This window comes from Rhinichthys klamathensis, unplaced genomic scaffold, assembly GCF_029890125.1.
Source record: "Rhinichthys klamathensis goyatoka isolate OS25496 unplaced genomic scaffold, OSU_Roscu_1.1 h1tg000407l_1, whole genome shotgun sequence".
Taxonomy (NCBI): domain Eukaryota; kingdom Metazoa; phylum Chordata; class Actinopteri; order Cypriniformes; family Leuciscidae; genus Rhinichthys; species Rhinichthys klamathensis.
The window spans coordinates 177906-322084 of NW_026606908.1; the positions used below are offsets into that span (position 1 = coordinate 177906).

At 39.0% G+C, this 144179-nt stretch overlaps 6 protein-coding genes and 1 long non-coding RNA gene across 8 annotated transcripts in view; 3 read left to right on the plus strand and 4 right to left on the minus strand.

The window, feature by feature from the left end:
- Positions 1-1911: 1911 nt before the first annotated feature.
- Positions 1912-32076, minus strand: pals2a (protein associated with LIN7 2, MAGUK p55 family member a). 2 transcript variants are annotated; one of them, XM_056234898.1, is made up of 13 exons: positions 31932-32070; positions 24027-24104; positions 16076-16194; positions 14554-14706; positions 14206-14355; positions 12919-13146; positions 9606-9737; positions 9395-9491; positions 8458-8529; positions 6524-6685; positions 6219-6421; positions 3860-3988; positions 1912-2457 (listed from the first exon to the last, which is right to left on the minus strand). In XM_056234898.1, the coding sequence occupies exons 2-13, from the start codon at positions 24031-24033 to the stop codon at positions 2281-2283; spliced, it is 1629 nt and encodes a 542-aa protein (XP_056090873.1). In that variant the 5' UTR covers positions 24034-24104; positions 31932-32070; the 3' UTR covers positions 1912-2280. The 2 variants fall into 2 exon arrangements, with proteins under 2 accessions (XP_056090873.1, XP_056090874.1); XM_056234899.1 differs by lacking the exon at positions 24027-24104 and having other exon boundaries at positions 31932-32076.
- Positions 32077-35604: 3528 nt separating this feature from the next.
- On the minus strand, positions 35605-37011 carry LOC130070489 (pro-neuropeptide Y-like). Its single transcript, XM_056234902.1, has 3 exons — positions 36848-37011; positions 35810-35926; positions 35605-35626 (listed from the first exon to the last, which is right to left on the minus strand). The coding sequence occupies exons 1-3, from the start codon at positions 37009-37011 to the stop codon at positions 35605-35607; spliced, it is 303 nt and encodes a 100-aa protein (XP_056090877.1).
- A 2372-nt stretch (positions 37012-39383) lies between these two features.
- LOC130070490 (serine/threonine-protein kinase 31-like) lies at positions 39384-86362 on the minus strand. Its single transcript, XM_056234903.1, has 24 exons — positions 86277-86362; positions 86133-86185; positions 85902-85997; positions 85757-85828; positions 84932-85090; positions 84472-84791; positions 84049-84208; positions 82005-82130; positions 81777-81889; positions 80994-81150; positions 80667-80792; positions 79323-79505; positions 78821-78937; positions 78501-78620; positions 77912-78043; positions 77626-77727; positions 77229-77309; positions 72454-72579; positions 69147-69266; positions 68962-69048; positions 68502-68651; positions 68230-68355; positions 39758-39829; positions 39384-39657 (listed from the first exon to the last, which is right to left on the minus strand). The coding sequence occupies exons 1-24, from the start codon at positions 86305-86307 to the stop codon at positions 39553-39555; spliced, it is 2934 nt and encodes a 977-aa protein (XP_056090878.1). The 5' UTR covers positions 86308-86362; the 3' UTR covers positions 39384-39552.
- Positions 86363-100318: 13956 nt separating this feature from the next.
- LOC130070504 (uncharacterized) lies at positions 100319-103121 on the plus strand. The gene is made up of 4 exons (XM_056234920.1): positions 100319-100706; positions 101720-102079; positions 102335-102509; positions 102809-103121. Exons 1-4 carry the CDS (start codon positions 100319-100321, stop codon positions 103065-103067), a joined length of 1182 nt encoding a protein of 393 aa, XP_056090895.1. The 3' UTR covers positions 103068-103121.
- Positions 103122-111422: 8301 nt separating this feature from the next.
- uts2r3 (urotensin-2 receptor 3) lies at positions 111423-113557 on the minus strand. The gene has a single exon (XM_056234878.1). It carries the CDS (start codon positions 113435-113437, stop codon positions 112277-112279), a length of 1161 nt encoding a protein of 386 aa, XP_056090853.1. The 5' UTR covers positions 113438-113557; the 3' UTR covers positions 111423-112276.
- Positions 113558-128290: 14733 nt separating this feature from the next.
- Positions 128291-142234, plus strand: LOC130070491 (uncharacterized). The gene is made up of 5 exons (XR_008803887.1): positions 128291-128554; positions 140946-141020; positions 141227-141319; positions 141523-141561; positions 141678-142234. It is a non-coding gene; the product is annotated as an uncharacterized LOC130070491 (long non-coding RNA).
- A 634-nt stretch (positions 142235-142868) lies between these two features.
- Positions 142869-144179, plus strand: part of kcnj14 (potassium inwardly rectifying channel subfamily J member 14) — a 9695-nt gene continuing 8384 nt past the window's right edge. The window contains exon 1 of the mRNA XM_056234917.1: positions 142869-143996. Within this exon, the coding sequence (XP_056090892.1) occupies positions 142953-143996 (1044 nt within the window). The 5' untranslated portion in view covers positions 142869-142952. The remainder of the gene's footprint in view (positions 143997-144179) is intronic.

Below are 144179 nucleotides of genomic sequence, written 5' to 3' on the forward strand. Positions count from 1 at the left end.
AAAAAAAAGTTTAAGTACAATGATCCAAAATTAAGATTAATTTATTAGACAGCCGTTTCATTTCAGAAAATACAACTCTCTGTATTGCAAAATATAGAATTTTCAAATGAATTACGCAAGCTGGATAAAAATGAGTTATACAGCCTTGAAAAAGACACTGGAGCAAGTCGCCAGAGACAGAGATACATCACTACAGGCAAGAGACAACCGAGACTGTTATGAATCTGGGAGGCCAGGTAGCTTGTGATCAGGACACAATTGGTCATTTTGTGCCCGTGTAAAAAGGCATTTAGCTAAATACAGCGCTGATTCTGTATATGACTGAGCTCATAATTCTGCAACAATTTAATTGAAACTGTGATATTGGTGGCACTTTATTTTATAGTACATTCACTTACAGTATACATGGTACTCAGTACTCTCATGTGTGAGTAATACAAGATAAGTTGGGTTTAGGTTTATGGCAGGGATGGGCAACTCTGTCCCTCGAGATCCACTATCCTGCAGATTTTTGATCCAAACCTAATCAAACAGACCTAAACAAGCTACAATCAAGGTCTTCAGGATTACTAGAAAGCCACAGACATGCGAGTTTGATCAGGGTTGGAGTTAAACGCTGCAGGATGGTGGACCTCGAGGGCCAGAGTTGCCCAGAGTTTATGGGCAGTTCACACAGAACACATTTTTACACATTAAACACGAGATGCACACAATGGTATCCTCCAAATGCAGAGGTGCGGCGCTGGTGAATGGAAAAGCAGCCAAGGTTTTGAGCCGTATTTTCAATTTGAAATGCAGTGCTCGTGGTAAAAGTGCAAGACAAGTTGTCATGTGCGAGATGCTGAAAAATCAGCAAGATGAATGTTCACATAGAAAAACTATTCAAAAGCAGCGCAGTGTAGCAAAAACATTCTGTGACCTGTCCCTTAAGCTCAAAGTACACTTTGGTTTTCACACATACACTAGGGTAAATTAAGTCATTAGTATGGTACGCGGACTACGCGCCCAGCAATATTTTTAATATTCTCTATGCTCAGTTTGTGCATATGCCTCTGCACTAATTAGTTTGTCTACAAGGTGGCAATGCTGTTGCTCACAGTTAAAAAAGAAACAACTACTGGAGACTGCAACAAAAATAAACGCACACGTCGACAAAGGGCGATTAAGAGATACACGCAACTGTAGTTTAAACGACAATGATGACAAAATACATACAATCTCTGCGGTCTCTGTACTAATAAAATGTTCAACAACGTTTTACAACCAAATTATATGCAACATCTAATTTAACTTCCACTGGAAAGGTTTTCTAGACATTCCACGAAATCAGGGCACGCAATTTCCTGAACATGATGAACGATGGTATATTCTTAGCCTCAAAGACAGCTCCAAAGCTAATTTAGTGCGCGCTTAGTTCCTGTTGCATGCATGCACTCTCAAGTGGCCAAAACCGCAAGTGTGAAACAATAACAAACTACTGGCGATGGCAGCAACAATACATGCTACTCTAGTTTAAAGAGTACAAAGAATTTGAATCGGTCATAACTTCGGAAGAGAAGTAGCGCAGGCACTAGATGTATTCGGCTGTAGACACACACCAAGCTTTCGCGTCAAAGCGAAAGGTACTTTGCGCTTTAGGGATAGGTTCAGGATTAGTACCTAGCAATTATAGTAAGTACATGTTGAACTGGACTGTAAAATAAAGTGCACCCATGATATTTATAAAAGTTAAAACTGCCTTACTCCTAGCGTTTCTTGAATTTAACTAAAATAAAATCAAGGCTAACAGGATGACGCTAATAAAGATCTTACCAAGTCAGAAGCTGGGTAAACTATAAAGTTGCTCAAATTATTTGACATACTGTAGTGACTTCATCTTTCTGAAACGTGATGTCATATAGTTCAGAGATGAATACTGCACTGTAAACCAATGTTAGTAACACTAAAATTACAGCAAGAAAACAGACCTCCTGCTTTCAATACTGTAATGCACCTTATACTAGAATGAAAAATGAATTACCATTTCAATGACAAGTCATTCCAAAACAATCCTATTTGTTTCTGTCCCTCCAAGTAACATTCTTTAAAATATGTTTAGTCAGTAGAACATAAAAAAACGTTAATAAATAAGTACACTTCCCTTCTGTCTGTTGTGACTGGATAGCTAGTGTACATTTGCATAGTGACTGGTGGGTCCGTTCAGTGTGAACTTGTGTTCTGTGCCGCTGACCTATCAGTGGTGCCGCCGCCGATGATGATGATGATGATGGTCTGTATGTCTCAGTAAACCCAGTTCAAAGGGACCCATTGCGGTTGTGTGGTTAGCTGCTCCACAGCTGCCTGCAGTTTCTCAAAGGCCTTGTCCAGATTGTCATTAACTATAGTCAGATCAAAGTAGTGATTGTACGCCCGCTTGATCCTGCCGCTTTCGTCCACCGTTTTCTTTAGGTCCGTTTCCTAAGAGACAGGAAGAGATGAGCTGACTGTTCAACAGCTTTGCTTCCTAAAGTACTTTCCTCCATTCATTGGCTCTTAACGATTGAATAAGTTCAACAGCTTTGCTTCCTAAAGTACTTTCCTCCATTCATTGGCTCTTAACGATTGAATAAAATCAGCAATGTAAATCATGAACCAAACCTGCCAAATCAAAACTAAGTTTTACATGTGCCATATATAGGGGTGGGAATCTTTGGTCACCTCACGATCCGATCCGATTCCGATTCTGGGAGTCACGATCCGATTCCAGAACGATTCTTTATCTACCTTCCCCCCCCCTTATTAATTCATTAGTTTATATAAGTAATTAAGTACTTTTTAAAAAATAATTACAAATTAATTTGTTTTAATTAAAACAGTTGTATGTTAAGAATTTTAAACTAATATAACAAATAATAAAGAGGAGCATAGAAAAATATAACAAACAACAAACAAAAAGTGCTTTCAGTAGCCTATAGATTATCTGAACGTTTTCCATTCAAGAACTGTGAGTGATTTTTCTTCATCTTTACTGTAGTTTTTTACTATGACATCATAGACTGCGGGAGATCTATTAAGCTGCATTCACGCACGCATCTCTTTTGAAATAAAATAAGTAATACGGTGTGTCCTGTCCGTTTAATCCCTTAAGACATAACTGGCTGTGTTTACGTTAACTTTGCACAAGTACATTAAACCACTACACGGAGTCGCACAGCCGCATGCGCGAGCAGTCTCACAAACAAAGCGCGCGTCAGCATTTTAATTTGAAAGCAGCCTTCTGTTAGTGAGGTTCATATTTTAAATATATAAGTCCACTGCATTCCAAACCACATAAATTATGACTTCGTAGAGCATTTGTAAGGAAAATACCGACGGGCGAGACAGCACACTTCAAGTGTAACATCAAAGAAAGCGCGCGTCTCTCACAGCGTATCCTGTGCAATGAAGCCTGTGAATGTCCTTGTAATTCGCTTCAACCTTTCCGAACTTTATGAAAGATTATTTTACGGAAGGTTCGAGTGGTGTATGTGTGTGAGGAATTGGAAGCAAGCAGAATACGGGTGTTTCTAAAGCAAACTCAACGTCATCGCACATCTGGTTAAAAACTAAGCTCAGAATCGATTCTGGAATTCTCAGAATCGATCCAGAATCGTTGGAGAGAGAATCGCGATGCATCGATGGATCGATTTTTTCTCCCACCCCTAGGCATATATCAAACAATCTCAGAGATCTAGGTAGCTCTGTAATATTTCTACATTATTGTAAAAAAAAAAAAAAAAAAAAAATCTCTATAGAGAAAATAATTTTGATAGTTTATTTCCAGAACTGACTGTTGCGCTCTGTAGAGTGCATGAACTGTTGAGACAGATGTGAGGCTAACCGTCAGTAGCTTGGTTGTGATCCCAGCATCCACCACAGCTTTGTGCATGGCCCGTAGTGTATCGAGCTCCGGGGCCGCGATGAAAACCACAAATGGCATAAACTCTGATGTCTTCAGTACCTTTAGAGCCTGTAGAGCACATTTATTAAATAAATATATTTTTTAAATTATTTTACTAGTGATGAGACGAGCAAAGCTTTGTAAAATGAGACTTAAAACTTAGTCTTATACACTAACCGCACGGATTTGTGTGTGAAATCTCTTTTCACAAAGAAATTATGATATAAAAGTGAAATAAATTTAGTTCAAAACTTTATTGTAAATTCACAAAAACAACAACAAAAAAACTGTATGGCTTGGTGAGTTTAATAAAAGCTCTGAACCACTGATTTGAAATGAAAGATTGTAAAGGTTTTAAAGCTTTACAAAGCAAGCTCATCACTACTTGCATCATCACCACTGTACATCATTTATACATCAACTGAACTGATGACTGCAGATTCACAAAGACTATCATCTTCCCACATACTTTCACATTTACAACATTATAATTTTAGTATTACGTAATTACAAAGTAAATTAGTGAGGTTGACCAGTTTATCCTGATTTTTTATTTTTTTTATTTTGTTATCTGTAATGTTTTCAGTGTCCTGAGAGGAAGTTGACACCTTCCTGTGCTATTAGACCATCAGCACTCAGAAAAGTTGCATCTCTAAATGAATCCACTTTTAAGCACCACTTATCTAAAACGCAAGGCCTACAGAAGAACAGATATGTCACTACTTCCATGTCATTGCTACTTTAAAATCTCAGAGGGTACTTTAAGTAAATATTTTAGGTCAAATGATTCAAAGTTTATGAATCCATGTGAAAATATGTAGTTCATCACATCCCCACCAACTATTAATTAGGGGTGTGACGAGACGCTTATCTCACGAGACGAGACTAGACACGAGATTGGGTTCACGAGAACGAGACGAGACGAGATTTTTGCACAATTTTTCAGAAATCCTCAATGACAAAATTCATGGCTGGAAAAATAGTATGCAGGTGCATTTTTCAATGTTTTAACTAATAATCTTCTAATGCATGTCATTTCAGGTCTACTTTATGAGTATGAATTATCAAATGCATTGAAAGAAAACAATATTCAAGCACTGTAAAAGGTTTTTATTGACTGGCTTTTCTCCTGTATAATTTCACATTAGTCTCTTCAGACCTTACTGTACATTTAAGAGCTTTCAGAACTTCTGATTGAGGCTGTGTGTGACCTCCTAACTGAACTCCTTTTAACACACATTTAACAGAGAAATAAAAACCGTATAAATAACAAAAATAAATAACTGTTTTCTCTTAGTCTTATTAAGTGCAAACAATAAGTGCGAGTGCAACCATAATCAAAGTTAGCACACAGACTCTTTATAATTGTTGTGAAATTGCGGTTTTATTTTGCACCGGCAGTTATAGGGTTAATGCGGTGAGTTCGGAAAAGGCCGAGAGAAACGAGGCTGTTTGTCTCTACAGTTGTTCTTGCGTTCCGATTATAAGTTCAGAAACGGAGCCTCCCTTGTCTCTTGTCCTTTGTACGTTACAGTGCTCTCTCAATATTCGCAGTGCCAACAGAGACCAGAGCCGCAAATAAACAGTCCAGAGATGGGTATTGGGAGACGGATTATTTTATGTATGCAGCCTAATTTGTGCGCAATGCACATCAGGGAGCTTGTGTTTTACTTTCACTTACAAATTCGTGACCGCGCGTATAGGGAGCAGCGGTGCTGAGCGCGCATTCTAAATGATAAGACATTTACCAGACGTTTAGTCTGTTGCGCAACGAATCCTCCGCCATCGTCACGCGATCAGTGAACTGTGATTCGTGCTGCACTGATTGCAACGGCAACTCGTGCTGGATGAGCAGAGCAGACTTTTGCATTAGTTTATAATGGTTTTTATTTTTTTATAAAAACAACAAAACGATAGTTTAGGCGAATGTGAGTGTAGCGGTGGAATATTAATGGGGATATCGCGAGACAGCTTTTTCACTCGACGAGAAATCTCGTCATATTTAGTCTCGCGAGATCTCGTGGCACGAGATCTCGTCACACCCCTACTATTAATATATAAAGACTATGTTCTAGAAAAAGACGATTACAATATTATGCAAGCTTGTTTCTGCCACTGATTATTGTTTCCCATTGCAATTTCAAGTTTGTATCTCACAATTCTGATAGTATACCTAAACATTTGTGAGGAAAAAACTCACAATTACCTCTTTTTTTTAATTCCGTGGTGGAAACAAGCTTCCATTGAACATATAACACTTAGCCTTCCTATCCTTTGTTATTTTCACAAAACCACTGACCTGTGGGTTGACGTCCAGTATGCAAGTACGCCCTGTGCGCACGACTTCATGGATGGAGTCGATTTTAGTTCCGTACAGATTGCCGTCATACTCTCCGTGCTCCAGGTATCGACTAGCCTTGATGTCCATATCCATCTCCTCTCTGGAAACAAAGCAGTACGACTGGACATCCTTTTCATCGTCACGTGGATGCCGAGAAGTGACTGAGAAACGGATGAAATTCTCAATGAGTGACTTATTTTTGTTGGTAAAATAACATGACCGCTAAGTATTAATGTTCATAGTATTAATATTTATAGACTCACAAGGTACAGTAGTTCCATATTTCAGTGGGTTTACCACAATCAGACGGTTCTTGAGGCTTCGGCGGCCCACACCTTGTGCACCAATCAGCACAAGAGTTTTTCTCTGGAATGGAGGCATCTTTGCTACCTCCTCATAGATCTGTAATTCATGCCGATCAAATTCTATTAGAAAGAGAGGAGTTTTGAAAGTTATTTTTTACGTTTTAAAAGTACTTACACTGCCGTTCAAAAGTCTAGGGTCGGTGAGTTTTTTTTTTTAAATGGTAAGTTTCTTAATGTTTTTAAATAAGACTCTTACATCCACCAAAGATGCATTTATTTGATCACAACTACAGTAAAATCTGTAATATGAAATATTAAAACTTTAAATAACTGTTTTAATATATTGTAAAGTATAATTTATTCATGAGATGGCAAAGCTGAATTTTCAGCATCATTACTTCAGTGACATGATTCTTCAGAAATCATTCTAATATGCTGATTTGGTGCTTAAGAAAAAAATATCAGTGTTGAAAACAGTTGTGCTGCTTAATATTTTTATGGAAACCACAATATATTTTTTGTAGGATTTTTTGATAAACAGAAAGCTCAAAAGAAAACCATTTATTTGAATTTATTTGCAACATTTTAAATGTGTTTACTGTAAAGTTTGATACATTTATGATGTCCTTGCTTGAATAGAAGTATTAATTTCATTCAAAAAAAGACCCAAAACTTTTAAACAGTAGTATAAAAAAAGAAGTGTGTATATATATATATATATATATAGATATATATATAGATATAGATAGAGATGAGCCAAAACATTATGACCACCTGCCGACCCGCCGAGGCACGGACTCTATAAGACCCTGAAGGTTTCCTGTAGCATCTGGCTCTAAGACTTTTTAGCAGATCCTTCAAGTCCTGTAGGTTGAGAGGTGAAGTGGATTGAATTTGTTGGTCCAGCATATCCCACAGATGCTCAACTGGATTGAAATTGGGGAATTTGGAGGCCAGGGCAACACCTTGAACTCTTAATCTTGTTCCTCAAACCATTCCTCAACAATGTGTGGCAGGGTGCATTATTCTGCTGAATGAAGCCACTTGTACCAGGGATCATCATTGTCATGAAGGGGTGTACCTGGTCTGCAACAATGTTTAGGCAGGTGGTATGTACCAAATTTCAGCCCACATGAATGGGCGGACCCAGGGTTTCTCAGCAGAACATTGCCCAGAGCATCAAACTCCCTCCACCGGCTTCATCCTACAGTATATTTTGGTGTCATCACTTCCCCAGGTAAATGGCAAACATGTACATGACGGTCAACATAACGTAAAAGAAAATGGTACTCATCAGACCAGGCGACCTTCCTCCACTGCTCAATTGAAGATGCTTTCAACGGTGGACAGGGGTCATTATAGGCACTCTGATTGGTCTGAGGCTATGCAGCAGAGTGTGACACACTGTCTGTAGGGGTTAGGCTTTTGTTCCTCCCAAAGCCATCATTAAAATTGTGTGACTTGCGCCACAGTAGACCTTCTGTTGGCTCAGACCAGACGGGATAGCCTTCATTGTCCTCATGCATCGATGAAGCCTTGGGCGCCCAACACCTTGTCGTCGGTTTTGGTTTGTCCCTCCTCAGGTAGAAGTGGGCTCTTTCAGCAGGACAATGCACCCTGCCTCTGGCCTCCAAATTCCCCAGATCTCAATCCAGTTGAGCAACTGTGGGATATGCTGGACCAACAAATTCAATCCACGACGGATTCACCTCGCAACCTACAGGGCTTGAAGGATCTGCTGGTAACGTGGTGGTGCCACATACCACAGGACACTTCCAGGGTCTTATAGAGTCCATGCCTCGGCGGGTCGGCGCTGTTTTGACAGCACGTGGAGGACCAGCAGCATATTAGACAGATGGTCATATATAACAAAGAGACCCAGCAATTCTAACCTGCATTTTTTGCTGTTAAGTACATCATTTTCTTTTTCTTCTTTTTTCCAGTTAATGTCCCGCAGAGAATTCCTAAAACAAAGTTGTAAAACAGTTGTAATACGCAATAGGAAAGAACTTTACCTTAGAATTAACTGTCTAGATTTTCCAATTAAGATTATAGCAAAGTATGATTTAATCCACAACTACACCATCCAGTTTCCAAGGGTACATTAACAACAATGATGTATAAAAATCGAAATAAAAGTCTTTCCTTTGCATTTTTGGAAAGTTTCACGTACAGACAACAACATTGTCAAACTTATCCCCTTTCACTCGGATCTGAGAAAACGACAAAACGCTGTATTATGCATTCAAGGCCAGTAGTTGGCGGTCACTTTGTAAAGAAAGTACGCACCTATAGACTGAACACATAATACGCATGACGTCACTGGTTTCACAAATTCGCATTAATGTAGTTTACACAGAGACAATAACAGTATACTTTTCAATTAATTGCAATTTGTTCCCTTTTTTATCTGTTTTTCTTTTATTTTCATAGACGCCTTAATTGTATTATTTCAGTAGACACTTTCTACCTGTAAATCATCTATCTCTGACATTATGTATATAGCTCTAATTTTTTTAAATAATTTTTTTCTATTATTCTTCTTTATGTATCTGTTTCTCTTGTGTATATCTGTTTTGTATTTGTTATCAGTTATGTCCTCCACACTGAATTAATTAAGTGAAGATTTGTCAGTGCTAATGCTGGTAACCTCGTTCGTGAGAAAAACACAATAAAGTATAGGTAAAAACAAACAAAAAAAAAACAATGCACTTTGCGTTTGCCTTTTCAGGCCCCAAAACCAGTGTTGACCTGTAAATGAATGGCCGAAATGCATAAGTATACCGTTTTTAGTTCAAAAAGGATCCCAATGCCTAAAATCCACTGTACCTGATCCATCCAGGTCTCTCCTTACAAACGCCTTCCTCTTTTCCTCAAGAAACTGACTGGGGATCAGGCCAGTGCAGCCTCCATTTATGTTACATGCCTAAAAAAAGAAGAAAAAAAACACTACATAGCTTCAATATGTCAAATATTTCATCATTTAAAAGAAATCAGACCAAAAAGATCTGGAAAAAAATAAAGTGTATTTGCTTCTCACTTGCCACCAGTTGGGGTCCTCCTTGTTCACTATATGCAGAATGTCTCCTTTAGAGAAAGCCAAACCCGCCTCTTTACAAGGGATCAGGTTATCCGTGTCAGGATTGTAGTTGAAATGTGGCTTCAAATACACCTAAAGGGAAAATAATGCGTTACTCCTGCTTATTAACATAAATTAAGCTGCTAATTATAGCCTAAAAATGCAATTCATAGCTCATGTCATAGCTCACACTAGGCAAAAGGATTTCTTTATAATCATTGTTGCTTTCTGACATAATGCTGATGTTGATACAGTTGGGAAAGGAGAAGCATTTTCATAAAACTAAATAAAATAACCCCTTCGCCATTCAGACTGGCTAAAACATTTGCACGTTACATTGACTACCATCTGCTTTCAGTAATGCTAAGGGCTGATTCCTCTTTCACATTGTCAATGCTCATCTACACAATACTGCAACCAAAAAATAACTTGGGTTGCTTCTGTTACTCTTCATTTATTTTCCATGTTGGTGTGTGTTGTAAATGGACTTCTCTATGGAGGACAACAGCATGTTTTCACATTAAATATTTATGGATCGTGGTGGATCTTTATCAGCGATGAGGACCCAACAGTAAACATGCAGCGGTCGTTCCCTGCACATAACCAGGCCACTGAGTAAAGTTCAGGTCGAAAGAAGACAGAAATGGACGTTTGGCACAAGCAATGGAACCCTGTAAACCCTCGCCTCCGGTGTTTGCTCTTTGAGCAAGCTTTGTAAACATTACTTATTATTCAAGGAAAGTTGGTAAAGGACATCTTCCCGTTTAGACGCATACACTCAGGAAGTGGTTGATGTGCAGCAACAGCACTGTTCGGGGATCTAAATGTATTCAAATCAGAAGTTGAACCAGCAAAAATCACTCATCCAGAATCACATTAATAGCAAAACGTTTAAAAATAAAAAAAACAGGTTCCTTATCAATACATTCCAACCGTTTCCATGGCATATATCAGCTCTTGACTGTTATAATAATAATAATAATAATTAGTTACATTTATATAGCACTTTTAGTGGCACTCAAAGTGCTTTTACATAGAAGGGGGAATCTCCTCAACCACCACCAATGTGCAGCATCCACCTGGATGATGCGACGGCAGCCATATTGCACCAGAACTCCCACCACACACCAGCTTATTGGTGGAGAGGAGACCATACCTGTCAAGTTTTGGATTTGAAAATAAGGGAAATTTTCCGGCGCCCACCGCGAGCAGTCCCACCACCCCAACCAAGCTCCAGTAACCCTTACATTTTAAGACAGGTGTTATAGCCTAAATGAAAACACACACACACATACATATATATATATGTATGGTATATATAGGGTATATATTAAGAGCATTTATTTAAAGGCGTATTTGCATATTTTCTGTTCATTTAACATTGCTTGTCTTTACATTTACATTTTATTTTCATTCCACACATTATTTTCATTTAATATTGCTTTTCTTTTACAGTTTTTCTTTTCATTTCACATAACTTTTCTTTACTCTTTTAGTGAGTTATTGAACAAATTTGTTGCAGACTTTGTTGCAAACTGTTTTGGAAGGAGTGTATTTGTGGGCTGGGCCAGAGTGGTTAATTTTACATGAGAGTAGAGCAAACAGTTCTGTTGTCTAACGTCATCCTATTCTCTGAAACAATCTTTCGTACCATGCTAAACACCCTTTCTCGTGCTGACATACATCATTCCTTCCCCGTGTGAGATGCTAAAGTCGCAGTTACAAAACGCGTGACTGTCCCCCACCCTGCTCCTCTTCAGAAAAGTAAATTCGCTATCCCATTGATCGCAGTATTTAGTACATGAGGGTTTTGGTTTTTTGACAGGAGTGCCTTGCTCTATAGCGTCCATCATCCGTCTCTGTTTTTGTTTGTTTTTTGTTTTCCCCGCGTTGTCACTCATCATCTGACCACTAACCTCGCGACAACTGCCACCTACAGTAGGCCCTAGCTGTAGTTATCGCAAGGCTATAGTGACAGAGCTCAGATTGATTGGGAATGTTTGGTTTTTTTACTCCGCCCGGGGTATTATTATTTTTCAATAACGCAGGTTAAAATACGGGAGATTTACGGGAAAATCCTAATACGGGAGGACGGCGGGAAAGAAGGGTAAAATACGGGACTTTCCCGGCCAAAACGGGATACTTGATAGGTATGGAGGAGACAGAGTGATGAAGCCAATCAGTGTATATGAGGATGATTAGGAGGCCATTTTGTTGGATAGAGGTTAATGGGCAAAAGGGGTTAAACCCCTACTCTTTATTCGAAGGACATCATGGGATTTTTAATGACCACAGAGAGTAATTATATTACATAATCATTCTAACATGATGCAGGTTTTGCAAAACAACTTGTTAAAGAAAGACCAGTTAAAAACTACATCAGACCCGCCAGCAGACCACTAAGGCCACATACGCACTGACTGCAGTTAAATTCGGTTGTCAACTCCCAAAAAAAAAATTAAAACAACTGAAGGTCAAGATTTCTTTTCAGGATCTGTTTCTTTCCAGGCCCAGATCTCCTTAGAGTATTGAGTAAGGGTGTGTGCGCGCTTTGACTCCTCCCATCTGCCCTACTTAGCGCAGGTTGTGTTATTAATAGGAATAACCATGCTCACAATGCCACCAGGCTGAAACTGATTTTAGTGCTGAGCCCCTTATGACCTCTGACACTGCAAACAACCCCTGGCTTCCAGCTCATAAATGCACGCACACGATTAGAGACATGTGAACGGGTTTTATGTTGATTTCAGGTGGCGGATACAAGATCTCTTATTAACTACATTTAAATGACTAATTATTTGATTTTAAATGTAATGTTAAATTTAAACAATTGATGTCCCCTAATAGCTATAGAGCTAAGTGAGAGATAGAACAAGAGTTAAAAATGGAGAGTTATACCTTAGCGAGGGAACGAACTATGGGACTCTCCATAATGCTGAAACTGAGTCGCCCAGAGGCCAGGTCTCTCCTTCCTCTTTCTCAAGGACTGTACTAACCCATATCCCATCAGGAGGTTGTACAGCACTAAAATCAGGTCTATGAGAAAAGACTGCTTTGTACTCTCAGCATTTGATTATTAGGGAAAAATACTAGCAGCTCAGATGAGAATGATCTTGTACATCAATCCACATCTTGCTGCAGAAAATGGGTTCAGGTTCATTTTACATTTATTATTATGAGTTTTGCCTCAACCAGGCAACTTGTATCAAATAAAACATTCAAAAACATTTTGCCACCATTTAATTTCATTGGACTGAATCAGCGGTGTGCTGACCTGTGCGGGTGGAGGTGTGTCCCTGTAGCTGGGTAGGATCTTGAGGGTGATGCCTCCATTGCAGTCCCTCAGCATGTGCTGTAACGCCATGGGGTCTTTGCCCACCTCTCGGCCGTTCACCTCTCGGATGACATCACCAGCGTGCAGCATCCCCTGCCTGTCGATCATGCTGCCGTGCATAACACGCGCGATGACAAGGTCGCCCTCCTCCACCCGGAATGTTACACCCTAAAAGAGATGACACCATGAATCTCTGACATGCCAGCACAGAGAGTCAGTCATACGTTTTATTAAGGGATGATACTTGCACCCTGGAACTGGTTATCAGAGGGGGCATATTTTCCTATAAAATAATATATCTCATAATAAATCAATAAAATAAACAAATGTTATTTTCAGTGGCTTTTAACATTATATAATAAGATAATATAATACAATATCCTTAAATAAATAAATATTTTCAGTGTATCTTTATAATACAATATCGATAAATAAATAAATGTTATTTTCAGTGTCTTTTAACATGATACAAAATCTCTAAATAAAAAATAAAATATTTTCAGTGGATTTTTATACAATAACATATATTAAAAGCCACTAAAAATAATATTTATTTAGGGATATTGTCTTAAAATGTTATTGTATACAAATCCACTGAAAATATTCATTTTATTTTATTTATTTTAGGGACATTGTATTATTATATAAAAATGCACTGAAAATATGCATTTTATTTGTTATTTATTTATTTTAGGGATATTGTATTATATTATCCTATTATAAATTATATTAAAAGCCACTAAAAATAACATTTATTTATTTAGGGATATTGCATTATAAGATAATACAATATCCCTAAAATAAATAACAAATAAAATGCGTATTTTCAGTGCATTTTTATATAATAAAATCAATCAATCGATTTATATCATAATATATATTATAGATAGATCATTAATTTTGGTGTCTTTTTTATCAAACACCCTTGTGAATTTCTGTCCTTGGCAGAGACACAATGACTTATTACTAGGTGTTAAAAGACTGCCCACTATAGATAAGCTCAAGAGACTGGTTGGCCTTATATCTTCCTTGCATATTAAAGTCAAATTTAACAATTAAGCCTAGTTCTCGTTAATGCAAAATTTCCAAAGCAGACTGACCAAAAATGACTTTTCACGCTGCCTGAAACACAAGCTGCTAGTAGTTAGTAGAGCAACTCTGAATGAGAGGAACATCTGACTGACTATCAGATCTAATCCTGGGAAACGGAGAATGTCTGTCACTCACAAGAGGCTCTCCTGCCTTCTTCTGGATGCTGATCATGCGAACAGTGTCAGCAGGCATGAGGGATGAGCTGGTCATGCTGGTGGAATTGGTGCAGGTGGGAGGAGCTTCATATGACTTAGAAGCCACCTTGTCGTGAGCTTCTAACAGGGACTGAAATTACCAAGAGAATTAAATTCCTTAAAAAAAGTGAATGAGCAACTCAATTTGTTCATGGTCTCAAGTGCTTAAAGGTGATTTTGCTATACTACTGAGAAGGCAACAGGCTGAATAAATAGTTGTAAATAAACAAGTCAACAATGTTATGAAAATAGGCAGTCAGACACACACACACACACACAGGTCTGGTACCTGGAAATGCGGTTCCTTCAGGATCTTACTGAGTTCTGCTGCACTTTCATCACGACTGATCAGACTGTTCATATCAGACAGGATCTCGCTCACTAGCTCCACGTTATTACTTTGCACCGCCTCCAGCTTAACGTCCTCCAATCGCTCGTGTGCCTGAGAGAGAGAGTGGGTGGAGACAAAATAGCTTGAGTATCTTGCCAAGAAACAGATTAATGGATTACGTCTAGATGGACTCAGAGCATTAACAAACGCACTGCCAGGTACACTTCAGATAGAAGAGAGTATTAAACAACCGTACACAAAGTCATTAAGAGAAATAATTTAATCAAGTGTCTCAGGGGTTGATTTTTATTTATTTTTTAAAAACAGAATTATTCAAATAAAAATCTTTTCAAATTACCTATGAATAAATTATAATTAAAGATCAGACTTTCAATCTTAAATATTAAAATGCATCATAAAAATATGAATGATAACAATTAAAACTAATTAATTAACTAATTAAAATGCATCATAAAAATATGAATGATAACAATTAAAACTAATTAATTAACTAACTAAAAATAATATCTAAACAAACAGGAAATAAACAAAATTCTAGGAAGGAAACCCAAGGTCTAGCTAGGACCAAGGAGCAGAACCGGAGCACACAACGTGGAAATAAACAAAACTTCAATATTTATTAACTTTTAAAAAAAATTAAGGCTACAGTTGTCATTTCCACCACACTGACCAATTTTGCCCCACTGTTTTTCCAAATTAGTTTGTTTAGAAATGTCAATATTGCAATTAAATATAGAAATAAATATATATTTCTTGAATGTTTTGTGTATTGTTCACAAAATTGTTGTTGTTCAAACTTAGCCAAAAAAGTATTATTTAAAATGAAAAATACATTAAAAACACATATTTTGACATGGTGGAAATTACACTGTGGTGGGAATTTTTACGACTTTCACAAAATTAAATGAATGACAGAATTGAGAGATCTACTTGAATATATACACATTGTTAGACAATGTTAGTGAACAAATTAAGATACAATCCATCAAATATTTGAAAAATGTGTTTAAGAAAAATCATAAGGGTCAGTCACATGTATTGTATATGTATCTTTTGTATGTGTATGTGTATGTGTATCTAACACAAACAACATGTTTCTCACAATTAGTGCGTTCGTTCCTAATCAAACAAAGTGAAGCTCTACCATATATCACAATCCGAACAATTTCACACAGCTATATTAAGAATGAGAAGAGAGCCCCTGTACATCACGTTCTTATGACCTCTGACACTGCAAACAACTCCTGGCTTCCAGCAAATTAATGCACGGACACGATTAGAGATATATGAACAGGTTTTATGTTGATTTTAGGTGGCGGATACAAGATCTCTTATTAACTACATTAAATTTAAATGACTAATTATTTGATTTTAAATGTTAAATTTAAACCCTTGATGTCCCCTAATAGCTATAGAGCTAAGTGAGAGATAGAACAAGAGTTAAAATGGAGAATTATACCTTAGCGAGGGAACGAACTATGGGACTCTCCATAATGCCACGGAGGAAGATGAGGTCGATGTCTTTGGCTCCCGTTGAAGGCGGCAGCTCTTTGAGGTTATCCAGCACCTGCTGCATGGCTGAGGGTCACACAGAAATTACACACATCATTAAAATAAACAGCCCATAATGTAATTGGGGTTATTAAGATAAGAGAATAAGAATAAAGCACACTGGCAACAGAAGGACATATGACTTAACTGGTGTCCTATATAATGAATGTTTATTCTATACACCAAACTGCAGATACACTTTTTTTTTGGTTCCCTTACATTAGAGCTGGGCGATTTTTCCCCCTAAAAACTCGATTTACGATTCGATCGAAAAGTCACTGTGAAGTGTGCAACAAAGATTGTTAAACATCCAAATTATTTATCCTGTATTTGGATTGAGCTAATAAAACAACAAAAAATCCTGAGGTAACTCTTAGTTGAATTGAACATAAACAGTAAGGGAGCCGCAGGGAGCGTGCTACGGAAACCCTGAAGGAAGATTTGGCGAATGCAAAATGTATGTATGCTATACTGAAGAGGGGGAGAAAAAAAAAATCTAAAAAAACGATTTTTTGAAAATAAGAATCGATTTGACCTACCAACTCGATTTTTAAATCACATCGATTTTTTTCCCAGCCCTACCTTATATTAATAAATCTTTAAGCATTTTCCTTCAGGTATGCATATCATGGTAGATGGTACTTCATACGCATTTTACGGTCTGTAGATTCTATACATTTCATGCATGGTATTAAAATATATCAAATGGAATACTAGAGTTTAATAATTAAATGATGTCAACATAATACATAAAACAAAAAAGACAAAAAATTAAATGCATTTGAACAAATAAAGTAACCTAGTTAAACAAGCTAGGTGTAGCTGACATTCTTTAGCATCTCAGAAAAATTAACCTAGTAAATATGGTTCCCATTCAGTCAGTCACGTTCAACATTACGTCGGACTCACGTCATGGGGTCTCGCCTGGGAGCCCAATCATCTCCAAGTAGTAACAAAACGAGCCAATGGATATTGATTGGCCAGTGAGATTTGCAAGCCGAGTCACACCTACCAGGACATACGTGTATAAATAGGACCTGCATTACTCACTTCATTTATATTTTGCTTCGGAGCAGAGCGGTTGTGACAGCGATCGCTCGTTTTCATTCACCTTCAAGAGCAGAGTGCAAATTTCCTTAAAAGGAAAGAGCAAAAAGCAATTTTCATTGCTACTAGGAGAAAATCGCCAAAAAACCGCAATTGTAAGCTTTGCAGCTCGTCGTGGGTTCTCTCAGCCAGTGTGAAGGCGCATTCCAGTGGAGCACAGCATTCATCCCTGGGCATTTCGGCTGAAAGAGCAGTTCCCTAAAAGAGCAAGCACGGGACGAGTCTTTTTCAAGACGTCTTTTCGTCCGTGTGTTTCTAGATGCGGCCGTTTCCTGACTTCATCTGATGGCCACGATCGCTGTCTCTCATGCCCTGTATGCTGAGACTGCGTTTGTGGGTGGTTCATGTTCTCACATGGGAACATGATCACGTTGGCACGCGGGTCGTAACTCTCCTTTCTCGTAAAGGCTTGAGTCCCCTTTAGGGGTGTAACGATATTTGAACCGAACCGAAAAACCGCGATACACCACCCACGATACGTATCGCGATACTCTCATGGCGAACTGAACACGCCCCGCCCCCTGCGGCCCCGCCCAGCCCCGGCTCATTCACCTCATGTGTTATCTGTACACAACGAATACAGGGCTGTTGCCTAACCACCATTAACCACATATAATCGCAATAAGCTCAGTGTTTTGTTACTTTTGATAATAAGCAAGGTGTAATCTTTCAAATTATGTCTATTTGATCACGAAATGCAAACAATAAATGCCGTTTTGGCGCTCTTAGATGTGGCGTGACAGATATCACTGTATGCATGCGGCAGCGCGGAGCGCGATCATCTCTTCCTCAGTTACAGAATAAACATGAATGGACACCCGAAGGTATGTTGAAAGATACAGTATACTTACTGAAAGGCATCATAACTCGTGTAAACACTCAATCAGTGTTTCAACAGCGGAAATACGTCAATAAAACGCTTAGTTTTTCACATAGCTTTATATTTACCTCAGGCAAGTCATTCAGTGTCCACAGCTTGCTGGTTTGCTAACTCTTTCACTAAATAAATGCTATATATTAGCCTATATATTATATTTTACTTAACCTGTTTATGATGTCTTGATTATTTAATGTATGTTTAAAATAGTTGTCATGAAAATAACAGTAACTGTGTAAATTATTATATGACAATAACAAATTAGAGTAAAAACATGTTAATGCAAAAATTGCCTTATGTGCAGTTTACATGTTTTCATACAATTTGTTATTTGAGTGTTGATTATTATTATATAATTTAGGTTAAAAGTCTAGGCTATGTTGTTAAGCTTTAATGTTATAGTAATGTGCAAGTAAGGGCTGTAGTTTACAGCATTGGTAAGATAATTTTGTTATCCTTGAGAAACGTTTACTTGTAATTGAATTAATTTAAAGACAAGGACACAATTTGTTCATTAAAGCACTGTTTAATAAAAAATAAAAGCAATTTTAGCTTTCTAACCCCCCCACCCCACCGAAATGAACCGAACCGAACCGAGACCTCAAAACCGTGGGACGAACCGAACCGTCAGGTTTGTGTATCGTTACACCCCTAGTCCCCTTTGTTGTTGCCCAGCCGCTGGTTGTGTGTAAAATCACAGCCACGGGTCTGCTCAACACTTTGGGAGATTGAGGGTTATAGCAAGAGTTTTCCTCCAGGAAAACCCCCGCGGACCTCTCACTCCACAGCGTGTTGTGTGCCAGTGAGCTGCTGGCTGACAAAAATATCGGTATCGGCACCGGAACAAAAAAATTCATATCGGTCGATCCCTACCTCCAACCCGCCAAATGCGGGTAAAAATTAACTTTGGCGGGTAAAGCTGTCAAATCACTAGCCAATTTGGCGTGTTTCTATGTTTACTCACTTTGCTGGGAAGTTCGTGTAAGCCAAATCTGCGCAGATTTAGCGCAATACACAACTCATGAGTCCTCATGATATATTAAATACAGCGTATTGGGCAGAATCTGCGCATTTCTGGCTTACTTGAACACACACGTCACTAAGCAACAAATAACGGCGCGCTTGTACACTTGCATTGAAGTAATAGCGAATATTAAAAAGCATTTGGTTAACACAAAAGACGTTATTATCCAACATCCTACATGTTCTGTGTACTGTATTGATCTGTCCACCTAAAACACATATTTGGTAAAAAAAAAAAAAGGCCGTTAAAATCGATTCCCTATTTTAATTTTCGAAACTTGTGTTGGTTGGTTTGATCGATTGTGCAATCGATTTTCGAACGTAAATTGACAGCCCTAACAGACACTGTGCAAGGTCAGGGAGGACGAGGAGCAGGTCTTGTTAGTTGCGGAACTGATGCTCCTAGCGAAAGGCCCTCCCTGGCGTATTTCCCTGAGGAAGGACCTGCTTTCTTAGGGACGGGGCACCATATGGCACCCGCGTACAGGCCTCTGGAACCTCCACGTGTGGTCTCTGGACGGAACGCGGAGGACTTACGTGACCTACCTCTAGAGCCCCCTCTACGAGGCGCGCTTATGCTTTGAAGTGGAGTCTGTTCACTAAGTGGTGTTCTTCCCGGCGGGAAGACCCCCAGAAATGCCAGATCGGCTCTGTGCCTTCCTTACTTCAAAAGAGCTAGGAGCGGAGGCTGTCCCCCTCCACCTTGAAGGTCTATATTGCCACCATCGCAGCACATCACGATGCTGTTGATGGCAGGTCACTGGGAAAGCACGACCTGATCATCAGGTTCCTGAGAGGCGCCGGAGGTTAAATCCTCCCAGGCCACACCTCATCCCCTCCTGGAACCTTACTGTCGTCCTTTCGGGTATACAGAAAGCTTCCTTCGCACGTCTACAGTCAGTCTCTAAAGACATTGCTCCAGACCGCTTCCTTCAAGAGGGTAGGGGACCTGCAGGCATTTTCTGACAGTAAATCGTGCCTAGAATTTGGCCCGGCCTTGTCTCATGCCATCCTGAGACCCCGGCCCGGATACGTGCCCAAAGTTCCCACCACTCCCTTTCGAGACCAGGTGGTGAACTTGCAAGCGTTATGCCCGGAGGAGCTCACTCCACTCGGGGTGTTGCTCCGTCCTGGGCGTTGGCACACAGCGCCTCTCTGGCAGACATCTGCAGAGCTGCAGGCAGGGCGACACCTAATACATTCAAGAGATTCTACAATCTCTGAGTGGAGACAATCTCTTCCTGTGTATTCGGTACAAACAGATAATGTACATGAAGACTGGCTCAGTGTCTTGCTTGCGGTGCCATTCCCCTCTAACAGGGGGATATGAGCGCCTACTTGCTCTTCAGGTGAGTTCCCCACTTGGAGAACCGTGATTGGGTTCCTCCAGCCTCATTCGGCAGTCAGACGCGGCGGAGGCGCTGCTGGTCAGCCCTTGTACTGGACTAGATGCCCATATGATGCGATTCCCCCTTGGTAATCCCATATGTGTATTGTCCATGATACGGTTTCCCTGTTGGTAAACCCATGTCTTTCCCTGGGTGGTTCTGCTCCTCCCTGGTTAGGTAAGACCTACCACAGAGACCATCCATATGTAGTACTGCCCCCACGGGTCAGTCCATATGTGTACTTCCACACATTACCCTTTGGGCAGGGTGTGCAGTGTTTCCCCTACCATTGTTTTGGAGGGGTGGCCCGTCCCTCCAAAACGACCCCCCGCCCCCCCTGAAAGAATGACAAAAATATATAAACCCTGTCCCTTACATCCCGCCTGGTATGGACGATTACCCCTCGGGCTTACATGGGGCACTGGGTATTGAGCAGAGCAGTTGAGAGAGCAGTTTGCTAAAATGTCACATGGCAGCTTGCTAGCATCTGTGTCTCCAACACTCGTAACACAGTTCAGTGATTGTGACGTAACGTTGAACATGACTGACTGAATGGGAACGTCTAGGTTACTAATGTAACCCCCGTTCACTGAAGGAGGGAACGGAGACGTTATGTCCCCACTTTGTTACCACTTAGAGATGATTGGGCTCCCAGGCGAGACCCCATTATGTCAGTCCGACGTAGTAACTTAGACGTTACTTGGCCAGTTGGTCGTAACCGAAGTAAATAATCACACCGCTATAGAGACAAAATTAGGAATATTTCAAGCTCCAAATGCGACTAATTCGCTTTGGTGAGTTATAAATATGAAGGTAATTTGGAAACAAACAAAAAAAGTGTATGTTCACACACACATAATTTCCACAGCTTCCTACAGATTGGCTGCACGGTTTGGCAGAAAGCTGCTTTTGGATCCAGTTTACAGTCAATACTACGCAACCTACTGCTCTCCAGTAACAGAGAATGACAAAAACAATCCATGTGTATTACTGCATCAGAAAGCACTAGAAAAGGGCATAATCACCACAAAGTGGCATAATTTGCATAATGGAAACAGTAACCATTTACATGGTGAACAAACCCACACAGAGACCTCTCCCACTATCAGGAAACAAACTGCACAACACAGCAGAGAAAATGGTGTGTCAGTGGAAGCAACTGAAAGAAAACACTGCGCTGTGGGTCATAGATGCAGGTCATTAAGCCTCTGAGACACACCATTTTATCAGCAATTTTATCAACCTCTCTAGCTCCATCCAGAGCTGCATGGGTCGCTCTCTATAGAGGCAGGATACATTAGACATTGCTAAAGTTATGATGACATGACTGAAAGGACTGAAGAGGTCATTCTGACCCATACTCAGGAGCAACTGTTTGCAAAAGGTATGTCAACCGCAGTCATAGGGTGAACGAGGTGAAAATGTAATAAAAAATTTAAAAATCCAATTAAAATAAATCTAAAGCCACTGCAGCATGAAACTGCTGCTGATAAAGTTGGGCTTTTGAATATAGCAAAAATCCTAATCATAAATATTATAGCCAACATTGAGAACACAATTGTTTGACATCATGTACTAATTTAATGTTTACAAAGTAAACACGTTATTTCAAATATCTAGGGACGCACGATATCGGCCTCCAAATCGGAATAGGTCGACACATGTTCATTTTTAATATTATTGTTATCAGCCCAATAAGAAAATTTGGCCGATATATTAAAATTCCCTTTAGCTGAGACACTTTAGATGGGCACGGTTCACCATGATGGTTTTGAAATGCTCGAAATATGACTAGAATCACTTAAAAAAAAAAAAAAAAAACATTAAGTGCAACATGTGCAGTGCAAGTCTGTCATATAGGCTACATAAAAATATAATGAGAACATTGTAATTGTGTGCTTGGGACATGGCTGTTAATGGTGAGACTTGTTTTTGTATCAGGCTCTCAAAAATTATACAAAAAATATAGGATTTATTGGCCAATATATCGGTTATCGGATTTCAAATATAAAGAATTATCGGTAACGGACAAATTTCCCTAGATATTTCCTAAAATACTTTAAATATAATTTAGCTGATTTTTTTTTAAATGATAAAATAATATAAATTATATATATATATATATATATACACTCACCGGCCACTTTATTAGGTACCCCATGCTAGTAACGGGTTGGACCCCCTTTTGCCTTCAGAACTGCCTCAATTCTTCGTGGCATAGATTCAACAAGGTGCTGGAAGCATTCCTCAGGGAGTTTGGTCCATATTGACATGATGGCATCACACAGTTGCCGCAGATTTGTCGGCTGCACATCCATGATGCGAATCTCCCGTTCCACCACATCCCAAAGCTGCTCTATTGGGTTGAGATCTGGTGACTGTGGAGGCCATTTTAGTACAGTGAACTCATTGTCATGTTCAAGAAACCAATTTGAAATGATTAGAGCTTTGTGACATGGTGGAAGTAGCCATCAGAGGATGGGTACATGGTGGCCATAAAGGGATGGACATGGTCAGAAACAATGCTCAGGTAGGCCGTGGCATTTAAACGATGCCCAATTGGCACTAAGGGGCCTAAAGTATGCCAGGAAAACATCCCCCACACCATTACACCACCACCACCAGCCTGCACAGTGGTAACAAGGCATGATGGTTCCATGTTCTCATTCTGTTTACGCCAAATTCTGACTCTAACATCTGAATGTCTCAAAAGAAATCGAGACTCATCAGACCAGGCAACATTTTTCCAGTCTTCAACTGTTCAATTTTGGTGAGCTCTTGCAAATTGTAGCCTCTTTTTCCTATTTGTAGTAGAGATGAGTGGTACCCGGTGGAGTCTTCTGCTGTTGTAGCCCATCCGCCTCAAGGTTGTGCGTGTTGTGGCTTCACAAATGCTTTGCTGCATACCTCGGTTGTAACGAGTGGTTATTTCAGTCACTGTTGCCCTTCTATCAGCTCGAACCAGTCTGGCCATTCTCCTCTGACCTCTGGCATCAACAAGGCATTTCCGCCCACAGAACTGCCGCTCACTGGATGTTTTTTCTTTTTCGGACCATTCTCTGTAAACCCTAGAGATGGTTGTGCGTGAAAATCCCAGTAGATTAGCAGTTTCTGAAATACTCAGACCAGCCCTTCTGGCACCAACAATCATGCCACGTTCAAAGTCACTCAAATCAACTTTCTTCCCCATACTGATGCTCGGTTTGAACTGCAGGAGATTGTCTTGACCATGTCTACATGCACTGAGTTGCCGCCATGTGATTGGCTGCTTAGAAATTAAGTGTTAACGAGCAGTTGGACAGGTGTACCTAATAAAGTGGCCGGTGAGTGTATATACATACATACACGTTTAAATAAATATTATAAAAATAAATAAAATCGGTCTCAGTGGATACTATGAGTTTCATGTATCCTCTGATGTATAAAGCATCCCATAAACCTGTAAGAGGCTCAAAGGTGCTTACCTGTCATTTTTCCTATAAGGCAGGGCAAGCTCAGGGCTAAGACAAAATTTGTCTTCAATAGCAATGAGAACCATGCACCTGGTGGATGGGAAGAAGCAAGTCCACTAGGCCTGTAGCGGCGCGTCGATGACGTCGACGCTTCGACGTCAAAAATTCGTCGACGTCATTTTTTTTGTCGACGCTTCTTTATTTATTTATGTATTTATTTTGTTGCACCGTTCCCGGCGGTACAGCTCGCCACACACACGTGGGAGACCGAAACATTGCAGAATCGAGGACGAAACAGCAACCTCTTCACAGAATTCACAACAAAGCCATGCAAAAGTCCCAACAAAAGAAAAAGTCCTAAAAAAACCCAGCTCGCACTAAATCATCGAAGGTATGGGAATACTTCAAATTTAGTCCCAAACGTAAAGGTGTCGTTAATTTGCGCTCTTTGTCAAATGGAGTTGACATCCCAAGTCTCCCGCATAGTGATAGCGGCTCCCTGATGACCGCAAATTAGTTAAAATCTCCCGGAATCTAGAGCTCGCGAGCTCCAAACCGTGTAGCGCGCGCAGCGAGGGAGAGAGCGAGAGACCTTGCGCGTGTGTGTGCAAATGTGCGTGTGTGCCTTATGAAGCGCATGTAAACCCCACCCCCGTCAACAAAACCGAAAAATCAGTCCGGATGTTTTTTATGAGCACTGAAAACATTAAAATGAGCACCACATCCAAGTGTGATAGGGCTCATTTGAGTAGCCTACCAAACATTTTACAGTGTAGATACTCTGTAAGAACCAGATCAAAATTGTTGTGCATTGAATGTGCACTCCTGCAATTTCCATGTTACAAAAAAGAATCGTTCAATTAGTCGTTAGATTAGTCGACTAATCGATAAAATAATCGACAGACTAATCGTTTAATTAATAATCGTTTACCCCAGCCCTAAAGTCCACATCAGAATGTTTATTCACTCCATAATTCTGTGCAACTTTTCTCATTTTCATTTAAAACAGAATGAGAAAGTCACACGATTGCAATAAAAACACAAGCCGGAAACAAGTGCTTCAGAGTCATCCTTTTGAGATTTTCTTGGAAATCTCAGCATTATTGCTGCTCTTTTCCAGGGCCCTTGAAGTATGAATGATGTGAAACCAAGAGAAAGGAACTTTACCCACAAACAGACCATCTTTACACACAATAGGATCAGAGAATCGCATTTAAAGATATTCTACAAACAATACCTGGATCTGTTTTTGCCGATTGCTGATATTCCAGACAGCTTTGGCATAAACACCACAATCCTAAAATGTGTGTGGATACACAGTGCACTATGAAATCATCACACTGATTTCATGTAGAGACAAGCAAAACTCTCAGTTGTACTTTAGCAACATTTAAGAGAGGTCAGACATAGAGGTCAGACATTTCCAACATCAGCAAAAACTGCAAAATCTCACCAGTCTGTAGGCCTATATCAGGGATTGGCAACTTCTGTCCTGGAGGGCCACTTCTGTCTTGGAGGTCCTGAAGACATTTATTAGCTTGTTCAGGTGTTTGGTGAGGGTTGGGACTAAACTCTGCAGGACAGTGGCCCTCCAGGATCGAAGTTGCCCATCCCGATCCCTGTCCGACATCAATAACACTATACTGACTGAGATTGGCATCTGATTGAAAGAACTATTAAGCCATATCAACATTTTCACTTAATTAGCACTGCTTTATTGTGGACAAATGAGCACATAACTAAATGCAAGCAATATACAACATTACCTTCAAAACAAAATAAGCAGCTCACTTACAAATAACTCATAGTTCCTCTGAAAGTAATAAAATACACTTCCACGTGTTCACAAATTATGGTGTTAAAAACAAAAGTTGTCCAAAATGATGTACTCATGACCTACAGTGCTCACTCATGACCCGACCTACAGTGCTCATTCATGACCCGACCTACAGTGCTCACTCATGACCTGACCTACAGTTCTCACTCATGACCTACAGTACTCACTCATGACCTGACCTACAGTGCTCACTCATGACATGACCTACAGTGCTCACTCATGACATGACCTACAGTGCTCACTCATGACATGACCTACAGTACTCACTCATGACCTACAGTACTCACTCATGACCTGACCTACAGTGCTCACTCATGACATGACCTACAGTGCTCACTCATGACATGACCTACAGTACTCACTCATGACCTACAGTACTCACTCATGACCTGACCTACAGTGCTCACTCATGACATGACCTACAGTACTCACTCATGACCTGACCTACAGTACTCACTCATGACCTACAGTACTCACTCATGACCTGACCTACAGTGCTCACTCATGACATGACCTACAGTGCTCACTCATGACATGACCTACAGTACTCACTCATGACATGACCTACAGTACTCACTCATGACCTGACCTACAGTGCTCACTCATGACATGACCTACAGTGCTCACTCATGACATGACCTACAGTACTCACTCATGACATGACCTACAGTACTCACTCATGACATGACCTACAGTACTCACTCATGACATGACCTACAGTACTCACTCATGACATGACCTACAGTACTCACTCATGACATGACCTACAGTGCTCACTCATGACATGACCTACAGTACTCACTCATGACATGACCTACAGTACTCACTCATGACATGACCTACAGTGCTCACTCATGACATGACCTACAGTACTCACTCATGACATGACCTACAGTACTCACTCATGACATGACCTACAGTACTCACTCATGACATGACCTACAGTACTCACTCATGACATGACCTACAGTGCTCACTCATGACATGACCTACAGTGCTCACTCATGACATGACCTACAGTGCTCACTCATGACATGACCTACAGTACTCACGCATGACATGACCTACAGTACTCACGCATGACATGACCTACAGTACTCACTCATGACCTGACCTACAGTACTCACTCATGACCTGACCTACAGTACTCACTCATGACATGACCTACAGTACTCTCATGACATGACCTACAGTGCTCACTCATGACATGACCTACAGTGCTCACTCATGACATGACCTACAGTGCTCACTCATGACATGACCTACAGTGCTCTGCTCACTCATGACATGACCGACAGTACTCACTCATGACCCGACCTACAGTGCTCACTCATGACCCGACCTACAGTGCTCAACCATATAGTGTATGAACTTTATACGGTTATTTTGTCATTCAACATTGGAGTCTGATAGCTCCTCCCCCTCCACTACGCAATTAAAGCTGCGACCGTTAAGTGTATTCCACACTTTGTTTTTTCGGTTAAATAAGTGCATCATCTGGGTATTTAACCCTCTGGGGACCAAGAACGCGCCCGCGCGTTTTGCTGTTTTTTTTTTCACATAGCAGCAACATAGACTTAAAATACTCCGTCATTTATGGTCATATAAATAAAATCAATACATGATTATAAACTATAGAGGGTCTTCTTTTTTTGTGTACACTCACATTAACATCAAAACCTTGTGTTTTTTTTTAAATAAATAAAATAAACAGGGTGCGCTTTCAGCTCACTCTGTCTCCGCAAAAATCTTTCTGAAACATGTCTGGAAAATGAACGGAAACTCCGCTAATACTTATCACACAAACATGAAACATACGTCTAAAGAACGCTTTAAATTTCTACTTTTAAATAAAACAATTCACATTTAAAACAAATATTCTCCTGCAATGTAATCTGTCTGAAACTAAAGAGAAGTACAGTTTCTCCTGTCTCAGCTCATTATCGTTAATTTGTTCACACCCACTCGCAGAGCGCGCTATTCATAAGATAATGTGTTGAGGCCATTTGCAAAATAGATAAACGCTCCCAGGCAAATGCTGTAAACACACAATATTTTTTAGTCAGATTAAGATTCGTCTTGCACGGCTATGAGGAATAATCCTGGGACATTTACCACAGAACAAGTGCTGGTTTCACTTCGAGGAGGAGCAACAGATTCAGCTGAGAAGTGTAAGTGTTTTGTGCTTTGTTCTAATCGCGATATAGAATAACGTTAGTTTCTGTAAACGGAAAAATAGCATAGCCTACTGTTTTGTGAATCATGTTTCTGTGTGTGTGTGTGTGTGTGTGTGTGTGTGTGTGTGTGTGTGTGTGTGTGTGTGTGTGTGTGTGTGTGTGTGTGTGTGTGTGTGTGTGTGTGTGAATGAATGAACGCACAGATACGCACTTACAGACGAAATAAAATAACATTTCTTTGACTAGTTTTGGATAAAGTTTTTCAAATCAAATAAGCATCAAATAAGCTTAAAATAAGCTTCAAAATAAAGACATCAAATAAGCTTATGTTTTGTCAATAAACTAATCAACTAAGATGTTTGTTCCAATGCAAGCTATATGAAAATAATGAATCCTCAACTTTGAAATATGTATGATCAAACTAAGCCATTTATGGAAAAAGACTATTTTCTTTTCAAGATGTTTCCAACTCTAACTTTGAACTGAAATAAAACCATGTCTATATGGTGAAGGGTGTGTGATAGAAGTGTCCAGAGTATGCACCCTGTATTTTAAAGAAGAACATTTAATTATTTGCGATACATTATTCATTCACAAAGAATTCAGGGACATTATTCATTTCCCTAAAGGTTGGAGTTTTCCACATTTTTTAAATTAAGGCATTAAGATTTTTTATTCCTCTTTTTAGTCAACTTTAGCATGGGTGTTTTCACTTATTCTAAGCAGTGTGTGTGTGTATATATATATAATTAAAAAGCAATTTTAACCAGAAACCAGTCCTTTGTTGTGTATCTTTGGATTATGTTGTGTTGTAAATAAATCCAAACAATCTAAAAGCCATTCTTTTTTAAATCTCCTCATTCTTTGTGCAAGGCTCCTCCTAATGATAGGGCCTGATAGCACCTAATAGGGCCATTATGGGAGGGTCTTTGTCTTTCTCAGGTGTGAAATGCCATACATATTAATGAGAGATCACGCCTCCTGCATAAAGCTTTCTCACACTAAACACGTCATACACATTCTAAAAGACTTTATTGACTTATCTGAATGAGTAGTCAGGATGATTCTCACATAGTTTTGGAGCAAATATTCTAGGCTATGTGATACAATTTTCAAAAGTCTTGTGAAGAAATAATCAATATGTGTTTTGTGGCCTTATTTCAGAAACTTTTATTTGTAAGTTTTTCAATAACCATGCATAAATAATATTCTCTCAAAAATACAAACATGTAAATACATGTTGCTCAAAGATTATGGTAGCCCCGTTTGTGCTATATAGAGTGAATTTACACCGTTGCCATTAACATGTTTATAAATAACTGAAAAAAGCACAAATGTCAGTGCATGTCAAAACATCCCAAGGGCCTCAAAAAACCCTTGGTCCCCAGAGGGTTAAAGTGCACTTTTTCTTTTTGGAACTTTCAGTGTGAACAATACTCGCACTATTTACTACAAAACGGCATAAGTGCGTGAATTGGGACACACCCTATAATGTAAACATTAAGAAAGCAAGTTCAGATACACTATCATTCTAAAGTTAGGGATCATTGTTTTTGTTTATTAGACTTTTATTCAGCAATGATGCATTAAATTGATCAAAAGTGACAGTAAAGTCTTTTACATTGTTGAATAAGATTTTGGTCATCACTGTGTATCCACAAAAAAATTAAGCAGCACAACGGTTTTCAACAATGATAAGAAGAAATGTTTCTTGTGCACCAAATCAGCATATTAGAATGATTTCAGAAAAATCATTTGACACTGAAGACTGGCGTAATGATGCTCAAAATTCATCTTTGCCATCACAAGAATATATTACATTTTAGAATATAATTAAACAGAAGTCATTTTTAAATTAGAATTAATATTTCACAATATTACAATTTTTTATTAAAATAAAACGCAGCCTTAGTGAGCTGAGAATAAATGATTTCTTTCAAAAAAATTTTTTTACAAATCTTACCGACCCCAAACATTTGAACAGCAGTGTACACCTGCAGCACAAAGAACAAAATGAACTAAATCATGTCTTCGCAAGTCCAGGCACCTGCTATACAATGCAATGCATATACATTCCAAGACTCTGACAGGTTAAGGAAGTTGAACAACCACAACTGTGGCAGCAGGTGAATATGGAAGTTTAATCTGATTACAAGTCATTACGAGATCAAGGCTGCATCTCAAAGCTAAGACAGCGGCATTCCTGTCTCACTTCACAGGGGGCATTTTTTGTATGAAGGCCCATCCTAAAGAAATTAAAATGTCACATTAATGATTTCAATGCTCTGACACCATATTTGGACAGAGGCTACAGGTTTTAGGAGTCTCATTTTTGAAGCCAAGTAAACTGGCAATTTGAAGTTATCAGAGTGCTCACATGCTAACTTTCTGTCTTGTGTGATTTAATATGAATCATATTGTACACAATGTGCAATTGCAGTCTGGCATTTTATAGTATACACAGTAATAGCTTGAGGCCAAAAGGTTGGGAAGAATGTAACTAGGCCAAGGTGTTTCAAAGCTGAGGAGCGTGCGAGAAGCTTACATTCAGAACTAAGTCAGCACAAACTAAATCACATGAAATGTTTGCTCAACTGTTACTGCAAACACCAACATGTAACTAATGCAAGGGGTGGTGAATGACCCTTCTGACCATCTGATTGTTCAACCATCTGAAACCAAAGCTTCAATTTTTAGTATTTTTTAGATAAGAACAGGAGCCTGTCCGAGTTCATTATGAAATGTAAGACAAAAAGAATGTTTTCAGAGTTGAAAGCATATGTTATCTTTTGTTTTGGTGATAATTAACCACGTAACACTAAACAGTCAATAATGTAAGCTACTGGGAGAACACAGATGGCTGTCATTCACTGTATTGATTTAATAGAAAGCCAGTTAATATAGCCTTAAGATTTTTAATACTATGTATTTTTCCTTAAATCAAGTTAACAGTATTTTCGTATGACGAAACCATGGACTAGGAGGAACACCGCCTCACTAGGATGCAGCCTATAAGAAAGATTGATAGAATCATGATCCATTGTTCACAGGATTCTTTGTAAAGTCTTTACTGCCACTTTGATCAATTCAATACATCCTTGAGGAAAAATTAATAATGAATAAGAGTATTTATTTATTTATTTTATTTAAAAAGGCAAGCCGACGCTGCTGGTGTCTGTTTTGAGATGTACATACGTAAATTGCCCACTAATGAAGTCATAAACATATGTAAATGAAATTCAGAGAAGCACTTTATAATGTGCGTTGTAAATGAGTTATAACGCCACAACAAAGGCCAGTGACCGTCTTGAATCGAGCCGCTCTTATTGTTCCAGGCAACTCGCTCGCGCATTCTAGCTACAGTTGACTGTCCTGGCAGTGGCACGTCCTATTCAGATACTGTTCCAGTGTGCATAAGCTACCATTAGTTAACGTGTCCAGCCACTCCGGACCGTAAGAAACATTACGCAGTAGATTTTTATGATGGCAACACAAGCGCACGTGCGGCCCATTCAACTTCAAGGAAACGCGCAGCGCGTGGGACTCAATGAGCACATTGCTCGCGCTGTGCTAGTAACGTTACAGCATTTACAAACCGTCACGTTTTCCCTAAAAACATATTAAAGTTAACATTGTGAATTCGGTCGGCTCGTTTTCGCGGTTCTTTCATTCATGGTTTGAATTGGATGCAACAGCTAGCTTTAACAGTGTAGCCGCGAAGCGCTAGCAGCAATCAGCTGTTTATTATTAGACGGCTAACTGGATTTAGCTGGATAGCGCTCCAATCAAAAGTGTCCACAGGGTGAGACAGCTGTATAGACAGACAGCCACGTGTAGAGTCCTTATCACACAAAAAACACCCGCTGCCACAATCACAAGAGATCCACAGTTCCCGAGACTTACCTCACTAACCCTCACTGGGTGGATCTGTGTCCCGGTGAGAAATTTAAAGCCCCATGAACTTCCCAAGCAGACAGAACAAGACACTTATCCTCTCTAGTGCTCTATATGTCAGTCAAGGCGTTCGGACACGTCCTTTTCGTTGACGCCCGAGTGGAATGACCAATTAGAGGCATGGGATGCAAACAGAACACGCCCACTGACCATTGTTTTCGCATGTGCGACTCATTTGTGAAATATGTGAGGATTATATATTTTCTTCGCCCCATTACTTGCTCAGCTTGATAAGGGTGACCAGGCAAAATGTTGAATGTGAATGGTTTCCCTGAATTTTTAAAAAAAATTAGAATTCCCTATAACAATTTTACAAAAAATAAAACCAATAACTTGATCAAAAATGAATCTATCTGTGATATAATAATTATCAGTTTTGACAGCGGAATCAAATCAAATCTTGAATTTTCAGATACATCTTTAGTTCAGGCGGTCACCTCGATTTTAATCTTGCGTGCGTTGTCCAGTAGAGGGCAGCGTCAACACATTTAAAGCATTTCTTTGAAACAGAACTATAATTATAGATTATTTTCCCCTTTATATAGGCTTATTGGTCAAGGGTCTCAAAAATGAAAAATAGTGCAGCTGATATCCATCAGATTATCATCTGACCAAACCACACACACACGTCGAACCCCTGCGTAAGCGTACGAGTCAAATGAAGTATTTGTGTGCGTTCGACTAAAAAAAAAACAAGTATAATTTCTGCTTAATGTTAGTAGATCTTTCTATTTAAGATAAATGCCGCTCTTTCTATTCAACAAAGAGAAAAATTTACACAAAATTGTTTTCAACATTGATAATAATAATACATTTTCTTGAGCAGAAAATCAGTATATTAGAATGATTTCTGAAGGATCATGTGACACTGAAGACTGGAGTAATTATGCTCAGAAAACAGTTATTTTAAATTGTAAAAAATATTTCACAATATTACTGGTTTTGTTGTATTTTGGGTCAAATAAACAGTAGCACCTCATTGCAGTACACGAGATCCAGGGGGCGGAGTTGGATCCAGATCCAAGGGGTGGAGATGGGTAGGATTAGGGGTGGGGTTAGGGATCAGGGGGTGGAGGGTATATGTAATTTCGTGTTCTGCAGTGAGGACCATCTCCAAATAAATGCAGCCTTGGTGAGCATATAGACTTCTTTTAACATATATGTGTATTATATATACATATTGTATATGTATGTTATATGTATACCCTTTTTAACAGATACATACATTACAATTGGTATAATTTTATATGCTAAGGTATTTAAAAAATATAGTAAGGTATTATGTTCTCTGTTGATATTAAAATATATTTCAGAAACGCACATTTCTGTGTCTGGAAAAGTAAAAACGAAAGACTATATTCAATATTTTCAGTCTATTATAAGGTTAATAATGTGTCTGTGATTTAATGAAGATACAACTGTTAATATTCATTCCTGCGTGCATTTTATTCACAAACACTGTATAATGAATTGAATAGGCTTTGTGCCAAATGTCACATGAACAAACAGGAAAACAGGTCTCATTGCATCCGTTTGTCAGAGAAAGTGTTAATGACACGAACTAATGGCGAGGTCTATAGACTTGTAAGGTAATCGGCTAACCTATCTATTTCTTTTAATTATTGGTGTGGTGTTTTATTCAGTTTAAATATAAAAATGTTAGTAAAAAGAAGTTTTTTTTCGATATCAATCTGCAAATGCGATGTACAATCGGTTATGCTCATCTTTTCTCGCTCCTTTGAAGGTATCTTGAGTAAAACGACTTTATATTTAAAGCTACAATATGTAATTTTTTTTCCGCCGCTAGGGGTCGCTAACCTCTTACAATAACAAAGGCGTAGGTTGATGACGCATACGCGAAATTATGGAACTTGTCGTCATGCTGATGGATCTAATAATGTTTCTGGATGAGTGAATACAGTGATAACATGACTGTGGAATGAAGCATGGCGCGATTGCTAATGAGAGACCGATATCAGCGCCACACGCAAATCCAGCGGATAAAAAGGAATAAGGACATTTCATTCTACCGAACTACCCGCAAGTGCAGAATTAATACTCACGCAGCGCTGTTTCACTTGGTCTACACTATCACACTAAACTGCATTTGAGTGTGTTGAAAGATATGTTATTCTATGTGTTAGTTTGTCTGTATGAGACTAGCAGTAAGCTAGATCAACATAAGAATAACATACTGATCATATTCTAACATTTCATCATGTTGAGCTATATAACATTGATTAGTTTTATGTACATTTGCTCACCTGTCTAATAAAGTACATGCAAGAACAGCGTCTCTGTCAAGTCGAAGTTAGTCGCAGACGTGGAGCTCTCGGCATCTTTAAACCGCCACACTGATATTGATCCTCGTTTTAGTTCGCCTTTTGTCCCAAAGTCTGCTTCCCATGGTCCATAATGTTTGAACGAATCAACAACAGCGTGAGCGTGCCGCTAGACGTAACGCAGTTGTCCACGTCTGTCGCCATAGTTACTATGGCGGTACGAGCGGAAACCAGGGATAACGCGGATATTACGTCATTAATAGGCGACAATGACCAGGGACGAGCCATTATTTAAAATAGGAATTTCTCTGAAATTAAAAATCTTTGGGAACTTTTGGGATATTGCAAGTGCAGGAAATATATCACACTGTGCAAGTGATTTTTGGATATTTTATTACAAAAATCTTAAATATTGTACCTTTAACAGAGCATATACAAAAGACCTGAACCAGAAGCGACGCGCGACCTGTTTTACAGATTACAAAGGTTTGTCGCGCATAACCCCCATAGTACAGAACATAATGAACGCCGTTGTGGTGAGAAATCGAGTCCCCCCAGCCAGGAATTGGTCTCCTTTAGGACCCCCAGTGATCCCATTAGTTCAACTGACTTTTAATGGGTAGTTTTTTAAGCGCCTGATTACAATTCCTGCAAAATCACGTTATGATTTCTGTCATTTAATTAATGACCTTTTAAATTTCATGGTTTATAGACAAGTATAGGTTGTGAAATCAAGCATTTTTTTAGTTAGCTTACGTTCTAGAATAGCATACATCTACAAGATCAGCCTGTTAGCTTAGCTTATATTATATTAGGTATGTTTTTTGCTTCCAATATAGTTCCCAATTACATGTTCCAAATTAATGATGTTTATGTGTACTTAGCATGACAAGTAATTTATTAAAAATGTATTATAGTATTATTATAGCCTATACTGTACCACATTACTATTATTGTGTAAAATTAATATTAAATTACTTTTACAGAACATAGTATGTTGCAACAATCCTTATCCTTCTAAAAAAAGATACATTGTATGGTTGCGTTTCCAGTTTGTTTTATAATGCAATACATAGGAATTAATTTTATATTTCAAACATGTTGTTTGTGCACTTAATTTAATAAACATCATACAATAGTTAAATAAGTTATAATTAGTCGAGACATCACAATAACAACTTTTGATCAGGCATTGCCGTCTGGGTCCTAAAGGAGACCCAATTCCTGGGGGAGGACTCGATTTCTCATAACACTGTATAGGATCAATGGTTTAAAGCTGCACACTGCCACTATCTGGTCACCGCTGACATCGCTTGGTGGTTGATAAAAATCTTCCATCATCAAATTGGCATTTCCTTGAATCTGAAAAGACACGATCAAAAAGCAAAATCTTTGTAACTTTGTATAACATGAAAAAGAGAGAGAGGAAATTATACAAAACCTTTTTAAGTAGTTTTTTATAACCTTCTTTGTAATGTATGACACAACTAATAAAAAAGATCATATCTAGTCTCCAGCTAAATGAAGAATGTGCGGTGTTCTAACCTGATGCTGTCATGTTCAGTGCCTGCTTCCTCATATGTGGACTCAGGAATGCTTCCTGGTGTCTCTCTCAACAGCAGACTCAGGAACATGGGTTCAGGACTGTTTCTTTTCCCATACCTGAGAGAGGTTAGGAAAACAAGTATGGAAGCTGGTTTCTGCCACAGAATAAAAAGGTAATTGTGACTTTTTATCTCCCAATTCGGACTTTATAATGCACAATTGCATGTTAATATCTCACAATTCTGAAAAAAAAAAAGTCAGAATTGTGAGTTATAAAGTCCGAATTGTGTGACATAAACTTATAAAAGTTATAAAGCCTGGTTGTCATCTCGTCATTACAGTATTTATGACATGGCGTGAACGCGGCATAAATCTCACAATTCTTACTTTTTTTCTCAGAATTGTGATTTTTATGCTGTGTTCAGACGATGTCATAATTACCGTAATTTCGAGATGATGACCCGTGACGATCTACTCAGAGCTGTTCACTTCCTTGAATTTGGAATTATGTGTTTCTATGACAACACCAAAATGAATCTGCAGCGGTCAGGTGGTACAAGTCAGAGCGCCCAGAAAATTCTCATAATTACAGTAATTCTATGGCCTGGACACACACCTATAAACTTGTAAGGTCAAGAATTGTCAGAAAAGTCAGAATTGTAAGATTAAAAACTCTCAATTACCTCTTTTAATTGTGTTTGTATCTCACAATTCTGACTTTTTTTCTTGCAATTCTGAGTTTACAATTCTCTTAATTGAGATATAAACTCATCAGAATCGTGAGATGACAAGTTGCAACTACCTTTTTATTCGGTGGCAGAAACCATAAATTATAGCTACAAAAGCATCAGAGGAAATTAAAAGGCTGTAAAATTCTCCAAAATAAGAGAAATTGTAACTTGTATTATTATTTAAATTATGGAAATATGAATACTGTAACAATTAAAGGCCTATTTCTTTGTAAACTCAATTTGCTAAATACTTTGCTATTGTCCTGCTTTCTGTATTTTACTGATTAATTCACTTTTTTTATCTTACCTTTGTCGTGTGATGAGCTTGATATAGCGCCGCAGGGCAGTGTAGTATTTGGTCAGGTCCTCTGCAGGGATGACGGTGTCTCGTGGTGTGTATGAAAATGCTTCTGTGACTCTCACTATCCACATTACAGCAATGATCATGAAGATGAACTGATGAGAGTGCATCTAGAAAACAGCGAAGAAGAAGATGAAGCTGACTCTGTAATACATATGGGATCACATGATTCATTCATGCAGCTAAAATGTAAATTTAGCCTAGTTTTGAACAACGGAACTTGATTTTTTATTATAAAATAAAATGCATTTCTATCATGGCAACTCTCTGAATAATTTTAACATGGTAATTGATATGACAATGCTAATGTATTTGGGACTGGCGGAATAGATCTGCTAAGCTGCTGCTATTGATTATTGCTGTTGTAGTCGATTATTGTTGCTGCTGCTGCTGATCTATACAGGTGGAGCTGGGGAAGGTGGAGGGTTTTAGACGGAAGTCTGAAAGCGCGCTGCAACTGCTATAGTGAATGGTAACCAGCCATTTAAATGTTGAGCAGCAAGCTCATTGGCTGCAGATACAACATGAACCAATCAGCTTGTGCCAAGTGTAACGCTGTGAATATCATCAGTTTGAGTTAAGGACCCATCAGCCTGCGCCATCTAGAGTTTCATGACAGAACTAAGCATTTATACAAACTATTACATTTTTATGTAAAGATATAAAACAAAATTGTAAATAATGAAATAATTTTTATATTATTAATTATAATATTTGTCACTTTTCCCTTTTTGCTCCTTCATGGATTGTAAAAAAAAGAATTGTATAATGTAAAACAAGTCAACAGGCTTGATCTTCTTCTTCTTGATCTTCACCTTTCATAAAACCGTGTGTGTAATAGGCTTAGTTTCCCCCTTGTGTTTAATTGTTCACTCGTTTACCTACAACAACTGCAAAATATGATGATGATAATGAAATTGACATTTTTAATTGTAGAATAAAATTTTATATTAGAAATACTGTAATTATTTAAGAGGGGTTTGAGCTAATAGCTCTTGTAACAGCCCGGATTATCGTAGGCTACTTTTCTTTTGTAAATTTCGAAATTTAACTTGCACATTAACAATGATGGCTTATATAAGATAAAAACAAAAACAAAAATGTTATTTTACTTACCTTCCTCTGGCAGACTGTATTTCTTGTGAGGGTTTGACTGACAACGCAGCTCCCCGTGATCTCTGTGGTGTCTGTCTGAGGGCGCTAGCTTGCTCGTGTTTTATATAAGCATGCCTCTCTTTTGATACAGCGCTTAACAATACAAGAAGGCGTGTCGATGTATAAAGTGCATTATACGACAACTTTGACAGAAAGAAAGAAATTCTTAAAGGTCCTGAATGCAACAAACAAGCATTCTGGCTTGTCGCATCTAAACCTCAAAAAGAATTGAGGCTGTAATTGCTGTCAAGGTGCTTCAACAGTTACTCACCTCACGTCGTTCCAAACTCGTTGACTTCCTTCTCCTGAACACAAAATATATTTGGAAGAATGTTTATAAATAGTTTTGGTTACCATTGACTTTCGAAAAATATTTTTCAAATTAAGCTTGACAAAATAGATAGTCAGTGTGTGGAACCGAGAGTAAATGACGTCAAATTTCATGTGTCTGTAAATTGTTATTTCATTTTTTTCTTTAAAATAAACTTATCAGAAATCTTTTTTTATTTTTTTTTTGTCGTTATGGGGTAGAGTGTAAATTGATATGGATTTTTTAAAAAGTATTTTTAAAAATTAAACAAAATTAAGGGGTCTAAATACTTCCTTAATGCACTGTGTCCTTATTTTCTCTTTAAAACAGTTGAAGCCCTATATAATATATAGTGCTATGTTCTATTAAATTACCTTGGTTCATTATTCAGCATCTTAACCGGCCAGTTGAGAGCACTGTATGGCTCTGTGGTCTGATTTCCAATAATTGAACATCATTGTGTTACGTAACTTGTAACATCTCACCCTGATGAGCTTCTTCCTAAGTGGCGTAAATTGTACCTTTCATCAATATTTGGACTGATGCATAAAAAAAAAAAAAAAAAAAAACTAGGAGTACCAACTTGAAATACCAGGTGACCTATCCAAGGTCAACAACCACATAGAGACTCAATGTAAAGGGTGATTGTGCTGTGCTCAAAATACTAATAAAAATGCAATTTTACTTTCTCACAAATTTGCTGATGAAACTAGAAAGTTATTATAGACTCATATGATTCCTGTGAAAATTCAGTAGCAAGCCAAATTGCTCTCCTTTTCAGAATTTATGGGTCACTTTTTGATGATCCTGGAGAAAAAACGAGGACAGAAAGATAAAAGATATTAAGGAGACAATTTTCGAACTGGGCAATTTCAAAGTAAGGTCTTGTCAGTGACTATGATTAAAGGATGACAGCCTTTTATGTTACACTGATCGGATCTGGAACAGGATAAAACATCACAAAATGGAAAAACCAAGCATATTCTTCCTCTTCTCTGATGCACATAATGAACTGTATTGACAAAGATTCCCACTTTATTCTGCCTTTATATATTTACTTTTATTTATTTCAGGAACACGAAACATTAGTGTGAGGAACAAACAAACACCTCTGTGGGGGTTTTTTTCTTATGAGAAAATTATAAAGAAAAAGGGCAAAGAACGCAAACATGAACACATTTGACTTTTACACATCAACTGAGATGAAGTAGTCATCTTTTAGGGCTTCGGAAGCAGACAGTCTTGTAGAGGAAATCAGCAGCTTTGAGAGGAGCTTCAGCAATTCAGCATCCTGTCAGAGATACATTAGATGATTAAATCATTTTGGAGTAATAATTTTAAACTTATACTAATATTATACAAATATTTATCAGCTCTTATATTCTACATACCAGATCCAAACCAGTGAACTCTACATTTTGATGCTCATTCTCTAGAGTTCCGCTGAAGTCTGGAACATGCAGCTGTGAACAGAAAAGTCGACTTTATTGACAGAAAAAGACTTAGATGCACACAAATAGTTATTTTCAAAGTGCCCAAATTATGTTATTTTAAAGGCTTCTTGTTTTGGAGGTCTCCCATAATAGGTTTACATCCATTCAATAATATACATTACAGCATCACCTCTTTTCTCAGTGTCTGAAACGGTTCGATGAATGATTCGGACTCTCTGTGATTGGTCTACTCCGTACAGCACATGTCAAACTAAATTTCCATTACCGTATCTGAATTTCAGCTCAGGATGCTTTTTGGCACTTGTATAAAGTGCAACAGTGCCCACCCACTTTTTCAGCGGCATTGGTTCCAGAAGCATTTTTTCCATTCATTTCTCCCATGGAGATTAATAAAACGCGTTATAAGCAATGAACCAAACCAACCAGCAATGGGATTAATCATAACATTGCAAACTTTGATTGGAAGCAACAAAAAAAAAAAGCATTTGAAAATCTAACAAAAAGAAAAAGGTACAAGTGTATTTAAAGTCCCTGTAAAGTCAAAATTAAGTATGTGTTCTGAGTTTGTCACACCACAGAAAAATGTGTTATTAGCCACCCAGCCAAATTTGAATGATAAAAAAAGCTGGCAAGTACATCAAATAAGCTATCAAAATCTTGAAATAGTGAGCATTATTCTCTGCTCTCAAACGCTGGGGGCGTGTCCGCTGGCTGCGCTGAAACCACGCCCACTCGCGGGTGATACTGCTTTCGGGACGGGGAGATGAAGGCCGAGGCAGGAGATAGTCGGTTCGGCCCCATTCACCAGTAACAGCGGATTATCAGTGAATCCCAGTTGTCTCCGACGACAGTTTATAAAACTATCCCGTGTAAAATGATCGCTACAGAGGCGGGTGTTGGCGGTGATCCTCAGCTCTCCATCAAGGTTGGCTCTTCACAAATTAATCCACCTCTTCTTGATGTGATCGTTTTTCGGGAAAATGAAATAAGGACACCGATCTGTTTTGTACATGATCGCATCCAGGTAGTAGCCTACGCATTTCCGTGTCGAAGGCATAGCTAGCTAGCAAACTATAGGCTGTAGTACTAATAGTACTGACAGTAACTCGCTATTGAGCGGCAAACTGATGCGAATGTGCTCTATTGTTAGGGGAGGAGCCAGCCTCAATGGCCTCAGTGCGTCATCAAGTAGGGGCGAGTCCATGAGCTCAGGGGCTCCAGTGCGTCATCGAGCCCCGTTTTAGCCCCGCCCAAAAAACCCGCAAAATAGCAATGGTGAAAAACTGTTTAACGGTCTAACTCCACAATTCAGTAATTCACAGTTCACAGTCTTTGTAATATGTTTTAGCAATACATTTCTAACATTTATAATGGGTTTAGATTTTTTTTTTTTGAATTGCCTTTACAGGGACTTTAACAGTTTTAATAAGGGAAAGAACTACAATCCCATGAAGCATTGCAAAAAGACTAATCAAATTAAAAACTATGGAGAAATATAAAACTACTCATTTAAAAAAATGTTGATTATAAATAAAAACAATATATTTTAACTAAGTTTTTTTTTGCAAAACATGTTATATACAAATAAGTATTTTGAGAACGTAGTAACATCAATAAAAAAATACAGGGGAAAAGCTTAAGAGCTAGAGCTCTAATGGTGCATTTTGATTGTCATGACTCCTTGATTGGTGGAATTCTCTGTACAGCATCATGGGTAATGTAGTTTTTCATCATGAATTACATTGTTAAAGAGTATTTAAAAAAATAAGTTGCAATAATACAGGTTGATGGCTTCAACAGAATTAACAACCATCGATTAACAACCTCGTAGCAAACAGTAGGACTGTCTCTAAAGGTTTACTCGTTATCTTTAAAAATCTAATTCCCGATGGAGGAAATGAACGGGGTTTACTTCCGGGACTTTACTGTTGCACTCTGATGGCGTTGGTTTTACCGTATCAATTTGAGTCCTCATCCTTTAAAAGTGCATGATAAGTGTATTTTTATGGAGCCCCTAAAGGAACATGGTGATGGAAAAAAAAACATAAGATGAGGGAAAAAATTATGCATCAATATACATACGTGTTCTCCTGCAAATGTTTTGCGTTCCTCCGAAAAAAATTTGTTCGCTCGCAAACCTGTTCTTTGCGAGCGAACGCAAAGTTTCACTAGGGAACGCAAACGTTTTTGGGAGGGAATGCAAAGGTTTCGATAGCAAACGCTAAGTAACAAATAAATGTTTTCCCCCTCCCATGTCATATTTTTTCCATCACCATGTCCCTTTACGGGCTCCATAGGATTCGATTTCGCTGTGCAGAAAACAGCGTCTTCTCGACATGCCGACAACACGAACCAAACTCTTCCAGGCCTCAGCTACAACTACAGTGTTTGAGGGTGGGGCACAGTAGACATTGCTAGTGGGTACCCAATGAACACCATAGGGTGGCATTATGTAAATTCGTTACAAACCTACGTAGGTTTTTCAAAAGTCTGGAACGACTCGTTTCAGGTAGTGATCTTTGAAACTTTGCAGACCTTGGTAAATGGACTGCATTTATATAGCGCTTTCACAGACCCAATGGCCACCAAAGCGCTTTACATTTTGCCTCACATTCACCCATTCATACACTCATTCATACACAGACGGCGGTGTCAGCCATACAAGGGGCCATCCAGCTCGTCGGGAGCAGCTGGGGTTAGGTGTCTTGCTCATGGACACCTCAACACTTGGTCAGGTGGAACCGGGGATTGAACCACCAACCTTCCGGTTTGTAGACAACCTACATGAACTAGGTGTGAACGTGACTACCGGTATTATGTTGTACCATGATATGGATTTTGCGATACCGAGAATACCGTTAGATATTCATAAATTCAAATTTTGCAGTTATATTGTTTTGTTCAATTTGGTACTCTACAACTTTTAACGCTACTAATGACGATACAAAATCGAGGCTGAACTGAACGTTTAACCTTTTCCTCTTGTCATCATGGCGATGCGCCACAGAATCAACACCGGCCGCCACATAATGCGTTTCGTTATTATTATTATTTTTTACGCTATTTAAAACACGCAGTGTATTCGTTCTCTGTCACTGTGACAGTGTATCACTCCGTCTTGTCACACACGCGCCTCTTGCACACGCACACACACAGCGCCTGTCTGGCGCCGGACGGGATAAAAGCGAAGCGAACTCCGCGAGCGACAGCGAGAGAGACCGCGTGTGTCCGAGCATTAGTAAATTGATACATAGTAATATATAATTACTATATAAGTAATATATAATTACTATATAAGAGGTATGGAAGTTCGATAAATGGACAACAATATAAATAAAAACAACAATAAAATTATCTCTTTTGGTCAGTATACAAAAACTTCTCGGTTAACATAATGTTGTCTTCAATTAGGCCTAAGTGTCAAACCTCACACTATTTCATATTTATTGATTATAACGTATTCAATAAACCAAACTCCAGTGTTACTCATCTTACGAATTATTAACGAAGGAATTATTTTGACCCCAGCAAAATAAAAAGTGGAAAGAGATAACTAGTGAATTCAGGCCTACCTCATGTTGCACGTTTGCACTTTTTGAGAAAAACAATGGCACAATAAAAAAAGATTTTTCAGGTCTATTTCCAATTAAATCCTTCACCTTTTTCTAGTTATTGGGTTAAAATACATATTTTGCTTGTAATTTAACTAAGGTGTACTAAAATGTGATTCCAATTTTTTTTCTCATATCGCAATATAATATCGATATCGTCCGGACAGTGAAAAAATATCGTGATATGAATTTTTGCTCATATCGCCCACCCCTAACATGAACCACTGAGCCACTGCCGCCCCACCTTTTACATTCACACACTGTAAAAAGTGATCAGTGATCAGAAAGCTCTCCGATTTCATCAAAAATATCTCCATTTGTGTTCCGAAGATGACTGAAAGGTCTTACGGGTTTGGAACGACATGAGGGTGAGTAATAAATGACAGAAATTTCATTTTTGGGTGAACTTACCTTTTAAGGTAAGTCAACTGATCACTTAGTACAGTGCAAACAGCTATATTGTAATACATGAAAGGTAAAATCTGAAAAAGCATAATAGAGGCACTTTAAAGATACCAGTTGATTTTATATTTTTATATGTTATAATTACACACTAATGTATATTTTTAATATAACTGTATATAATGGAAATGATATACTATAACTAGAATGTACATTTCCAGAAGAAAATGTGAAGTGGTGCTTGCAGTGGCAAAACTCGCCGCTCGGTTGCTAGCGTGCGGTTAGCTAGTTTTTACCAAGATGCTAGCATGATTAGCATGATTAGCATGTTGCTAGCATCATGCTAGCATGATTAGCATGTTGCTAGGATCATGCTAGCATTATAAGCATGTTACTAGCATGTTTTAGTTAGATTCTCCCATTATGCTAGCATGTTGCTAGCATGATGCTAGCAAAAATAAGAATGTTGCAAACATGTTTTAGTTAGATGCTAGCATTATTTGCATCATGCTAGCATGATTAGCATATTGCTAGCATCATGCTAGCATGATTAGCATATTGCTAGCATCATGCTAGCATGTTTAGCATATTGCTAGCATCATGCTTGCATGATTAGCATATTGCTAGCATCATGCTAGCATGTTTAGCATGTTGCTAGCATGATGCTAGCATGTTTAGCATGTTGCTAGCATCTTGCTAGCATGATGCTAGCATGTTTAGCATGTTGCTAGCATGTTGCTAGCATGATGCTAGCATGATTAGCATGTTGCTAGCATGATTAGCATGTTGCTAGCATATTGCTAGCATGTTGCTAGCATGATTAGCATGTTGCTAGCATGATGCTAGCATGATGCTAGCATGATTAGCATGTTGCTAGCATGATGCTAGCATGATTAGCATGTTGCTAGCATGATGCTAGCATGATTAGCATGTTTCTAGCATATTTGTAGCATGATTAGCATGTTGCTACCATGTTACTAGCATGATTAGCATGTTGCTAGCATGATGCTAGCATGATTAGCCTGTTGCTAGCATGTTTGTAGCTAGTTGCTAGCATGATTAGCATGTTTCTAGCATCATGCTAGCATGATTAGCATGTTCCTAGCATTATGCTAGCATGATTAGCATGTTGCTAGCATGATGCTAGCATGTTTAGCATGTTGCTAGCATGGTTGCTAAGGTATTACTAGGTGGTTGCTAGGGTGTTGCTAGGCGGTTGCTAGGGTGTTCTGGGTGGTTGCTAGGGCGTTGCTAGGCAGTTGCTAGGGTATCCTGGGTGGTTGCTAAGCGGTTGCTAGGGTAATTTGTGTGGTTGCTAGGGCATTCCTAGGGTGTTCAGGGTGGTTGCTAGGGTGTTGCTAGGTTGTTGCTAAGGTATTCTGGATGGTTGCTAGGGTGTTCTGGGTGGTTGCTAGGCGGTTGCTAGGGTGTTCTGGGTGGTTGCTAGGCAGTTGCTAGGGTATCCTGGGTGGTTGCTAGGCGGTTGCTAGGGTAATTTGGGTGGTTGCTAGGGCGTTGCTAGGCAGTTGCTAGGGTGTTCTGGGTGGTTGCTAGGGTGTTGCTAGGCAGTTGCTAGGGTATCCTGGGTGGTTGCTAGGCGGTTGCTAGGGTGTTCTGGGTGGTTGCTAGGGCGTTGCTAGGCAGTTGCTAGGGTGTTCTGGGTGGTTGCTAGGGTAATCTGTGTGGTTGCTATGGTGTTACTAGGTGGTTGGTAGTTGTCAAAGATGGTTACTGTTGAGTTTGTAGCATTTTATTGGCATGATTTAGCACTTAGCTAATCAATATTAGCATGTAGCTATTCACTGCTAGCATGTGTAGCATGTAGCAAGTCCTGTTTGCTAGCATGAGTCAAAAGACCCAACCCCCATCTCTATACGATGTTCTGATGCAGAGATATCGGTCTTGCAAAACGGTTGCTAGGGTACACTGTTTGGTTGCTAGGGAGTGGCTTGGCAGCTGCCAATCATGAAGCTCCAAAGTCAATGTGAATGTATAAACCAACCCCCATCTCTATACGATGTTCTGATGCAGAGATGTAGGTCTTGCAAAATGGTTGCTAGGGTACTCTGTTTGGTTGCTAGGGAGTGGCTTGGCAGCTGCCAATCATGAAACTCCAAAGGCTGCTTGTCAGTATGAATGATATAAACCAACTCCCATGCCTCTGTGGCATTCAGAATGGACGATATTCCTCTTTGGATTTTGGTTGCTAAGGTGCTCGACAATGGTTGCTAGGGCGTGGCTAGGAAGTGTTGAGGTGACTCATGATTGGCTGTTTGCTGCCCCGAGTCAAACGAGACCACCCTCATGTTTCTATGACAATTGAGTCCAGAGATATCCCTTCGATCTCTTTCAATGGAAGTCTATGGGAGTTGTTGCTAAGGTGCTCTAAATGGTTGCTAGGGCGTGGCTTAATAGCTTCACAATGATCCTGAGAGACTGATTGGTTGTCTGAGTAAAATGAGCCCGCCCTCTTGTCTCTATGACACTGTGATCCAGAGTTATGTTCAATACAAAAGCGGTTTCTATGGTGTAGGACGGCCCATTTCATGGGCCGTCCTACACCATAGTAAGTCAATGGGGCAACTTTGGGCCCCTCCTGCCCCTCAGGGGTGCAACTTTTACCCCATTGTGTGGTATATTCTTACAGAGCCTGTCAGCCTCTTCAAATGTGGCAAATTTCACGTTTCTGCGACATCCTCGTTCCGAGCTACGGCTCGTCAAAGTTTTTCGCAATGTTAAGTCTATGGGATTTTTTTGGGCCGTTTTTCGCCCCTGGGGCGACCATCGTACCCCCGATCTCTTAGAAAAGTCATAGCACACCATTCCCGAACAGGCCGCACGTTTTGACACCTCATTCATGGGTCTGTGACAAAAACTGCGGGAGGAGTAGCGCGTCAAAAAGTGGCCAGAAGAATAATAAGAAGAAGAAGAAGAAGAACTAGAATGTACATTTCCAGAAGAAAATGTGAAGTGGTGCTTGCAGTGGCAAAACTCGCCGCTCGGTTGCTAAGGTGTGGTAAATGATTGCATACGAGCAAAGAACCATATCTGTACGATATTCTGGTGCTGAGATATGGCTTATTCATGTGTTGTATGGTTACTAGGGTACTCTATATGGTTGCTATGGTGTGCTTATACAGTTTATGAGATGATATTTAAAGACTAGTTGACAGTCTAAGTCAAAAAAGCTAAACTCCATGTTTCTACTATTTTCTGGAGCTGAATTATGGCTTGGAAATGTAGTTTTATGGTTGCTAGGGTGCCCTAAGTGGTTGCTAGGGCACGGCTATGAAGTTATTATGTCACTACTTATTGGCTTCTTGATAGGCCGAGTCAAAAGAGCCCAACCCCAAGTCTCTATGACCTTCTGGTCAAAAGATATGATCTCACAAATTTTGTGCCAATGTTAAGTCTATGGGACTTTTTTCGGCAAATTTTTCGCCCGCCGGACGAACATCCTACAACCGATCGCTTAGAAAAGACATAGCACACCTCTCCTCAATGAACCGGTCGATTTGACACCTCATTCATGGGTCTACGACAAAAGGTGCGGGAGGAGTAGCGTGCCGAAGTTTTGTCTAGGTGAATAGTAATCACAACACTAGAATGTACATTTCCAGAAGAAAATGTGAAGTGGTGCTTGCAGTGGCAAAACTCGCCGATCGGATGCTAGAGTGTGGTACATTATTGCATACGAGCCAACAACCATGTCTTTACGATGTTCTGGTGCTGAGATATGGCTTATTCATGTGTTCAGGTGGTTACTAGGGTACTCTATATGGTTGCTATGGTGTGCTTATACAATTTATGAGATAATATTTAAAGACTAATTGACAGTCTAAGTCAAAAAAGCTAAACTCCATGTTTCTACTATTTTCTGGAGCTGAAATATGGCTTGGAAATATAGTTTTATGGTTGCTAGGGTGCCCTAAGTGGTTGCTAGGGAAAGGCTATGAAGTTGTTATATCACTACTTATTGGCTTCTTGATAGGCCGAGTCAAAAGAGCCCAACCCCAAGTCTCTATGACCTTCTGGTCAAAAGATATGATCTCACAAATGTTGTGCCAATGTTATGTCTATGGGACTTTTTTGGGCCAATCTATCGCCCGCCGGACGATCATCGTACAACCGATCGCTTAGAAAAGACATAGCACACCTCTCCTCAATGAACCGGTCGATTTGACACCTCATTCATGGGTCTACGAGAAAACGTGCGGGAGGAGTAGCGTGCCGAAGTTTTGTCTAGGTGAATAGTAATCACAACACTAGAATGTACATTTCCAGAAGAAAATGTGAAGTGGTGCTTGCAGTGGCAAAACTCGCCGCTCGGTTGCTAGAGTGTGGTACATTATTGCATACGAGACAACAAACACGTCTGTACGATGTTCTGGTGCTGAGATATGGCTTATTTATGTGTTTGTATGGTTACTAGGGTACTCTATATGGTTGCTATGGTGTGCTTATACAGTTTATGAGATGATATTTAAAGACCAGTTGACAGTCTGAGTCAAAAAAGGCAAACTCCATGTTTCTTCTATTTTCTGGAGCTGAAATATGGCTTGGAAATGTAGTTTTATGGTTGCTAGGGTGGCATAAGTGGTTGCTAGGGCGTAGCCATGAAGTTATTATGTCAATACTTATTGGCTTCTTGAAAGGCCGAGTCAAAAGAGCCCAACCCCAAGTCTCTATGACCTTCTGGTGAAAAGATATGATCTCACAAATTTTGTGCCAATGTTAAGTCTATGGGACTTTTTTCGGCCGATTTATCGCCCGCCGGACGAACATCGTACAACCGATCGCTTAGAAAAGACATAGCACACCTCTCCTCAATGAACCGGTCGATTTGACACCTCATTCATGGGTCTACGACAAAACGTGCGGGAGGAGTAGCGTGCCGAAGTTTTGTCTAGGTGAATAGTAATCACAATACTAGAATGTACATTTCCAGAAGAAAATGTGAAGTGGTGCTTGCAGTGGCAAAACTCGCCGCTCGGTTGCTAGAGTGTTGTACATGATTGCATACAAGCCAACAACCATGTCTGTACGATTTTCTGGTGCAGAGATATGGCTTATTCATGTGTTTGTATGGTTACTAGGGTTCCCTATATGGTTGCTATGGTGTGCTTATACAGTTTATGAGATGATATTTAAAGACTAGTTGACAGTCTGAGTCAAAAAAGGCAAACTCCATGTTTCTACTATTTTCTGGAGCTGAGATAATGGCTTGAATATGTTGTTTTATGGTTGCTAGGCTGCCCTAAGTGGTTGCTAGGCATGACTATGAAGTTATTATGTCACTACTTATTGGCTGCTTGATAGGCCGAGTCAAAAGAGCCCTACCCCAAGTCTCTATGACCTTCTAGTCAAAAGATATGATATAACAAATTTTGTGCCAATGTTAAGTCTATGGGAATTTTTTCAGCCGATTTATCGCCCGCCGGACGAACATCGTACAACCGATCGCTTAGAAAAGACATAGCACACCTCTCCTCAATGAACCGGTCAATTTGACACCTCATTCATGGGTCTACGACAAAAGGTGCGGGAGGAGTAGCGTGCCAAAGTTTTATCTGGGTGAATAGTAATCACAACACTAGAATGTACATTTCCAGAAGAAAATGTGAAGTGGTGCTTGCAGTGGCAAAACTCGCCGCTCGGTTGCTAGAGTGTGGTACATTATTGCATACGAGACAACAAACACGTCTGTACGATGTTCTGGTGCTGAGATATGGCTTTTTTATGTGTTTGTATGGTTACTAGGGTACCCTATATGGTTGCTATGGTGTGCTTATACAGTTTATGAGATGATATTTAAAGACTAGTTGACAGTCTGAGTCAAAAAAGCCAAACTCCATGTTTCTACCATTTTCTGGAGCTGAAAAATGACTTAGAAATGTAGTTTTATGGTTGCTAGGGTGGCATAAGTGGTTGCTAGGGCGTGGCCATGAAGTTGTTATGTCCCTACTTATTGGCTGCTTCATAAGCCGAGTCAAAAGAGCCCAACCCCAAGTCTCTGTGACCTTCTAGTCAAAAGATATGATCTCAAAAATTTTGTGCCAATGTTAAGTCTATGGGACTTTTTTACCCAATGATTTGCCCCTGGGGCGAACACCGTACCCCTGATCGCTAAGAAAAATCATACCACACCTCTCCTCAATAATCCGCACAATTTGACGCCTCAATCAGGGGTGTGTGATGTCGGCGTGTATTTTTTAACAGATAATTACTGTGGAGTTTTTATTTGGAGTTTTTATAGAGTTTTATAGAGTTATTTAGTATGGCACGAGGCCTGCGGCCTCGTGCCTATCACCCACGGTTGCTAGGGTGCTGTAACTGGTTGCTATGGTGTGGCTTTGAAGATTTAGGGCCATTACTTATTGGCTGCTTGATAAAATAAATCCTCCTAGGGAGAGAGAGAGGTCTGCCTGACAGCAGGGCTGTCAGGCCCTTTTGTGTCTGTGTGAAAATGACAGTTGAGATTTAAATTTCTGAAAATTCCGCAATGTTAAGTCAATGGGACTTTTTTGGCCGCTTTTTCGTCCGCTGTGCGAACATCGTACACCCGATCTCTTAGAAAAGTCATAGCACACCATTCCCGAACAGGCCGCACGTTTTGACACCTCATTCATGGGTCTGTGACAAAAACTGCGGGAGGAGTAGCGCGTCAAACTTTGTCCAGAATAATAATAATAAAAATTAGAATAAGAATAATAAGTATGCACAATAACACTAGTGTTGCTTTGCCTTTGGCAAGCACCACTAACTAGAATGTACATTTCCAGAAGAAAATGTGAAGTGGTGCTTGCAGTGGCAAAACTCGCCGCTCGGTTGCTAGAGTGTGGTACATTATTGCATACGAGCCAACAACTATGTCTGTACGATGTTCTGGTGCTGAGATATGGCTTATTCATGTGTTCAGGTGGTTACTAGGGTACTCTATATGGTTGCTATGGTGTGCTTATACAGTTTATGAGATGATATTCAAAGACTAGTTGACAGTCTAAGTCAAAAAAGCCAAACTCCATGTTTCTACTATTTTCTGGGGCTGAAATATGGCTTGGAAATGTAGTTTGATGGTTGCTAGGGTGCCCTAAGTGGTTGCTAGGGCACGGCTATGAAGTTATTGTATCACTATTTATTGGCTTCTTGATAGGCCGAGTCAAAAGAGCCCAACCCCAAGTCTCTATGACCTTCTGGTCAAAAGATATGATCTCACAAATTTTGTGCCAATGTTAAGTCTATGGGACTTTATTCGGCCCATTTATCGCCCGCCGGACGAACATCGTACAACCGATCGCTTAGAAAAGACATAGCACACCTCTCCACAATGAACCGGTCGATTTGATACCTCATTCATGGGTCTACGAGAAAACGTGCGGGAGGAGTAGCGTGCCGAAGTTTTATCTGGGTGAATAGTAATCACAACACTAGAATGTACATTTCCAGAAGAAAATGTGAAGTGGTGCTTGCAGTGGCAAAACTCGCCGCTCGGTTGCTAGGGTGTGTATAGCTAGTTTTTAGTAAGATGCTAACAAAATAAGCATAATGATAGCATGATTAGCATGTTGCTAGCATCATGCTACCGTGTCTTTAGCATGATGCTAACATGATTAGCAGGTTGCTAGCATGTTTGTAGCTAGATGCTAGCATGATTAGCATGTTGCTAGCATCATGCTAGCATGATTAGCATGTTGCTAGCATTATGCTAGCATGATTAGCATGTTGCTAGCATTATGCTAGCATGATTAGCATGTTGCTAACATCATGTTAGCATGATTAGCATGTTTCTAGCATCATGCTAGCATGATTAGCATGTTGCTAGCATCATGCTAGCATGATTGGCATGTTGCTAGCATAATGCTAGCATGATTAGCATGTTTCTAGCATCATGCTAGCATGATTAGCATGTTTCTAGCATCATGCTAGCATGATTAGCATGTTGCTAGCATCATGCTAGCATGATTAGCATGTTGCTAGCATCATGCTAGCATGATTAGCATGTTTGTAGCTAGATGCTAGCATGATTAGCATGTTGCTAACATCATGCTAGCATGATTAGCATGTTTCTAGCATCATGCTAGCATGATTAGCATGTTGCTAGCATCATGCTAGCATGATTAGCATGTTGCTAGCATCATGCTAGCATGATTAGCATGTTGCTAGCATCATGCTAGCATGATTAGCATGTTGCTAGCATCATGCTAGCATGATTAGCATGTTTGTTAGCATGTTTGTAGTTAGATGTTAGCATTATTAGCATGTTGCTAGCATTATGCTAGCATGATTAGCATGTTGCTAGCATTATGCTAGCATGATTAGCATGTTGCTAACATCATGTTAGCATGATTAGCATGTTTCTAGCATCATGCTAGCATGATTAGCATGTTGCTAGCATCATGCTAGCATGATTGGCATGTTGCTAGCATAATGCTAGCATGATTAGCATGTTTCTAGCATCATGCTAGCATGATTAGCATGTTTCTAGCATCATGCTAGCATGATTAGCATGTTGCTAGCATCATGCTAGCATGATTAGCATGTTGCTAGCATCATGCTAGCATGATTAGCATGTTTGTAGCTAGATGCTAGCATGATTAGCATGTTGCTAGCATCATGCTAGCATGATTAGCATGTTTCTAGCATCATGCTAGCATGATTAGCATGTTGCTAGCATCATGCTAGCATGATTAGCATGTTGCTAGCATCATGCTAGCATGATTAGCATGTTGCTAGCATCATGCTAGCATGATTAGCATGTTGCTAGCATCATGCTAGCATGATTAGCATGTTTGTTAGCATGTTTGTAGTTAGATGTTAGCATTATTAGCATGTTGCTAGCATCATGCTAGCATGATTAGCATGTTGCTAGCATCATGCTAGCATGATTAGCATGTTGCTAGCATCATGCTAGCATGATTAGCATGTTGCTAGCATCATGCTAGCATGATTAGCATGTTGCTAGCATCATGCTAGCATGATTAGCATGTTTGCTAGCATGTTTTTAGCCAGATACTAGCAAGATTAGCATGTTGCTAGCATCATTTAGCACTTAACTAATCGATATTAGCATGTAGCTATTCACAGCTAGCATGTTTAGCATGTTGAAAGTCCTGTGTGTTAACATGAGTCAAAAGACCCAACCCCCATCGCAATACAATGTTCTGATGCTGAGATATAGCTGTTACAAAATGGTTGCTAGGGTACTCTGTTTGGTTGCTAGGGAGTGGTTTGGCAGCTGCCAATCATGAAACTCCAAAGGCTGCTTGTCAGTATGAATGATATAAACCAAACCCCATCGCGATACAATGTTCTGATGCTGAGATATAGCTGTTACAAAATGGTTGCTAGGGTACTATGTTTGGTTGCTAGGGAGTGGCTTGGCAGCTGCCAGTCATGAAACTCCAAAGGCTGCTTGTCAGTATGAATGATATAAACCAACTCCCATGCCTCTGTGACATTCAGAATGGAAGATATCCCTCTTTGGATTTTGGTTGCTAAGGTGCTCGACAATGGTTGCTAGGGCGTGGCTAGGAAGTGTTGAGGTGATTCAGGATTGGCTGTTTGCTGCCCCGAGTCAAACGAGACCACCCTCATGTTTCTATGACTCTTATATCCTGAGATATCCCTTTGATCTGTTTCAATGGAAGTCTATGGAACTTGTTGCTAAGGAGCTCTAAATGGTTGCTAGGGCGTGGCTTGATAGCTTCACAATGATCCTGAGAGACTGATTGGCCGTCTGAGTAAAATGAGCCCGCCCCTTTGTCTCTACGACACTGTGATCCAGAGTTATGTTCAATATAAAAGCGGTTTCTATGGTGTAGGACGGCCCATTTCATGGGCCGTCCTACACCATAGTAAGTCAATGGGGCAACTTTGGGCAGCTCCTGCGCCCCAGGGGTGCAACTTTTACCCCATTGTGTGGTATGTTCTTACAGAGCCTGTCAACCTCTTCAAATGTGGTAAATTACACGTTTCTGCGACATCCTCGTTCCGAGCTACGACTCGTCAAAGTTTGACGCAATGTTAAGTCTATGGGATTTTTCGGCCGGTTTTTCGCCCCTGGGGCGAACATCGTACCCCCGATCCCTTAGAAAAGTCATAGCACACCATTCCCGAACAGGCCGCACGTTTTGACACCTCATTCATGGGTCTGTGACAAAAACTGCGGGAGGAGTAGCGCGTCAAAAAGTGGCCAGAAGAATAAGAAGAAGAATAAGAAGAATAAGAAGAATAAGAATAATAAGTATGCACAATAACACTAGTGTTGCTTTGCCATAGGCAAGCACCACTAACTAGAATGTACATTTCCAGAAGAAAATGTGAAGTGGTGCTTGCAGTGGCAAAACTCGCCGCTCGGTTGCTAGCGTGTGGTTCTGTGTGGTTGCTATGGTGTTGCTATGCGGTTGCTAGGGTATTCTGGGTGGTTGCTAAGGTGTTTTGGGTGGTTGCTAGGCGGTTGCTAGGGTGTTCTGGGTGGATGCTAGGGTGTTGCTAGGGTGTTTTGGGTGGTTGCTAGGGTGTTCTGGGTGGTTCATAGGCGGTTGCTAGGGTGTTCTGAGTGGTTGCTAGGGTGTTGCTAGGCGGTTGCTAGGGTGTTCTGGGTGGTTGCTAGGGTGTTGCTAGGCGGTTGCTAGGGTGTTCTGAGTGGTTGCTAGGGTGTTGCTAAGTGGTTGCTAGGGTATTCTGGGTGGTTGCTAGGGTGTTGCTGGGTGGTTGCTAGGGTGTTCTGAGTGGTTGCTAGGGTGTTGCTAGGGTGTTCTGGGTGGTTGCTAAGATGTTTTGGGTGGTTGCTAGGCGGTTGCTAGGGTGTTCTGGGTGGTTGCTAGGGTGTTGCTAGGGGGTTGCTAGGGTGTTGCTAGGGTGTTTTGGGTGGTTGCTAGGGTGTTGCTAGGCGGTTGCTATGGTCTTCTGGATGGTTGCTAGGGTGTTGCTAGGCGGTTGCTAGGGCGTTCTGGGTGGTTGCTAGGGTGTTGCTAGGCGGTTGCTAGGGTGTTCTGGGTGGTTGCTAGGGTGTTGCTAGGTGGTTGCTAGGGTATTCTGGGTGGTTGCTAGGGTGTTGCTAGGCGGTTGCTAGGGTGTTCTTGGTGGTTGCTAGGGTGTTGCTAGGCGGTTGCTAGGGTGTTCTGAGTGGTTGCTAGGGTATTCTGGGTTGTTGCTAGGGTGTTGCTAGGCGGTTGCTAGGGTATTCTGGGTGGTTGCTATGGTGTTGCTAGGCGGTTGCTAGGGTGTTTTGGGTGGTTGCCATGGTATTCTGGATGGTTGCTATGGTGTTACTAGGTGGTTGGTAGTGTTCACATTTGGTTACTATAGAGTTTTTATAATGTTCATGGCATGATTTAGCACTTAGCTAATCAATATTAGCATGTAGCTATTCACAGCTAGCATGTTTAGCATGTAGCAAGTCCTGTTTGCTAGCATGAGTCAAAAGAGCCAACCCCCATCTCTATACGATGTTCTGATGCAGAGATATTGGTCTTGCAAAACGGTTGCTAGGGTACACTGTTTGGTTGCTAGGGAGTGGCTTGGCAGCTGCCAATCATGAAGCTCCAAAGTCAATGTGAATGTATAAACCAACCCCCATCTCTATACGATGTTCTGATGCAGAGATGTAGGTCTTGCAAAATGGTTGCTAGGGTACTCTGTTTGGTTGCTAGGGAGTGGCTTGGCAGCTGCCAATCATGAAACTCCAAAGGCTGCTTGTCAGTATGAATGATATAAACCAACTCCCATGCCTCTGTGACATTCAGAATGGACGATATTCCTCTTTGGATTTTGGTTGCTAAGGTGCTCGACAATGGTTGCTAGGGCGTGGCTAGGAAGTGTTGAGGTGACTCATGATTGGCTGTTTGCTGCCCCGAGTCAAACGAGACCACCCTCATGTTTCTATGACAATTGAGTCCAGAGATATCCCTTCGATCTCTTTCAATGGAAGTCTATGGGAGTTGTTGCTAAGGTGCTCTAAATGGTTGCTAGGGCGTGGCTTAATAGCTTCACAATGATCCTGAGAGACTGATTGGTTGTCTGAGTAAAATGAGCCCACCCTCTTGTCTCTATGACACTGTGATCCAGAGTTATGTTCAATACAAAAGCGGTTTCTATGGTGTAGGACGGCCCATTTCATGGGCCGTCCTACACCATAGTAAGTCAATGGGGCAACTTTGGGCCCCTCCTGCCCCTCAGGGGTGCAACTTTTACCCCATTGTGTGGTATGTTCTTACAGAGCCTGTCAGCCTCTTCAAATGTGGCAAATTTCACGTTTCTGCGACATCCTCGTTCCGAGCTACGGCTCGTCAAAGTTTTTCGCAATGTTAAGTCTATGGGATTTTTTTGGGCCGTTTTTCGCCCCTGGGGCGACCATCGTACCCCCGTTCTCTTAGAAAAGTCATAGCACACCATTCCCGAACAGGCCGCACGTTTTGACACCTCATTCATGGGTCTGTGACAAAAACTGCGGGAGGAGTAGCGCGTCAAAAAGTGGCCAGAAGAATAATAAGAAGAAGAAGAAGAAGAACTAGAATGTACATTTCCAGAAGAAAATGTGAAGTGGTGCTTGCAGTGGCAAAACTCGCCGCTCGGTTGCTAGCGTGCGGTTAGCTAGTTTTTACCAAGATGCTAGCATGATTAGCATGTTGCTAACATCATGCTAGCATGATTAGCATGTTGTTAGCATTATTAGCATGTTGCTAGCATGATGCTAGCATGATTAGCATGTTGCTAGCATGTTGCTAGCATGTTGCTAGCATGATTAGCATGTTGCTAGCATCATGCTAGCATGATTAGCATGTTGCTAGCATCATGCTAGCATGATTAGCATGTTGTTAGCATCATGCTAGCTATATGCTAGCATGATTAGCATATTGCTAGCATCATGCTAGCATGTTTAGCATGTTGCTAACATGATGCTAGCATGTTTAGCATGTTGCTAGCATGTTGCTAGCATGATGCTAACATGATTAGCATGTTGCTAGCATGTTGCTAGCATGATGCTAGCATGATTAGCATGATGCTAGCATGATTAGCATGTTGCTAGCATATTGCTAGCATGTTACTAGCATGATTAGCATGTTGCTAGCTTGATGCTAGCATGATTAGCCTGTTGCTAGCATGTTTGTAGCTAGTTGCTAGCATGATTAGCATGTTTCTAGCATCATGCTAGCATCATGCTAGGGCGTTGCTAGGCGGTTGCTAGGGTATTCTGGGTGGTTGTTAGGGTGTTTTGGGTGGTTGCTAGGTGGTTGCTAGGGTGTTGCTAGGCGGTTGCTAGGGTGTTCTGAGTGGTTGCTAGGGTGTTGCTAGGGTGTTCTGGGTGGTTGCTATGGTGTTGCTATGCGGTTGCTAGGGTATTCTGGGTGGTTGCTAGGCAGTTGCTAGGGTGTTCTGGGTGGTTGCTAGGGGGTTGCTAGGGTGTTCTGGTTGGTTGTTAGGGTATTGTGGGTGGTTGCTAGGTGGTTGCTAGGGTGTTGCTAGGCGGTTGCTAGGGTGTTCTGGGTGGTTGCTAGGGTGTTGCTAGGTGGTTGCTAGGGTATTCTGGGTGGTTGCTAGGGTGTTGCTAGGCGGTTGCTAGGGTGTTCTGGGTGGTTGCTAGGGTGTTGCTAGGCGGTTGCTAGGGTATTCTGGGTGGTTGCTATGGTGTTGCTAGGCGGTTGCTAGGGTATTCTGGGTGCTTGCTAGGGTGTTGCTAGGGTATTCTGGGCGGTTGCTAGGGTGTTCTGAGTGGTTGCTAGGGTGTTGCTAGGTGGTTGCTAGGGTATTCTGGGTGGTTGCTTGGGTGTTGCTAGGCGGTTGCTATGGTGTTGCTAGGTGGTTGCTAGGGTGTTCTGAGTGGTTGCTAGGGTGTTGCTAGGCCGTTGCTATGGTGTTCTGGGTGGTTGCTAGGGCGTTGCTAGGCAGTTGCTAGGGTATCCTGGGCGGTTGCTAGGCGGTTGCTAGGGTGTTCTGGGTGGTTGCTAGGCAGTTGCTAGGGTGTTCTGGGTGGTTGCTAGGCGGTTGCTAGGGCGTTGCTAGGCGGTTGCTAGGGTAATCTGGGTGGTTGCTAGGGCGTTGCTAGGTGGTTGCTAGGGTATCCTGGTTGGTTGCTAGGCAGTTGCTAGGGTGTTCTGGGTGGTTGCTAGGGCGTTGCTAGGCAGTTGCTAGGGTGTTCTGGGTGGTTGCTAGGGTAATTTGAGTGGTTGCTATGGTGTTACAAGGTGGTTGGTAGTTGTCAAAGATGGTTACTATTGAGTTTGTAGCATTTTATTGGCATGATTTAGCACTTAGCTAATCAATATTAGCATGTAGCTATTCACTGCTAGCATGTGTAGCATGTAGCAAGTCCTGTTTGCTAGCATGAGTCAAAAGAGCCAACCCCCATCTCTATACGATGTTCTGATGCAGAGATATTGGTCTTGCAAAACGGTTGCTAGGGTACTCTGTTTGGTTGCTAGGGAGTGGCTTGGCAGCTGCCAATCATGAAGCTCCAAAGTCAATGTGAATGTATAAACCAACCCCCATGTCTATACGATGTTTTGATGCAGAGATATAGGCCTTGCTAAATGGTTGCTAGGGTACTCTGTTTGGTTGCTAGGGAGTGGCTTGGCAGCTGCCAATCATGAAACTCCAAAGGCTTCTTGTCAGTATGAATGATATAAACCAACTCCCACGCCTTTGTGACATTCAGAATGGAAGATATCATTATTTGGATTTTGGTTGCTAAGGTGCTCGATAATGGTTGCTAGGGCGTGGCTAGGAAGTGTTGAGGTGATTCATGATTGGCTGTTTGCTGCCCCGAGTCAAACGAGACCACCCTCATGTTTCTATGACAATTCAGTCCAGAGATATCCCTTCGATCTCTTTCAATGGAAGTCTATGGGAGTTGTTGCTAAGGTGCTCTAAATGGTTGCTAGGGCGTGGCTTGATAGCTTCACAATGATCCTGAGAGACTGATTGGTTGTCTGAGTAAAATGAGCCCGCCCCCTTGTCTCTATGACACTGTGATCCAGAGTTATGTTCAATATAAAAGCGGTTTCTATGGTGTAGGACGGCCCATGAAATGTTTTGAGTGGTTGCTAGGCGGTTGCTAGGGTGTTCTGGGTGGTTGCTAGGGTGTTGCTAGGCGGTTGCTAGGGTGTTCTGGGTGGTTGCTAGGGCGTTGCTAGGCAGTTGCTAGGGTGTTCTGGGTGGTTGCTAGGGTGTTGCTAGGGTAATTTGGGTGGTTGCTATGGTGTTACTAGGTGGTTGGTAGTTGTCAAAGATGGTTACTGTTGAGTTTGTAGCATTTTATTGGCATGATTTAGCACTTAGCTAATCAATATTAGCATGTAGCTATTCACTGCTAGTATGTGTAGCATGTAGCAAGTCCTGTTTGCTAGCATGAGTCAAAAGACCCAACCCCCATCTCTATACGATGTTCTGATGCAGAGATATTGGTCTTGCAAAACGGTTGCTAGGGTACTCTGTTTGGTTGCTAGGGAGTGGCTTGGCAGCTGCCAATCATGAAGCTCCAAAGTCAATGTGAATGTATAAACCAACCCCCATCTCTATACGATGTTCTGATGCAGAGATATTGGTCTTGCAAAATGGTTGCTAGGGTACTCTGTTTGGTTGCTAGGGAGTGGCTTGGCAGTTGCCAATCATGAAACTCCAAAGGCTTCTTGTCACTATGAATGATATAAACCAACTCCCACGCCTTTGTGACATTCAGAATGGAAGATATCCCTCATTGGATTTTGGTTGCTAAGGTGCTCGACAATGGTTGCTAGGGCGTGGCTAGGAAGTGTTGAGGTGATTCATGATTGGCTGTTTGCTGCCCCGAGTCAAACGAGACCACCCTCATGTTTCTATGACAATTCAGTCCAGAGATATCCCTTCGATCTCTTTCAATGGAAGTCTATGGGAGTTGTTGCTAAGGTGCTCTAAATGGTTGCTAGGGCGTGGCTTGATAGCTTCACAATGATCCTGAGAGACTGATTGGTTGTCTGAGTAAAATGAGCCCGCCCCCTTGTCTCTATGACACTGTGATCCAGAGTTATGTTCAATATAAAAGCGGTTTCTATGGTGTAGGACGGCCCATTTCATGGGCCGTCCTACACCATAGTAAGTCAATGGGGAAACTTTGGGCAGCTCCTGCCCCCCAGGGGTGCAACTTTTACCCCATTGTGTGGTATGTTCTTACAGAGTCTGTCAGCCTCTTCAAATGTGGCAAATTTCACGTTTCTGCGAAATTCACACTCTGAGCTATGACTCGTCAAAGTTTTTCGCAATGTTAAGTCTATGGGATTTTTTTGGGCCGTTTTTCGCCCCTGGGGCGACCATCGTACCCCCGATCTCTTAGAAAAGTCATAGCACACCATTCCCGAACAGGCCGCACGTTTTGACACCTCATTCATGGGTCTGTGACAAAAACTGCGGGAGGAGTAGCGCGTCAAAAAGTGGCCAGAAGAATAATAATAAGAAGAACTAGAATGTACATTTCCAGAAGAAAATGTGAAGTGGTGCTTGCAGTGGCAAAACTCGCCGCTCGGTTGCTAGGGTGTGGTACATTATTGCATACGAGACAACAAACACGTCTGTACGATGTTCTGGTGCTGAGATATGGCTTATTCATGTGTTCAGGTGGTTACTAGGGTACTCTATATGGTTGCTATGGTGTGCTTATACAGTTTATGAGATGATATTTAAAGGGTTAGGTTAGGTTAGCAAACTCCATGTTTCTACTATTTTCTGGAGCTGAAATATGGCTTGGAAATGTAGTTTTATGGTTGCTAGGGTGCCCTAAGTGGTTGCCAGGGCACGGCTATGAAGTTGTTATATCACTACTTATTGGCTTCTTGATAGGCCGAGTCAAAAGAGCCCAACCCCAAGTCTCTATGACCTTCTGGTCAAAAGATATGATCTCACAAATTTTGTGCCAATGTTAAGTCTATGGGACTTTTTTGGGCCAATCTATCTCCCGCCGGACGATCATCGTACAACCGATCCCTTAGAAAAGACATAGCACACCTCTCCTCAATGAACCGGTCGATTTGACACCTCATTCATGGGTCTACGAGAAAACGTGCGGGAGGAGTAGCGTGCCGAAGTTTTGTCTAGGTGAATAGTAATCACAATACTAGAATGTACATTTCCAGAAGAAAATGTGAAGTGGTGCTTGCAGTGGCAAAACTCGCCGCTCGGTTGCTAGGTTGTTGTACATGATTGCATACGAGCCAACAACCATGTCTGTACGATATTGTGGAGCTGAGATATGGATTATTCATGTGTTCAAGTGGTTGCTAGGGTACCCTATATGGTTGCTATGGTGTGCTTATAGAGTTTATGAGATGATATTTAAAGACTAGTTGACAGTCTGAGTCAAAAAAGGCAAACTCCATGTTTCCTCTATTTTCTGGAGCTGAGATATGGCTTGAATATGTTGTTTTATGGTTGCTAGGCTGCCCTAAGTGGTTGCTAGGGCGGGATAATGAAGTTGTTATGTCACTACTTATTGGCTGCTTGATAGGCCGAGTCAAAAGAGCCCAATCCCAAGTCTCTATGACCTTCTGGTCAAAAGATATGATCTCACATATTTTGTGCCAATGTTAAGTCTATGGGACTTTTTTCGGAAATTTTTTCGCCCGCCAAACGAACATCGTACAACCGATCGCTTAGAAAAGACATAGCACACCTCTCCTCAATGAACCGGTCGATTTGACACCTCATTCATGGGTCTACGAGAAAACGTGCGGGAGGAGTAGCGTGCCGAAGTTTTGTCTAGGTGAATAGTAATCACAATACTAGAATGTACATTTCCAGAAGAAAATGTGAAGTGGTGCTTGCAGTGGCAAAACTCGCCGCTCGGTTGCTAGCGTGCGGTTAGCTAGTTTTTACCAAGATGCTAGCATGATTAGCATGATTAGCATGTTGCTAGCATCATGCTAGCATGATTAGCATGTTGCTAGCATCATGCTAGCATTATAAGCATGTTACTAGCATGTTTTAGTTAGATTCTCCCATTATGCTAGCATGTTGCTAGCATGATGCTAGCAAAAATAAGAATGTTGCAAACATGTTTTAGTTAGATGCTAGCATTATTTGCATCATGCTAGCATGATTAGCATATTGCTAGCATCATGCTAGCATGATTAGCATATTGCTAGCATCATGCTAGCATGATTAGCATATTGCTAGCATCATGCTAGCATGTTTAGCATGTTGCTAGCATGATGCTAGCATGTTTAGCATGTTGCTAGCATGTTGCTAGCATCTTGCTAGCATGATGCTAGCATGTTTAGCATGTTGCTAGCATGTTGCTAGCATGATGCTAGCATGATTAGCATGTTGCTAGCATGATGCTAGCATGTTTAGCATGTTGCTAGCATGTTGCTAGCATGATGCTAGCATGATTAGCATGTTGCTAGCATGATGCTAGCATGATTAGCATGTTGCTAGCATATTGCTAGCATGTTGCTAGCATGATTAGCATGTTGCTAGCATGATGCTAGCATGATGCTAGCATGATTAGCATGTTGCTAGCATGATGCTAGCATGATTAGCATGTTGCTAGCATGATGCTAGCATGATTAGCATGTTTCTAGCATATTTGTAGCATGATTAGCATGTTGCTACCATGTTACTAGCATGATTAGCATGTTGCTAGCATGATGCTAGCATGATTAGCCTGTTCCTAGCATGTTTGTAGCTAGTTGCTAGCATGATTAGCATGTTTCTAGCATCATGCTAGCATGAATAGCATGTTGCTAGCATTATGCTAGCATGATTAGCATGTTGCTAGCATGATGCTAGCATGTTTAGCATGTTGCTAGCATGGTTGCTAAGGTATTACTAGGTGGTTGCTAGGGTGTTGCTAGGCGGTTGCTAGGGTGTTCTAGATGGTTGCTAGGGCGTTGCTAGGCAGTTGCTAGGGTATCCTGGGTGGTTGCTAAGCGGTTGCTAGGGTAATTTGTGTGGTTGCTAGGGCATTCCTAGGGTGTTCAGGGTGGTTGCTAGGGTGTTGCTAGGTTGTTGCTAAGGTATTCTGGATGGTTGCTAGGGTGTTCTGGGTGGTTGCTAGGCAGTTGCCTAGGGTGTTCTGGGTGGTTGCTAGGCAGTTGCTAGGGTATCCTGGGTGGTTGCTAGGCGGTTGCTAGGGTAATTTGGGTGGTTGCTAGGGCGTTGCTAGGCAGTTGCTAGGGTGTTCTGGGTGGTTGCTAGGGTGTTGCTAGGCAGTTGCTAGGGTATCCTGGGTGGTTGCTAGGCGGTTGCTAGGGTGTTCTGGGTGGTTGCTAGGGCGTTGCTAGGCAGTTGCTAGGGTGTTCTGGGTGGTTGCTAGGGTAATCTGTGTGGTTGCTATGGTGTTACTAGGTGGTTGGTAGTTGTCAAAGATGGTTACTGTTGAGTTTGTAGCATTTTATTGGCATGATTTAGCACTTAGCTAATCAATATTAGCATGTAGCTATTCACTGCTAGCATGTGTAGCATGTAGCAAGTCCTGTTTGCTAGCATGAGTCAAAAGACCCAACCCCCATCTCTATACGATGTTCTGATGCAGAGATATCGGTCTTGCAAAACGGTTGCTAGGGTACACTGTTTGGTTGCTAGGGAGTGGCTTGGCAGCTGCCAATCATGAAGCTCCAAAGTCAATGTGAATGTATAAACCAACCCCCATCTCTATACGATGTTCTGATGCAGAGATGTAGGTCTTGCAAAATGGTTGCTAGGGTACTCTGTTTGGTTGCTAGGGAGTGGCTTGGCAGCTGCCAATCATGAAACTCCAAAGGCTGCTTGTCAGTATGAATGATATAAACCAACTCCCATGCCTCTGTGACATTCAGAATGGACGATATTCCTCTTTGGATTTTGGTTGCTAAGGTGCTCTACAATGGTTGCTAGGGCGTGGCTAGGAAGTGTTGAGGTGATTCATGATTGGCGGTTTGCTGCCCCGAGTCAAACGAGACCACCCTCATGTTTCTATGACAATTGAGTCCAGAGATATCCCTTCGATCTCTTTCAATGGAAGTCTATGGGAGTTGTTGCTAAGGTGCTCTAAATGGTTGCTAGGGCGTGGCTTAATAGCTTCACAATGATCCTGAGAGACTGATTGGTTGTCTGAGTAAAATGAGCCCGCCCTCTTGTCTCTATGACACTGTGATCCAGAGTTATGTTCAATACAAAAGCGGTTTCTATGGTGTAGGACGGCCCATTTCATGGGCCGTCCTACACCATAGTAAGTCAATGGGGCAACTTTGGGCCCCTCCTGCCCCACAGGGGTGCAACTTTTACCCCATTGTGTGGTATGTTCTTACAGAGCCTGTCAGCCTCTTCAAATGTGGCAAATTTCACGTTTCTGCGACATCCTCGTTCCGAGCTACGGCTCGTCAAAGTTTTTCGCAATGTTAAGTCTATGGGATTTTTTTGGGCCGTTTTTCGCCCCTGGGGCGACCATCGTACCCCCGATCTCTTATAAAAGTCATAGCACACCATTCCCGAACAGGCTGCACGTTTTGACACCTCATTCATGGGTCTGTGACAAAAACTGCGGGAGGAGTAGCGCGTCAAAAAGTGGCCAGAAGAATAATAATAAGAAGAAGAAGAAGAAGAAGAATAATAAGTATGTGAGATAACAATAGTGTTGCTTCGCCATAGGCAAGCACCACTAACTAGAATTTACATTTCCAGAAGAAAATGTGAAGTGGTGCTTGCAGTGGCAAAACTCGCCGCTCGGTTGCTAGCGTGCGGTTAGCTAGTTTTTACCAAGATGCTAGCATGATTAGCATGTTGCTATTATCATGCTAGCATGATTAGCATGTTGTTAGCATTATGCTAGCATTATTAGCATGTTGCTAGCATGATTAGCATGTTGCTAGCATGATGTTAGCATGATTAGCATTTTGCTAGCATGTTGCTAGCATGTTGCTAGCATCATGCTAGCATGATTAGCATGTTGGTAGCATCATGCTAGCATGATTAGCATGTTGGTAGCATCATGCTAGCATGATTAGCATGTTGTTAGCATCATGCTACCAACATGCTAGCATGATTAGCATGTTGTTAGCATCATGCTACCAACATGCTAGCATGATTAGCATGTTGCTAGCATGATGCTAGCATGATTAGCATGTTGCTAGCATGATGCTAGCAAAAATAAGCATGTTGCAAACATGTTTTAGCTAGATGCTAGCATGATTAGCATATTGCTAGCATCATGCTAGCATGTTTAGCATGTTGCTAGCATGTTGCTAGCATGGTTGCTAAGGTGTTACTAGGTGGTTGCTAGGGTATTATGGGTGGTTGCTAGGGCGTTGCTAGGCGGTTGCTAGGGTGTTCTGGGTGGTTGCTATGGTGTTGCTATGCGGTTGCTAGGGTATTCTGGGTGGTTGCTAGGCGGTTGCTAGGGTGTTCTGGGTGGTTGCTAGGGTGTTGCTAGGGGGTTACTAGGGTGTTCTGGTTGGTTGCTAGGGTGTTGCTAGGCGGTTGCTAGGGTGTTCTGGGTGGTTGCTAGGGTGTTGCTAGGCGGTTGCTAGGCGGTTCTGGGTGGTTGCTATGTTGTTGCTATGCGGTTGCTAGGGTATTCTGGGTGGTTGCTAAGGTGTTTTGGGTGGTTGCTAGGCGGTTGCTAGGGTGTTCTGGGTGGTTGCTAGGGTGTTCTGAGTGGTTGCTAGGGTGTTGCTAGGTGGTTGCCAGGGTAATCTGGGTGGTTGCTAGGGTGTTGCTAGGTGGTTGCTAGGGTGTTTTGGGTGGTTGGTAGGGTGTTTTAGGTGGTTGCTATGGTATTCTGGATGGTTGCTATGGTGTTACTAGGTGGTTGGTAGTGTTCACATTTGGTTACTATAGAGTTTTTATAATGTTCATGGCATGATTTAGCACTTAGCTAATCAATATTAGCATGTAGCTAATCACAGCTAGCATGTTTAGCATGTTGAAGGTCCTGTGTGCCAGCATGAGTTAAAATACCCAACCCCCATCTCTATACGATGTTCTGATGCAGAGATGTAGGTCTTGGAAAATGGTTGCTAGGGTACTCTGTTTGGTTGCTAGGGAGTGGCTTGGCAGCTGCCAATGATGAAACTCCAAAGGCTGCTTGTCAGTATGAATGATATAAATCAACCCCCATCTCTCTACGATGTTCTGATAGAGAGATGTAGGTCTTGCAAAATGGTTGCTAGGGTACTCTGTTTGGTTGCTAGGGAGTGGCTTGGCAGCTGCCAATCATGAAACTCCAAAGGCTGCTTGTCAGTATGAATGATATAAACCAACTCCCATGCCTCTGTGACATTCAGAATGGACGATATTCCTCTTTGGATTTTGGTTGCTAAGGTGCTCGACAATGGTTGCTAGGGCGTGGCTAGGAAGTGTTGAGGTGATTCATGATTGGCTGTTTGCTGCCCCGAGTCAAACGAGACCACCCTCATGTTTCTATGACAATTCAGTCCAGAGATATCCCTTCGATCTCTTTCAATGGAAGTCTATGGAACTTGTTGCTAAGGAGCTCTAAATGGTTGCTAGGGCGTGGCTAGATAGCTTCACAATGATCCTGAGAGACTGATTGGCCGTCTGAGTAAAATGAGCCCGCCCCTTTGTCTCTACGACACTGTGATCCAGAGTTATGTTCAATATAAAAGCGGTTTCTATGGTGTAGGACGGCCCATTTCATGGGCCGTCCTACACCATAGTAAGTCAATGGGGCAACTTTGGGCAGCTCCTGCCCCACAGGGGTGCAACTTTTACCCCATTGTGTGGTATATTCTTACAGAGCCTGTCAGCCTCTTCAAATGTGGTAAATTACACGTTTCTGCGACATCCTCGTTCCGAGCTACGACTCGTCAAAGTTTGACGCAATGTTAAGTCTATGGGATTTTTCGGCCGGTTTTTCGCCCCTGGGGCGAACATCGTACCCCCGATCCCTTATAAAAGTCATAGCACACCATTCCCGAACAGGCCGCACGTTTTGACACCTCATTCGTGGGTCTGTGACAAAAACTGCGGGAGGAGTAGCGCGTCAAAAAGTGGCCAGAAGAATAAGAATAAGAATAAGAACTAGAATGTACATTTCCAGAAGAAAATGTGAAGTGGTGCTTGCAGTGGCAAAATTCGCAGCTCGGTTGCTAGAGTGTGGCACACGATTGCATACGAGACAAAAAACACGTCTGTACGATGTTCTGGTGCTGAGAAATGTCATATTCATGTGTTCAGGTGGTTACTAGGGTACTCTATATGGTTGCTATGGTGTGCTTATACAGTTTATGAGATGATATTTAAAGAGTAGTTGACAGTCTAAGTCAAAAAAGCCAAACTCCATGTTTCTACTTTTTTCTGGAGCTGAAATATGGCTTGGAAATGTAGTTTTATGGTTGCTAGGGTGCCCTAAGTGGTTGCTAGGGCGTGACCATGAAGTTATTATGTCACTACTTATTGGCTTCTTGATAGGCCGAGTCAAAAGAGCCCAACCCCAAGTCTCTATGACCTTCTGTTCAAAAGATATGATCTCACAAATTTTGTGACAATGTTAAGTCTATGGGACTTTTTTACCCAATGATTTGCCCCTGGGGCGAACACCGTACCCCTGATCGCTAAGAAAAATCATACCACACCTCTCCTCAATAATCCGCACAATTTGACGCCTCAATCAGGGGTGTGTGATGTCGGCGTGTATTTTTTAACAGATAATTACTGTGGAGTTTTTATTTGGAGTTTTTATAGAGTTTTATAGAGTTTTTATAGAGTTATTTAGTATGGCACGAGGCCTGCGGCCTCGTGCCTATCACCCACGGTTGCTAGGGTGCTGTAACTGGTTGCTATGGTGTGGCTTTGAAGATTTTAGGCCATTACTTATTGGCTGCTTGATAAAATAAATCCTCTGAGGGAGAGAGAGAGGGCCTGACAGCAGGGCTGTCAGGCCCTTTTCTGTGGATGTGTGTGAAAGTGGCAGTTTGGATTTGAATTTTTGAAAATTCCGCAATGTTAAGTCAATGGGACTTTTTTGGCCGCTTTTTCGTTCGCTGTGCGAACATCGTACACCCGATCTCTTAGAAAAGTCATAGCACACCTCTCCTCAATGAGCCGGTCGATTTGACGCCTCACTCAGGTGTGTGTGACAAAAGCTGCGGGAGGAGTAGCGCGCCAAACTTTGTGTGGAATAATAAGAATAATAAGTATGCACAATAACACTAGTGTTGCTTTGCCTTTGGCAAGCACCACTAATAAGAATAAGAAGAATAAGAATAATAAGTATGTGAGATAACAATAGTGTTGCTTCGCCATAGGCAAGCACCACTAATAATAAGTATGTGAGATAACAATAGTGTTGCTTCGCCATAGGCAAGCACCACTAATAATAAGTATGTGAGATAACAATAGTGTTGCTTCGCCATAGGCAAGCACCACTAATTAACTTATAATTGTATTTCATAAATAAATAAATAAGCAAGCAAGCAATAGTTCTACCCAGAGCATGATTCCTCCAAAGGCATACATATCAGCGGCTGGGGAAGGCGGCTGACCCTGCTTCAACTCTGGAGCCACCAAACTGATGGAACCGGCCACCATCCCGCTGTCAAACACCCTCTGCTCCTAAAAAAATATATATATACATTTTCAAAACTATTGTCTGAGGTTTAATGATCAAGATCAGGTCTGTTTCCATTTAGTTTTTTTCTCCCAAAAGGTAAATTAATCCATAATGTCAATGAAGTTGCATTTTATTAAATTTCACTTACAGGTGACTTTGTGAGATCGTAATCTCCAACAATGCCTTTCTCTCGGCCGATGGCAAACACGTTGTTGGGATGCAAAGATGCATGAGTAACAGATGCTGCATGAAGACTCTGCAGTCCCAGAGCTACACCCTTCATCACCTTCCTAACCTCCTACGTCACAATACATAAATAAAAATCAGAGGACAAAAATAGATTTATGCATTTCAAATAAAATAATCACAAAATGGATGCACCAAAATGTAAATTCTAGCCAATAAATATGTTTTATGTTACAGCTGATATTAAAATTCTATACTTTTTGTCTAAATAAATAAAATTATAAAAATCAGTCATGACTCAATTCTTAATAATGAAAAGATAAAATAAGATTTGCGTGCTTTATGAGAATTTTATGTTATTCTGTTTGCATTGTAGACAAGTGGTAAAGTTTGTCAAATACATTTGGAAGTGATGCACTCACACAAGAGGACAGTGGGGAGGATTTCTGAATGGCCCTGAGACTTCCATTAGAGTAGTGTGGTACCATGATGTATGCCAGTGGATCAGACTGGATAGAACAGAAGACATTTTACGCATGAGATGGTACAGAGCAGTAACATCAGCAAAAAAGACAGAAACAAGTGTATAGTAAAATATGAGGCGAACTTTGCCGCAAAACAGCGCCAGAAGAGGAACCGCTGTGGCTGGATTCTGCTGCTGAGCTCTGTGATAGTGAGCAGCTTGTTCAAGCATCTTCACCTCTGATTCTTCATCCACAGCGTAGCACTGCAGACAACACTACATCCTTAGACACATTCAGCAATGTACAGCGACAACAAAACATCTTTGATACCATGATTGTCACTGAATTAGGTTAACAAAATATCAAACCACGTGGCATTTAAAAAAAAAAGTTTATGGTTCAATTATAAAATATATGTATTGTTCAAATCCTTAAAAGTATTTGTCTGCAGTGTTGAGCATGTTACTTAAAAAAAGTAATTAGTTATAGTTACTAGTTACTTCTCACAAATAATAACTGAGTTAGTAACTGAGTTACATCATTATAAAAGTAACTAATTACCAGAGAAAGTAACTATTGCATTACTTTAATTTTTTTTTTTAAATAGGCCTATATCAAATAATTTGGATGCCCCCAGTATTAAATATGTTAAATTAATGAAATAGACACTTAATAGTGTAGATTAGTGTTCAATGTTTTATAATAATAATTTATTCTATTTTAATGTTGCTGTGGGACAATGTGAGAGACGCCTATTCAATTCAATATATTATTCTAAATATTAGCATTAATATAGTAGAACAATAAAACATTATAGATGGTTTATACTTAATATCGCACAGAGCCACAGACCCCAACTGGCCAACAAATAAGTTTAAAAATAAATTATGCTTCTTAAGAAATGTACCAAAAAAATAAATAAAATACTCTTTGGGCATATTCAAATGATAAAACTGTTACACAACTTCACAACTATTAGACATACTGTAGCCTAAGTATTTTCTTCCTAACAAAAGTAAACAGTTTAACAAGTGCTCTCTCAATATAATACTGAACAATTTACCCCCCCAAAAAATAATAATAATACTAAAATATAATATTTTGGGGGTTTATTTTTATAACCTATAGCGAACGTCATCATCAGAGGTTATTTAAGCCAAATTCTAGACATGTTTGTCGCACGTGTTTACAACTGGTCAAACAAAGATGTTTTCTGTGAATGTTCCCTGCAGGTTATTTTCGGGTTTTATTTTATAACCTAAACAGAACGTTCCCTGTAGGTATTTTTTTAGATTTTATTTGTATAACCATGTAAATTAATTAACGTTGCAGATGATACCAATAGGCTATAGATAATGCTGTCTAATGCTGAAATACTGTATGTCATTTATTTCTAAACAAACTATATAATGCTCGGACACCCTCGGTCTCTCTTGCGCAACTGTTGAGCGCGCTCTCGGACACACTCGGTCTCTCTCGCGCATTTGAGCGCGCTTGCGGCGTTCGCTTCGCTTTTGTCCACTCCAGCGCCTCATAAACACACACATACACACACACACACCAGAGAAAAAAAACTTTGCAGGTGCTATGGCGGAGAGAGAGCCTACTCGGATGAAAACCGCTTCAGTGAGTTCAATTATGGTAACGCCACATTTTTTTGTCAGTAACGATAACTGCGTTGTAACGGGGGAAACAGTAATTCGTTTGATTACTCGTTACTGAAAAAGATGACGCCGTTAGTAACGCCGTTTATTTATAACGCCGTTATTCCCATCACTGTTTGTCTGTCACTTAAATTTTATGATATTATATGGATGGTACTAGATTGTTTTTAGTCGCGGTTGCTGGGGGGAAATGTTGATCACTAAGTGGTGCGCGCACTCACACACACACACACAAAACTGCTCAAAGGTTTAGCATAATTAAGATTTTAATGTTTTTGAAAGAAGTCTCTTATGTTCACATAGGTTGCATTTATTTGATCAAAAATGCAATAGTATTATTGTGAAATATTTTTACAACTTAAAATAACGGTTAAAGAACTGAATTGTCAGCATCAGTATTCATTGAAATCCAGAAATCATTCAAATATGCTGATTTGATGCTCAAAAAATATTTGAGAGATTTGAAAATATTTAATATTTTTGTGGAAACTAAATAAAAAAACACTTTCTATTCATCAAAGAATCCTGAATTTGTTTTATCCGTTTCCACAAAATATTAAAATATCAAACTGTTGTCAACATAAATAATAATAAGAACCATTTTAATATTGTTATTATTTATATGATCATAATTGAGCATCAATAATAATAGCTAATGATTAAGCTAGTAATTAATAAAGTACCAAATTAGCATATTATATCATATATATATATATAAAGAATAATTTCCATAGTTCCATTTATTTATTAATTATTTGATTATTTAATATTGTATTAAAATGTGGAATACAGTAATAATAAAAACGGAGTATGTAAACTAAAGCACAGCAAATGAATGTTTAAGGCTGTAACTAATGGGATTAATTTCCCGTCAAAAGTATTGTGGTCACAGATAAAAAAAATTAAGCATGAATCAAAAATGTACACACACAAGTAAAAATATATTGCACAAAACTGTAAAAACTAATGCAAAATGATCAGAATAGCAAACAACGTGGTCACGGATAGAAAAGTAATAAGCATGAGTCAAAACTTTAAACACATTTAAACATATTGCTCAAAGCTAAAATATGAATGAAAAATGATCTGAATCACACACAGAATCATGTTTTCCTTAGTTATATTCCTGTTTTTTGTGCTCATACATTAATTTTTTGTACGCTTATGGTTTTTCCCTTTACTCATTTCCACGTTCTGCGCTTGCTTTTCCAAACGTTGCAGTTAGAGCTCACGTAAATCAGCGCCAAATGAAAAGTGATTAATTTGCATTCTGTGTCTGATGTCACGTCACCAAACTTCAGCTGCATCCACCGCTAGACAAAATGGCTCATAATTTCTGAAAATAGTTCATTATTTTGCATTGGAAAATATAATAATTCTTTATGCGTGTAAATTAAATTATGATAATGAAAAAATATTGATTTTATACACAGTTTAATATACATTTAGAATCGTGCTGATATTCGGGGAAAACAATCTCTTATAAATTGTTTTTATAAATCTTATAAATATATAAAATGAGTTGGGGCACAAGTAAAAATAACATGAGGACTCTGGAAGGTTTCTGCCCTATTCTATCGTAAAGTAGGATAATGTTGAGATGTGACAGGGTCTGCCTTGATGCTGAAGCATTATACTTGTCCGTCACATGCTTATTTTTACTATATTTCACGTTTTTGGTGTGTAATTCCATTGTTCTTCACTCTTCTCTTTTCAAAATGTCTTTACAGTTGAAGACATTGACCGGCAATACTTTTGACGGGAAATTAATCCCATAGTAACTGACCTTTAGGACTACTTTCTGCCCCTGGAAGTCTGTGCTAAGAAGAGGTCTCCTCCCACTCAGCTCTCTCATCGGTTCTGCGTCAAACATGTCTCTGTCCAAGCTCTTCATTAACAGTCCTGCAGAGCTCTGAAAGCACACGTATGCAAGAAATGAAACAATGTCACTCTGCTCCAACGCAAACCTTAAAGGTGCTATATGTAACTTTTCTTCTAAAATGAATCCTTTTTTTATAGCCTGTGTGTGAAGGGGTTGTAATCACACATTACAATGATCCACTTGTCGGGTTTTGCTATTACCTCTGAAGGCCAGTATTCCTATTTCTATGTGAAAGTCTCCGGGTCGGATTTTCTGCGAAATCCATCGGATGTGACGTGCATGCGTGCTTCCGAGCCTCTCTCCTTTTTATATACAGTCTATGCGACGGCACTGCAGCTAACGACATGGAGTCTGATAACACCAAAAAAAACGACCTGCCTCCAGCACAACACAGACTCCAACACAAACTCCACATAAATATAAAAAACAAAAAAAAGTTTTATCTGCTGAAGCTCGTCAGGCCAAACGCCAATCGGATCGACTAAAACACGGATCAACATCGGCAGAGCATTTGAATTATGGAGAGACCTCCGCTTTGTTTTAGATACACGAATAGTTAGTGAAATGCCTTATGCTAGATAACACCACATGTCGGCTAAATGCAGTCAATGTAACGTTATCATGGTACGAGCATGGAGCATTAGTTCAACGTCAAGCTGATAAAAGTAGCCTATTATTGTAACGTTGCAGTGGGAGTTTACATGAGTTTCCAGCATGATGTGTGATGCTTTCTCCGGTGTGTTGAAAGTCTCAGTGTGGCCGGTAGTGAGTGCTCGCTCTTGAGTTCGAGCACGCACACGAGCACAAACGCTCTTGTTGCAATCTGAAACATCACCGCTAGAGGCCGCTAAAAACTACATATAGCACCTTTAAATACACATTCTCTGTTCCATCCCAGTAAATATTAAAAAACAAATGGCTGAAACACTTCTTTTGGAATTGCTTAAATGACGCCTTATTATAAAAAAGTATATACTATACTTTCTGTCACTGCTGTAATTCCTGCTTAAACCGCAGTTTAAGATCATAGCCGTGACAACTGATAAATAAAAATGATAATGAAAATAATCATGCAGTGCATACACTAAATATTAAGCAGCACAACTGTTTTCAACATTGATAATAAGTATATACTATAAAGTACTCTAAAGTATTATAGCAGCATTTAAATTTAGGCAGGGCTGATTCTGGGTCTTAGCGCTAGTTTATGATAAAGAGTTTGTAAGCTTAACATTCTAATCGCTGAAGAACACATGCAGAGACACTTTTGGCAGAGGTCTAACGTCCTTGTGTTATTTAAATTAATACATTTTTAGCTAACTGGGATTTGTATAGGTACATTTCTGAAATACATAACTTAGACAGTTACCTCTGATAACAGATCACTCTAAATTGTAATGTGGACTCTTTGAAACGATGTGTATTGTGAAAAGCGCTATACAAATAAATGTGAATTGAATTATTCAGCCCGAGGGTGGTGCTCTAATGTTGATTGACAGGCAAGCATAAAATGCTATCTTAGTATTGCCTTAATGTAGTGTTTATTGCCTCTGAATGTTGTTTTAGAATGTTACAAGTTATGGAGGAATTCCTGTGAGGAAAAGAAAGTCATTTCTATTCTCAGAACAAACATAAAACTAACACAGAATTATATAAAGGCTATTCATATTAGCATCTTTAAACTTTTATTAATTTGATACGAAGAACAGACATGCCAACTAGTTACTGATGCAGACTAAAGCCCTATTCGGACGGGACTAGTTTTCTAAACGACGTTTGAGTCACAATTCTTATCACTCGACGTCTCTGATTTCATTTTCCGATTCAGACGGGACGAACATCTCCATGTTTATTACGAGTGTGTGTTTTCTAGACGTGGGCGTTACAGAAGGTCGTGTGCTTGTGCATGCGTGCATCACGTATAACATATATGTCTTTTAATTTATTATTTGTTAACATAATTTTTATTTATTATAAGAAACCCTATTTAAGTAAACTTCACGAGTTTATTGCAGTGGCTGTTTATAATAAACCTACATATGTGGGCAAGAGGAATCAAGACAATTATCTTACTCTTACCTGACACTGATATTAAAATATGCAGTCTTCGCAGTGTCCGCGATTTGGCTCCATTTATTGATTGTACATGTTACTTTTTCGTTGGATACCATCCATATTTAAACTAAATGAAAGCATGCCGAAAAACAGTAGGTAATTTGCTCTGGAATTTTTACTGAGGTTGTGTGAGAAAAACACAGACATGGCAGATTCGGACAGGATTAAAATCGCAAAGTACGTCTGTGAAACACGAATTACTCTAATGACCCCCTGGAAAACTAGTCCCGTCTGAATAGGGCTTAATACACACATAGCTGAAGCGGATTGATATCGTTGTGGTCTGGAAAGAGGTTTTTGTAAGGTAACGTGAAAAGTAACGTGACAATGGCTCTCAATTAGTGCGTGCTGCAGTTCCATATTTTACCACAGATTTACATTGGAGCTGGGGGGGACTCAGGAACCCGCTGCCCCTTTAAAGGGATACTTCACCTCTGGAAAGATGAATGTGTATTTAAAATGGGTCATTTATGTAGAAGAAATGTGAAATTATTTTTGAATTTGGAGCTTTCTAGAATGAGAAAAGCCAGAAAATGTATTTTTGGCTTATGTGGATGAAAGACAACAACTCCCAGAATGCACTTGCTTCGCTGCCCTAGGAGGCCACGCCTACAGGTAACGGAGCGCAGTAGTTAAACAACAAGTCTAGGCTACTAGTGAGTCTCCGTGATGAGTCTGCCCGAAAATGTGTTTCGAGATCGCCCAAAATTTCCGGGATTCGGCTTTTGCGTTCTACAGTCGCCATTCATTATGTTTACTATGGCGAGCAGGACGAGACTTAGGGCCGCGGGAGAACGGCGCGAGGCCGGTGGCGTGATTACCGATGAGCGACACCTGTGAGACGCACCGGTCTCGTATCTCTCACGGAAGAGCGGGAATTTTCTTAGCAATGTTAAAACGCACATCAACCGATCACTTGTTTAGCGTTCATGTAAACACTACATTCAGATTCACAAATCGGAATGAATTCAGTTAGATTGAAACAAAAGGTGTGCATGTAAACAATGAATGGCGACTGCAGAAAGCAAAAGCTGAATCCCGGACATCGACGGCCGGACATGTCCGGGAAAAAGAGGATGGTAACCCCTACTACTCAGCTTTCTCCACAGAACAAGAGCCTGCTAGCTTAGCTTCCAAAAAAAGATGTCTGACACTATGTGCACATTCTGTAAGTGAGATCCCACCCTCTATAGGCGGGTTGAGAACATGCGGAACAGCCCCTACTACTGACTGTAGTCTTTAGCCTCTGGCCAAAAAATCCTCCGACGACGCAAAATGACGATTTTTGCGTCATCGGAGGATTTTTTCTAGACAAAAAATACATAAATCTCTCGTCTCAGGGGGAAAGCATGGTAATTCGAAAATACTACAGGATTTAGCATTAAGCTTTGTATTAGTAGAAATCCTGAAGTATCCCTTTAAGTATCATAATACATGTCTGGCGAAACCATATGTTCAATTTTTATATATATTCTGCTCACTTTACGATTTAAAATAGTGTAGAAAATCCAAAAATAATAGTTACAGAATGCTGAACATGTTTACAATTTACTATTGATTCAGTTTACATAGAGGTCTATGTTTTGGATGAATATTTTGGTGGGGCACGCACGCGGAGCCGCGGCTGTATTCTAGTAATTTGGTATGGTATATCCGGTATAGTTGCTTTGCACAAAACCCTGCTGTGCTATATGAATAAATGTATTCATTTAAATTGAGTGATTTACACCAAGTGCCTTGCTCCACCCACTATCGCCTACACAGGATCAGTGTGGCGTAGAGAGGTGAGAGAGGCGGGTGGAGTGAGATTTTGACGCGACCGATACAAGTTTGAATCTGCCTTTTCCAAATTCATTCTTCTCACCACTTATTTTAAATAACATTAAGAAAACATTTTAAAAGTGGAAATAAAGAGCCTAACGGGTATTTAATAGTGGAAATACATTGTTTAATGGGTATTTAATAGGCCTATCATTGAAATTGTATGTTTCTGTCCAGGCGTTGGATGGGCTGGCACATTGACCACAATCCCACTCAAAACCATGGCTGAACCCGAAATCTCCCCCTAAACCCTCATTCACTATTCCCTACGTTAGTCCACTAATACTGTTCACTTGAAGGAGTGAATGAAAAGGAGTGAGAGAATTCGAACAGCCGTTGAGCGTACATCGACTGTACACTCGTTATTGCGGTGCAATGTGGGATTGAATAAGTGCACACAATAACGTCCACTATGGTTTCGGACAGCACCTCAAATGGCTGTCTCCTCAAATAATGCCCTATTTGAGGGTATATGGGGTGATTTCAGATTTAGCTCATGGCTCCCTTCCTAGACCTTTGGGGACACTTTTACTGATCAGCAGGTTCAATATGATTAGGGATAGGTGTAGGGGAGGGCTTTAGGGACAGGGACAAGTAATGTCCCAATACAGCTATTTTCCATTAGTGAAAATAGCATCTTTCAGTATTTGTACTTAGTGTACATAGCAGCTACCTAATTTTAAACAATGTACATTTTTAAGCAAAAATAGAGGCTTATAGGGACTGACAAAACAAGTACTCACCATATAGCCATTGAGATCGGCATCAGGAAAGATCATTGGTAACTCAGGAAAGCCTCTTTTCACCAGGTCACACAGCATTATCTGCACATCAGCACATTATTGGGAAACAAATATATATATATATATATATATATATATATATATATATATAAACACATTCAATGTATATAATGTGTGTTAATTTTTTACTTGTATATTTTTATTTAACATAATTCAGCATTGGCATTTCTATCCCATGACCTGTATTTCATTGCCAACCACAGGTATAAAGGCATAGACAGAATTATATTATAATTCTTTGCCTTTCTTAACTGTGTTTGTACTACTATTCAAACCCACTAAACAGAGGAACCGTCTTCTAAGAATCTGAAAAATCTTTATACACATCTAAACATACATATTGCTTCTTCTCTTGGCTGATTTCTTGAAAGAGAGCATTCCTCGTCTCAGCGATCTCCTCCTTCTTCTTAAGAATCTCTGGCAGGTCCAGCTCTTCTGCCTGAAGGACACTCAAACTGATAAACTGATCATTTCCATCAGATGTAATCAGCATTATTTAGTGTCAAATCAAAATCAAACCAATAAATCAATATTTAGCCCCTGGTCATCTGAGATCCCAGCACAGATTTTGTGAACTGTGCCCCCACCATGTGGTTTCTCGGAGCACACAGGACTGTTCTCACCTCCTCCATACAGCTGACCTCAACCAGTTTCCAGCGCAGCTGAGACCGCAGGCTCCGGATGCGCTTCTTCACTGCAAACAGTTCGTCTGCTTTCGGAGGGCCGCTCTGCCACTGCTGTAATTCCTGCTTAAACTGCAGTTAAACGTCATAGCTGTGACAACTGATAAATAAAACTGATAATGAAAATAATCAGCAGTGCATACACTAAATATTAAGCAGCACAACTGTTTTCAACATTGATAATAATAAGAAATGTTTCTTGAGCATCAAATCAGTATATTAGAATGATTTCTGAAGGATCATGTGACACTGAAGACTGGAGTAATGATGCTGAAAATTTAGCTTTGCCATAACAGGAATAAATTACATTTTAAAATATATTGAAATAGAAAATGTTAAATTGTAATAATAAATTGCAATAATACTCATTCACAATATTACTGTTTTTACTGTATTTTGTATTTCGAAATGCTAAGAAATCGCACACACCCCAAAAATTTGAACGGTAGTGTATAAATATTTATACATCTAGAGATCTAGAGCTTTTCAGCTAGAGCTTTTCTGGTCAGCCACTCAGAGAATCTCTTACCTTTGTGTTGAGTTCGTACTTTTGCCTGATCTCCTCTAACAAACTTTGTTCTCTCTGGATGTCTCTCATGGCTTTGCGAAAGGCATTAAACACGATTTTCCTTTCTTGATTGTCTTGTTCCTATGAAAAAAGTGGAAAACAAATTTTCCATTCAGTAATACAGTAGTAGCTTGCATTTCACATTTATCTAAAATTGCACTGAGGAAAGCCCCTCTGGATAAAACCTGAGGGATTGTGCCCTTGCTCAAAAGAAAGGGAATGCACAGGGAAAGGCAGACATAGTTGAGCAGAATGTGGTAGATCAGGGCAGAAACTCTTACAGAGAATTCAGTACTGAGTTCTTCACACAGGGCATTGTCAGCATTCATCAGGATCTCATCCACACTTTCTGCAACATCTTCTTCGGTCACTGATGTTTTCTCCATCAAACACGAAAACTGAAAATGAACAAAGGCTTCATCTTATGGCTTTGAATAAAGTACCTTTATTAACAATAAACCATTGCTGTGTCCCAAATTACACATTATACACTTTGTACCTATGTACATGTATGAACTTTATACGGTTATTTAGTCATTCAACATCACAGTCTGATGTGCATCATACAGGTATATAAAGTGCACTTTTTCTTTTTGGAATTTTCAGTGTGAACAAAATACATGCACTATTTATATTACACAAAAAACCTTAAAATAGTGCATAAGTACACGAATTGGGAAGCACCTCATGCCTATCCTTCTAAATTAAAAGCCAATTTGAAAATTAATTATCTAACAGTAAAAGGAGACATGAATTTTATGAGGTTTACATGAACTAACATACCTTGCTAAGCCTGGCTGCCCAGCCGCTAAGAGCAAGGAGAGCCTCATCTGTAGCTTTTCGTACGTTTTTGATTTTCTGTTGTTTGTGCCCCTTCCACTCACAGAACTTCTCAAAAGAGTACTCTTCGGTCTGCTCCGCCAGCATAACAGAGCTAAATATTGCAGTCAATGATGATGCAACTTCCTGTAGATGCAAACGACACCATTTAAAAAGCAGTAATGAAAACCTGTAAGGTCAATCTTTACACTATATGCAGTTTGACTGATAGATATTTTAAACACAAGACAGTCCTGGGGTCCGTTCTTCGTACCTCGCTTAACACATCTGAGATGATTTGACAGATGCCAGATCATCCATTCGTGATAATTAATCTCTGGCTAATTTGGTTCTTCAAACAAATTTGCAGATTTGATTTAAAATAGCTAGATTTAGTTGTAGGATATTACTGTGTGTTATTGTGTTCATTGAAAAAGGACAGATATATCGATACTCGAAACCATGATCAGCAATCAGCGATTGGCTGGCGTCAAGTTTGATTATATAATAATCAAAACAGGAAACAGCCAAGCAGGCAAAATGACAAAGTTGTAATAGATAAATGAAATGTGTAAATGTGTGTTACACAATTCCAAATTATTTCCATTTTTCATGATTTCTAGTATTTGTAGAGTCTTTTTTATCAGTGTCAAGAGTAGCCAATTGTAATTAGCAATTCATTTAATTTTACATGTGAAGTGGATAAAGCTTCTTAAGGGTCAATAACATATTTGTAATGGCACAGTAGACACCAAGTTATCTGCATCTCCTGCACTGTATCAAGCCAACTGTATAATAGCTGTCACCGTTCAAATAATGTAATACGTGTAAGGCTCCAATAAAATTATGAGCTAATATTGGCTCTGTCTATAATAGACTACACAACATTATAATTCTTTTCAAATTCATTATAAAAATTATTATTATGTATATAAAAACATATTTCCATTTAAATGTTTAATTATTAATTTTCCTGATTCAATAGCGAGCTCTTGTAAGAAAGTAGCAATGGCTGGGACAGACTAGAGCAGAGTAGGCTCGCGGAAAGGAGGGGTCAAGAGAGACCGAATCCTGGATTTAACCGTTTCAGACACTGCTGTAAAGTAAATTGAGAAAATTAAAGTGTTTTTTTTTACCTTGGGTGTATCTAAACCTATTGTAGGAGACCTCCAAAACAAAATTAGGAACCTTTAATATATTATAATAGGGCAGGGGCACTTTAAAATGAAAACTGAAAATATATAAAAAAAAATACCATAATGGTATGAATAATCCTAAAAACATCCTAAAAATGTCTTCACTGCATACCTTCAACTTGTCCAAGCGCTCATTGATTGGCAGCTTGTCCACATCTGTGAGGAAGCGGTCTACAGAAGCTAAGAGAGGACCACGGGCCTCATTCCTGCTGTTCACCAGTGACTCTATTTCTGCCATCTGACAGAACACACACACAAACATCTTACAAGCAATGCCATTGCCAACAATACAACAGGGAATTCCTAACAACAATAGTTCACACAAACAGCAATATTCTTAATAAAAACTTTCTTTTTTTTGAGCAACAGAGACAACATTCTCTTACACATAAACTCATTTTATTCATTCATTGATCAGGAGAATGTATATTTTACTCACGGTTTGACAGCCTCTTAGATTCTCCAAAGTTTCGTCATAAGCTTTCCATGCGAGCTCCAGCCTCTCTGAGCTCAACGGCACTGAGATCCTGTAGTTCATGATGATGGTGATGGACTCCAACAGGTGATCTTCATCAGCGGAGCATGGATTACTCTCCCTGAGGTTCAAACCCACAATAATGGCAAGTGCATCTCTGAATCACCAACACTTATACATTAAAACCAATGATAACTTTTCAACAACAACAACTGAATGTTAAACAGGAAGTTACACTATTTTCGTTTTATTTTCTGAAGAAAACTGCCCATCTCTCTACTTTGATTGTAGGGTATTTGGTAGGATAGTTTGCACTGTGCTCTATGTGGTTTTTATTGTGCTGCTATGAAGTCGCTACGGTGTTCTGGGTTTTGCTAGGTGGCTGTTTACTGGTCCACATCAAAAGAGCCCACCGGCATGTCTACAAACAGTGCCCTTTAATGTGCCCATTTTATCGCCCCTCATGCAAAAATTGTACATCCGATGACAAAAAGACACAATTGACCAATCAGAATCAAGTATTTTGCCTTAGCAAGCAACACTAATTAATAATAAAAATACAAGTGACCATCATAAGATAAATCTTACCTTTTGGACCTTGATAAGCCCAAATTGGGAAAAAAAGAATGATGTTAAATGTAAAAGCTATCTATGAAAACCCAACTAAGTTGTCAACATTTTGAAACAAAAACAATGCCCAATTATAGAAAGTATGCATTAAGGTAAGAAGAAAAAAAATCATTTTGCCTTAGTTTCCTCAGAGAATCCACTTTCTTAGCCAGCTGGGAAATTCTGCTTGCAACTGTTGTAGGAAGTTTATGTTCAGTCTCCTTTGTCTTCACACAATTCTCCTTCACTGTCTGCAAAATATGCACAAACCTTTATAAGATAAACCGGTGTCATAACCTAAAACAAGCTGAACAATCACCCAAATTTAAAAAAACACATGTGTGAAACAGCTCAGGTCAATGGCACCTGGAGCTCTAATTTGGCCTCCTCTAGCTGCTGCCCCAGGAGAGATGCATGCTGCTGGATGGCACTCCCTTCTTCCTTTAGCATCTTGATCTCTAAGTCCTTCTCATTTATCACCTCTCTCATCCTCTGGGTACACAAAACAGCACAGAGGCCACAGATGATCTCGCATGTAACCAGGGTTTTCACTTTCATTATATAATCAAGTGTGATTTCTTACATGCAGCATAATGATAATGAGAACCAAGCATCAATGTACATACATACACTACCATTCAAGAGTCGGTAAGAGTTTTTTAATGTTTGGAAAGAAGTCTCTTATCCTCACCAAGACTGCATTTATTTGAAAATATAGTACAAACAGTAATATTGTTACAATTCAGTCTTCAAATAATAATATTGTGAAATATTTTTACAATTTAAAATAACTGTTTTTATATTAATACATGTTTAAAACATAATTTGAATGTCTTCACTTAAAAGCGTCTGCTAAATGATTAAATGTAAACAGAAATATTTTGTAGCACTAGCATTATAAACATCTTTACTGTACCTTTTGATCAATTGAATGTGCCCTTGTCGAATAAAAGCATCAACTTCTTTAAAAAATAAATAAAAAAAATCTTACTGACCCCAAACTTTTGAATATTAGTGTACATTGAACATTTTTTCTGTCTTTAAATATCTTGAACGCTGAGCAATGGAAAATCAATGATTTTGCTGCAGGACCCAGATATTATATTTGACAACTAGCAACAATGTTTATTGTACAATTGTAAAGTAAATTAATTGTTAGATTTAAACATTAAAGTCATCATGACACGGAAGTTGAGATTGTCCTTTTTTCCTTATTGTGACGTGTATCCGAGTGAAACAGCTTCTGAAATTAGAAAAAAAATGTAGGGCGGCGCTTGATTTCGCCCTTCGGGAATTGATTGGATCGTTGGAGGTTGGGCGTTGCTAACAAAATGGAGGCAGATTTGAATGCCAGTTTACAGTCAGTTGTGGAGGATTTCTCTCCACCGGACTCACCACCGTTACCCTCCCATGAAGAATTTTTAATTGAGGAACCCGGCGATGAGAACGAGGACGAGCAGCCAAATTTTCCAGAAGGAATCACCCCATATTTATATGAGCCTCCCGCGAACCAAGATGAGGCGGCTGATAGTCAAGTTCACCCTTGCACACAAACACGAACTCGCCGTTATTCCTCCTTCTTCGAAATGCAGGAATTCGAGTCAGCGGGCACGCAGACGAGGTTGTTTAGGGATAGGAAAGAGGACGTGAGGAGCGCAACCAAAAATGCACCTAAACACCATATTTGCTGGCTGTCAGTGACACTAACAGGTTTCTGAGAGGCGGGCCAGAAACGAGACAGACCCCATTCCCAATAGCCACGCCCTCTAGAAATAGTTTTTGACCGGAAGAGAAGAGAAGTCGTTTCGAGGGGGGAGGGAAGGGTAACATATTTGATTAAAGATTATAAGGGTAGGGTACATGAATTTAAAAAGAAATAATGAAGTGCACAGATAAATCATTTATAATAAACACTACAATATTACATATAAAAATACGAATGGTAAAATTTGATTTCATGACGACTTTAAACTAACAGTGAATAAATAATTAGTTCAAAATTGATGTAAATTAAAATAATAATTAAATTTCAATATTTAAAATTTAATAATTAAAATAATATTTTGAATAAATGTTCAAATGTATTAAAATTTGTTCAATATGTTGACTTGTCTACATTTTTGGTTTTCTAAATTGTATGCACACCAATCAATAAAACATCAACATCAATAAAAAAAAAGGGTATTTTCTTCTCCCTTTTCAAAGTTGATGGGGTCTAAGTCTCTCTGAATATTTGGCTGGCAGATTTGACCATTGGGTGCTTACAGTGTTTTTTTCCCCACAGGTCTGATGTCAACAACCCTAACAAAAGATAACTACCAGCTGAGGACCACTAATTAATAATGATTAGATGTGCTGTGAATGTGGTGATAAAATGAACATTTGAGAGAATGAGAATGTGTCACGTCACCTGTAGTTCAGACTCGGTTTCATTTGCCATCTGCTCAGTATCCTGAGAGCACAACTGCTGTCCATCTCCATCTGCCTTTGAGGCCTTGATCTCAGTAAGAGATTCCTCACCAACAGGCATTTTCTCCACAGGCTGGAGAGCAATGATGGTTTTCTGCTCCCTACAACATGTAGAAAAACATTTTCAGGCAACCTGTCACTCACATGACATCACAGCAATAGCAAACCACAACCATCCAATCAACTCCCCATGGACAAAATCAACTCCCGCCCCACATTTTTTCTCGTATCATAAACTGTTTCACTCGGATACCCGTCAAAATAGGGAAGAATAGTCTATTGCAACTTTCTTTTCATGCAGACTTTAAGCACAAACAACAAGAGGTAAATGCTTCTAATATTGTCTGCGTCTCTCAAAACTTACTTAATAACTTGAGGTTTCTGGTCTGAGAATATTGGCCGCAATTTCGGCATGCATCCCAATGAAGAGCCAAGTGTGTCCAACTTCCCTGTTGGGTTCCTGGTGGGCCATAGTCCTGTGCACTCCTGCAGGTTTCCTGTGGGGAGTGAGTTCTCCCTCTTGCCTGGGAGACTGACTTTGGCAAACTTAAATTTCAACAGCTCCTCACCAATGTCAAGATTCCCCTGGAAGGCTTCAACCAGGATGGTTCCATCAAAGCAAACTGACTTTTTATGGACACGCAACTTTTTTCCATGAATAATATTGTGAAGGAAGGACTTCCCCTAGTGAACAATACAACAGTTGCAAGAGCTGTATCCAAGTCTGAGTGAACATTTCATTTCATGGTAAACAAATATTAGATGCATTTAAATTCATATTTATAGGTAAACGGACCATTCTATAAAACAGTTGTGTCAGATACCTGTGAAAAAAGAGGGAAATCTTGCTCGCTTGACACATGAAAGCCCCAGAACTTGTACTTTTTTGCCAGTCCTGTTGTCTGCAGTTCTTCAGGGAGTTCAACTAAATCAGACCGACTGACAATCTCCATATTTCCATAGTCAATGTACGAAATATGGAACTGAGCAGAAAAGACCAATTAAAATGTGATATTCATGAGAACCACATAAAAAAAAACAGCTCTGTACTTTTCCATTTGCTTTTGGTCACAGAATAAATTAATCACAGGTGACTTCATCTGAACAGGGTATTTCTGTATAATGTTAACCTTCCATTTTTGTGTGATGATGCATTTACACCAATTTCAAAATAAGGTCGGAGCCCACTTTCATATCATCCAATAAAACAAATAATTCTGATTATAGAGTGCAACAGTGCCCGCCCACTTTTTTAGCAGCCTTCCGGAATCATTTTTTGGGTACATTTTTCCCATAGGGATTTTTAAAAAGCATATTTTTTAGAGTTATAAGCCATGAACCAAACCAACCAGCTACGAGGTAAATCACAACATTAAAATATTTGATTTTAAGCAAAAAATATATATATTTAAAATATATTGTTGAAATAATACGGACTGGAGGCTTCAAAAAAAGCAAATACCATTGATTAGCAACCTCGTAGCTTACAGTAGATCTGTCTTTAGGTTTATAAGTTATTGTTTAAAATCAATTCCCGTATGGAGAAAATAAATGGTATTTTTACTTCCAGAACCAGACTGTTGCACTCGATTTCTTCCCTCATTACTATCTAATTGGTCCCTTCTTGATTTACTCAGCTTTTTACAAACCTTGTCTTCTGTTTGCTGTTGCACTGTACACCTGTACCAGCACTTGTCCTCTGAATACCGTGCCCCATAGACCTACACAGGAAAATGGAGCAAAGAGTCAGATCTTGTAGACCTTTCCTATTTTTCCATATATTAACTTACTTGCCTTATGTGAACTTGGCCTTCCCATCAGTATAGGCGCGATGGGACATTTTTCTGTCAGCATAACATTGATCTTCTCGTTTATTTTGTCTGTTACATTCTGGTGAAATATAAACCAGCATATGGATGAACCTACTGCATATTCTGATTGAAATGTTTCAATTTACATTTTTGGCTCACAGCCTTACACTAGCTTAATGGTAACGTTAGCGTAAACAGTAAATATTTAGCTTACCTGGGCCCAAAACGTGATGGCATCCACAACATGAGTGACAACCACGAGTTCCACTGGATAAATGATAAGCAATAGTCAAACATCAGCTCGTGTATAAAAACGGACAATGACGAATCGAAAACCAGGAGAAAAGCTGCAACTTACTTTTTTCAGGCTGAATCCCGGACTGATCCATGAGATATGCCTAAAGTCAACAACGTGGCAGCCGTTATATTAGTTTTAGTTTTCCACGGGTCAACATTTGTCAGTAATGTTAGTTTTATTTAGAATATAATGTCGTTCGTCTTACCAATGTTTAGCGACCTGTTAGGCCTACTGAAAATCCCGTTGCTAATCCACACAGGCGAACGATGTTGTCAATCGATTGCGGTGTGTTCTGTAAAGTAGCAAGAAATCTATTGTTAAACATGCAAATTGCAAACCAATTAATCAGTTTTAATAATGGGTAAAGTCACCAAAGTTTGTACAGTGGTCTAACGTTAACGTTAGCTGTCTGAGGTGTTGTCTAGTGTTTTGACCTTCAAGTAAACGTTTGAAGAAGCATGCTATTTTATATTGCCACTCATAATTTTAACTGCAACTAAATATTATTTTAGCTAAGTGTAAACTAATAATTCGGATTTTAATAAAAAATAAAATAAAATCTTTGTTGTAGTGACGTCCGATTTGTGAAAAACTCGTTCGTAACTAGGATCTTTTCAATGAATAGCTTGAACCGGTCTGAATCGATCTCGAATCATACTCAATCGATCCGAGACCGAGCAGTTCACAAATCAACAACCTAGAACTGTATTAGCCAAATTATGTATCAAAGTGATGATATTAAACAGTCTTATTTAAAAAAAAAAAACTCTAATGCGATATTGCAATATGCAGAAATATAGATCTGTGTTGAACTGTTCGAAGGAACCGATTTGAATGACTCAGACCCATCAGTGGACCAGTAGGTGGCGAGAAGAGATCGTGGCTTTTTTATTATAAATAAGCCATTTAAAGGAACACTCCGACTTTTTGGGACTTTAGCCTATTCACCTTATCCCCCAGAGTTAGATAAGTTCATACATACCTTTTTCATCTCCGTGCGTGCTATAAGTCTGTTTGACGCACCCACCGCTAGCCTAGCTTAGCACAAAGACTGGATGTAAATGGTTGCAGCTAGCATACTAATCCAAATAAGTGACAAAATAACGCAAACATTTTCCTATTTACATGTTGTGATTTGTATAGTCACAGAGTGTACAAAAAACAAAGTCACATGAGACACAGACATATTTTAACCGTATAAATACTGGGAACTATATTCTCTGAAGGCGAAGCACTGCTACTTGGGCGGAGTGATAACCGCAGCACCTGAGACGTACCGTACCCAAACTCTGAACGAACTCTCTGCTCCTCACCACGGCGCGTCTCAGGTGCTGCGGTTATCACTCCGCCCAAGTAGCAGTGCTTCGCCTTCAGAGAATATAGTTCCCAGTATTTATACTGTTAAAATATGTCTGTGTCTCATGTGACGTATTTTTTTGTACACTCTGTGACTATACAAATCCCAACATGTAAATAGGAAAATGTTTGCGCTATTTTGTCACTTATTTGGATTAGTATGCTAGCTGCAACCATTTACATCCAGTCTTTGTGCTAAGCTAGGCTAGCGGTGGGTGCGTCAAACAGACTTATAGCACGCACGGAGATGAAAAAGGTATGTATGGACTTATCTAACTCTGGGGGATAAGGTGAATAGGCTAAAGTCCCAAAAAGTCGGAGTGTTCCTTTAAATGACTCAAGCTATTGCAGGAAAGCAATCTTTTCGGCTAAATAATCTCCTTTATTTATACAGCGCGTTATAGAATAATACAGACTGTTTCAAAGCAGCTATTGCCTAACAAACAGGAAAATACTCTTGAATGACGCAAACAGAATTTAATTCTGCTGTAAAGTAATAGTGTCATTCAGCTGAACTAGTTCAGTGTTGATATAGTTCAGTTAAATAACTGTAAAGCTCATCATGAAATAAGTCCAATTCAGCTATAAACAGCTCTAGAGTTCAAAGTGAATAACGGCAATAGTGTCGTTATTAATTTGAGTCAGTGTCAGTTCAATAACAGTGTCAATGTTTCAAAATGGTCAATTGTGAAGTCAAATCGGCTCTAAAGCAGTTCTGCAGATATCATCCAGCTCAATTCAGTTCAGGTTTTGTTCTCATCCATTAAGTGTCAGTTCAGTGAATTCAATAATATTACTGATTAATTAGTGTCCCCAACTAGCAAGTCAAAGACAACAGTGCCGCAATATCAGAAGGTTGCGTTCTTCTGCATATCCTGGCCGCATCATAATGCGCCGTGGAAGGCCGCCACAATTTGAAGGACCTTTAGAAGGCAGGCTTCCTTTTGCGTCCTTTATTCAGCTCATTTGTAAGGATGCATCAAGTGTATCCTTCACGTCCTTCAATCACCCACTATCCTTTGCACACATTCCAACACGAAAAAGAACTGAAAAACACGAAAAAACGAGTCGGCGCTGAGCTTGTCTAAGTTCATTATGAAATGTAAGACAAGGCATACATGTTATATTTTGTTTTGGTGTAAATAACACTAAACTGCCAATAAAGTACACCACTGTGACTGTGAGACCACAGATGGTTGTCCTTCACTGTTTAACATTAATAAAAAGCCAGTTAATATAAAAATAATAAAAAATAATAATAATGCTCCCACAGGAACATGTGTGACATTAACCTAACTAAACCATCTCATTCTATGCTGAGGAGGAGTCTAGAAGCCTCAGAAGGACTGGTCTAGGATGCAGCCTTTCATTTGAGAAGCACCCAGTAGCTGCATCCCAATTAAAGTGCAGTCCGTGTGTAAAATTTATGAGGACCTATTGTTAGAAATGCATTATAATATACATAACTATGTTTTGAGTGGTGTATAAAGACCTTACAAAATGAACCATTATGTTTTTATTACCGAATGAGCCATTTCTATCTACATACACTTTTTTTCAAGAACTTTATTGAAAAATATAAACAAACATAATGGCCTGGTACAAAATATTAATACTTAATCAGACAACAAGTCAAGCATCATAGCATAAGATAAAGAAAATATAAATAAATAAAGAAGTAAAATAAAAATACATTTGAGTAAATAATAAATAAAAGACTAGGGGTTTTCAGCAAGTTTAAGATCCTCTATCAAAGTAGATAAGATTTAGGCATTATTTTTCATCATTAATTTTAACGATTAAGAAATAATGACACATTTCCTTATGAAAACCGTAAAGGTTTGGAAGTGTCTTCAGGAATCTATTCTTGTGTAAAAAGAATTTCGATAATAAATGTGTTAACTGCCAAGTCATGTGTTTCATCTTTTATAAACATACCAAATATTATATGTTCCTTTGTTAATACAGGCAAATCTCCAAATTTAGGAAATAACCAGTAGGCCTAATGCAAATCCTCCCAAAAGGCACAGGCAAATTTACAATCATAAAACAGATGTTCTGTTGTTTCAATCTGATCAACACAAAAAGAGCAACTGTTAACATCAAGACCAAATAGACATCTTAAAAATTCCCTAGATGGATACACTCCATTATGAATTTTAAAATGCACTTCCTTGCTTTTGGTGCAACTGGAAATGTAAGACATTTTGCATAGGCACACTATGCAAGAATTGTACCTTAATATAACAGCCTCAAAGTAATTTCGGTGGTAAACAAACTCATAGGGCGAATCATCCTTGTAGTAAAGCTTGGTTGGGGACGCCGCTGGGAAAACCAGCAATGCAAGTTTGAGAGGAGCGCCCCCGACAAATCTCGCGAGAATCACGACAAGCTTTACGGCAATGACGTCACACACATCAACAACAACAAGAAGACACTTGCGCGCATTTCAGACTTGATACTCGACGATGGAAAAAGCAAAGAAAACGCGGTCGGAAGAGACTAGGAAAAGGAAAAGAGAATCTGACCGTGTGAGGAACCGGACAAGAGTCCCACTCGGTCGGGCTTTCACTCGTTGGCGCAAGCTAAAAAGCAGCACTGGATGCAACAGCGATGCTGACCTGGCGACCTTTTTGATGGACTAGTAAGTAAATCTCTTATTTCTAAACTTGTTTGCGTTCTATGTTGTTGCGCTTGCTTGTAGTAGGCCTATGTCATTTTTTTTACGATGCTGTTCATTCATCCATTGTTGATAATTAGACCAGTCCAATAATTTCCACATATGTCAAGCCAGCTATTTACGACAGTGCAAGTATTCTATTGTGTTTGACAAAAACACAATTTCCACATAGTGTGCCTTTAATATCAACACTGGAAAAATATTGGAAACTTAGGAAGACAGGGGGTTACATTACTTTTGAGATCACATCTGAATTATAGATTGTGGGGTTGCTTTTTATCATACTGTTTTCTGTCGAATAAATTTAAATTTGAACAGAAAGTCTCAAAAGACATAACTCAGGTATTATCTAATATATATGCATCACACACCATATTCCTTTCTCCCACCAATTTACATTTTTTTTTAAAAAAAGACCTAAAAAAGTTCCTAAATGCCACATATCTATAATTCCACATAGGGATGGTGTGGGGAATGAAATTATGCAGATAGATCATTTTCCAGTAAAGTAAAACCTGTTGATGGAACAATGATAACTTATTCAAATCTAAGAAGAAGATTGACGCCTCCTAATTTCATAAATATTTGACTGGGGATATGAAACCAAAAACTATTTAAATGTTTAGCCAATTCGTTTTAATAGTACCATTAATACATTCAATGTCGATTGTTTTTAGCCCTTCTTCATACTCTAACAAAATTCCTTTTCTAATGCTTTTCCTGATAAAATTGAAGTTAGCTTGATTTATATCTTTATTGCATTCTAATAAGGATGAGATTGAGTAAACTGGGTAGATGAGTCTAGAAATGCATTCCATTTTTGTAAGAAAAATTTAGCCAATAATAGAAATGTCTCTTTGAGACCACAAATTCAAATAGGATTTACACTTCTCTAGATTATTTCAGATGTGGAGGTTATTAAGTGAGGTATTATCCTTTGTAATGTGTATACCTAGGTATTTAACAGTATCTTTAACAGGAATATTGTAAAAAAGTTGACATGAAAAAAGTGAATTATTACCAATTCATAACTTTATTTAATTTTAAATCCATCCCCCTCCCGCGCGTGTCCCCTTCGTGCGCATACTCAAAGCTCCTGACCCAGTCACAGTAAGTGCAAGTCGCCCCGGTACACACACACACACGCAGAGAGAGAGAGAGAAAGTGCAAGTTGCTTCCGTTTGGAGAATGGCAGACAAGAAACCAGCACAGAAAAGGAAATCGATATTTGAGAGAGCAATTGCGAACAAAACGGCTGAAAGAGAACAGGCAAAAACAAGGGTCATTCTAGGCGATGCTTTCCAACGTTGGCGGCAACTGAAGGACCGGGAAGGACTACCAACAGATGCGGCTGTGGCTTCTTTTCTGCTGGACAGGTGAGAAGCCGATGAACTAGTAGTATTTACTACTAAAGTAATCACGGAACCGGCTTTACTGACGAGATGCGCATGAGAATTGCATCTGAATTTTCACTCGTGCATGATTGCGCGTCCATGTTCTTCGATTGGGTGGGCCAGCGCTGGAGGAAAGAAGGTAGGACCTTTTGAGTTGTGTATTTTCAAAATCTGCCGGTGTGGTGATGAGTCCTACAAAAGAGTACGTTCTTTGGTCCTACTGAACAGATGAGTCCGAGCTAAGGACCCAAGCAATCCGATTGGTTCAAAGCACGTTTTATGGGTAATCGCTTTAGTGCCTGGTTACAAATCATACAAAGTCATATTTTCTTTTTCCGGGTGGGTAGGCTATACTATTGGTCCGCCTAAGTGTCAATCATTCTGGTGATATGTTTACGTAAGGCCGTCGTACGCATAGACATAATAAATACATAGACGCCCTATTGGCCGCTGGAGCGTACGTCAACGGCGCCGCCATGTTGGGGATGGCAACTTTCCCATACCTCTCATACCGGGAATTGAGAAAAATGCATCCTTTGTGCGCTGTTTGGGGCTGTACATAACGCCACACAATTGAAAACAGCTTTCGAGGAATTACCTTTCACAAGCAAGACTGAACGTTTGTTTTTGGTTGTATTTGGTCATGATTTAATTAGTAATAGTAACGTTCAGAGGTTTAAAAATACTACTGTTATTGTGTCACGAAATGTAGTTTAAATAGTTTTTCAGTCGACAATGTAGTTGTTTAAAGCTCAAATATGTGGTTTGTTTATAAAGATAGAGCCTATTTAAAAATTTGATCTGACGTTTTCGGAGTTGTAAGATGCGCTCAGCGCTCGTCTACCCCGCCTGGAACAGCCAGCCGTACCTCGGCCAGTGCTTCTGAATTTTTGCCGCTGACTCGGATGTCTGTAGTCTAGTGGTTAAACATGAGATATAATTCGTCTTGTGTATATCTAACGGGCGATCTTTGGTCTCATTAATCTATGGTTCCCTGGTAAATCGTTTTGGCTGAGGGCAAAGTGAAGTTTCATAACTTTATATTTAGGCTATTTTAACGTTGTATCCTGCTGTATGTTTGACTGTAGCTACTTCTGTTATAATGGCTATTACTGATCAATAAAACTGAAATTTAACAAAAAGAGTTAAATATTAAAGTCACTATTTAACTTATTTTTTATTGTGTATATTCTGTAATTGATATTTCTTATTCTATTGCTATTATTATAGTATTATTAATAAACTATGCTATTATCAATATTTTTATGATTGTATTATTGTACTTATGATATTATATAATTATACTAATCATTACTATTTTATTTGCAGTAGCCTATACTATTTGTTTATTTTATTGACTAAACTATTTACTATTACTTCTCACTTTATGTTATATATACTATTTGCATTGCACTGTAGTTGTACCATAACGTATTATTATAAAGGATCCATCAGTTATCTTTGTTATTGCTAAAATCTGGTCAATCACAGAAAATGCTTTTTCCACAATAAGAAAACTTAAATTATATCTCAGTATGGGGGTCTTCACCATTCTTATCCAAGAATAAAAAGCCAGATACATGACAAGCCTGAGCTTTGACCATTCTTTATTAAAAAAAATATTTTACAAGTCTAACTATCGAGATTTTAAATAACTAGAGATGGAAGTTTTTGTACACCACATACAAACCACTGAAATCGGTTGATAAATGTAAAAACAGTTTGTTTTTATCCAGAAAAAACGCAGCTCCCCCGTTTACTTACATTTGATTACAGTGCAGTCTTGCCCTCAGCAAAATGGCGGACCCGTTGACGTATCGCAGCAACGTTCCAAAGCGGCCAATAGGGCGTCTATGTATTTATTATGTCTATGGTCGTACGTGCTCGTCCCTATGTAGTTTTCGCTTTCTGCGCATGCGCACTTTCAGGTGTATAATGTGTGATGAGTTACGGTTTCAGCCATTCCTTTGAAAATGGCTGAGGGTCGAAAGAGAAAAAATGTATACGAAGTGTATGATAAGAAGAGAAAGGCCGCAGAATATAGAAACAAGACCAGAGTGATTTTGGGTGAATATTTCACACGCTGGCGTGCGCTAAAAGCACAGGTTGGGCTTCCCACTGATGCCGCAGTCGCGAAGATTCTACTAGATAGGTAAAGTTTGTCATGCTATTTGGAGAAATCCATTTAAATCACTGCTAGTAAAAGTTAATGTAAGCTATGATTAGCGATGCTAGGCGTTCCCTCTCGGGAGCAAATAGAGTGTTGCGCATGTGCATTTTTTAAAAAAATTGGAGAGGGCGGGTCTTCTCTAAAATTCGGAAAGATCCTCCGCTATACCTTGTTGTCTAGCCTTGATTAAAAAAATAGTGCTATAAAATTACAGAATCACAAATCTTAATATAAATCAATCTAACCCCTTTAATTTATATTAATCTTTTATTTTCATCCTTTTTTTATTACATGCATGTCATTTGTGTATTAATCTGCATATGATTTGTCACAATTAATTCTTAAAACAGAACATCATACAATAACATTTAATGTAATAAAATTAGTGAATCAAAACCTATATAAAAATTAAATTACACAACACAATACATATAATATACTATATACATAATGAAATATATTACTTTTATTAACACAAAACTACAAGCAAAATGCACATCATTTTTGGACATTTATAGAGCTTTTTAAAATACACAACAATACAAAGCCACTTTAAACAGACATACTGTAGTATATCTTTAATTTCCTACATACTAGAAATATGCTAAAGACAGGTTTCTCACAGCAAATGCTTATGCCCAGTTGATGCGGGCTCTAAGCAAAGCAAGTGTGAGCAAAATAAACAACTAAAGGCAGTTGGCTCGTTGAACCTTGTCGTCATTTCCCCTTTTGGCATGATGGGGTCTTGACCTGGAGGCTGGACTGGACTGGCTGAGGAATTCTGAAAAACACGCTTTAACACACTCATTTGTACACGCGCAAAGTCTGTTGTGCTGTGCTGTGTAACATCACTCACTTTTTTAACTTAGATGGGCACACTGGAAGGCACAACGCAGTAGACATAGTTAGCTTTTTTTACAGTCTATGGACCCAACACTGGCCGTTTTGCAAATCCCATACCCTACCTTTAACTACAAAATGGCCATAATCCCCGCGAGAAGTAACGTTTTTCCCTTTTCGATGTTAAAAACTGTCATTGGATTGTAGTTTCATGTAACAGGACCGTGTACCTATCAAGTGACTAATAATGCTTACTTTCAGAATTGGCATAAATAAAGTGTAACTTAGAGAAAAACGTCTGCTAACGCTATCTCGCTGTCAAACTAAACTCCTTTAACAGCGTAACGTTAGCTATTTACTAGCTAACTTAGCTGCTTCACTACTCTTACCTTGTTCTAACTAGCATGCAATAGTCAGCGATTAAAACACTAAACCAATTATGAACAAGTAACTATAATATTCGCAATAACATATCGTTTTACTGAATAATTAAGTAAATATAATTTCCTATTTTATCTTTGTAAAGAAACCTCGTTGCTTGACTGGCTACTCCCTGCTGTCTCAGATGTCTTCTTCTTCTTTAGGGTGTAACGGCAGCTTGCATCCAGAAGCGTTGCATTACTGCCATCTTCTGGATTTATTTTTCTTTATTGTCCATTACATATTTATATCCTTGTTAAAAAAAAACTGCAAATGCTTCTTCTGCTTTGTTCGTTCTCACCACTTTCTAGTTTTTACTAAATTCTAATTCTGTCCCTGTTATTCCACCTTTTCCTAATCCTTCCATCGTCTTTTTCCTCTGTTATTTATATTGTCTGCAACTCATAAGCACATGTTCTATAGATTCTGTAACCTGACAATAGCCACAAACACCAGTTGGGTGCTTACTTATCATGTATAGCGTGCCTTTTATATTATTGTGTGTGACCTATCCTTAATCTGGTCATAACTATTTCTTCTTTTCTATTCCCTCCTATATTCTTCACAGCACTTTATTTTGAATAGCATTCAAATGTCTCCCTTTAGTCTCCCTGTCCCACTGATGTTGCCATTCTCTAATGGCTTCTTTCCATACTATACTCTTTCCTTCAGACTTTGACATCTTAATTTTTGTTTCAATATTCTCTTTTTTTAACAGCTTGTTTGGCTAATTTGTCTACTCTCTCATTACCCACAATGCCAATATGAACAGGAATCCAAATCAGTTGAATCTCAGAGCATTTTTGCCTGATTTTTGGACATACCTGTCATGAGACTGTACAGAGCTGACACTAAATCACTTCCAATAAAAACTTTTTTTATTTTATTTTCCCCAATCCATTCTAGTGCCATCATGATAGCGTATAATTCAACTGCATACACACTCAGATCATTTGTGGTTCGTCTGCTTACCTCACCTCTTTGATAAAAAATGTTTGCAAAAAAAATGCCCCCTTTAGTTAATGTTGCTATGTCCAACAAGCCATGCCGCTCTCACCACACTATGTTCTCACGCAGTGTTCTTTTGGTTGGATGACTATCTCCTATGACTATGTCCTTTTTGATTTTTCCAATAGTTTACAAGCAATGGGCTATATGGACGCATAACTTCCGCGTTTGATGCAAGGATGCTCTTGCGTTTCCGGTTGGGGAGATTTAAAGCGGAGGAAAACCGAGGAAAACGGGATTATGGCAGAGTCTTCAAAATGTACTGTCCTCTCGTCTTTGAAACGAAACTTTAATACGTTTAGATGTAATTTTATATATAGTTATGTTTATTTAATATAATAAACAAAGAAGCATAAACAAAATGAGGGGTGTCGGTTTTGTCTGTTTTTGTGACTAACGTTTCTTTAGTATAGCAATAGAGTATAAAAACCAATATAAATTCTCAGGTATAGCATTGGACTCTACGATCGGCGGAAGTAATCCAGCATCCTTAGACCTTCACCGGAAATACCGCCGTGCATAGAGCCCATTGTTTACGTCGAATGTTCAGTGGCATTTCTCCCGCTTCAACTTGTAGAGCACACACTGGCGATGTTTTTACTGCTCCTAGACATAATCTGTCTCAGACGATGACATGTTTGTCCTGTTTTGGCCACCGTAGCTTCTTTCGAAATGGAGGGGTGAGCAGTACAAGCATAGATATACATAATAAAGGCATACATACCTTTATTATGTATATCTATGGGTACAAGTACCTGGCAGCAGCCTGCAGATCAGGGCGGAGCTGCACGTGTCGCTTCGCCCCATACCTACTCTGATTGGCTCATTCGTCTTAAATGGGCATTCATTACAGTAATCTAATCTCATCTAAAATAATTTGTGCCAATGAGACCATGGATTTCACATATTGCTCCATGGTCAACGGATTCACATATTGATCAATAATATAAAATATACAAATGATCATAATTCGTAATTGACGTGAGTAGTTAGAAAAATATTTTGTGTGTTCTGTTTTTTTGTGTGTTTTTTTTACAATTTATTTTAGGCAAGTATAGTGTTAAATAAATAATGCTGCCTTGATAATAATTTCCCTTTTTATGCCTCAGGTAGGGTTGCAAAGCACCAATTTTTTCAAACCAGTTCCGACCTTCCGATGCTGCATGACGTTCGAAGCTTCAAACGTCATCAATCACGTGGTATTGTCATTTCGATACAAGCATTGGTGCAGTGTGTGATACAATAGTGCTTTGAAAACTGCATAGGAGCCCCGGTGTTAACCGTACCACCACTAGTTCACATAGTTTTATAGATGAGATGCTGCTAAAATCTACACACACTGCACCTTATACTCTTATTATGTACATATTAACCAAGGTGAACACATTTGTTTTGTTTTCAGACAGTTGAATATAACTTTCAACTATAAAATTTTTGTTATAGTGGTTGAAAGTCTCTTCACATCCTGATAGCAATCAATAATTAAAGTTTTCTAAATGTTAAAGCTATGGTCTACGATTTCAAAGATTGTTCATTATTAATAACCTCGTTTAGATGCTGGTTATGGTTCTAAGTACAATCCTAACAATATAAAGAGAAAAAAGAATGAAAAAAAATTCATTCACTCTATTGGGTGTACAGCTGCAGAGAAGTTGACCAATGTAAGCTGTCCAGCCGGACAGCTTACATTGGTCAACTGCTCTCATCCAATCACCAGCTCCACTTGAAACTCCGCCTGGCGCTCGCGTCTTCACCCCAACGCACCCGACCCCGCCCCCTCCTGCGACATGAAATTGCGCGAGCAAGCTAGTAGCATCAGATCAGCAATGGATAAAAAAATAAACGACAGCAGCAAGCGGCCCCTGCTTGCCCCTACTGTAAAGCTTGGACGAAAGAGAAAGTCTGTAGAGGAAAGAGCAGAGATTAAAAAAAAATGTGAAGAACGCCGGACTCTAAGTAGGATAAATATAGGGTTCACCATTGACCGTTGGAGGAAGCTTCAGGGAGATCTGGGACTGAAAACCGACGCTGACACGGCTGACTTTTTGTTGAGCAGGTAAACATTTATTTATACTTTATGGTGTGACGTGTTACATAAATAGCTTTTTATCAGTCTGACAACATGCTCATGCTGCCGGTCGGCGTTGGAATGTTAGCCGTTTAGCATCGCCTATCACGGGTCAAAGTAATTATATTTCTTGAAGTGCTTGAATATATTTCAGTAGGCCTAGCGGGTTTCTGTTCGAGCCGATCGGAATTTGAACAAGATGCGCTGTGTGCTGCTATAACAATTACTCAAAACCTTAGCAATACTAGAAGTATTTTACGTACATCTCTGTTCCGATGTTTACTACCGGTGATCACTGAGTGACGTTGTTCAGGTCGTTTCCCGGTGGGAGGGATCAGGTAGCACAGAGGGGAGGGGTGTGTGCAGAGCCATTTCTCTCTATGGCTCTGTCTGTGTGTGTGTGTGTGTGTGTGTGTGTGTGTGTGGAGGGGCGGGATAAGTTTTTTTAAAACTTCCCAACCGTCACAGGCTTTCTCGACCGATTTTGAACATCGTAGACTATAGCTTTAAATCAGGACCATAAAATGTTCAACCAGTCATTGCATGCGGTCCGTAGGTCTACCTATGTGTTTACATCAGGTTTACATACGCACCCTGCTCGCGCAGACAACACACGTCATCGGCGCGTTTCAAGCAGAAGACTATAGCAAATGCGTTGCTTACTGTAACGATCACTGAACGACAATGGCATATAAACAGCAGCCACCTTTTGTAGTTCCTCCTCAACCAACAACACTTGGGACAGGAAACAAAGGTAGGAAAAGAAAAACCGTATTCGAACTTGCTACGACAAAAAAACGTCTGGATAATGCAAGAGCTCAAACTAGAGTTAACATCGGTGTTGCTTTTCCACGCTGGAGACAACTGCGGGACTCAAAGGGTCTGAAAACCGACGCTATGGTTGCTGTTTTTCTTTTGGAGTGGTAATATATGGTCTGGCTTGTTTTTGGTGGAGTTTGCTACTGTTTTGAGATATTTAGCTTACGCGTTTATTACCTTTACGAATTAGCTCAACGCTAACAACAGCTACGGTGTAACATCAACTATTTTTTATGTTTTCAAAGTTACGAGAAAACTGCAACATCCAGACCTTTGGTGCATGGATTCACAAGACCACCACCTGCAGCTGTTTCGACTATTTTGTCCGACCGGTGAGTGAAATGTCTTCTTTTTTTCTTTTTTCTTTTTGTATGAAAATGGCCTTCCTTGATTATTGAACCTTGTTTAAAATTAATATCCTTATAGGTATTGTGTAAGGCATCTTTAGCAAGGGAGATTATGCGATTTTTTTTTCTTCATTGCATGATCATCTGATGATGTTTTCATTGTTTTTCTACTCTGGCTGTGCGCGTTTATGTTTTTCAAACAATGTGGCTTTACGGTGCTCTGAAGGGATGTTTAATAATTTGGATCAGCTAAGCAAACAGTATAATTCAAAGTTACAAAGCACTTGCTCCCACAGTATTTCATCTGATTCTGTATTGTGGATATATGTAACTATTAGCAGCTTCTTCAGAGAGCATGACGTGATCTTTTGTTCTAGCAAAGGGCAGGAGATTAAGTCGGAGGGTTTTGGTCCTTGGAGCTCAGTTTCACTTAAACTTGAGCAAGTGCAAGGAGATGGTGATGGAAATGGCAAGTACATATTTTTCTGTGTGGCTGAATATACATTTTTGTAACAAGCACCTGCTATTGAGCAAAATGCTGGTCCAGAAGACACTGGCCACGTGCACACTGCAGTTAAATTAACCTTTTACTGCTTAATCCTGTTCTTTACACACACAGAATTCAGTAACTAACTCTTGAAAAATGAATGTACAAAATAACAAGTGAACATGGCATCACTTCAAGAGTGCACTCTGCAAAGCAGCCTTCCAAGCATAAGCTAAACCGATTCTGTTAAAATTGTAGAACATGAGTATTTGTTTGCTGTAATATTACTTTTGGTCTAAAATAACATACCAACTTCAAGCCACCAGAACACTGCTATAGTAACCGTGGTGTCAATCATCGTAATTTCTGGATTGAGTCGTGTTCCGTACACACACAGAATAATAACTCACTCCCGCATCTAAATGAGGTTGACACTCCTGAAACTTTACAGTGTGTATGGGCCACTTAATGGCTGAGATGATAGGTTTTATACAGTATATGAATGATTTATCAATGAACTTTAATGAGAATCTTAACACATCTCTCTTTCCACTTCCAGATTCGTCCTCTTTCAGTGTGGACATCATACAGGTGAAGCAGGAAGACCCAGTACAGGTGAAGCAGGAAGTCCCGGTACATGTGAAGCTGGAAGACCCAGTACAGGTGAAGCTGGAAGACCCAGTACAGGTGAAGCTGGAAGACCCAGTACAGGTGAAGCTGGAAGACCCAGTACAGGTGAAGCTGGAAGACCCAGTACAGGTGAAGCTGGAAGACCCAGACGAGTCAGAGTTTTGGTGCATGCAGGAAGATCCAGAGATGTCTGGGCGTGTAGATGCTAGTCACCGAGTTCAACTTACTTTCAACAAACTAAAAGAAGAAACTGATCGTTACTGTGGAAATGGCAAGTAATCTGTAATATTGTTATATGAATTTAATGTTATTATGCTGATATGAAACACTTATTGGCTAATTTTATGACATTTAGGGTGTTCACACATGTAGTTTGGTTCTCTCGGTTCGATTTGTCTGGACCAAAAACAAAACAAAAAAAACATTTAGTCCTGGTCCGCTTAGCGTTCACATTGGGATTTTAACACCGAACCTAAAGGCACAGGAATATATTCACAACCTGATTGGTCTGCTTTTATGATGTTTATTTCGCGATGGAACTTATCAAACATCCAAAACTATGCTGTGTGCTGGGCTATATGCGCTCGTTGTATGTGCGTAGCCTGCATATGATGGTATTTTGACCAGTTGAAAACGCGTGAATCGGATATTAGTGTTTAGACGTAGGTCGGATGTCCAGAAATCAGATATGCATCTGATTTAAAACCACATTTGGAAGTGGTTCAGATCGGATGAGAATAAATAGGATCTCGTTAGGTATTTTTGTTTACTGTGTCAGATGTGGGTTAAAAATCAGACTTTTTGTAAGCGCAGGCTTACATTTTTTTGGGACCTTTGGTTTTGTTTTCAAAGCGTCATACTGCAAATGTTTTAAAGAACGAGGGTGTCAATTTTTGCCGAATGCGAAAAGAATATACATTCTCTTGTATATGAGATATACATTCTCTCTGCTTACAGTGCGTCTGTCACACTTGTCCAGAAAGTGAGTAAGAATACAGACAAACTCAAAAAAGAGTTTTATCTAATCATACGGTATCAATGGCGGTTCACTTTTAGTGTGATTGTGTTATATCAGCAGACTCCGGTACAGTCCCCATCCGAGTTCGAATAGCAGTGTTCACATCATCCAAATGAAGTTGAACTAAACTGACATCACTGACACCAAAAGTGCTAGTGTGAAAAGCACCCTTAGGCATCACAACATTAGAATTTACATTATTATGAAATTTGCTATATATTAAAAATGTATATATTAAAAAAAAATTCGTACCAATTGTTCTACAGTGGAATTGTTACCTTCAGAGCATCCCATACAAACTCTCAAAAGTGAAGATTTGAAGACTGAAGAGGCCATTGAGGAACAGAGCATGGACAGGAAGGATCACATAAAAGTCTGTTCTAATAGCATCTCAAACCAGACCACCCACATGCAGACAAATCAAGTGTCTTCTACCACAGCTCAACTTGTCAGCACAGTTTCTGAACTGGCCATGAAGGGTCAATGTGAAAACTGTCTAATTCTTGCCAAAGTCAGAGAAGAACTCCAAATACAGATTGCAGTTCTTCAAAACCGAATTCGAGCCATTATTTGTACAAAAGTCTCCCAGCACTCAGTCTGCTCTCCACATTGTGATCTTGATTATGGTAAGAACAACTTTATCTATGCAAGCATTTTAATTATGATCACATGATTACTGTTACTTGGGGACTAGTCTTAATTTTAGAAAGCGAGTGTGACTCATTTTTATTAGATTCAATTAGTATGTATATATGTTCATTCATAGTAGCCATAATTTTAAAATCACAGCTTCCATCATTTTAATTGTAAGTATTAAAGCATTTTACATTGCTGTTATAGGGACTGTTAATGGCCATTTTGTGTTTTTACCTTTTGTGCAGAGAAACTTCTCAAAGGCTTCCACAAGAATTGCTTGGGTAAAAATCCACTATGCAAGGCGAGCGAAAACACTACACAGAAGGTCAATCATGTGAGAGATTTCATTCTCCACATGACAAAAGGATATCCTCCAATCAAAACATTACTCTTTTTGGACAACACGGAGCGTATTAATGAGTGAGTACTGAAATCATTTATAATCTGTTCAAAGTTTAGCATTTCATAGATTTATGATTGTTCTTTATGTAAAAATCTAAACTCAATGTCCAAAAACAGGAAACATTGTTTTGTTATTGGGCTGCTAGACTACCTTGTTTATATTTAAAATTAGCATTAACCTTTCACTTGCCATCTTTAATTATCATCTTATCTCAATAGTATAATCTCTAATGTTCATATTTCTAAGAACAGTAAAAGGTAAAAAAAAAAATGAAATGGTCATTTAAAATGTTAAACTTGTCAAACTTTATTTTAAGGTGGGTGGTGACCCTTCAGAATGGTAACATGAATGTCAGACACTACTTACTGGATGTATTGGCCTTCCTGAAGTTTTTAAACCGAACAAGTCGTCCAATCGCTCACCTCACACGACATTCAAGGAATCGCATTTCAAGACAACTGAGACAAAAGCTAAAAAACATTAACACTCTCATACAATCCCACAAATGGGCTCTCAAGGACTCTGGAAACAATCCTTCTACACCGAAGCGACGTGTAAACAAGAGCACTTCTTGAGTGCAGGGCTGTGCCTCACTGCATGTGATGCTGACATGTCCACATGTAACATAAGATGTTGATAAAATGTTTACATTTTATATACAAACTACTGTACATTTGATTTAAAAGTTCATGCATTCAATTGCTGGTTAGTCTAGATTTTTTATTTTTTGGAGGAGAAATCATAATTTAACATACAGTAAATCAATAAAACTTTGCACATGGGTTCTCAGCCTTGCACATTGTCTTTTTTTATTTTTATTGATGTACAGTACTATGCAAAAGTCTTATGCACATTAGTATTTTCACACAAAAAAAGGTTTTAAGCCAGTTATTTATATCTATATAACTGTAAATACTGTAGTGTGTCAGTAGGAAATTTAGATTTCCAAACATTCTTTTTGCCATTAATTGTAATAATCCAAATTGTAATAATCCATTTTTGTATGCACATGCACAAGGAGTCTGACAACAGAGTGCCTAAAATATGATATTTCCTAGAGACACTACAGCAAAAGATATAAATAACTAGCTTAACCTTTGTTTTAGTTTTTTTGGTGAAAATACTAACGTTTACGTTTTTACAGTAATGTATATTTAGGGCAACATGTTATACAAAAATATATCTTATAATAATTTCAAACAACTATTATATAATAAAAAAATATGATATTAAAGTTATTTGTAAGAATGCCTAGGCAATGTTGTTAATTTAAGTAGTGTTTTTAACAATTTTGTTTACATAATTTATTATTTCAGGAAATAGCTTCGGGCAATTGTGCATTTTGGGAGTAATAGAACATGTTCATAAGTTTAGGTGCTATGAAGAATGGGCAAATGTTTGAACACGAGTAATCAGTTCTTTCTAGGAGAACTGTACCACCTCGGAAAGGGCTTTGATTTCCAGTGAATGTTTTCTTGCTGTTTTTCCACTTCAGCTGATAATAAACCTTAAGATGTTGCTTGACAACTCTTAATGGAATGGTTCTTTTGAAGAATCTTTCCTGTCTGCATGTCAAACTAAATGTGAAACTAGCATAAAAGATGTGACTTTGGATGGGTTTTTTTTGTATTACACATTGACACAAGGACCTATTCTAGAATACAGATATGGTAACTAGAATATTCGGATGCATTTGTATTAAGATATTTTTTAAGCCTTAATTTCGTAGTGAAATCAATTTAGAGGGGCTATGGAAGGCTGAAGTAAATGACAGATTTTCAGGTGCTATTAGCTATATCTGACCACAAGGAGGTGCAAGATCTCTACAAAACCTCTACAGTATTATTTGCAGTGTCCATATAATTCAAGTCCCATTTAAAAGATTCTGGAACTGATTTCCTTTTAAAGTTTAAACCTTTATGTTTTCAAACGTTAAGAAATGTATAACAAAGTTTGGCGTGAAATTCTTAGTAATTAAATATGATCATATTAACCATGTGACTTCATTTGCACAAAAAGTGCCTACTTCCACTAAATCCTCAGGGTGGAAATTCATGTAGGCTACCTTTTTTTTTTTTTCATGTTATGTTGTTGATTTGTATTAAAAACCATTGTTTAAATTAGAATAATGCAAAATATAAGCATTTTCACTAGTAGTCACTATATGTATCTTATGTGTGGAGTTCCAGACATAGGAAAGGAGAGATTAGCTGACGATGGCGAGAGGTGCAGACATGGCATTTTAACAGTTTTGCTTGCTGGTCAGAATCAGTGTGTTACTGTGAACAGTGGCTCTAGGGTTGCCAACTTTCTGAAATGGAAATAAGGAACGGGGGGGGGCCGGGGGGGGGGCCGGGGGGGGGGGGCCGGGGGGGGGGGGGGGGCCGGGGGGGGGGGGGGGATTCATACATTTTATATCATATTATAATGCAACTTATTAGGCCTATATATTTATAGAATAGCAAAGTAGGCTTAATCAATATACAGGACTTAACCACATATATAAAGGCTATCATGATCATTTTGCCACAAATGAACCATGTATTTGTTTAGATTATAATACGTTTTATTTTTAACTTAAACAAATACAACATATAACATTCGAAACTCATCGGCTTAGACTGCATTTGAAGAAAAATAAACACAACAGTTTTCTGTATCCTTGTGCGAACTTATTCAATAGAATTAGACTTCTAGAATGTGCTTTTCGGTGCAAAAAATTTTTAAAAATTTTTTGGGGAAGTTTTTCTTATCATAGCCTACAAATGTCTTCGGAAACACATTTTACTTGATTTACTGAAGCCTGTAAAATGCATTTGCAGCTGCACAGCTTGCACATTGAGCGTCTGGCTCGCTCAGGCTGCGCTGCGGCAACTGCACATCCAATGGCGTGGGCGCCTCTGACGTGCGACCAATGAGCCAACTCTACGTCATTACACGTCAGAGCCCGTCAAGGTGGCGCCAAGTCCCCGAATTTGCATGCAGCGGGTCTTCGTTCATTCATCATAGTCTGTCTGACATATATATTAGAAGCTATGCGTCTGTCATGGATTTGCACTGAATTGATTCTCAAAAATACGGAACAAAGTGCGTTCCGTATCAGTTCAATACGGAACAAGCCTTTTATGTGTCAAATACGGAACGATTCCGTATTATACGGAACGGTTGGCAACCCTAAGTGGCTCTGATGTTCATTTATGTAACCTCCGGCCTCCAAAGCACGCAAACCAGGGTCTCGCCTGATCTTGGCGGCTGACATGGATGTGTGAAGACAGGGATTGAGGCAGGAGAAGGTGCTTTATGGCAGCAGAGCCCCTCGGTCTACAAAGAGACACTTGTATTGCTGGTAGGGTTGCCACCTATGTCTGATAAAAAACCGGGACATATTACCCGCCCAACTGGGGGGGGGGGGGGGGGGGAGAGAGGGGTGTTTGAAGACCAAAAATGAACGGTTGAACACCAAAATTTAAATTTTAACTGTAGGCCCGCCTATACACCAAATGCTGCGCAAAAATATATCCTATATTCGCGTATTTTCAGATTTTTGTTCATGATTTTTTTTTTGCCCCTTTAATAAGCATTTAAAATATTCACAAATTATATGGATAAAATGGTTTTCTAAGGCCAAACACTATATTTCTAAGGCTATAGATGATTTATAGGCTATTATAAATGTTTCTGAAAAAGTAACGAGGCATTTTAATTGTTTATTAATAAACTAGTATTTTCTAAATCGGCTGCAACATATCTCCATCTCCGCTGTAAAGCAGATGCGCCTTTAGAGAAGAAATTCATATGGATTACATAATCAGACTGTATTTTCTTTTGATTCGAATTTGTTCGTTTAAAAGTGGACATTTCAAGCTTTAGCCTATGGGCTTGTTTATTTTGAGACGCGATCCAGTTCACGGAGACCATAAAAGAGCGCGACTGATTGTTTTATTTTATTTTACAAAAGCACAACGTTTTCTTGTTATTGTGAGTTTACACAAATAAAAGTAGTTGCGAATGATGTATTGTTGCGAATGATGTTTATTTTCTATGACCAGAAATGATAGAGTAGTAGGCCTATTTTAAGTTGTTTCCACTGTTGATAGAAAAACGGAAGTGCTCGCGCCCGCGCCTCGTGCAGCAAGCGCGCTCCACACTCAGATTACATGCGCTTCTTATGCGCTTCTTGAGGCAGACTCGACTCACACTAGCACACACACGCAAGGTCTCTCGCTCTCTGCCGTTGCGCGCGCTACACAGTTTGAACATACATATTCACGTAGCCTTTCGAAAACCGGGACATTCAGTGTCCCGGGAGAGTGCGTAAATTTCCCGGGACAGGTTATTAAAAAGAAGGACAATCCCGGTAAAACCGGGACAGGTGGCAACCCTAATTGCTGGCCATCTTCTGTTTGCTGGCAGTGTTCGAAAGGTTTTCAGTCACACATCTGCAAGATTTGCAACATGCTGACATAAACGTTCTGGTGTATGTGTGTGAACATAAGTTACGGTAAAAAAGGCGGCGATCAGCACCCTTTAGCAAGTCATTGTGGGGATTTTTTTTTCTTTCTGCAAGGGTCTTTGTATGTACCCAGCAAGTTCCCCTAACGTTCCCGTATGGTTCCCATTTGGTTATTTTTTGGGAACCAAACGAGAACGTTCCCTGTAGGTTTTTTTAGGTTTCATTTTCCGAATACGTTCCCGGAACGTTCCCCTAACCTTAAGGGGACGTTCTATTTACGTTAAGAAAACTTTCCTGGAGAACCAATAGGGAACATTCTGGGAACGTTCCCAGAACGTTCCCAGAACATAAAATTGTTAGCTGGGTAAACGGTTTCAAATAAACATTACAAAAACTGATTTTTTTGTTGTTGTTATTTGTCATGATGGGCAAGGGCCCCAAAAGTATTTTGACCAACACAATCTCATAGCAGTTTGTTTTACATTGTCAAATTGGTATGGATTCTATGAACATGATCCAAAAGGTTTGACAACCAGAAAGTGTCTATAGCTACTTCCATGCATCACAGAAGTAAATAAATACGATATACGTTAGGTGTTTTTAACGTATACACTTACACGACGGTGTAAGTACATTTTCAGTATAACTACCATATATATTGTTTTATAATTGAACACTTTAGCCTACAAACATTTTTATTTTTTGTTAAATGTTTAACTAGAAAAATATTTGTGCTTAGCGAGAAGTGATTTAAAAAAAAGTTGCTGCCTTAAATTAAGTACAATCAACTTGGATGTTCAAGTCATTTCAACTTAAATTACATTAAACCGACTTTTAAAAAATGAGTTGAATTTTGTATAACTTATAAAAATGTTGAAAATTGCTTAACTTATTTTGATGAGCTAAAGCAATGTAAAACTGTCATAACTTATTGATCATAATTTTTTTTAAAGTGAGGCTTTCAAAAGCTGAATCAACTGAACCAATTGCTTTTCAAAAGGTTTTTTTTTTTTTGCGAAGCTCTGTAAAATTCCGCACTCTAGGGACATCTGCTGGTTAAACTAAACGCATTGAGATTGCAGCAAAAATACAACTTTTATTAAATTATAAAACTTACTACTTTACATTTTATACTGCTTCATTCATGGGTTCACTTAAGATCAGGACCAGAATCAGGACCTTGTTTCCTGAAATCACATGACTTGGTCAGTTTGAATCGACCACTCATTCAAAAGATTTGCAAAGTTTACAACTTGCAAAGTTTTGAACACAAGTCTCATCATTTGTGCTACCTCCCCCCACTTATTTTGATATTTTGCAATCTAATGTAATGACAATCATACATTTTCTACACGTTGGGGCGATTTGTATATTCTTTCACTGCTCATAAAGGGAGAAAAATGGGTAAGGAAGAGCGATAGGCATACAAAGAAAAAGAGAGAGAGAGAAAAAACAGATGGGAATTTTGAATTTGGGTCTGTGTATGTGTGTCTTAGAGAAAGGGAGCCTCTTATTCTCTCCCAGCAGGAGCTTGGCCTAAACTTCGGCCTAGTCTCGTCTGCCCAGCAGGAGACTTTCCTGAGCTGACTGCCCAAGGGAGGGGCACCTGCCCCTGCCACAAACACTGCAGCACAGGGAGGGGAGTGTGAGGATGGAAAGACACTCAGGATTCCAGGAACAGGAACATGTGTTGGATTTATGAAGCACACAGGTAACACAAAACGATGCAGTGGAAAAAAAAGTGAACTATTTCCCCCCATACGTACCTCTGAGGTCGGTCTTCAGGAGCTTTCTGCTGCCTCCTTCAAAATTAGAGCTTTCTCTCCGACACAGTCGCAGTGGTTATTGTTGGAAACCTCAACCATACCAGCTCTTGGTGACTACCAATATAAACTGACAGCTTATGGATTTGCTGCCCTCCCTCATGGCAATATTTTCCACTGTTTGGGTTCGTTGGATACTAGCATATGTTTGAAGTTTATCACACGCTCAATCATTCAGACCCTCTTGAGAGAGAACAACGGAGAGGGTCTGAGTTCAAGACCCCAAAGTCTTGTTATTAAACTATCAGGCTAAGAACGTCCCCCGAAAGACTTCTTAATGCTAAATACTATTCAATTAATCTGAATCAGCAGTTCTGCTTATGTGATAGAACATAGATGAGCATGAGAAGCATAAAATAAATAATTCACCCAAATTAAAAAATAGTCATTTTGACCCAATATTATCTTCTTTCTTTTGTGAAACGCAAAAAGTTTTGTTTGGCAATAAAAAATTTCTTGCAAATAAAGATTGATATATACTGCCAAGCTCCAGAAAAGCAATATAAAGTATCACAGAAGTTGTCCATTTGACTAATGCGCTATATTCTAAGCCCTACGATAACTTTGTGTGAAGAGCAATCGCAAATTTAAGCCATTAACCACTGATTTATGCATTTGTCAGATGCTTTTTTATCCCAAGAGACTTAAATTGCATTTAAGGTACACATTTGATCAGTTCTTGCTCTTCCTGGGCATCAAACCCATGACCTTAGTGGTGCTAGCTCCATGCTCTACTGTTTGAGCTACAGAAAGGCACTCGTAAGTTCCTCTCCATCAGATCTCAAATTTAATTGTTGGTGTTGTCACCATTGCATGTCATATGACAGACTGTGATTCAGCATATTTGCCAAGCTAATGAGATATTAGAGCTACGATATTGAGGAAGACTAGCAGTTAAATACATTACAAGCTTGTTTTTCCACAGGATTTACCCAAGTGAAAAGTGGATCATTGGGACAAACTGAAGCTGTTGTGGCAACTGTATTCTCATGCAATAGGACCTCATTTATGACTTTCAACTGTCTGATCACACCGTGAGGTAGGAACATACACATACAGTATTATTCCTTCAAGATGCTGTAATGTTTCTCAGGTAAATGGAAACACATGCCTAAGGAAAATGAAAAGAGAGGGAGGTGCACACATCAGGCCCTCATGGAGTCCCATGTTAGAGGGCGTTTTTCCAAACTACATTATAGTGACTGGATGGGAGCTTTTAGACCAAATGAAGAGAACATCAGTGTTTTATGATATAGCTCAATGAAATCACAACCTCAAAAATAAAAATGTATTTTAAAGGCAGATTAGGTGTTTGATCATTTTATCCAGCTTATCTAACTCAGGATGTATAACATTATTTAGTTGTTATTTGTGTATTGTTGATTTTATATTCTTTATGTTTCATCTTAATAAACACCTGCCAAGACTGCCAAGTCCCAATTACATCTCCAAGGGGCTAAAGACAGACACCCATGTGACACACACACACAGTCGTCTACAATCTTCACCGCTCTCTTTCAAACAACAATAGTTCATGTGCGTCACAGAGCAGCAGGCAACCACAAACCAATACAGTGCTGCCATTTAACAATACACATGCATTGTACATATTGCAAATACAAGGTTCCTTTTTGGGTAGTCTGTACTTGTTTATAATGATGCCAATAAATCACAAACTGCATTACAAAGTTCACTAACCAAACATGAAGGTTGAAGCACACACACCAACATTTGTGGGTCAGTTTCAGAAAGTGCAAAAAGCTGATACAGACTCAATAAGGCTGATATTATCCAATGAAAACACAGTCACATCCAAGCACTGCAGTGCAACACACACACACCCCATGCAAGACCCACAAAAAAGTGAATGCTAGCAAAAGCATAGTCCAGGCCAATGCAGACACATAAATAAATGCTTCCTGAATGAAAACCATATTTCATTTTTTTTTCTCTCTGGGTCTTTTCTGCGTTTTTCTCTTCATTTCTAATTAATTTCTCATCCATTCTCCTTTCTAATGCCTTTCTCCATCTCTCTGCCCTTCCCTCTCTCTTCATTTTCTTCACTGAAAACCCCACTCATCTGCTATTGTAATAAGGACAGTACTGCTTTACAGTGTCACGTTTCTGCAGTATCATTTAGGCAGTGTCAGGAAGTCTTCTAAAGCTTCCCAGAAGACTCATTCAGATCATGGACCATTCTGTTGTTGTTCTTACACACAATATTTCTTTATTGACAATTGTATGATATAATAAGCACCTCAGATTTCATTTATAATTCTTTCAGCCAAGCTTTCTTGTGCAAAGCAATGCATTATTAAACAGTAAATCATAACAAATATAATACAGGTAAGCTAGAACAATTAAAACAAAATCTTTTCAAAAATATATCTTGAAGGGTCCAGGCTTGGTGCAAATTTTCAAATACAGCATGATTTTTTTTTCAAACATTTGATCTCAAAATTTTAGAGATATAAATATTTCCCTAGATGACATTGTCCATAAACATGCATAAATAGGGGCAAAGATGCAGTTGTAAAAATGGAACATATTTGTGTAGATCTACTGAAACAATTTACAGCAGTCAACATTTGAAGTGGAAAGTTGTCCTAAGACAAGAACGGGTATTGTTCGAAATTCATGTATAACTTTGATGAAAGGTTTTGATCCACTTCAAATGTTGACTACTGTTTTTTTAAGAGTGGTTCAAAATTTTAAATTTTGTTTAAAATTGCATAATTCAATTTAATTGCGACAAAAAAAAAAAACAGAATCAGGTAGAATAAAAAAATGAATGACTCAAATAAGGTGCCAATAAATACACAAAGTCAGGATTGTAACAGATCTGTTGGCTAAAATTGGGTTTTAGTTATAATGAAGTACCTCATGGAGAACATAATGTCCTATTGGAGAATGGTGATTGTTTATCCTGGCTTCGTGACTGAAGTGATTTATCCTCCTCAAAAGAGCAAACTCTGACAAGTCCTTTAGCTTTGAGCCAAATCCATGTAATTTCTCCTTTGCACTTAAACCAATTTGGTAAGTTAAATGTTTCACACCTGCTTTTACAGTATCCTGGGGGCGATTCACGAATCCTGACAAAGCTTGTTTTGTCCCTTTCAAGTTGTCCTATAAACAGATGTTTCACACATTTTTGTCCACTAGTATTTAACAGCGGCTTGACCAGAATTGATTGCTGTGTCAAAGGTGACAAACCCTAAAGATTTCAGAAACGCTTCCGTAAGATTTCATCACTTATTATTTCATTTTGGTTTGCAGGGACCATATTGCTGATCATATGAACTATGATTATATATGTAAAAGGTCCAGCAGAGAAGACACACCATCAGTGGCTTGGATAAAAGAGTATTATTATACTTGCACGGCGTACAAAGCTATAATCTTTAAGCCCTTTAGCACCAAAATTAGTAATCTGTGTAATGAACATAACTATGCACAGTCTTATTGGTCATGGGCTGCACTAATTGGCGAATAAAATAGTGGGCAGCTGTTATTGTTGTTCAGAGCTGCCCTTGTTGCAGAGTGGGGCAGCCGCACTTATGGCCTTCCTGCTGGGACGCCTGCGCTTGCCTGTCAGCAGTGTGTAGAAGAAGGGATTCACACACGAGTTTCCATAAGTCAGCCCTGTGAGGATGCGATTAATCGTCACCTGCGTGCCCACCGGCACCACGCGCAGAACCTCAGGCCGGTACAACGGTAGAAGCTGCCAGATCCAGAATGGAAGGAAACAAGCCCAGAATGTCAACACAATTCCCAGGATGAGGAGCAGGACTTTGGGGCGAGGTGCACGGGGCGGGTAGGCGTTGCTCCCTCCGACCCAAGCTGGCTGCGTCTGAGATACCCAGTAGAGTCTCCCCAAAGCTGCATACAAAGCTCCGATGGCCAGCCCTGGGCCTAGGATACTGGTGCAGAAGAGTACACTGAGGTAGGCTTTCGAACTCTGCTCGTCCCAGGCGGGAACGCACAACTTGCCTTCCTGGTTCTCTCCATCCTCGAGGTGCAAAGTGATCATCATGGGCAAACTGAGAGCCACGGCAAAGCCCCAGGCCAAAGCGACTCGCAGGAGTCCAGAGGAAGGTGTGGACGAGGCTGCCAACGGATCGGCCACAGCTCGATACCTATCCAGACTCATAGCAGTGAGGGTGAAGATACTTGCGTGCATGGTGAGCAAATCCAGACTGAGTAGGAGCCGACAGCCTAGTTCACCGAAGGCCCAGTCAGACGCCAGGCTGTCGTACACGATGAAGGGGGCAGTGGAGAGGTACACCAGGTCTGCTAAAGCCAGACTCAGAACCTGCAGGTGAAGGGAGGAAGAGGAGGAGGACGAGGTGGGAGAGGAGGAGGAGGGAGAGAAAGAAGGGGAGGAGGTGCCGAGGCAAGAGGAGCTGTAACAACAGGTAGGAGAGGTACGCCGCCGCCTTGACATCCTGCGGCGGCGAATCAGAAGCCCCAGGGTGTACAGGTTGCCCAGAATGCCCAGTAGAGAAAGGAGGGATAGGAAAAAGCAGAAGAGAGCAGTGGAGGCTACACTTGGGGATGGGGAGAGAGAAGGAGAGGATGAGGGAAGGGAGAGGTTAGTGAGAAATGGAAAGGTGTAAGAAGGGGAAGGGGAAGGGGAAGAGAAAAGAGAAGTAGAGCCAAAGACGTCCATTTGTCCTGGATGGCAAGAATCCCAAGATGAGTGACCTTCTGAGAGATGTAACTTCAGAGTGTATTAGGGTGTTTACTGTGCCCAGGTGATCAGAGAATCCAAATTTTAAAGGGAGAGCTGTGAGTGGACTGCTTTAATGGGTGAGAGAGAAGAGAGAAACAAGAGACAAAGAAACAGTGATTTTATAAACCTTTTTTTTTAAACTATAAATGTACAAGTTTGTCAAAGTGCTAAATATCATGCATATCACAGATTACAAGAACTATAATATGTTCAAGATAATTAATCGTTAGATGCACAGCACCAGTTTTGACGGTAGAAATTCGTACAAATCTTCATTGGGTTAATTTTTTTGGTAAAGAGTTCAACTAACTAATATCAACACAGCAAACTTGGTTGGATTAGTTTAACTAACCTATTATTATTAGCTTACAACTGAACTATTATTGTTAATAAAATTGATCAAGTAGCCTAGGCTATTTAAGATCAATGATCTCAGCAGCGCTGTTTTAAGCTGCTCTAAAATTTTCCTCACAAACCTATGAAATTTTAAGCTTAAGTCCTAAAAAAAAAAAAAATAAGACAATGAGAAACACTTGACTGCACTTTGCTTATAGCCTATCTCGTCATAAAGCGGCAAGGCGCTTCTTTTCACGGGGAATTCTATTCCTCGTCATAATGACGGGTGTGAAGATCAAAGCCCAGCCGGGGGGCGCAAGAACACATACGGGAGAGAATTATATGTGGCACATGGTGACCCTGAGAGAGAGACGGGTTATGAGGCTACGAGCTACTGTTGCTACAGTGAAGCACTGGCACAGGCACTAGGTTACCCGCTGCGCCCATTACCCCTAGGGTGCTTTAAATAACACATTTTAGATCGACACGGAGATCCACAGATTGGATAGTTTTAGTTTATTTATTAATTCAATACAAATATGGATTTAGTTCATTTAAATCATAAGATGCCCAGCTAAGCCAATTAAATAGTAAATAAAAACGATTTAATAATTGTTCAGACCATAGGCTATACGCAAACTGAAACTCTTGTTGAATAATTCTAGGAATTTAAGATAGGAGTCCTAGTCATTTTAGTTGTTGTTGTAATTTATTGTTTTCATAATGTAAAAATGTCGAACACATGTAGTCTGCATTGAATCAGGGGAAATCGGGGAATGTTGCGCCAATGAGTGAGTTGTAACACCATCGGTTTAACCAAATTAGCTACAGGGGTGAGATCATTCATTCTTCATGACAGCAGAAGTGTGTTGCGTGTAATAACATATAAAGGATTTACAGGAGAACAAAAAAATGCATGTTGAATGAATGATGACAGAACAAGAGATATCATCTGAATCAAGTCATGTTAATCTTGTTTAATTTTATAGGCTATAACGTCCACACAAGCACTTCACCTGTTTAAAAATAAATAAATAAATAAATAAATATCAGACGGGGAGGGAAATTGAAACATAGTTTTATAAAGACTTAACAAAACGGGACAGTGTCCACTTGACACAAACGCACTGTGTTTTTCTATTTTTTCCATTTTTTTATGTTGTCATTATTTTGTAGCCTATTTAATTGCTGTTTTGAATTAAATGAAATGTGATGGTGCGATGATTAGGCCTATTTTATATTTGCTTACCACAAATGTAGCTACATGTTAAACGAAAAAATGTTTCCTGATATGGAAATATTGTAACAATTGCACTCTTTGTAGCTACTTGACATTCATTTAATTCATGTATTCGTTGTAAATTTCTAATAGCCTAGGTAACAGATAAATATGGTTATTAGCCTATAGGCCAAAGTTTGTGACACATCACGCAAAAAAACACATCATTTCAGATGTTAACGAAAAAGGTGTCACAATACTTCCCGGTCTTCCCCTATCATATTAGCTAATATGCATCCTTAATATAAAACTCGATGGTTGTCGCATGTAAGAACGGCATGTTCATAAGACAGCTGAAACTGCAAGTAAGCTATGGGCTGCTATTATTTAAACAAACAATGTCTCTGAATAATAAACTGTACAACAGCATTACGCATAGGCTATTTGGTTCGTTTGAATTCCGAGCACACAACAAACTAAATTAATTGGATTAAACTGAGCGAATACAGTAGCCTATTCTTATTTTTGAAACCCTAAAATTGTCTTACCCTTAAATTGAGTATTCAGAGATGGCATGTTCCATATGTTGGCATATCCACACTTCAAACCGCGAGACAATGACGGAAATCCCACTCTAGAATATTCTAATTAAATTGTGTATTTGTAAAGTATAAATCAAAAAGCTCAGCGAGGTGTTAATGTTCCTCTAAGGACAGAGTTAAAGAAACTTAGGATGGTGTAGAATATCTCTGTCACAGTCAGTCCACTCCATGTTGTCTGAAGCAAATGAAGGGAGGGATGAAGAGAGGCTCTGCTGAAAGACTGGAGAAAGAAGGGTGTCTTTAATAAAGACCAACTATTATGAATGGCCTTGGAGGGAGACAATTGATCTTCATTGGCAGAGGACTGAATGTGATTTGATGTTTAACCCTGACTGATATTCTATGGTTTTCATTAACTTCTCTCTTGTGATTAGATCCCTTCAGCCCACTTTTAACGAACATTTTTACGAGTGAAAAATCTGTGCTTTGGGGCTGTATTTATCAGTGCCAAAAGCAATACAGTCAGTATACCATAGGAAAAACACTTGTAAATGTCAGGGAACAATATTTATGTCCACCATCCATCAAAGTTATTTGGGTTTGGGAGCATAAAAGGAATATTTTAGGTAGAATTTATTAGAGAACTTTAAGAACAGCAAACATGAAAAGGTACGTAAAATGATTTCAGTTGTACAGGTACTCACAGGACAAATGAACATGTTATTAAACCCATTCTTTGAGGCTGAACTGAATCATGCGTGAAAAATGTTGGATGAAATTTTGATTCGCGTCACAATCCAAACCACAGCCGATGCAGTGAAAACCATTTAATCATTTAAAAAATATGGTATCGCTCCCTAACGACCATACAGGAATACATAACCATTAATGGAGATAAACCGTTTCAGTGGAAGGACATTTTCACCTCCTTAGTCATGCAAACCTTAAAATGATGCATGGTGTGGATATCTTACAAGTATGCTGTCCTGTAGAACCACATGAATGGATTAAAGGGATAGTACACACAAAAAAAAAAAAAAAAGTCATCAATTCAGTCCTGTAATGCTAAACCTCGACTTACTTTCTTCTATAAAACACAGAAGACGTTTTGAAGAATGTCTGTTTTTGTTCATACAATGAAAGTCAGTGGGGTCCAGTGTTGTTTATGCCCCCACTGGCTTTCACTATATGGAAAAACAATTCTTCAAAAATGTTTTCTTTTGCATTTCATAAAAGAAAGAAAGTTATACACTATTGGATCGACATGAGGTTGAAAAATGATGACAGAATATTCAATTTAGGGTAAACTAACCCTTTAAACTTTTGTTAAACCAAGAAGGGAAACAAAAAATGGGGAAAGTGATACTTGAGCTGCATACAGTTTTGATTATGGGGACTGGTTTTCCTTTGTTTTGATATCATTTTGGTGTAAACCGCAAAAAAACGAAAGCTTTTAACCAGGTCAGAATGTGTAAATCCAAAACACCAAAATCGAATTAGATTCTAACTGGGACCAGTGGCTAATAGTTAAAAATGTTTAACAAAATGGTTTTATATGACCAAAATTAGTTATCATACAGTGTTTCTATTAATATTCAACCTATATTATTTTAGTTATAAAGTTATCCTGAGATCTTTGAAGCACACTAGTGGGTCAGTGGACACATGTTCTTTCCTGTAAAATGAAGATGATTCATTAGATGAAGGCGGTCCAGTGTAAAGGAACAACCAGCGTAAATAACTGTCCAGTGAGAAAGAAAGAGTAATAGAGTGAGAGAAAGAGACAGACAGAGAGAAAAAGTTACAACCCCGTCGTCTCATGAGCTACTGACACCAAATTCAGAGTTGCACCGCGTGCCAACACACATCTACACAAGGCCAACAAACACATATCTGCACATCTACTGCACTCCTGCCAACACACACACACACACACACACCGCTGACACACTTCAACTTAACACCACCTCTGAACACCCGATACGGTCAACACTCAAACACATCTAATCAATGGGGTAAGGATGTGTGTAGTTGACCGCAAGAGCCCAGGATCATCATCGCAGGGCCTGTTTAATGAATTATCTCCTGGTTCAACAGTTCAGTGTTTTTCTATACGCTTCTCATTTTGTGACCGCAGTAAGTAAAGTGAGTAAAACTGAAGGCATTTGAGTCACCGAAATATTTGCAAACACTCATTAAAGGGAATTACTGTTAGACTGCTATAGACTTTCCATTTAAAAAAAAAAAAAAAATTATAGAGCTTAAAACGGTCAGATCATTTTTTCTCAGAAAAGTTCAGTCTAAAATGGATATTGTAATATTATTAGTAAGATCAATCAAAAATCCATGTACCTTTAATACTGCATTGTCAAATTGTATAAATTGTATACATTAATGCAACCACAATCAGTTGTTCATTGTTCTTATAATGAGCTTAAGACTTAAAATATTGGGCTGATTAATGCTGTTTTACCCCTCAGAGGTTATTTTATTTTATATTATATTTTATTTGTATTAGATATTAATGTTTCTTATGACAAATTGCTTGTGATGTTTACCATTTGTAAGTTGCTTTGAATTTATTTTATTCTATTCAATATTATTGGCATTTATGACAAATTGCTTGTGATGTTTATCATTTGTAAGTTTGATTTGATTTGGTTTTATTTTATTCTATATTTTATTTTATTTATGTGGAAGGCAGAAGTGAGAATGAATAAATATATATATATATTTTTCAGACTCATAAAAGGTCCATAAGAACATACAAGGGAGACAGACAGACAAATAAAAACAAAGGATTACTATAATCCATATAAACATATATATATATATATATATATATATATATATATATATATATATATATATATATATACACACAACTATTTTACATAAACATGTATGACAGGTCACCATGTCTGAAAAAAAAAAATATATATATATAATATACAAACACCATAAAAGTAGTCGACATGCTTGTGTGATATTTTAAGTCTTCTGAAACCAGTTTGAATATGCCGAATGGAAAATAACTTTTAAGAGCTATGGCTGAGGAGAAGATTATCATGAATAATGATTTTTATTTTCAGTATGTTCCTCTCACAAGCTATCATATCTGAACTGTATCCATGGCATTTTCCAGATTTCTTTGTTTAGCTGAAAGGGATAGGTCACGCAAAATGAATATTATGTCATCGTTTAGTCACTCTTTAGTCATCTTCTTTTTTTTTCAAACAAGAAAAGTCATTTGTCCTTGTAATTTTATGAACAAACAGTTTAATTATCCTTCAAAATATCTTTTAGCAGCCGAGGTCACTATGAATTTTTCTGAAAAATAACTTAATGTTGCTTTACATTTTTATAAATCGCAGCATTCAGGTTTTGGAACAACACAAGCGTGAGCAAATAATGACAGAATTTTAATTTCATGTTCTTCAGAAGCATTAGACTGGTAATCCTTTCTCAAGCCACTGCTGTGTTTGTCTAAAATGGGTTTCAACTCTTGTGTGAAGTCTGCAGGATTTAGAGAGGTGATCTGGGCTTAGCGTGTCCCAGGCATGTGCTGTATATTTGAGAACACAAGATGGACAGAGACAGGCACCAGGGCCAAGACGAGAAGAAGGGCAACATACCTCTCCCTGCGGGGTGTGTGGAATTTCAACAAATACCTGGCACAGGCCTGCCAAAATAGGCAAAGGAGAGAGAGATTAGTAGAAAGAGAGACAGACGGGACAGAGACAAAATGCAAGAGAGACACAGAACGTTTGTCTGATGTCTCGATAAAGGATGGATTGTGATTAACAAATACAAAATGGAACAAACAGACCCTGATGTGACAAAGATGAAAATACAACAAATGCTTTATCTTTGTCTAGCAAAATATGAAAAGGGAGATGGAGAGAATGATATCACACACACACACACACACACATGTATATGTATATAATTTCTATAATATTTTCTCAGCATGGTTTGGTTCCGGCTAATACATAAGAAGAGTCAATGTTGAAATTTTTGAGTTTTTGCACAAAATTAATAAAATGGATATGAGATCTGTTAGTGTTTATCATTCTGAAATGTTGGAATTTATAGGAGTTTTTGTTATGTTACCATTTCATACATTACATACTATAATAAACTGCATGTTGCTTTATATTAAACAATTATTGTGTATGTAAGTACAGATAGACTTAATTAGCACATATATGTGCACTACTAGCTTATTAGCTGCTAGTCTTAGTGTATATAAATGAAATAAGTTCAAATTACTCATAATATTGGTTTAAGTTACCATAACTTGTTGGGTTTACTCAATTTAATTTGTCTTGGTACCAATGTAGTAATTCAGATCTACTTACATTTTTTACTTACTTTTAATGTACCTTTCATAGCTTAAAAATGTATGCTGATCCACCAGTGTATATTTATTTATATAGTGTATATATATAGTATATATATATATACACTGGTGGATCAGCATACATTTTTAAGCTATGAAATGTGTGTGTGTGTATATATATATATATATAGCTTCACCTACTGGCTTGTGTATATTACGCTAATCTTAACTTGGCATAGCGTAATTTGCATTTTGTTCTTGGCATTGTGTACTCATATGACAAATTGCATTCGCTCAGTGATTAAATGCAATGTAATGTAATTAGCATTAAGATGCTTGTGGAAATTCATGTCTTTTCTGGAGGAAACTGAACTGCTGTCATTTTAATAAACATGCTTTTAGATTTTCAGCTAATTACTGCCCCTTTCAGCCACTCATACATTTCTGAAAGAACAGACCTATCATTCTCATTTCATGCTGCTCGCTGACACGAGGCCTGTAGATTAACACATTAGATTTCGTGGTGTGCCACGTCTTGTTGCCTAAAGCTTAAGTGTAAGGTTCTGCCCTTCCCAGGGTGTCTCCATTCACATCAAAGGGTTCATACTTGCCAGACACAACTGTCCAGCCCCGCTGAGACCCCCAGCTCAACCTGTGTGTGTGTGTGTGTGTGTGTTTCAGTGCTGTGCCACATGGGTTTCTAACAAAAAACAATCTGATTAAGGTACCTTGACATAAATAATCACAGACCCTTTAAATGGCTTTAAACCGCCCTTGTGCTTTGCTTACATTATGTTAATTAATTCTCCAGTCTTCGTCAGCCAATTGACAGATTGCCCCCATGTTTGACTTCTCCTTACAGCAGATTTAATTAAATGGGCGGACATTTTTGCGCGTAACAAACTGTTTGTTTCCCTGCAGACTGATTAGTAGAGTTCAAGATGAAATATTGATCCTCCATCTCTGGTGCTGATGTTTATATTCACGTCACTTTCAGTAGTTCTCTGTAATAAAGATAAAGGACTGACATTCCTCCGACACAGTTTGTTTAATGGCCGTCTTGTAAGCAAACTAGATGCATCGAAAATCTTTAGACTTTCTTTTGCTGTATCTATGCATATGTCAGAGAAACAAACATTGCAGATAGCCTCTTTGTTTGTTTTTATCAATACATTATTTGGACCAATAAGTTGATTAGGGACCAAATTTGGTAATTTTACACGGTTTCACATATGCATATAGTCAAGTATCAGCAAGGCTGTGAATCGTAAGCGACACAAAAAGTGCTGTGCCTGAATGAATCAGTGCTTTTGAAGGAATAGATTGAGCAAATGATTCAATGATTAATTGACTAATTCATAAAGAGAGTAAAATATTTTGTTCCTGAATGAATCAGTGCTTTTGAATGAATAGATTGAGTGAAGGATTCAATGACTCACTCATAAAGAGAGTAACTTATTTTATTCTCGAATGAATCAGTGGCTTTGAACGAATCAGTTAATTGAATAATTTAATAGCTGCATCTGAATATGCATTTCCCTTAAGAGTATGTGAAAAGAGTAGTATGTCCAAATTCACAGTATTCATAAAACAGTAGACAAAGAGTCCCTGAATGACCTACTACATTCAGTGAGATTCTGAAGTACTCCAATGGACACTTTACTATACCATAAGGCCATGGGAGAGAATTTGTCAATGGCAGTGAAGTGGCACAAATGATGAGGTCATATGAAAATGACTTCATATTATCATCAAGATTACATTCATATAGAGCATACTTTTTTAACAGCCGCAAAGTACTTATTCAAAAGAAGTACCTATCAGAAATTAGGCAATTTCAGACACTGTTTAATTCCTGAACAAATCGATTGACAGAATGATTCAATGACTCACTTATAAAGAGACAGGCTGTTTAAATCCTGGATAATTTCATTTCACTACAATAGACTAAGAAACGTGCATTTGTTTTATGAGATCACTGACTTGACTAATTTACTGTTTTTTTTAAAGGGATAGTTCACCCAAAAATGAAAATGTTATCATCATTTACTCACCCTCTGTCACGGTGCGCCCCGCAACGCCTCCTCCTGGTCTCTCCAGATCACTCTCTCCTGACTTCACTTCCCATCATTCCCGTCACCACTCATCACCTTCCATCCCTGTCTCATCCCCATCATCCCTGTCTCATCCCTGTTCTCACTCAGTTCCCCTTATCTGGACCTCGCTCTCCTTTGTTCCCTGTGTTCCCTGCGAAGTCTTGTCTCTGCCACGGCGTGCAACTCTGAGCAATCTCCTGGTAATTTCCTCGTATTCCTGGTTCCTCGATCCTTGCCCATTTCCAAGGACTCTCTTATGAACGTTTGCTGCCTGCCCCGACCCTTGCCTGCAACGACTCCGAGTTCTGGATTTCCCCTGAGTTTGCTTGTGTGTTTCAATAAAATATCTGCACATGGATCCGAACGCCTCTGACTCTGCATCACACCCTCATGTTGTTCCAAACCTGTATGAGTTTCTTTCTTCTGTTGAACACAAAATATATTTTGAAGGATGTCGGTGACAGTTGATGGCACCCATTGACTTCCATAGTATTTTTTTAGTCAATGGGTGCAATAACACATTGAATATATGTGACATTTTGAAGAACAAAGTTAAATTGTAAAACGTTCTCCACACTTATATCTTTGTTTTTATTTACAACTTTGAAAATCATTATTTTACAGTGTCAGGTGAGAGAATCCATGGTTTTAGAGGGCCGACCCAATGATGACTGAAAATTTCCTACATTCAAATCTTTGTCCAAAGTCCATTCTTGACCTTGGTCATGAACACTGTATTTAGAGAAATGACCTTCACACGTTTCCTAAATATGCTCAGGCAGAATTTCAATAGTTAGCTTTTATTCTGTTACTCAAAACAAAACATGCAAAAAGTACTATTACTAGTAATACTAATATAATAATATAATTATTTTTACTCTAATAATTATATCTATTAATATAATACACACTGTAATACTATTACTAGTAATACATAAGTATTGCTACTATTTCTTTTGATGGTGAAATAAAGAAATTGGTTAACCGTCTATGGCATGGTGTTGCTCTCAGGCAACAAACTACCTTTTTGGACCTCACACCGCCCCTTTCATTTTTTTACATTTAAAAAAAATATATATAATATAACACTGTGCAGTTTGACCGCTTTTGTTCAGGCAATATCATAGGGTTAGGACCGGTTAGGACCATATAATGCATTCAAGTTCTCCTGGGAAGTTTGTTTTTACAAGTTCGGAAAACTCAAAGAATGTGCATTATGTGTCATAACTTATGTTTTGTTGTTGTTGTTGTTGTTGTTGTTATTATTATACTGCCACAGAGAATGATGGGAAATGTAGTTTGGTCACTCATGCATATCAGCTCATAAACTGGCTACATGAGTATACTATACTTTATCTCTCTTCTTCTTTAACAGTACACATAACATGTACAACCCAAATTACTGTTGGAATTCAGAATTAAATTGATCATGATTGAAAACTATTTTCGGTAACGCTTTAGATTACAGCCTGGGAAGTACTGTGTAATTATGAGGAATTTACAGTGTAACTTTCTGTAATTATAGTGTACCTTTAAAGTACTTGCAGGTAAGTATAAGGGAACAATAGGCTATGTAAAGTTTGGGGAATAAAGGGGTAACAACCAGTAGAATTAAAAAATATATTTATACTGTAAGTAATATAGAACTAAGGGGTACTTATTCTACTTCTATTATGATCCAACAATCTTACATTTGGGAGCAATTTAGCGAGAACATACACTGTGTTTTTTGTAATAATTGTGAACCAATACATACTGTATAGATGTTGTTGTTGTTTTTTTGATAGCAAAAGTGCAGATGTTTAAGTTTGGGCTTACATGTTTCAAGGCAAAAAAAACTAAGACTATTGCAATTTTAAATACTGGGAAATATATCTGGTTAGAGGGTAAGTGGTGCTTGTATAATAAATAAAGGTTTCTGAGTCAGTGATATAAGATTGTGTGTATGTTTTTTGTACTTACACCTGTACCTACATGGAACAAGAGGGTAACAAGCACCACTTTAATTTACAGCCCGCAATGTCACACTTACCCTGTAACTACATGGAACAAGGGGGTACAAGCACCACATGAAACAAGAGTATCTTTCCCCAATATTTAAGCAAAAGTTGCAATAGTTTTCGTTTTCAGTGCACTTTTGTTAAAAAGATTACTTTATAAATGCATAGATATGTACCCTGTAATTTTTAAAAAGCCTATACAGTACTGGTTCACCATTATTTCAAAAAGGTACGCAGTGTATGTTCTCGCTAAATTGCACCCAAATGTAAGATTGTTATATCATAATAGTAGAATAAGTACCCATTAGTTCTATAATACTTTCAGTATAAATAATTTTTTTTAATTCTCCTGGTTGTTACCCCTTTATTCCCCAAACTTAAAATATTGTTCCCTTATACTTATATTGTAAGTACGTTGTAGGTACACTATAATTACCGAAGGTTAAGTTGTAAATTCGCTATAATTACGCAGTACTTTCGAGGCTGTAATCTAAAGCGTTACTCTATTTTCTTCCGCCATTGCTTCCCACCCGTAATTACGACTTTGTGGTGACGTTCATGTGCATTAAACTCGTAATCACAATCTTTCTGACATGAACGCATCAATGTTTTTGCGATACTGATTCTTGCAGGAAATGGACACAAGAATGTTTTATGGGTGAAAAGGAACATGGTTAGGGTCATTCCTTCTGAGAGTGAGGACATGAGCTTGAGGAGAGTCAGGAAGAGTGGATCCCTGAATCAGGTTTGAGAGACAGTTAGGACGCTAGGGCAGGGCCGGATTAAGAGTTCAGAGGCCCCTGGGCACAATGTCTTGTAGGCCCCCCCTTACGCAGGCCAAATGTATATTTTGTCCAAGGACATTTTTATATGGCATTTACAGTTTTACTGACTTAAAAGGAACTTTGTTGTACTATGCTGGATTAAAGTTCATAAATGGTCGTTCTTTCCCATATAATTTTCTAAAGCTATGTTGGGTGGACCTCTGTGCCTCTAGGGGGGTTCGGGGGCATGCTCCCCCGCAAGAAAATGTTGTACATTTTAAGGTTAAATGCATCAATCTGGTGCTCTTTGAGAGATCAAAATTAAGAGCTTCAACCCATGAACTGCTCGTTGAACAAAGAAAAAGCATTGATTTGTACCAGGAAAATAAAGAGGGCTCAAACATCTTTTTAGTTATGAGAGTCTCAGTCTACATTACATTATCAATGGTGTTTTAGGATGCCAAACAATTATTATAATAATCTAATAATGATTTATATAATTATTCCTATGACGCAAAATCCATAGCCTATAAATGTACTATATAAATGAAAATGAATATTTTAAAAGTATATTTTAGTCTACATTACACTATAAAACAGGAAAATTAAAATACTTTTGTCCTAATTTCTTCACTTGCAAGAAATAAACCCTTGAGCTTTTATTTAGGAGAAAACACCAGATAACCATGCTGATCGCGTGAGCAAAGTGCACTTTTCTTTCAATCACTCAGCACAAACAGGATGCCTATTCTTAAAGTCTTGTGCTGTTTTATAAAGGCACAAAGCCATCATGGTTTCGATTTGAGTTCGTTGGCAAAATATAACGCTAGAGACCTTTATGTTAGGTTATACATTTTACATCTCATATGTGTTGGGAAAAGGGAGAAGAGAGAGTTCGGCAAAAGGCGGATTCGAACTCGGGTCGAGCGCATCAAAAGCTGCTTTCAAGCACTTCACGCATTACGATCTACGCCACTGTAGCTATTCTGTGACGCGTCTTTTTTGCTAAAAAGACGGGCACTTAGTGCAAATATACGCTCCGTTATCTAAAATATTTTTTTTCTTCCCCTCGCTTGGGCCACAAGTGCGCATGGCGAACTTGCAATGAATACATTTTATCAGACCGGCCCTCGCAGCCTCGAAACACTACCGGCCCACCGGGGAAACTCCCGACTCTCCCGATTGCCACTCCGCCCCTGGTGCCCAGGGCCCCTTAGATGTCGTGGGCCCCTGGGCAAGTGCCCAGTTGCCCTAATGGTTAATCCGGCCCTGCGCTAGGGGTCAGTTACGGGTCAGTCAGCAAAGTAACGCGCGCGCGCGCGTGTGTGTGTGTGTGTGTGTGTGTGTGTGAGAGAGAGAGTATGTGTAGTGTTTGTTTGGTGTAAATGGGACAGATTTTATGATGGATATATTATCAGGGACCCCAAAGCTCCCCAAAAATCTAAAAGTCATGCCATAGAGGGTTAAATGCTATTGTGAGCTTCTACTTAACTCCAGTTTATCTAAATCTCCCCAAAATTGTCATTTTTTGAGCTTCTACCACTGCAAGAACAAAAAACAAACTGAGTGAATCTGACTTTCAGTTCAGCGTTTTATAGATCTGGCAAACCCAAGGTACAGAGATTGAATCAGACTCCAGTGGAGATTGGCATTTGTTCAGTTGGATGTTTATCTTGTTCCTTGACCGCACTGAACATGTGCTGAAAGGTAGCAGAGGATTACATCTGCATTTATGGAAATTAGATTTTATAATCCCAGTTTCCATGAAAATTAACCAATCATGCTATCTAATAACTCACATGTGGAAGATACTGTAACTTATTTGTTTTTGTTTTTCTGAATACAGAAATGTTTAGTTCCAGTATTATTAATTATGCTATTTTTTATTGTAATGAATCTGACCCTCTATGCATAGCCAAATGCAGTTTGTGTATGCCCTTAAATCATTGTTCTTACACAGTTCAGACATCATGTGAGTGGAAGGACATTTAGTTTGATGTCCATTCAGGTGAAATTTAGCTTTGTATTTTTTTTTATAACTTATATAATTCTATATTTTTGCATGTCATTATATTATTATTTAATTAATGTAATATTCTTTTTTTAATTGAAAGCAGAAAGCATTTAATCAGGCAAAACAAATGATAGTGATGTGGAAATAAGCTTCAGACAGAGTGTGGTAGCCTACAGCAATTCTCAAAAACAAGTCCAAATGTCCTAAAGTTTATTAGGCTGTACAAAAAATAGTATGTGGTTATATTATAAATAGGACTTTAAAACTGCAAATTAACACCGCTATTAAGGCCACTTTCATCTTATAAAACTTAAAACAGATCCGTTTTATTGTAAAACCACACATTCTTTTACATTTAGAGGCACATTCATTCCACTGTTTAAGCCAGTCGCATGCAGTAACCATGTCCAGGTGAGTTTCTTTTTTTGCACTTATGTAACAAGCCACTTTTTCACAGTGAATCGTGTTAGCTGTCAAAATTTGTACTGGTTCAGCAAGTGGCCAATCAAAAGAAAACATTATTATTCTCTCACTGTCTATTACATCAAAACAGAAAGAGCTTGTTCAGTCTGATGACATAGAAACATTCTGCCCTCTAGTGGTTCATATGTGAAACCTCACCCGTAACAAGAAATTAAATGACGTTGACTTTTATTTCAATTTATCAATTATGCAAACGTATTTGAATTTATTTTGATCGACTAATCAAAACCCTCCACATCATGGCTTTATGGCTGTAAAACATAAAACAATCAGTCTATAACTATGAGCAACACATGTTGACCATAATATAACCAAATATATTTGAAAAATTAATAATCTATTTTGGATAGCCAATCGCTTCTCTTCTATCCTGTTTTAGCCTGTCTGTCTCTGTCAGCCTCTCTTTCTGTTTCTGTTTCCGTGCCTGGAGAGCATTTTCCATTGATCAATCTCAATCCTTTTTTTCCTTTTTTTTCTTTGCCTCATGTAAGATAGGCTAAAGGGTAAGAGGCATCCCATTTATTCCATACTTATATATATATATATATATATATATATATATATATATATATATATATATATATATATATATATATATATATATATATATATTCTACGTGTGTTATACTTTGGTGCTGTATATCAGTCATATCCACTTTAGAATGGACCTTGCCAGTTTATATTGCACTAAAACGCGCTGTGATGTTGTTATGAACCAATTATTTGCAGCTAATATGACGTAACAGTGCAACATTACTTGACCAAAATAACTTTTTGTTACAGTGAGTGTCAATGGAATGAAACAACGACCTCGCCAGTGTGTAAATCTATTGCACTAATGCTAAAACTTGCTGTGATGTTGATATGAAACAAGCATTTTCTGATAATATAACGTAACAATGAAACATTACTGTAAGTTTGAGTGTCAATGGCACGAAACAACGACTAAGTAAGAGGGACAGTCAGAATGTGAGGATGCAGAGAGGAGAGGAAAGGATGCAGATTACTGAAGTTTTTTTTCTGCCTGCTGGTGAGCGCGCGCGTGGAGCAGAGCACGCGGAGAGAGAGAGCGCCCACGCCACACTTTCACGCGCCGAAAAGCGTTTTAATGTGACGCATCCTCAAACAGCAGCCGCTTTATCTGGCTTGTGCTTTAATATTAATTGAAATTAAAACAGTGCTAGAAAAGAAATTGAAATGGAATAGACACGACGCTTAAATGGACTATAGCTATGTGATGACATTTGTGCACGAGCCGGTGAGTGTCGTTTTCGTTCTTCAAACTTCAAATTTGACTTCCAGTGGCTTAGTTTCAGTGCTTTTCTTGTCTTACTTAAGTAAACATACATTTACCATATGAGCATTTAATAGTATATTTGTGCATGATGTGGTTCAATACGACGTAGAATTAAACTCGATGTTTGGCTGTTAATTGGTAAATAAATCATAAACACGAAACTACAAAACATTTCACTCAAAATGTAGGTTAATTGCTCTATTAGTATACTTTTGTGGTCTTTGTAAGAACTGAACACAAACATATATGAATATTAGGCTAATTCAAAACTCGTCTGTTGCCAGGTTGACCTGTGTCCAGGTCAAGGTGAAGGGCATTTCAATCAGGCCTCATTCACAGCAGCCTATATCAGCAAAACAAGGCTTGACTACTTTATAATAACTTTTATTGATCATTAAGTCATTATAAATATTGTAGAAAATAGTTGATATTTAGCTGCACGCTAAAACAAATGTGTTTTTATTAATACACCATTAAATAAACCAACAGCCTATTGGAGATCAGCATGTATTCAAATATGAATAGGCTATGGCAACCTGTAAATTAAACTTTCATGGCATTTCTCACTATTTCTTTGTAATCTATTACACATTAGACCTATATTGTAATGTTTGTTAATTTCAAAGTAATAGATTATAGATTTAATAGTAGCTCATTTTTTCTATATTTTCTACATTTCTATAGCCTACATACTTAAATATAGTCTGTATTTAACTACTTGAAGAATGTAGATTAAAGTACAGATTTGTATGTGCTATAGTCTTTGTTAGATATCAAAAGTAATCTGATAGTCTCATAGTCTAACAGGACATTTCGATGTATTTCAGTGGTGTTTGAGTTTAGTTTGCTTTATTAATCCCATGGAGCAGTTAATAGGTAATTCTATAAATAACACACTACCCAAATCAGGTCCTTTTAAAATGGCTGCATTAACTTTTTAGTAAACCACACGGAGAGGCAATTGCACCCCAAATGTGGCTTTTTTTGTTGTTATTTTAAGATCAATAGTGCTGTCCTTCTGTAGTACCACTGCAAAGAGGATTTCCGTTTCAATTCTCTTTCCTTCATCTGGCGCTGTTTACAGTATTATTAGTTTGTAGTTGAGATTAACCTCAAGGTCATTAGTTCTAAGAATCAGTGCTTTCTTTTTTGACACAACGGCCGAGTGAAAAGGTTTTTTTTCTGGCTGTGTAAAGGATGGTGTAGCAACATCACGATCACTTTCATTAGGAGAATCATTGGCTTGAGTATGATGTGAAAATGAACACTTAAAACGAAATGCTCTCTGACTAAAGGATTACCTTTTCATCTCCCATCCTCCTCCTCCTCCTCCTCCTCCTCCACGTGATAGACTGGAGAGAGGATCTGAAAGCGATAGCGGGAGAGAGTGATATACTTTCTCCCATTTAATCTATTTCTCCCATTTAACTTTTGATGCATCACATAAGAGACTACAAACTACATTTTTTTCCGCAGAGGACGAGCAGGAGAAACGCTCATAAAAAGAAAAGGAGAAATAACAATGAGATGAAATGATTTATGCATTATTATTTCAGTCCAAAGATTAATCTTCAAGAATGCGAGAGGCAGAGCTGTAGGAGGCACAGAGATAATTGAGTCAGAGATGGTTGAGGTGATGAAGTTATGAACATTGGAAAAGAGATATTTCCATTAAAACATGCTCGAGGAGCTTTTGAGTGAATGGGTGAACGTGATTTCACCAAGTACAAAATGTTCCTGGAACAACATTCCAATCAACCAATCAGATATAAGGGACAAGTTTACAGTTTATAGATTTGGCTTACAACCAGGGTTAGGCGCTTTTACATTAGTGTTATTCACCTGTCATTTCACGCTGATTTTTGGGATAAGTTATGGGTAGGGTTAGGACAAAATTTTCGGACTTTTCCATGTTTGCGTGGTCTAGACTCTAGACAATAGACAGTCTGTGTCTTGGATTTTTCAGTGAAACCTTTTTCAGGTTACCTTTTTTTTGACAGTAGGTGGCGACAAGTGACTTTATAGTCATTGAATCATTTTTAATTCAGCTGTTTTGTGATTCATTCAGGAATAAAGCACCACTGCACGGAGATGCGGAACTGTTGATCCTGCTATTATTTTGTTTGGAATTTGGAACTATTTTCGTAAATACAGTAGACGAAGTAACTCGCAATACTGGGTCCAACACATAAGTTACTCAACATTAACTTCTTGTTTATTGAACTTTTGTAAAAAAGTAAATTTCAATCAGGCTGTTGGTCTGAATATCTGCAGCCTCTTTCCTAGTAGGGCCAAATTTTGCACACTCATATTAAAAGAACGATAACTATACAATAACTATATTAGTGTGTCCAACATTATGTTCTGTTTATTATTAACTTGCATCGCAGTTATGTCGTCCGCCGCTTTTAGATGCTTGAACTCTTTAAAGTTTGGTGAATTCTGATAGGCTGCCAATGATTTTTATCATCAGCTGGAAAATATCGTTCTGATTATTTTTTCCTTATCGTTATCATATATTTGTGGTCTGGACTTCCCTATTCTCTAGGGGTGTAACAATATATCGTGCCACAATATATCGCAATACAAAAATGCAACAATACGTATCGTGGTTTTCAAGTATCAAGTTTTCAGAGTTTTAGTGTAAGTACTACATTAAACTACTATAATGTTGATTATAATGTATAATAATGCAATGGGGGAATATTTGTGGGTCCTGATAATGCCAAATGTCTTGGAGTATCGCAATAATATCGTATCGTGAGTTCAGTATCGTGATATGTATCGAATCGTGACATGAGGGTATCGTTACACCCCTACTATTCTCATATAATTAGAACGATTATTAAAATTGAAGTCAAGATCACACAACACACTTAAGATAAGTTGACACCAACTATAACAATAAAGTTTTAAGAACCATTCTAATTCTTAGAGAATACGGAAGTCCACACCACAGCTACAACGATAACAACACAGAGAAATTTAAAGATCTTGAGCATTTAAAGTGGCGGACGACAAACGTGCAGCGCTTGCTTATGATAAACTGAACGTTATCATGCCAATGCATGTGGAGACAGTTATTGCATTAGCTTTGATTAGTTATCATCCCTGGTGTGAACAGGACTTCAATAATAGTTGAACATTTTAGGCACTCTTAAATATCTGTTTTAGTGCAGGATGGGACTTTAAACATTGTTTGCAGCCATCTGTCCTAAATTATATGGACCTTATAATATGGATCTTCACAGACATGCGCAAATAAGGCTGTGAGACCGCAGGGTGTCCCATGTGTCATTGAATGATTCAGAACGGTCACATTTGCGTGGCATTTGGCACAGGGTCTTTGTCAGCCTGTGGTTATGTTCTGTTTTGTCAAGTACAATGTAATTCCCTCACCTACTAAATATGCACAAGCTTGCTCTTATCATAATGAATGTGTGATAAACTTACTCATACTGTACACACTGTTGGTTCTCTGATAAGACTGTTGTCATGAGTTTCAAGTAGCTTTAACAGTACTAGTTCAGAAGCAGTTCCTCCCCTTAAAGGGTTAAAGAGGCTGTTGTGTTCTATAGAAATTGGTTAGGGTTGCAAAGACCCGAATACTCAGACAATGTAAGTTGTGTCAGTGCCACTGCAGCAACAGGCAGTTTGAAAGAAGTCTGCACTCCCACGCATATCTAAGGTTACACAACACTTTATAAGCTCCTGGGGTTGAAGTGTTGCTGTCTCAGCAGCAACAGACCACAGTGTGGAAACCAGGGAGGCAGAGAAGTGAATGAGGAGGACCATGACAGTATGTGCGGGAGAGAGTTTGGCAGGATGAGGCATTTCTCAATCTGAAGAAAGAAAGCATAAAAAATATGCAACCTGTTACTCGTATGAGATTCCTGCAATAGCAAACCACAACCATCCAATCAATTCCCGATGGACAAAATCAAATCCTGCATTACGCTTTGTCTTGTTTGAGAAATATTCCAGATTCGATACAAGTTAAGCTCATTCAACAGCATTTACACTTCTGATTTTAATGTTGATTTCTAAAAAAAAAAAAAAAAAATAGACTATTATTTCTTTCAAAAATGCAGAAATGGAGATTGCATTGATGTACTTACAATGTAAGTTTAATTGGGCAAGAATTTGGAGGTTTTAAAAACACAATAGAGATCTTATAATTAAATAAATGCACTAAAATGTTTGTGTTGTGACTCATGGCAACAAAGTTGTAAAATTTGATGTTTAACCTTACATAGAAAAGGTTAGTAAGTTTTTTTTCACATTTAAATCATATTAACACAAATTATGTACATTGTGTGTCTATACTATTGAAACTGTGAGTATTTTAATACTTACGAATTGACCTCATCAAACATTTTTAATCAACATCATGGCAAATGCGGTCGACTTAACTGAACTGAACTGGTACTGACACTGGAATATTCCTTTAAGATTTTAAAAATATCATTCCTCATTTATCAGTTTAAGAGGTAAAGTAGTCTTGCTGTCTTCACATACATTAGGTTCTAATGATTAGGCGATTGTACGGAAGCCTATTGTGGAGAGAATCAGTGAGTGTGGATGTTATCTGTAGTTAATACTTTCTCATTACTGCTCTCAGATTAACACGAGTTAGTTTCCAGCCAGGCTTCAGTAAGGCTGACTGGATCACTATAATCTCATCGCATGCCTCTGGCATACCTAGACTTGAGAGAGATTGAAGAAGATAGCAAATCAGAGACTGAAAGTGAGCGAGAGAGCAGCACAGACTGAAATTGAGAGTGAGCCAGAGAGGGAAATGGAGAGAGACACAGCCCGGCCATGTGAATGCATGGACTTTTTGTGGCCCCATTTTGTGGCATAGCGGAATCGATGACACTATGGATTGGTCATGCAGTATGTGGGCTGTTGTTGTATTACTGCATGTGTTCTGCTGCAGGTGGCTTATGTATTATTTCCACCATATACCAAAACTATATGCAACCAGTCACTGAGATTGTTTTTAAATAATTAGATATTCGTGAAGTGAGTAATGCAAACTAAATGTGCATTTCCTTGTAAATTAAATCGTGCCAATGTGATTCTTGTGTTTATTCGGCTGCTCACAAGAATGAACATTACTTGTGCACTATAAAAGCAACTATAAATGGTTCATTATATGCAATGATGACAAGGCCACTCACAGTTCAGTATCCAAATAGAAGAAAGATAGCTGGTTGTGATTCAGAATGCAAATATTATGATGTATTTGCTCTTGGTTATATTTTGAATGCCGAACATCATCAGTCAATAAGAGAATTTAAAATTTTGCTCTCAAATTTATTTTTTAAAATGTTTTAAAGGATAGCCCACCTAAGGCTGAATTTTTCTACAAAACTTAAGTTTGAATGGAGTCTGTACAGTACATTATGTGGTTCAGGCAGAAGTTTGACCAATTCTATATAATACTCAAAAGCTTATTTATACTTATTATTATACTAAACTTAATTTTTTATTCATGGTTATTTTAAATAAATAAATAACTGTAACCAAATGATTTTCATGTCTTTCTGTTCCGTTAACATTTTTAATGTGCATTCTTCGTAGTTTGTGCTAGATACAATACTACTAGTAAAGTCTGATTCCCGAACAAATTCATCTTATAAACTTGTTCTATTTAGTGAATCAAAAACCTACAGCCGTGACCAAATTACGCTGATTCCCTAAAGTTTGACTTTTATGAGCTAATTCTTTCTTGTGAATCAAAAACATGATCAAGGAACTGATATTGTGTCGTGTTGCCATGCTGTGAAAAGTCACTGAAAAGTAAACACTTTTTTACAAGAATTATATTAAAGGGATAGTTCACCCAAAAATGATAATTCTGTCATCAATTACTCACTCTAATGTCGGTCCAAACCCGTAAGACTTTCATTCATCTTCGGAACACAAATGAAGATATTTTTAATGAAGTCTGAGAGCTTTTTGTCCCTTTATTGACAGCTTAACAACTACCACTTTGACACTTCAAAAAGTTCCTGAAGAGATCGTAAACTAATCCACATGAATCGAACAGTTTAGTCCAAATTTGAGAGAAATTATCACTTTATATGATGGACAGATTGAATTTAGTCCTTTATTCACATATAAACATTGATCAGCGAACATAAACAGAAGCTCAACCGAACCTGCTTGGCCCGCGAGAACAAACCTTTGTGGAAGCTCAAACGTGCTGCGTAACATGAGAATGAACCTCATTGGTTCTTGCAGAAGCTCAAATGTGCTGCGTAACATGAGAATGAACCTCATTGGTTCTTGCAGAAGCTCAAATGTGCTGCGTAACACATGAGAATGAACCTCATTGGTTCTTGCAGAAGCTCAAATGTGCTGCGTAACATGAGAATGAACCTCATTGGTTCTTGCAGAAGCTCAAATGTGCTGTTACACATGAGAATGAACCTCATTGGTTCTTGCAGAAGCTCAAATGTGCTGCGTTACACACCTCATTGGTTCTTGCAGAAGCTCAAATGTGCTGCGTAACACATGAGAATGAACCTCATTGGTTCTTGCAGAAGCTCAAATGTGCTGCGTTACACATGAGAATGAACCTCATTGGTTCTTGCAGAAGCTCAAATGTGCTGCGTTACACATGAGAATGAACCTCATTGGTTCTTGCAGAAGCTCAAATGTGCTGTTACACATGAGAATGAACCTCATTGGTTCTTGCAGAAGCTCAAATGTGCTGCGTTACACATGAGAATGAACCTCATTGGTTCTTGCAGAAGCTCAAATGTGCTGCGTTACACATGAGAATGAACCTCATTGGTTCTTGCAGAAGCTCAAATGTGCTGTTACACATGAGAATGAACCTCATTGGTTCTTGCAGAAGCTCAAATGTGCTGCGTTACACATGAGAATGAACCTCATTGGTTCTTGCAGAAGCTCAAATGTGCTGCGTTACACATGAGAATGAACCTCATTGGTTCTTGCAGAAGCTCAAATGTGCTGTTACACATGAGAATGAACCTCATTGGTTCTTGCAGAAGCTCAAATGTGCTGCGTTACACATGAGAATGAACCTCATTGGTTCTTGCAGAAGCTCAAATGTGCTGCGTTACACATGAGAATGAACCTCATTGGTTCTTGCAGAAGCTCAAATGTGCTGCGTAACACATGAGAATGAACCTCATTGGTTCTTGCAGAAGCTCAAATGTGCTGCGTTACACATGAGAATGAACCTCATTGGTTCTTGCAGAAGCTCAAATGTGCTGGGTAACACATGAGAATGAACCTCATTGGTTCTTGCAGAAGCTCAAATGTGCTGCGTTACACATGAGAATGAACCTCATTGGTTCTTGCAGAAGCTCAAATGTGCTGCGTAACACTTGAATGAACCTCATTGGTTCGTGCTAAAGCTCAAACGTGCTGCGTAACACATGAGAATGAACCTCATTGGTTCCTGCAAAAGCTCAAATGTGCTGCGTAACACTTGAATGAACCTCATTGGTTCTTGCTGAAGCTCAAATGTGCTGCGTAACACTTGAATGAACCTCATTGGTTCGTGCTAAAGCTCAAACGTGCTGCATAACATTACAACACCAGAATGAGTAAATGATGACTTCATTTTCATTTTAGGCTGTCCTGATTCTTAAACTATCCCTTTAATAAGAATCAAACCACAAACATAAAATTCCTTAGGATTCCCATTCCTAGAATTCATGGTTTAAGACAAAACCTTACCAGAATGTTTGTGGAATATCAATGCAAGTCTGCCATGTGCTTCTTGATCACATAAAATGGTCAATACTAGAAATAAAAGACAAGCATACTACTTGTCACTTTACTAACGAATGTTTCTTATCTGTAAAGTCTCTGTAGTATTTAACCAGCATACAGTACATACACTGTAGAAAGTGGTAATTTGCAATTGTTGCCTTATTTTACTTGATTTAACACATACAAATGAATTGTGTTGGTAAATAAAAGTATTTAGGTTGATTCAGCAATATATATGGTTTATATAAATGTGTGTACATATATATATATATAAATATTATTTTTGACTTAATATAATAAAACCAGTTAATTTATATGTCATCATTTTTAGGTTATAATTTTTTACAGCCTAGAATATGAGCCTGTGTTGTCAGTCCTAGCTGAAGTAAAATTACTTTCACATACTCTACCATAGAAATGTGCATGACATCAGCCATCTGATGTAATAATAGCGTACATTTCTCTATAAGATTATCCCCATCAGCTTTCTGAAAAGGTGAAACAGAGAGTATGGGAGGGAGGAAGAGATCAAAAGGTTATTCACTGTACGAAATGTTATTGAATTGATTTTCACATGGACCTTAATCTCCCTTCATAACACTTGAACATGGACATGTAATCAGGGACAGGGATAGAAAGACAAAGAGAGAGAGAGAATACAGGGTGGATAGAGTGACGAATGCAGTTTGAGTGCCTAGGGGTCATAGAGAATAAACTTCTGAAAATAATGATATTTATATGTAGTGTCCTGGAACATTTTTATGTTTAGGAACAATAGTGAAAATGTTTTAACTGTGCTCCTTTTCACAACCCGTTTTCTTTTATTAAAATATTCGGGGGTCAGATGGAACATAGCTATTAACCTTGTTATGCAGTCAAACGTTAATTGTTGTGTAACATTTGAGCTGATTTGCATAGATTTGCATAGACGCTAGTTTCCTGTTAATTGCAGTCTGATCAGGGCACTCCACCCCGACATAAGCTTGGCACTGCGGCTCTGGCTCTCTGCCAGCAGTTATTCTAGAGCGTCCGCATATCACGCTGACCTTGGCACCGTATCTTGGACCTTCTGAATGCTGCACGTGCTGGAGAAGATCAGGGGTGTTTGAGTAGCACTCAGTTTTCATAAGCAGCATGGGAGGTTTCACCAGACACCACCAACATGTTAAAGAGAGTGATACGGAGAGAGAAAGTGAGAGAGTCCGTGTTAGTACACGTGAAGTTCACTGAAATTGTTGACAACTCTTAAGAACTGTTTTCAACAATTTAAAATACTTTTTTCATTTACAATTATATTATCAGCTTAACAATCATGTTATTCAGCTATTTGAAAATGACCAAAATTGAAAATGACCTTTTGTACAAATAAGTTCACATGGTCAGTGCTACAATTTACTTATTTGAAAACTTGTTTTCAAATTCAAAAATGTTTCTTAATCATTTGAGACTTATATATATATACATGTATATATATACACAATTTTATAATGTTTAATTTTGAATTTTTAAATCCTTTTAGTATTTTTATTTGCAGTTCATAAACAAATTACAAGCATAGAAAAATACAATAGAACAAAGCTACAAATGAAATAAGCAATGCTTTATGTTTTTCAGGTAAGTTAAACAGTATTCAGGTACAGAAATGTAATCAAATGTAAAACAACACTGTCTTCACTGTATACATTAAATATAATTAATCTGTTAAAGCTATACAAAAGTGATTTTCTCTTTGTAGTTTGTTTGATTAAGATTAATGACACAGACAGCTGCAGGAACATTAGACTAATGTCACTTTAAGACTGAATGCACAGATCTAATATATTGATACACATCCGTTTTCTTTCTCAAATGTTTACTTGCACGTAAGCCAAAAGCGACTGTGTTTATGAGGTTACTCACCGAGACAGGCATTTTGGTTTAAAATGGTTTAAAATCACGTGAATGTTTAAACTGGCAGGACCTAAAACACGTCCAAATGGTCAACTTTCACTTTATAATGGTTAAACTTTGTAATCAATCTGAGATTTGTGTGCGTTTCAAATCATGGTGCCTGGTCCGTACGGATCAACTACAATCCCTATACTTGACATTGCACATCCTGCGCAATGTGACTATTGCGGATGTCCACATCTTGATATCGATGCTAAAATGATATATCGTGCAGCCCTAAAAATAAAAATAAACCTTCCACGCATTATACAATTATAACAAAGTGTTTTAAACAGTTTTAGAGTATTATCAGGTTACAAATCTGCAATTATTGTAGCACACATGAGTGCTTTTAAAAATAACATATTTTGCAATTGACCTTTTTCTAAAAGGAGCAACTTTTTGTCATTCATATCAGTCTTTATTTAGGGAAATAATTAATAATAGTCTACTAGACATTCAACTAACTATAAGTAACTTTGCAACTACATGTCAACTGGCCGTCATTAGAGTATTAGAAGACTCTCTGCTTAATATCTGCTAACACTTTATATTAATGGTCCCCCAACAGACATTCTACTGACTATAAGTAACTTCACAACTACCTCAACTTATTTGGCTAACCCTAACCCTAACCTAACAGTCTACTAATACTCTAAGAGTTAGTTGACATGTTGTGGCAAATTAATGAGAGTTAGAGTAGTTGACATGTAGTTGCAAAGTTAGTAGAATGTCTAAAGTGTAACTGAAGCAATGGTGGTAACTATAAATTCACAAGTTCATTTGCCCATATAATCTTTAAGCTAATAAGGTTAAGCGTATGTATGGCTTGCTGTCCGCAGTGGAGGGGCGCGAGGAAGCAGCTTCAACGCTTAGATATACCCTCCAGTGGGACTACTCAGCCTGTTCTCACGTAAATGCGTCTCTATAGCACGCATTGTGTATTTTCATGCAATTTATACGCGAAAATGAGTTTTTACGTGCATATGATACGCAGTTTTCGCGTGCATTTGATACGCAGTTCATTTGCGTGTAATACACACGCACCCCACACCACTGATTCTACCCAAACGTATAATACACACGCACCCCACACCACTACTAAACCTACCCTAACCAACCCATGCGTATCCTATGCACGTAAAAACTAATTTTCGCGTATAAATTACACGTTAAACACACTGCGTGCTATAGAGACGCATTTAGTGTGATCGGGTAGGACTACTAATGCTTGGATGATGAGTATGGTAGCAAGATGCCTAAATTATGTTGGTGGAGTTGGGGAGGGGGAGGGATGCCAAAACAGCTGATGCCAGAGCAAGGTGAGCGGCTGCTTAAACAGTTAATTGAAAGATTAGATGGGTTCACTCCTCCTGAAATTACGTTGTGTACTTCACTGAATGTAAAATCATGACAGCTACTTGCTAAAGGGAATAGAAAAGTTAACAATCTTCAAAACCATGAGAGTGTAACTGCTGTGGATGATCTCATTAGCTGTGAGAACATGAATGCTGTCAATCAACAGAATGGCTCTCCGCCAATGGTGTATTTTCAGCAGTGTTGGTTTATGTGTTAATCAGTAGGTTTAGTGTTCTAATGAGATCTGAAACAGAATATTCTGCACACACACACACACACGCACACACACACACACACGCACACACACACACACACACACACACACACACACACACACACACACACACACACACACACACACACACACACACACACACACACACACACACACACACACACACACACACACACACACACACACACACACACAGACAGACAGCCCTGGGTTACAGTATAATGTGTAATGGTTAAAGAGGTCAAAGACTGGTGATTAGATAAGGCACAAACACTCACCAGATCCAAGTGAACAACACACATGACATGGAAAGCACTGTGACTACACTGTCTGTGAGCAAATATTTTTGTGAAAAAACTTGTGAGAGAAGTATTTAACTGGATATTTTAGCTTTCAGTGTTATATTTAAAGCCATTTTAAAAAACAAAAATAAAGCTCAAACGTGTAGAGTTTCGAAGAGTTTCATGCCTTTTCAAAGGGGAAAATGTGTAGCTTGGTGATTAAGTGAAGTGTGTAATTTCTATGGCACTAGTGGCACAGAATGGAATTTTAAAATGTATATAATTGTTGATGCTGGACCGTAAAGTAAACGCAACAGCAATTTTTACCGTGATAGTGGAAAGTATTGTAACAAAAAAACGACAAAAAGGGACAATTTTCTGACCCTCAAAAAGGGACAATTTTAACATGCTGTAAAAAATATCTGTGGGGTATTTTGAGCTAAAACTTCACATACACACTCTGGGGACAACAGAGACTTATTTTACATGTTGTAATAAGGGGCATTATACCACCCCTTTAAGTACTACATGTGGGAGAAATTTACCTTCATTTTGCTTATTTTTATATAACCTCTTCAAACAGAAGCAAGTCTGCTGTTTACATTAAAAGTCTTTATTGGGAACTAAAAAAAAATTTAAAAAAGGGAATTAAAATAAACATGATTTGATCATTTGAAATTACTCAGGCTTTGTTTGCATGTATTTTATTAATTTATTTTGATTTAATTTGAGGGACAGAGGATTTTTTTTTAGTAAGACACTAATCTTTTACTTTATATTTTATCTTTTGCAGCAGATTTCTGTTGACTTAATGGGCAAAGAAAAAAGGCAGAGGATGATCTATGCACTTCGTTAACTACCAGCATTGGTAATTTTCCATTTGTTTATATATGAAATGAATCTATAAAATAAATCTGTAAGTGGAATTGTGACAGTTTCTGAGAGCTGAATAATCAGACATAATCAGCATACAGTATATTGAGCATGTTTTCATGTCACAGAGAAATATTTTTGTATTTTTTTTTATCTTGCCTTTAATTTCATATTAACTTTCATATCATGTTTTCTCTCTAGGAGTTCTAGATTGTGATGTCCTCAACGCAAAAAACGGCAGACTCCAACAATAAGGAACGTGACAGGGGCCTGCCTATATATTCTACCACACATGTCAGTGTGAGGGCAGCAGATATTTGAAGATTAATCTTTTTGTCACCTCTCACTTTAGAAATGTTCGTTTTCCACACTCCAATTTGTTAATTCTCTTTTGAGTGTTTTTTTTTTTCACATGTTATCCTTTGTTCCTGTGCAAGTGGGCTTTTCATGACTAGAACTCCTTTTTAAAGATTCTCTTTTCTATTACGTTCATTAAGCCTCGAACTACAGGTTTCTCAGAGCAGGTGTATGAAAAGGTAACACCATTTATCAGGTCTGAACTTTTGGTTTCTCAATCACATTATTTTGAAATCCATGAAGGTAATTATTTGTGCTTCAGCTTACGCTTGTCTGGCCTATTGTTCACTTTTAGGGATATTTCAACAATTGCGTGTGTTTTTGACGACCAAACTGGACTTGGACTCTGAGGAAGATCTCAAAGCATCGTCTAGCATTTTTAAGCTTTTGGAGAGGTCAAAGTACATCAACAGGTCATAATTCATCTCACTCTAAACCTCTTCCTATTGTAATGTGTGGACTTTCTTTATCACATATTGTCCAGTAATTCAGTTACAGAACTTCAAGTTTTGTCTAGAGCAAAATGACCCTTTCTTTGGGCTCTTGCCTTGAGACTGGATGAAACCAGACTTGAGGTGGATATGTGACAGTGACAGAATGCCACTTGTGACTGTTTGAATTATTTCAATGTCTAATATGACTGGGAAATGGACTTGCTCTGTGTCACAGAGTTATATTTGCTCAATATCGAAGACAACTGGTCACAACTATGGAGTTATAGGAAATGCTGACTAGTTTTCATATTAATTGCATGTCTCTCTTGTGTCTTTAAACATCCGTCCATTTAAATAAGGAAATGTGAAGAGGTTCTAAAGGGAAAAATCGGTCTGTATATGCATGCTGTTATATTCCTTTATTTCATTATTTATTACTCTCATATTTTCTATACTATTTTAATGCATGTCAAACATTTGTTGCTTCCCCTATATGTTCTAAAGCTTGAGACTTGTTTTTGTTTTTCTCTTCATGTTATATAAGTTCCTTTCTTTCCTTCTGCATCTCTCTGCTCTGCTTGAGCTTCGCCTTGTTTGTTTGTGCCTTTTAGCTGCTCTCTTTCTTATGTAGTTGCTATACATTGCGCATAGGCCTAAAGCAGCATCGTTTTCCCTGTCTGGTCTCTGCCCACCAACTGACCTTGTCAAAACTATTTCTAAAGCTGAGAAACTGCATTAAAACTGACTTTTTTCTTTATTCACTGCATCTAACAACTTTGGAAATTTGCGTTCTGTAAAATCCAGGAATACTAGTTTATTGTATACCTGACAGCTTCCTATGGTGGACAGATTGCCCAAGTAGAGACTACGCGAATCTTCAAAAGAGGGACTCTGATGATGTCAGAGATGATCTCTAATGCGATTGTGTTCCGTCTCTGGGCAACGATTGGCTGCCGGGATCTGAATGACAATAAGGACTATTTCAGGCCATAAGCCTCGCTGTGGAATACAATCAACGACTCATATTTTGGATATATCTATATCACCGCAAGCATCCCAATTTTTTAATCCACTTTGACCCTGGATTTATCTGTCAAACTCTTGAACGCTTTTATTCTGTGTGCTGTGTGCTAGTAATGGGGGCTGCTCGGGTGAAGCGGCGCTTCAGTGCAGTTGTGGATACACCTCTGGATGAGGAGGAAGTCATGAGACTGGCGCAAAGTGACGATGTCACTTCCTCCCATTCGGGCGTGCTTCCTTCTCCCAACTGCAATGGCAAAGTGCTCAACCTTCATCACAGCAATGGAGGAAGGAGTGAAGAGAGGGATGAGGATGATGATGTGCAGGATGATGATGATGAGGAAGGGGGAGGGAGGAGGGGGGGAGAAGGAGGAGGGCGTGGCTCGGCACTCAAGGGGGAGTCTGGGGCAGAAGGGAGGTGGGAGAGGAGCAAGAGAGCATCCTCGCCTTCCCTCTCTCCCTCACCGCCCCGCGATCGCCGCGGCCAGTCCCGCCGGCCCCGGCGGCGCTTTGTAGGCAAGGACGGGCGCTGCAACGTCACCTTCGTCAACATGAGCGAGAGGGGCCAGCGCTACCTCACCGACCTCTTCACCACCTGCGTGGATATCCGCTGGCGCTGGATGCTCGTGGTGTTCACCCTCTCCTTCTTGCTCTCCTGGCTTCTCTTTGGATTCGCTTTCTGGCTCATCGCCGTCTCTCACGGGGATCTGGCTTCCCTGGCATCATCTTCCTCTTCTCCTTCGTCTGTTTCTTCCTCTTTTGCCCCTCTGCAACCTGCCGGGGTTTCCGGCCCGGTGCAGACAGTGGCGGAGACAGAGGAACGCTGCTTTCAGCAGGTGAACAGCTTCATGGCGGCGTTCCTCTTCTCTCTAGAGACGCAGACATCTATAGGCTACGGCTTCCGGAGCGTTACCGAGGCCTGCCCCCTGGCGGTGTTTGCTGTCGTGTTGCAGTGCATTGTGGGCTGCATCATCGACGCTTTCATCATTGGGGCGGTAATGGCTAAGATCGCCAAGCCCAAGAAGCGCAATGAGACACTGGTGTTCTCGGATGTGGCTGTGGTGGCCGTGAGGGACGGGAAACTCTGCATTATGTGGCGAGTTGGAAACATGCGCAAGAGCCACCTGGTGGAGGCCCATGTACGAGCACAGATACTGAAGGTCAGTAAGACGTTGTGTGTGTGTGTGTGTGTGTGTGTCTTGTCTGAAATGTTTTTTTTAAAATCGGTAACAAATTTGGTAACACTTTATTTTGATGGTTCTTTTTAGACATTGTTGACTATAAGTAACGTTGCACCTGCTGTACATGTCAGCTAACTATTGTTGGAGTATTAGTAGAGTATT

What these genes read in the sequence shown, in the direction of transcription:
- pals2a (XM_056234898.1), bottom strand. An exon ending in AGAAGGCAGGAGAGCCTCTT is followed by an intron (nt 13,147 to 14,205) that starts GTGAGTGACAGA and finishes CATCTCTTTTAG; the next exon opens with GGTGTAACATTCCGGGTGGA. An exon ending in ACACACCTCCACCCGCACAG is followed by an intron (nt 9,738 to 12,918) that starts GTCAGCACACCG and finishes TTTTCCCTTTAG; the next exon opens with GTGTATTTGAAGCCACATTT.
- uts2r3 (XM_056234878.1), bottom strand. Translation starts at nt 113,437, where the DNA reads ATGGACGTCTTTGGCTCTACTTCTCTTTTCTCTTCCCCTTCCCCTTCC.
- LOC130070489 (XM_056234902.1), bottom strand. Translation starts at nt 37,011, where the DNA reads ATGCACTCTCATCAGTTCATCTTCATGATCATTGCTGTAATGTGGATA. An exon ending in AAGCTCATCACACGACAAAG is followed by an intron (nt 35,927 to 36,847) that starts GTAAGATAAAAA and finishes AACCTCTCTCAG; the next exon opens with GTATGGGAAAAGAAACAGTC. An exon ending in ACTGAACATGACAGCATCAG is followed by an intron (nt 35,627 to 35,809) that starts GTTAGAACACCG and finishes GTGTCTTTTCAG; the next exon opens with ATTCAAGGAAATGCCAATTT.
- LOC130070504 (XM_056234920.1), top strand. Translation starts at nt 100,319, where the DNA reads ATGAACTTTAATGAGAATCTTAACACATCTCTCTTTCCACTTCCAGAT. An exon ending in TGATCGTTACTGTGGAAATG is followed by an intron (nt 100,707 to 101,719) that starts GCAAGTAATCTG and finishes ATTGTTCTACAG; the next exon opens with TGGAATTGTTACCTTCAGAG. An exon ending in ACATTGTGATCTTGATTATG is followed by an intron (nt 102,080 to 102,334) that starts GTAAGAACAACT and finishes CCTTTTGTGCAG; the next exon opens with AGAAACTTCTCAAAGGCTTC.
- LOC130070490 (XM_056234903.1), bottom strand. Translation starts at nt 86,307, where the DNA reads ATGGATCAGTCCGGGATTCAGCCTGAAAAAA. An exon ending in CAGAAACCTCAAGTTATTAA is followed by an intron (nt 84,209 to 84,471) that starts GTAAGTTTTGAG and finishes TACATGTTGTAG; the next exon opens with GGAGCAGAAAACCATCATTG. An exon ending in AACTCAGTACTGAATTCTCT is followed by an intron (nt 78,621 to 78,820) that starts GTAAGAGTTTCT and finishes CTTTTTTCATAG; the next exon opens with GAACAAGACAATCAAGAAAG.